This window comes from Miniopterus schreibersii (assembly GCF_964146895.1).
Source record: "Miniopterus schreibersii genome assembly, chromosome: 16".
NCBI lineage: Eukaryota > Metazoa > Chordata > Mammalia > Chiroptera > Miniopteridae > Miniopterus > Miniopterus schreibersii.
Window position 1 is genome coordinate 45,875,732 of NC_138116.1, and position 143,373 is coordinate 46,019,104.

Genomic DNA, 143,373 nt, shown 5'->3' on the forward strand with positions numbered 1-143,373 from the left:
CAATGACCCTGCCCTTGTGGAGTTAACATTCAAGTTGGGGGATTGATAAATATGGGGGGCAATAGGTGCCTTGGAAAAATAAGGCAAGGGGAGGGGCCCATACAGCCAGGGTGGGAGGGGCTGCACTTTTATTTTAATTAATTAATTTATTGATTGATTAATTTCAGAGAGAGGGAGGGAAAGGGAGAGAGAAAGAGAGAAATATCGATGATGGGAGAGAGTCATTGATTGGCTGCCTCCTGCATGCCTCCTACTGGGGATAGACCTTGCCTCACATTCTAAGGCGGGTCCCTGAGCTGCCTGTTTCAGGGTGGAGGAAGGGTGGCTTGCTCTTCCCTTTCCTCCTGTCACTTGTCCACTTAACCTTCCTGAGGACCCTCGATGGAAGGAAAGGCCTGCTGTGGGAGAGGCATCTCAGCGCCCATTAGCACTGTGAACAGCCCCTGGGGAACCAGGGGTCACCAGAATGCAGCTGTGAGGCCATTAACAGTCCATTAGCCCCACCTCCTGTCTCCAAACCCCTGCTTTTCATCAGGACCTGCCCTGTACTTCCTGGTAGAGCCTCTGCCCCTCACTGCCTGCCCCGCAACTCCCCCAAGCCTCAGAGACCCGCATCCACGGCCAAGGCCAGTCAGCCCGGCCGGGCAGAGCTGTGGAGGACAGAGGTGGGCAGCGGGCAGGTGGGAGTTGGGAGCTGGGCCTGAGCAGGCGGCGAGGGCGTGCATGCAGGCGTGTCCCGCGGACGTTAACTCAGCACAAGGTCTCTTCTGTTCCTTTGCAAAACCAAAGTTGTGTGCCATTCTCTGCTCTCTCCCCCAGCACATGTGAAGTGCATTTCAATCAGTAGGAGCTGTGCCAGGTCAGTCAGTCAATCAGCAAATGTCCATTGAGCATCAGACCTTGGGCAGTAGGGCACAGACTGAGACTCTCTTAATCACAGAATCATTCATTCACCAACAAGTATTACTGAGTGCCCACTGTATGCCACGGCCTGGGACGCAACAGTGAAAGAGGCAAGCATTCCAGCTGGGGAGATGAAAAATGGATGCGTGAAGAGATAAAATGGGACGATTTCTGAAAGGAAAGTACTACGCAGGAGACAAAAGATGGGATGGCCATGGGGGGGGGGGGGGAGTGGGAGAGGAAGTAAGGGGCCCTCGGAGTTTGGATTCTTCTTGTTATGCAAAAAGGCAGGAGAAACATGACCTGGCTCAAATTTCACAGGATCCCTCTGGCTGTGCTTGGGGTGAAAAAGGAGCAGCGTCTGGGAAGGGGTTACTACAAGCTTCCTGGGGAGCCAGATGAGGGCTCTAACTGGGCTAGGAGCGTGGAGAGGAGGGGTGGATTCGGATTTGCTTGGAGTCTGAGTCACCAGGAATTAGAATTCTCATGAATCTTAGCATTAGACTCTCTTAATTAGAACTAGAATGGGGAGCTTCCTAGAACCCTGGCACTGAAAACTGGCAGTCAGCACAGGGGGACCAGATTCATCTCCTGTGACCTCAGCAACCCAGCCCAACCTCAGCTTCGTCCCCCACCCCCAGGGCTCCCTCACTGCTAGGGTGGCCAAGTGACGTCCCCTGGCCCTGCGGAGAGATTCATCAGGAGGACCTGATGAGACTTAGGCCATTATTCTCCCCATTTCATAGGTGAAGAAACTGAGGCTCAGAGAGAGACTGGATCCTGCCTCCCTTCAGGACCCAGCCTTGGGGTGGACAGGGCCAGAGAAGAGAAGGAAGGTTTGGCACAAGCAGCAGCACCTGGCACAGTATTTTTTAGCCAGCTGCCTGCCCTGCCTGCTCTGCCTGCCAGGGGAGGGGAATCAGAGATGACCTTCGTGAGGGGATGAACTAAAGTGATGTCTTAATTGGGATCTCGAGGGGAAAAACTGTGACAAGTGCTCAGTTATTTCATAAGGGGCTCCCCGCCCAAGGAGGGAGCCATGGACATTGGAAAGCTGAAATACATGTGTGTGGTGCTGGTGTTGGGGCAGGGAGGGATGGAGGCTCTTTTCCCTAGTTTCAAGGAGCCAGCCTGGTGTCTGTGCCAGGAAGGTCCTCTGCTTCACAATTCACACCCGTGATGAGTCATTGATGGAAGAGTGTCAAGCATTTTGTGGGACTCTGGTGAGGACCCAGAAGCTGCCAGACCCTCTCTCCTGGCCCCTGCTTGGTGGAAAGGGGCACAGGTGGGCTGGGCTGGGTCAGGGTCACCACCAGTTCAACACTCTTCGTGGTTCTCATCACCCTCCTGTAATGTCCCCCCTCCACTGGGCCTAGGTAGTCTTGGGCAACTTGCCCTGCTGACCTGCCTCAGGCCCTCCCTATGTCCCCAAAATGAGCCACTCTCATTTTAAACCAGCCCTGGAAGCTTCCTGCCTCCAGGCCTTGGACCATGAGTTCCTGCTGCTTAAAACACCATCTTTGTTTTGTTCACAGCTGAAGAACTTTACATGATCTTTCAGGACTTGGTTTTCCTAAGTAAACGATGTTGTGTGCCTACCTGCCACAGGCAGCTACCAGTATGTCGTCCTTGGTTACCTTGGTTAAATCAGCCCTTACTGGGGCTTCAGTTAGCTCACCTATTCAATAGGGACCACAATGAAATTTCAGAATTGAAATGCTAGAACTGGGAGGGACTGGGGACTCCATTGCACAGAGAAGCCACAGGCTTGGAGAAGGTTCCTGCAGAGGGTCTGATAGAGGCAAGACACCCCCAGGGACTCTGCCCCACAGAGCCTGTCCCTTGGCAAGTGATCTGGGCCAGTGAGCAATGCAGACATTACTGTTACCATTCTACGTTAAAAATTTTAAATTTCAAACGAAACTAATTTTTAAAAACACAATTTTGCTTTCACAGATATATCTGGGAATGGAGCAGGTGCTGGGAAACGAGAACCTGATGCAGAACCACTGTGGGGTTCTCTGGAGCTGGCCAGGGGCCTCCATGTCCCCGTCTGTGGAATGGAGATGACCATTGTCCCTGTGATTCTGGGGCCACACTGAGGCTCGCAGAGAGGACTGTGTTCCCATCACCGAGGTTCAGTGCCCTGACAGTGCCTGTAATGACCTGGGGGCAGATGATGGGAGCAGCCCTCCTTGGAGCCCTTCCCAACATCCCACCCTGGCCCAGGATCCGGTGTCTGGATGCAGCGGTGCAGGAGCAGGGATGGAGCAGGAACTGGAGCTTGAGGAGAAAGGAAGGCTGTCCTGAGCCCATGCAGGCTGAGGGCTGTGGCATGAGGCTGCCAGAACCCCCACGCAGCCTGCAGCCACGGGACAGTGGCCCATTTAACCTGTGGGCAGTGGGGACCTCAGAGGTCAGGGAAGAGGGAAAGGGAGAGGAGGAAGAGGCTCTGCCCTTATTCATTCATACACTCACTCACTCATTTATTCATTCATTGTTCCTTTATTCTCTTGTTCACATTACTCCCTTCCTTCATCCCTTTTTTATTTCAGCTCCCACTGGGTGCCAGACTGCATGTCGAATGTTGGGGACAATGGGACAAACACAGGCTCTGCCCTTAGTCTCCTCCAGTCAGGTTGGGGAGGCAGACACCTTCCAGGAACTGGATGAGCATCCACAGTTACAGCCACCGGCCACCCTAAAGGTCCTGGGAGAAGAGCCAACAGACCTTGCCAGGCAGGCTCACTTACCTGCTCCAGAGGCCTCTCCTGCCCCCTTTTTGAAATCTAAGTCAGCTCAGAACTGCTGAAAACTGTCCCCTGGGTCCTCGGCCCTTGGAGACCAAGGCAAGTTTCCTGAGGCCTCAAGGCTCCACAGGCCCCCTGACCAAAACCCCATCTCCTTGGCCTCACTCCCTGTGCTCAGCCTCATGGGCTTCTCCTGGAACTCACCAGACAAGTCCTATTTTGGGGCCTCTGAACATGCCACTCACGCTGCCTGGACTGCTCTTCCTCCAGATATCCTCATGGCTCCTCTTCCACCTCCTCAGGTCTTCCCCAGTGAAAGCTTGTGTGGGTCAACCTAAAATTGCAACTGCCCCCTCCCCAATCCTGCTTAACTTTTCACCATAACACATGACATTCTGATTTCTCACTCAGCTTGTTTATTCCCTGTCTCCTGCACAAGGGCAGAGATTCTGTCTGTTCTTGCTGCTCTGTCCCTAGCAGCTTGCACAGTGCCTGGAACACAGTGGGTGGCTGATAAATATTACTTGAATGAATGATTGATTGGATGAATGGTTGGTTGGATGCCTACAGGGCACCCTGCTTGTTGCCAGTCTCTGTTGGCTAAAGAGGAGTATGGGGCTGAGAATGGGCAGCTGTCCTCCTTCCTCTTCTGTCCTACTCTTCTACCACACAAGCCCCAAAACTCCGCAGGGTCCTGTGTAGAGAGATGGTAAAGACCTAGCTAAGTTTGAAGTTTGTGGGAGGCAGAGAGAGGGTTTCTACTGGGATGGTTGGGGTCAGATGCTAAAAAAAATCTCTGGACATGAGAAATGAGTGAGAAAGCTGATGCTATAAATGATGAAGAAAAGAAACAAATGGATAGATAGATGAATGAGTGGGCAGATGGATGGAAGAATGATGGATGGATGGACAGATGGATGGGTGGAAGAAGTATGGGTGAATGAGTGTGTGGATGGATGAATGGATGAGTTGGTAGATGGATAGACAGATGGATGGTTAGATGGACAATGGATTGATGAATAGGTGGATGGTTGGGTAAATGAATGGATAGATGGATCAACTGATGGTCAACTGGGTGTATAGATGGATAGGATGATGATATTGATAATAATTATAATTCTAATAAAAACACTTATTATATATTGAATGCATCCTGTGTGTCCTGCCTGCACTTCACACACTCAACCTCATTTAATTTTCATTATATTAAAATGAGAGAGGGATTTATGTTCCCATTTTACAGATAGAAAACCGAGTCTCATGCCCAGAAATAGACCCATGCCATTATGGTCAGTTAATTTTTCACAAAGGAGGCAAGAGCATACAATGGAGTAAAACAGTCTCTTCAATAAGTGGTGCTGGGAAAATTGGACAGCTACATGCAAAAAAATGAAACTAGACAACCAACTTTCACCATACACGAAAATAAACTCAAAATGGATAAAAGACTTAAATGTAAGACATGAAACCATAAAAATCCTAGAAGAAAACATAGGCAGTAAAGTTACAGACGTCCCCAGTAGTGGACTCTTCACTGATACATCTGCTAGGGCAAGAGAAACAAAAGAAAAAATAAACACATGGGACTACATCAAACTAAAAAGCTTCTGCACAGCAAAAGAAAACAGCCTCAAAATACAAAGGAACCCCAGGGTCTGGGAAAACATATTTGCCAAGGATGCATCTGATAAGGGGCTAATTTCCAAAGTGTATAAAGAGCTCATACTACTCAGCAAGAAGAAGAAAAACAACCCAATTAAGAAATGGTCCCAGCCAGGTGTGGCTCAGCGGTTGAGCCTCGACCTAGGATCCAGGCAATCGGGGTTTGATTCCGGGTCAGGGCACACGCCCAGGTTGCGGGCTCGATCCCTAGTCAGGGGTGTGCAGGAGGCAGCTGATCAATGACTCTCTCAGCATTGATGTTTCTCTCTCTCCCTCTCCTTTCCTCTCTCTGAAATCAATAAAGATATATTTAAAAAAAGAAAAAGAAAAAGAAATGAGCAAAAGACCTGAATAGACACTTCTCCAAAGAGGACATATGGATGGCCAAGAGACACATGAGAAAATGCTCAACACTGTTAATCATCAGAGATGCAAATTAAAACCACAATGAGGTATCACCTTACACTTGTCAGAGTGGCTCCATCAACAAATCAACAAACAACTCCTGCTGGCGAGGGTGCGGGGAAAGGGGAGCCCTAGTGCACTGCTGGTGGGAATGCAGACGGGTGCAGCCACTATGGAAAACAGTACTGAGGTTCCTCAAAAAATTAAAAATGGAGCTGCCTTTTGAGCCAATGATCCCACTTCTGGGAATATATCTTAAGAATCCTGAGACACCAATCGGAAAGAATATATGCACCCCTATGTTCATAGCAGCACAGTTTACAATAGCTAAGATCTGGAAACAGCCCAGGTGCCCATCAGTAGATGAGTGGATAAAAAAAGTGGGGGACATTTACACCATGGAATACTACACAGCTGTAAAGAAGAAGGATCTCGTACCCTTTGGGACAGTATGGATGGACCTGGAGAATATTACGCTGAGTGAAATAAGCCAGTCATAGAAAGACAAACATCACATGATCTCGCTTATATGTGGAATCTAAAGAACTTAATAAACTGATGAACAGAATAGATTCAATGACATGGAAGCATAGATCATACTGACGAATGTCAGAGGGATGGAGGAGGGCGGATGGGTGGAGGGGGAGAGAGTAACCAAAGAACTTATATGCATATATGCACAACCCAAGGACATGGACAATGGTGGGGAGAGGGACTGGGGAGGGGGGTGGGACAGAGTGGAATGGGTCATTGGGGAGAAAAAGGGACATTTGTAATATTTTAAACAAAAATAAATAAATGAAAGAGAAAGAAAGAAAGAAGAAGAAAGAAAGAAAGAGAGAAAGAGAGAAAGAAGAAAGAAAGAAAGAAAGAAAGAAAGAAAGAAAGAAAGAAAGAAAGAAAGAAAGAAAGAAGAAAAGAAAGAAAGAAGAAAAGAAAGAAAGAAGAAAAAAGAAGAAAGAAAGAAAGAAAGAAAGAAAGAAAGAAAGAAAGAAAGAAAGAAAGAAAGAAAGAAAGAAAGGAAAGAAAGGAAAGAAAGGAAGAAAGAAAGAAAGAAAGAAAGAAAGAAAGAAAGAAAGAAAGAAAGAAAGAAAGAAAGAAAGAAAGAAAGAAAGAAAACTGAGTCTCAGAGATGCAGAATGACATACTAAGGCCTACAGCTGAGCAGAGGCTGAGACCAGATTTGTACCCAAATTGGCCTAACTTTTGGCACTGCCTTGATCTTCAAGATGGGGTCCTCAACCACATGAGTGGTCACCCTTTGGGGACAGGCAACCTGTCTGGGCATCTCCGAAGCTCCCATCAGCTTGCCTTTGGGGGAGGAGGTCTCTGTGATGATCCCTGGCTCCAATCTGACATTTATGGCTACATTTGGCCCCAGAGAAGTGAAACAGTGAGAGCAGCTCACCCATGATCCTCCACACTACACTGGCACCAGGCAGATCTACCTGTGGGGAAGGGGGTGTGAGAGCAGCTGACATGATTCACTGCAGCCCTGTGATTCCCAGGGCATGTGCTCCAGCTGGCCCCTCAGACCCCAGCCTCACTGCCCTAAGTCTCGGTGCCCAAAGGGAACAATGGGCATCCTAATAACCAGCTGTGTCACTGGGGTGTTAGAAATGTGCAGTGAGATGATGAATGTAAAGTGCTTGATGCCTGGAGCCTATTCATCTTCCACTGATGATGATTCCAATCAGCTCTGACATGTCCTTGCAGGATACCCTGGGCAAGTCTCTTCTCTCTGAACCTCAGTGTTCTCCTCTTCAAATTGAGAAGGGGCACTTACCTTGCAGCTTTTTTTTTTTTTTTTTTTTAATATATCTTTATTGGTTTCAGAGAGAGGAAAGGAGAGGGAGAGAGAGAGAGAAACATCAATGATGAGTCATTGACCAGCTGTCTCCTGCACGCCCCTGACAGGGGATCGGGCCTGCAACCCGGGCATGTGCCCTGACCAGGAATCGAACCCCAATTGCCTGGATCCTAGGTTGATGCTCAACCACTGAGCCATGCCCAGCCGGGCATCTTGCAGCTTTGTTAAGATTCTATTCTTTAAACAAACCCTATTTTTCCAGGCACGCCCTAGGTGTTAGTGGTACAGTGATGAATACAACGGGCAAACATTCCTGCTTTGGGAGGGGCAGGTAACTGAGCAATCTGCACTCCATATTATGTGGGGGCGTGTGACAGGAAAAATAAAGCTGGGGAAGGGACAATGGAGTGGGAAGGGGTGCAACTTTAAACAAAGTATCCAGAAAGGCATATCCCTGAGAAGAGACATTTGACAGAGACCTGAGGTTGGTGAAAAAGTGAGCCATGCAGAGATCTGGGGTAAGAGCAGTGTTGCAGGGGGAGGGCAAGTGCAAAGGCCCTGGAGTGGGCAGGACCTGAGGTGCTGGAGAAATAGCAAGAGGTATCAGAAGGAGGGGATAAGTGGTTCCATCGGAGAGGAGCAGGAGGGCTTGAGGCTGTGGCTGAGGTAGGATGAGCAGATTTTAAGCAGAGGGTTTTCACAAGCCCATAGGCTGTGACGTAAGGGGAAGGAGCTTTCTTTCCAGTACAGCAACCTCTCTACTGGGCCCTTCAGGGGCTCAGCCTTGCCTTCTCCCACCCTCTGCTCTATCCCACCCCTGGTTGCCCTTGTGGAGGCTGCAGGGGCCAGGTTACTGCCCTAGGCAAGGGCTGGCATAAGAACCCAAGAGCTCCTGGGGCCCAGGCTGGAAGACAGCTTGGAACCTGAGACCCCAAACCTGCGCTCCCCGCTCCAAATACAAGAAGGAGACTGCAGATGGGAAACAAGGCATGTGCCAGGGAGTGGAACCAAGGCCACATCACTGCCAATGTCCCCTCTGGAAACTATTTTTTTCATTGGGAAAGTTTGTTGTCCAAGTTTTCCTCGTGAAACCCTTAAGGATGTGCACTGCACAGCCAGGCGTAAACTGAAATTGTTTCAAAAACAAAATGATAAAAGTCCTTTCTCAAACTCCCACTGCCCTCCCCAAATGATGCTGGGGATAGGGGTGTGTCCAAACTCCAGAGCCCAAGACCTGAGGCTGGAAAGGGTCCTCCCTGGGGTAGGGGCATAATGCAGAGGCAGTGCTGGCCTTCCTGCCGCGAGCTATGTGCTGACAGCCCTGAATTCCCCATCACGCTCCCACACTGCACCCATTCTGTGCCTAAGCCCTGGCTTGGCCTGAAGGCCTTGGAGGGATCCTGGGACAATGGTGCCCTGGCTCTGCACTGGCCTTGTGGTTGTGCCTGAACAGGCCTGATCTCTGTACGGGACCCCCTCCACCCACACACACGCAGAGCACAAGCTGCCCAGATCCCCCACTCAGAAGTCCCAGGCCTGCTGCTCAGGGCCAGATGGGTCCTTCTTGCACACCCTTGTGACACATGCTCACTACCTCACAGGGCAGCTATGTTTGGCTTTGAGCTGCTCAGATCTTCATAAAGGTTGTTCTTTTTTCTGCAATAATGTAGACAGGCTGAGCTTTGGGTTCTAAGAAACCTCGGTTCTACCAGCCACCCCCCCAAGTTCCCACCACCAGCTCTGTGTGCTTACTGCTCCCTCTCTGCTCCAATTCTGACTGCAGGGCTTGACCTTTAGGCACCAGAGAACTGGGGGAACTTGAGCCCTGAACCCACTCCTCTGAGAAGAGAGCAGTGGTTAGGAGCATGACTCTGGAGTCAGCTACTTCACAGCTGTGTGGCCTTGGACTTAATGTCTCTGTGACTCGGTTTCCCTCATCTGTAAAATGGCATAATGCTCTAACTGGGAGAATGAAGATCTGAGTGGAGAAGCTGCTTGGGGAATTCAGTGTATTGGTCCCAGGACAAACTAAAACACTCTGAGGTCTTTGCCCCCCAAGAGGCAGAAGGTTCCAGGTCCCAGTGTTCAGCCAAGCTGCCAGCTTTGGGGATTCAAGGAGGGGCTACTTTTTCCATGTGAGAACTTACCCCATCCAAGGGCTCTTTATTGAGGACAATCCTGTACCCTCACCTCCCACTGCTCTTTCTGCCCTCCTTGCTCCCCCCCTCATCTTCTGAGTGCCAGTTTCAAGAGCTGGAGATGGTGAGCTTGCAAGGGCTTCTGCAGTGATCAGAGGCATCCGAAGGCTGACCAGGATGCTGGGAAAGGACCTGCAGCTGCTGGTGAGAGGGTTCTTTGTGCAGACTTGGAAATCGAGACTTCAGGGATGATAGCATGAGGCCTCCCAAGGGCATGAGGGGGGCAGAAGCACTCCCCAACTACAATACCCTGCCTGGTCCTTGGCCAGGTCGCACACATCCCCTTCTTGGTCTGACCCTTCTGAATGTGCAAACAGACATACAAAGGCCCAGAGCGAGGAAGGCCCTATGGACACAGGCTCAGAACTGGATTTGTGAGGTCTTGGCAGGGGGGGACTGGAGGTTAGTGGGTCTAGCACCATCGTGGTGCCATCCCTCAAGTCTTTCCTGTGCCTCAAATTCCTCCTCAAAATCCTAATCTTACATGCATCAAGTAGCACACAAGATTTCAAAGGGGCCAGTTATCATAATAGTTAAAAAGTACATTGTGATAGGTGAAGTATGTTCTTCTTTATGGATGCATTGATGGTAAGGTTGAAGAGCAGGTTTAATCTCAACCGTACTTTTAGGCCAGAAATAAATGCAAATGGCATTTGGAGAGGCCTGCAATCCCCCCACCCCCACCCCAGGAGTGGGGTGTGAACACCTCTGTCACTTTTCTAGGTGATAAAGTTCTAGGCACTGCTGATGATACCAGGGGTTCCTGCCTAATTCACAGTCAAAGGAAGCACTAAATTCCAGCTAGAGGTTAGTAAGAATAGTGATACTTAGCTCTATTCAACTATGTGGACCCTGAGTCCCATCCCAACATCTTCCTGCTCCTGCACTCCCTGCCAGGAAGAGCAAAAGAAGTGATACCAATAATGCCATGCTTGGTACTGAGTGACAAATGGTGACCTCTGGTCTTTAGGGAGGCCTTGCACTGTGCCAGACACTGGGCAATTTTCCCCCCTCATGTGATCCCCACCACAGCTCTGCAAGGCAAACACTAGTGTAGTCCTCATTGGGCAGAAGAAGATAAACTGAGGCACAGAAAGATTAAGTAACTTGCCCAAGGTCACAAAGCTTTTAAGTGCTGGTGCCAAGATTTGAACCCAAGTCTTTCTGACCCCAGATCCTATGCTGTTACCCACCCCCCACACTAGAGTGCCTGGCAGACAAGTGGGGTTTAATAGATGTTTGGCTCATTTGAAGGGTCATTGCTGAATCCTCTTTGTTCACAAAGGGATGTTCCCTGGGGCTGGGCTGGGACCCAGGGGTTTACAATTGATTCTATATTTCCCATCCCTTTCCCTATGCAGGTCAATGGATTTTAAATGGAGCTGATACTAATTGCCCCTGTGCTGTGGATGGGCCAGACTGGAGGGAAGTTTACTCCAGCTCTACGACCAAATTCCTTAACATAGACCAGCACTGCAGCTATGGTGAAGATTTAACTGGGCAGAGATGCAAATAGGGAGGGCACTTGTGAGGGGACAGAGCAGGCAAAGGCATGGTGGGGGGGGAGCCATGCAGGCCCCTCCTGCCAGCAGTCCTCCCAATCCATGGCACAGAGCAAGGCTGTCCCTCAGGAGCTTCTGTGAGATTCAGCTCATTATAGAGTGCTTATTAATCACAGGCAGGATGGGGCTGGGCAGCTCCATAGGGAGTTAGGAGCAGGAAGGAACCTGACCTGGAAAGGAGCAAAGGCGGGGTGTGGGGGAGGGTTGGGGGGAGTTCAGGATGGGCAGTGAGGGCTGGGGCTTTCTGGACCAGTTTCCCAGTCTCCCTCTTCTCTTAGCTTTGGGTTGTTTTAAAAATTAATTAATGTTGGGGACACATGGTTTGAAGATACAGAAGACTTATGGAAAACAGCTCTCCTCCCTCCTGCTCCCCATAACCTCCCAGTTCTCCAGGTAGCCATTTTCTGGTATCTCTTTCCAAAACATTCTACTAAACACACATGGGTGCATGCAGATGCTTATCTCGTTTAAAAAAACTCACAACAGATGGCACCCAGTATCCTCTCTCCTGCCGTGTTTTTCACTATGTCTGAGAGAACTTTCCCTATCAGGGTCATTCAACCAATATTTACTGAGCACCTACTAAGTGTTCTCCAGAGACCAGACTGACCAGACCCCTATTCTCACAAAGTCTGTGTCCTCTCCTCACAGCCGCACTGCTGGGTGGTGCTGGGTGGGCTCACCATCCCCAGGAATGCCCTGCAGATGGCTGCTCTTTTGAAGTGAGAAACTTGGGACATACATCTTGCTGCTACTGTGTGAGCATCTTGAGGGATAAACTCCTAGGTGTGGAACTTCGGGGATAAAGACATCTTTATCTTTTTAACTTGTCCAGCTGCCACAGATTGTGATTGAAAGGTCAGGATTTGGGTTTGAAGCAGGGAGATGACCCAGGCTGGAGGTGGTGCTGATTCAGGTGGAGCAGGAGATATGGGCCAGAGGTGAGATGTGCATGAGAGGCAGAGCAGAGCTGCCACCTTAGTTCTCAAGGAGCCCCCAGTTTGAGGAAAGTCAGAATTAGAGAGGGACAATGACGCTAGAGAGCTGTGATGGGGCAGCCCAGGAGGCAGTAGGTGCCTAGAGGAAGGGTGGGACCCAGTCTGGAGGGGAGAGCATCCAGCCAGGCTTCCAGGAGGAGGCCTCTTCACTGAGCAGCCACTGTGGGCCTGTGGCTGTCCTGGGCCCTTCCCACACACTGCTTCAGGAGATCTGCATCACCCATTCAGGCGTGCAGTGAATAGCCCGAGGGCCTCCAGGTGCTGGGCACTGCCGCAGGAGAGCAGCGTGCCTGTTCTACAACTCCGTGAAACCGAGGCTTGGAGCAGAAAGCAAGAGCCCAGGCCCCAGAAATCCATTCACCTTTCTCCCTGCCCCCGTCCCTGAGAATGTCCCTGGCTATGGGAGCTCCTATAAATAGGAGCTTTCTCCATGACTCCTGGCATGGCCCTCGGCACACCAGAAAGTCTTGCCCACCCCATCACCGGGTTGTCAGGCTTCATTCCACTGACTAAACAACCTGACTTTAAAAAATAAAGTAAGAGGAATTGCTTACTGTACAAACTTCAGAAGCCCAGGCCCGCAGGATGTGCCCACGTGTCACAGAAACCCAAATCACTCCGGTTCCTCACAAGCCGGTAGAAGGCTCCCTTGACTGGGTGTGGGGAGGGCCAAGGTCGGAGTGGGACCCGAGTCCAGGGAACTGAGGAAGCAAGTGTGGGTGTGGCCTGCACACAAAGGTGAATGAAGAAAAAGGAGGGCACACTGCTAATAGTTTCATCTCCAGACTTCACAATTTTTCCTTTGCTAATTTATTGGTAGTTTCTCTTCACATAAATAGGATCATGCCCGAGGCCCTATTCTGCCTCTGGATTCTTTTTTGGCAGGTGGGGAGGGGAGACAGTGCATCTTGGTCAATTAACTCTCCATTGTCAGGCCTTAGGGGTCGACCTCTTTCTGTTTCAGAGGCAGGCCCACTTCAGAGAAGAGAAGACTGAGGCCTGGGACTTCAGCCCTGCCCCCTTGTGAGGAAGGAAGGGGTTGGCCATGGGGCAGATGTTGGGGGCAGAGGCCCCATCCCTAGAGTGATAGCCTCACATGGGGACCTCTGAAGGTGGTCACAGGGAGGGGGCAGGCAGTGCCCACCAGGGCAGAAGGGCCGGGTAATTGGCTGGATTATTTCAGCAGGGAGGCCTCCTTGAGGAAAGCTATTTTTAACTGTGAGAGAGGCTGGAGTGACTTCCGTCCTTCCCTTTATTGCCTTTTATTCTTGTCACCCTGGGACCTGCAGGCCTTGCCCGCCTTCTTGGAAGCTCTGTCCCCAGAGGAAGGGAGAAGGGGAAATGGAAGAAGGAGAAAACTCCTTGGGCTGTGCCACAGCGTTTATCCCCACACAGTTGTGCCAGGCAGCTCTCACCCTGCCTGTTAGAGAGCAGGACAAGGTTTGAGGGATATTTTGGAGTCCTTGCTGGCCTTACTACACCCACCAGTTCCACCAGCAGCCTCCTGAGGGCATGGAGAGAAGTATTAGAACCCATCTAAAAAATCTCAAGTTACAAAAGGGATCGCTTAGGTTGCAAAACTCAAAAGTCCAGAGTAGATCTGAGGGCATCAAAGAAGCATGTCTGGATTCTTGCTTCTCTCAACATTTCAGCTCTGCTCTCCTCTGGGTGGGTCTTATTTTAGGGGGGCTCACCCCATGTAGCGGCAAAGGGGTTCCCAGCAGACCCTGAGAAATAGAGCTCATTTTCCAGCTGATTCAGCCAAAGTCTAGGGCCAGTCCTCATTGGTTGGCTTCAATCACATGCTCATCCCCCAACCAATCATAGTAAAGTTCACAGCCATGCCAGGGTCACTTGCCTACCCCTGGGCCCTGGGAATGGTCCCAACGCCCCAAGTACCAAGTGGTAGAGAATATTGGATACAGATGGTGAGTCCCTAAGGAGCATGGTTCCTCAAAGAAGGACCCAATAATGGGAGGACATGGACCACTGATGCCTGTTAAGCTGTGCAGCCAGGACACAAATCTCCCAATACCCAGGAGAAGCCAGGTCATCTGGAGCCTAGTCTTGGCCTTCAGCCCCATTGCTGCCCATCCTCCTGACAGCTGAAGCTCCAGGGGAGGCAGGGAGGTTGGGCAGAGGCAGTGGAGTGAGTGTCAGAGCCTGCTCATGAGGGAAGGAAGTCATTGGCCAGCACCTGGCTGAGCTAATCAATGCCTGCTTCCTGACTGGTGTGTGTGTGTCGGGGGGGGGGGGGGGGGGGGGGGGCTCAGTGTCCTGTTTCCAAGGCTGCCAGCCATTCCTGAAGTTCTGCTCTCCTCAAATCAATGCCACAGGGTCAGCCTTGGGCCTGCAGGTACCTGGGCCAGGGAGGGGCATGTGGCAAGTGAGCAAGACAGTCACTCTCTTGACCTCTCTGCACCCTCACCCCCTCTATAGCACCCTTCGCCAAGGTTGGGCAGCTCACATCCTCCAAGGCAAACTCTTCCGCTGCAATAGCTCAGACCCATCGTGGTGTCATTTCTTCATCTACCAGCTGGAGCCATTACCATAGCATCCTTCATGGTGAGTCATGCAGTGGGCTTTAGCCTGGAGCCTGGCACAGGCCAAATGTACAATTGGTGTCCACTGTTACCATCACTGTTGTTATTCCTGGGGAAAATGGCATTGAGGGAAGGGACTGGGCTGATAGCAGGACTCCCAGGCCTGGGCTCTGCTCTGCCACTTACTACCTGAGGGATCGGGGGCCTCTCCTTTCCCCTTGACCCTACTGGAATGCAATCCTGAACCTCTTGATTTCTGGCCACGGGCTTTGTGTATCCCACCAGAAATGCATATTCTGGACCAGCCAGGCACAGTTCTCACTGACAGCCTATGGGGGTGGAGGTAAGAGGCAGGGTGAGCCCCAGACCCTGTAGACTTGCCTGAAAGAGCAGCAAGGCTTCTGCTGAGAGCCGACCTGGGACCCCTGGGTCTCTTCCTCATGTGTCCTTGTGTTCCCATTCTGCAGATACTCACTGCAGGCCCACTGTGTGCTGGACCTTGGGCTGTGAACAAGCTGGACAGATTTGTCTGCCTTTATAGAGCTGACATGCCTCAGAGGTGACTAACAGTAAATGAGACACCTCAGAGAGTGACCAGCATGGGAAGCAGTAAAACGGTCCATGAGAGACCCTGGGTGGGCTTCTCTGAGAGGAAGAACAGTTTGGGGAGAGAGTCTAGTGACAGAATTAAGCTGGTGGCATCCGAGGGCCTCAATGACTGGCCAGTATATCTGAAACAGGAAAGCCAAGGGGGCTGGGAGAGATGAGGGCCTGGGCCTTGGAGACTTTGGTTCTCACATCTGCCCTGAGAGTTTGCACTGGGCATGTCGTAAGCCCATTTTCCATTTCAAGGGTCTCCTGACTCAGGAGCTAGGGCTGGGCTGAATTCCAGGGCAGGGGTGGGGGGCATGAGAAATGTGATGGGCTCCTGGGAGGAGGCAACCCTGGAGGCACTCTGATGCTGGGAGGATTCTGAGGCTACAGGTGAACCTGCCCGTGGTGCCAGACAAAGAGACACCAGTGAGGGACTGTCTGGTTTTCACATCTCAGTCAATGATTAATTTATGACCAAAACAAATACATCGGCCTTGTCATATTAAGACATAAATATTACAAAAGCCAGCAGGTTGAGCCTGCTGCCCACTCGGACCAGCAAGCCCCAGCCAGCAGGTGCTCCACCCTATACACTCTATTCCCCGTGGCTCTGTAGCCTTGGAAGCAGCCTTCCTTCTCTGGGCCTTGATTTCCTCAAAAGAAGGAGTGGTTCCAAATGGGCTGAGGGGCTCTTTGGCTTCCCTGCCTGTGGCTCTGAGGATGCCCATGTCAGCAAATGTTTCTTGAATGGCTGCTACGTACCAGGCCCAGGGGAAGAAAGAGAATTTCAGATTAAGGGGAAGCCGAGTGCTGGGCAGAATCAAAGGGGGCTGGGAAGGTATGTTTGTTGCCAGAACTCCTACTGCATGTGGGACACCAAGCACCCTTTCTTTTTCTTTCTAATCCTTACCCAAGGATTGAGGGTACTTTTTCCATTGATTTTTAGAGAGGGAAAGGAGGGGGGAGAAGAGAAAGAGAGAGAGAGGGAGAGGGAGAGAGAGAGAGATGTTGATTGGTTGCCTCCAGCACACACCTTGACCCGGGCCAGGGATTGAACCCGCAATCCAGGTACGTGACCTTGACTGGGAATCGAACTGGAGACCCTCTGGTGCGCAGGCCGACACTCTATCCATTCAGCCACGTTGGCCAGGGCCAAATTCCCTTTCATTTCATTGGCTTCTCCCACGTCACAAGAAGGACAGTGTTATTCTCGTTGTTGCGGCCCCATTTTACAGAGTGGGGCCTCAGAAAAGGTCCCACTTGTCCAGGTCCCCTCCAACCTGGCCCTGCTTGGGGACACCCCCCCTCAACACTAGAGGGGGCAGTGATGCTCCCCTTGGCTGTGGGCCTTGCCTTGGGAGGGCTTCGAGTCCCTTTGTTCCTAGACAGGAAGCCATGGTGCAGATGTGTTAGCTGGTTAGAGAGCCCATCCCTGCCCTTCTGTGCCTCAGTCCCTGCATTTGGAACATGGGCATGCTCCCCGTAGGGAGGCTGGCACCCCACGTGGCTCAGCAAAGGGCCATGCATCCAGGGCCCAAAAGAGCTGCTTGTGTGACGTGATTATGATTGAGAATTGAATTCCAAAGCAAGAGGTGGTCAGGGGGGAGGGTTTCGGAGCCTAAAGGGCAGTGGCCTGGGGAGTCAGGCCTGCACCTCTGCAAGGACATTGTTTGCTCAGTGACTTTGAGTAAGACACTTGCTGTCTCTGTGAAAGGTGTTGGCTAATGACTCTGGGGAAGTTTCTGAGGCCCAGGGAGAAAATCTGGCTTGCTTCCACTGGCCCTCTAGTGAGCAGTAGGGTGAGAGCTCTGTGTGCAGGTGGGGTTTACAGTTGAGAATGCCATAGGCTCACCCCCTTGTCCTAGGAGTTGTTAGAATCCTAGATACAGAGGTGCCCTAGATGTTTCTGTCTTTTCCCCAGCCAAGACCCAGTATCCCCACTGAGGGGATGTAGCTGGCTCCTCTGGGGACCCACGATGTGGCCTCACAGGAGGGGTGTCTTGGAACCCATTCCTTCTGTGGTGAAACTGTGGCCTCCCTGTCCTGGGAAGCAAAGGAGGGGAAGGTGGGGAGCTGTCACTTCCCTCCTTGGTCACTTGGAGAGAGGAGGAAGTTTCCTGAGAGCTTCTGGCCCCCTGGAAGGTTGGTCTCCAAGGAAGAGGAGGAAACGGGACAGTGTGTGCCAGCCGGGGCCTCATGGGGACATCTGGCTGGAATCTCCTGGGACGTCCCTCTCTCCACTGCTGCCCTAGACAGCCATTCCTGGCAAGGGGCAGGGCTCTCCTCCTGGGGACAGACCTGACTCTGAGGCCCAGCTCCACCTTCAACAGCTCTAACAGGCAAGTGATCACCCCTCTCTGTGCCTTAGCTCCTTTACCTATCAAGTAGGGCCAGTGACTCCAGAGGGTCATAGTGACAATAAAATAACTCTAGCAAGGTCCTTAGCACAGAGCCTTGTGTGTGCTGAGTGCTCTTTACCCAGCCAGAGCCATACTAGGTGCTCTGGGTGGACTGCACTCATTCAACCCTTACTCAACTCCAGGAGGTAGGAAATCTCACTCTCCTCACTTGATAATGGGAAAGTGTGGCCTGGACAGCTGAGGTGGCCTGCTTCCTTAGCTGGTCAGTGGAGGCAGTGGGATTCAAACCCTGGATAGCCTGAGGTTGGTGAACTCTCTGAGTGGCCTAAGCCAGGTGGCACCTACCAGCTTCCTGGGACCAGGAGCCTGGGCAGGAGCCTGGGGAAGGTAGGGCTTGCAGGCTGCTTTGTCTGAGCCACCAGCAATCTGGGCGTTGGCCAGAAAGCCATCCTCTTGGTTAGAATCCTGCAGCCAGTCTCCCTGCTGTTCAGACACATAATTATATTTCACATTAAAGGGGCAGCTGGAGGCTGAGGGGGCCTGGGAGTCATTTCAGGCTTGTGCTCTGGGCACAGACCTGCCTCCTTGGCCCAATTCTGTGGCTCCAAGGTTGAGCAAGGGGTCAGACTGGTGATAAAATGGGGTCTCCCTGGGCCAAGGCCCAGCCAGTTAGGTCCCTCTGCCAGGATGAAAGTTCTGGGCCCTGCAAGAGGCTGAGAGATCAGAGGCACAGACAATAGGCCCCAGGAGGCTGGGAGGGCAGGACTCCTGGGGACAGGCTGGGAAAAAAGCCTGAGCCTCCAGAGGCAGGGGTAGCAAAAGAGGAGGGTCACATGGGGGTCACATCTGCAAAACGGGAGAGCAAAGGGAGGAGCACAGAGGAGAAAGCAGGATTTGAGAGAAGCCAAACAGAGCACATGGTGGGAGGGGAGAGATGCTATTAAAGAGGGGGAGATAATATGTGTATGAATGTGCATGCCTGGTGTGCAAGGGGAAAGGATTCCATGGGAGTGTACAAGCCGAAATCTGGGTGCACATGTGCACATGTGCAGATACTACCCTGAATGTGCACGTATGAGTGTGTATGTCCTTGTGCACTTGCAAGCATCATGCATGTCAGCATGCATCGTGCATATGTGGATGAACTTGTGTGCCGGCTGTAGGCAAGATTCCCTCGACTGTGTGTGCGCTCTCCGTGCACCTGTTTGTGCTTGTGTGCTGGAGGACTAGCCTCGGTGTGCGTGTGCACGCGCCCGCGCGCCCCGGCGCGCAAGCGGCTGCTGGTGGGGGCATCCCGGGCGGAGAGGCGCCTGGCCCGGCCGGGCGGGGTGGGCGGCGGCGCGGCGCTGGGGCGCGCCCTCGGTCGAGAGTTGGAGGAGTTGCAGGGCTGTGTTCCGGCGGCCGCGGGCGCGGAGCCGGGCGCGCGCCGTGCCTCAGCCTCCGGCGGCCCCCTCGCCCTCCGTCCCTCCCTCGCCGCGCTCCCCCGGCCTTGCCGCAGCCGCCGTCCCCCTGGGACCCGTAGCCAGGGCGAGGGGCTGCGCGGGTAGTCGCAGGTAGGCGCGGGGCGGGGCGGGGCGCCGGGCGTGGGGAGCGCGCCCGGCCTGCTCGGGATCGGATAGCAGCTGGCGGGGGAGGGGTGCGTCGTCCGCGCGCTCAGCCCGGCCGCGGACGGACTCTCGCCGCGCGGGTCGGAGCGGGAGCCCCCGCGCCCGGGCGCCGTCCCGGGCTCGCCCCCGGCCCATGGCTGAACTGGAGGGACCGGCGCCCCGAAACGACGCGCCCCTCAGCTCGGAGCGCCCCCAGGTGCTGCCCTGAGGCGGCGGCGATGCTGCCCGAGCGGCGGCCGGAGCCAGGCACTGCCGCCCGGAGCCCGGAGGACCCGGAGCGCGCCTCGCCCCGGGCGACGAGCGAGGTGAGTGCGGCCGCCCGGCGCGGGGTCCCAGGCCCGGCTTCGCGCCCGCCGCCGTCTCCGGGCTGGGCGAGCCCCGGCGGGGAGGCGGGGGAGAGCCTTCCTCCGCGCCCGCTGCCCGTCCTCCTCTGGACGCGGGCGCAGCGCCGCCTGCGCGCCCGGCCTCCCGCCGCCCCCCCGCGCCGCCGGGAACTCCGCTGCCCGCTCCCCTCCGTCCCGGGGAGGCCCGGGAAACTTTGAGGCGCTCTCGGCCCCCTGGCGGCCTTGCGCGGGGGCTCGGGAGGCGCCTTCGTGTGCGGACCAGCCCTGCGCCGACCTCCCCGAGGCCGGGAGCGGGGCGGGGGCGGGCGGGCGGCCTCGAAGTGCCCGCGCCCCGGGTCTGCGGGCCTTGGGGCCGCTCCTCTTCCTCACACGGTGCGCCCTGATGGAGTGGAAATATTCTGGAAGTGGTGCTCTCCGCTGGCGAACGAGCCGACCACTCCAGCCACAGCTTTTTGCTCTTAGAAATGGGCCTTGACCGCGGAGGGGACGGCTCAGCGGCCGAGGAGCCCCTGGGAGTCGGGGCCAGGCTCCGGCCGCGCGTGTGCTCCGGGCGGGGCGGGGGCTCTTTGGAAGGCACCTCGGGCGGGGAGCTCCCAGGGGGGTTCGGAAAGGAGCCGAAGCTCAAGGGGGTGTCTGCTGCCTGTTCGGATGGAATGTGCACGGGTCATGTGAATACTTTAGAGCCCGTGTTCAGAATGGGAGGTCACAGAAAAGCGTCTTTGGAGGTGGTCTTCGCTCTAGGAGGTTTTTCTGCCTCTCAGCAGCCTGGACTTGCTGGGACCTGGGCCTACCTGCTCCCCATTTTATAGGGGGCATACCCATCCTGAAGTGCTGTGCTGTCCATGACCATTTCTATTTTCTTGTTGCTCCCTGTGTTCAGGCAGGAGTCCTGGAATAAAGTGCTGCTCTCCAGATCCACATCCCGAAACCCCTGTTTCCAGGTTCTGTCTCCCTGAAGTCAGAGGCACGCCCCTGCAGGTGAAATCAGCAGCCACCTCCTTGAAAGTGTGAACCCAGAGGGCATCAGCCCTCTAGCCCACCCGTACCCCACTCCCCAGGTGCCAAAGAAAGTATGGCTCCTGGCTGCTACCCTTCCCTAGCCCCAGCCTCACCCTGTGCGAGGTTGCTCTAGGCCTTGGACTGCTGCCGTGTGGCCACAGAGGGTCAGGTAGGAGATCCCAGCCTTGGGAGGCTTATAGTGAAAGACTCCCCTCCCCTCCCATCCCCCCATTCTGTGTCCTAAGAGATTCCTCAGCAAAGTCTGCCCATGGCTTTATGGTGGCCCTTCCCCTTCAGCCAGTGGGTCAGAGGCTGTCAGCTCCAAGAGGGGTACCTTGGAAGGGCTCCCACCAGGCAGGGCAAGACCCTGTGGGACAGCAGTGTGCATATCTAGGGGCAAGAAGGGCGTCTCCAGCGTGCTGGACAGCAGGGGAAGTCCTTCCCCTGGTGCATCGCCGAGTGCACACTCAGTGCTGTGTGCTGAAACAGGCCCGGCAGGCATGCGCTGGAAGCTCCTGGCCACTTCTTTGTCGCCCTCCCCAGCCTGAAGGCACTGGTCCTTCTCTTGGGGAAGGGGCGGCGCCTGGGTTTGTCAGGGGTCCCTGGGACCTTGCCCCCCCACTCCCTAGCCTCACCCCTGTAGGGCTTCCGGGTGGCTCAGGTGAGTGCCTGATGGAGGGATATTCAGTGAACTGTGCTGCGGTGGGGAAGAGGTGTCCAGGGAGGGGTGGTCTTACTGAAAGCCATATAGGCTGTCGGGTTTGAGCGGAAGCCTCCACCCACTTCACTGCCGAGCTTCCTGCCCCAGAGCCAGGGTGCCCCTTCCCTCAAGTCTGCTCAAAGCAGGACAAGGTAATATTGGTGGTCCTGTGGCAGTGAAACAGTGACAGCAATGACAGTAGCTGCAGCAACAGGGACGGCATCGCCCTGCAGCCCTGGTACCCGTTCTGCCTGTGGGCAGTTTCCTCTGGCCTGGCCAGGCCTCTGGCAGCATCCTGGGTCATAGTTGGCAGTACTAAGCATGGCACCCGGAGGCCTTGGCACATGTCTTGGGTGAAAGCAACTGCATCATCATTCCGGACAACCTCTGTGGCCCTTGCCCTGTCCCAGGACAAAGGCTGCTGGTGCCTCCTCTCAGGCCACCTGATGTCCACCCTCAGTCCCGCTGTTCTCAGGCCCAGACCGGGCTGAGTCAACCCTCTGAGAGGTGCTGCTGGGTCCCTGCCAGGACTTTGCTGTGACACATGGATACACCTGCCCCTCCACTGGGGCCTGTAACTGGAGCCCTACCATGTGCTGGCAAGGAGGAGGGGCTGGGAGGGAGGCAGCTTGTGGGCAGCAGGAGGGCTGGAGGCTGGGTCAGTCCCTGGGAAGGTGTGGTAGGTGAGGGTCAGTCCCGTGGGACTGCGGCACCAGGGGAGTTGGCAGCTACGAGGAGCCAACAGAAACTGAAGAAGAAAGAAAGCGAGCCAGAAACCGGGTAGTGGGCAGGGCAGAGAGGCTGGAGGTTTCGGAGGAGCCTTGGAGTGGGGTGGGGTGGCTGGGCCAAGGCACGCGGGTTTTCCAGAGGAGCTGGGGACACAGGCAGGACTGGTACCTTTGCTGGTCACTGGCTGAGGGCTCAGCCCTCTGTCAGCTGATTTAATTTCCTAATGGTCTGCTAGTGCAGAGGGTACATTAACTCCATTGTGCTGACAGGAGACTTGAGGCACTGGGAGAGACTGGAACTTCTGCCCCTTGGTCCCAGAGCCCTGGCACTTTCCCAGGGACAGAGCTGTATATTCCCTCATTTCATAGATACCCTGCCAGGTGCATCTGTGTGCCAGGCTGGCTGTGGGGCTGCCAGAATGGCATGGCATCCCCTCCTGACACCCCTTTTCTCAGGGCTGGTCCTACATAGGCCCTGGTGTCTGCCTGCCCTCCTAATCCCCAGGTTGCTGTATCCCTGGGGCCTAGTGAAGGCCTGGCATGCAGTAGGTGCTCAGAAAGTTTGGTGGGTCAGTGTCTGGGCCACAGGTACCCCAGTGGGGCCTTGCTGTGCTGGCATGTGAACAACTGTGGCTGGTTGTGAACTTGGGGTAGAGACCTTGGCACTCTGATGCTCAGCTGGGCCCCAGTGCAATGTCTGGCATACAGAAGGTGCTTGATAAACCATGTTGAATACATGGAACCCGGCCCCTGCCCTCGAGGATCTCAGTGTTTGGGAGGAGACTTCAGGGCAGACAGCTGAGGTGAGTGAAGTCTGGGGTGTGACTGTGGCTGAGTTACTTCTCCTCTTGGACCTTAGTTTATTGTCTGCAAAGTGGGAGTGAAGCCCCAGCTGGGGAGGCTGCCAAGAGCACCCAGGGTAGGAGAGTAGAAATGTGAGCCTTTGTGTGTACCTCTGGGCAAGGAGTCTCAACAGACATGGGGTTGTGGAAAGGGGGCTCCGTGAAGGAGGGGGGGATATGAACATTTGATAAGAGCATTTGTGATGCCAGAGCCTTGGGTATCTGTCATTCCACTCTAGCCTTCCCTTGGACATGTGAGGCCCAGAGAGGGTAGGTGTTTTGCTGCAGCAAAAGAGGGCCTCAGCTGCAGGCCTCCTACTCCTGCTGTGTCCCCTGTACCCCACTTCCTACACACTCCCTACATTTGCCCCCACTGATGTTCCAGAGCTCAGGTCTTTCTGCCTGGCTGCTGAAGTGGAAGCTGCAGGGGCAATGTGAGGCTGAGGGGACCTTGGGGACCCTTGGTCTAGCCACCCAGTTGGCCTTCTGTTCTTTAGCACTGGACACAGTTCCATTGCAGGGCCAGATAGGAGTGGAAGTCCATTTCTTGGTGGCCTCAGGGAACAGGTGTGCTCTGGTTGTCCATTGATGTTGCAGAGTGAGTGGGAGTGGCCTCCTGGATTCTACTGGGGACCACCTCTTCCTGATAGCCTGGACTGAGCTCTCCTACCCCCCTGGGCAGTTGAAGCCTACCCTTCTTCCCCTTACTTGTGGCGTGGGCCTCTGTAGAAGATTCAGGCTAGGGAGCAAAAATTACAGCCTTCAGAGTGACGGCTTTTGTCAGGGCCACCCCAAGCCATGGTTACTTGAGCACTGAATGTGTACTTGATACACACTGAATGCCTTAGTATTGGGACAGCCCTGGGCTCAGGACCCTCCCATGGTTCCCTCTTACTCAGAGTAAAGCCACGTTCTTCACCATGGTCCACAGGGCCCGGCACAGTCTGGTCCTCACCAGCCTCATTTCTACCAGTCTTTCCTTCCCCTCAGGCTACCTGCCTCCCTTCTCACTGTGCCTTCAACACACCAGGCTTGCTTTCGCCCCAGGGCCTTAGCACTTGCTGCTCCCTTCTTTGCCTGGAACACTCTTCCCCAGATTTCCACACAGCCCCTGCCTCACCACTTTCAGGTCTTGCCCAAATGCCACCTCCTCCATGAGTCTTCTCTTGGCTCTCCTGGATAACACCATGGCCTCCCTTTCCCTGCATTCTCTCTCCTGCATTTTTCTTTTCTTTTTTTTAAAAAAATTACTGAATTAATTGGGGTAACATTGGTTAATAAAATTATATAGCTCTCAGGTGTACAACTTTATATCATCTTTATATTGTGTTGTATGTTCACCACCCCGAGTCAAGTCTCCTTCCATCACCGCTTATTTCCCCTTTATCCTCCTCTAACTCCCCCTCCTGCATTTGTCCTGTGTAGAACTTCATGCCATCTGCCACATTATGTTTTATTTGCTTATCTTGTTTACTCTTGTCCCCTCTGAAATGCAAGCTCCTCAAGTGCAGGGTTCTCGGTCTGATATGTTCACAGCTGATGCCCAGTGCTACAGCGGTGCCCATTGTATGTAGGTGCTCAGTAAACATGCGTGGTGCCTGACATGTAGTGAGTGCTTAGTAGCCAGAATTATTGTCTCATTCTGCAGATGAGAAAACTGAGCCTCAGAGAAGTGACATCACTGTCCCAGAATTGTGGAGCTTTCGGGGGCAGAGCTGGCATTCAGACCTTTGCTCTGAGCCCTTGGCCTGCCATCTGTTGGCATTTATTTCAGGCCACTACTCCGTGTTGAGCTGTATCTGTGGCCTTACCTACTTCAAACTCTGAGCCTGGTGTGTCTCTGGCACTGGCCTGCTTCCACTTCAGGATGTCCCCATGGCACCGCTGTGAGGGGCAGAAGCTGTTCTCATTGCAGATCTGAGCAAACTGAGGCCTAGGGAGTCCCACTGCTCAGCTCTCATCAGTTCCCCCTCCCATCCACGAATCTCTATGCCTTCCTCCAGTACTGTGTGTGGGGGCTGGCTGTGAGTCTGGGTTGGCCCAGGGCCCAGTGTCTCCATTTCTTGCCAAATTAAGCATTTTCAGGTGTCCATTGGTCATTTGTATTTTGTGTCAGTGTGTCTCACTTCCTCTGCCCAATTTCTTTTCTTTTTTTTTTTTTTTTTTTAATATATCTTTATTGATTTCAGAGAGAGGAGAGGAAAGGAAAGGGAGAGAGAGAGACAGAAACATCAATGATGAGAGAGTCATTGATCGAGCCCACAACCCGGGCATGTGCCCTGACCGGGACTCGAACCCCGATCGCCTGGATCCTAGGTCGACACTCAACCGCTGAGCCACGCCCGGCCAGGCTGCCCAATTTCTTTTTTGAACACAACATCCAGGTTTAAAATTCTTTTTTTTTACTTTTTAAGATTTGCCATGCTCAAGTTGAGCAGCTCCTCACTTTAAAAAGAACCTACATGTGTACCCCTTCTGTTCTCTCTCTTTCTTCCCCTTGCCTGTGACAAATCGGGCTCACTTGAGCGAACAGATTCTAAGGGGCTGGGACCCTGCTGAAGCTGTTGGGCTCCACCAGGTGCTGGCCGGGCCTCTGGTGGATGCGGCCCAGGCAGGGGTCTCTTGAGGCTCACCTCTGAGGCAGAAAAAGGATCGGGACCTAATGAGAACCAGAGTCATGTCCAGCTAACCTGTGGCTGCCACCGGCTTCTGACCTGTCCTCAGGTGCCCTGGAGGTGGGGTGAGACATGACATCCTCATTGTGGGAATGGGCAGCCTGAGGCCCAGAGAGGGACAGCCACAGCCAGAGGTGGCACAACTCCTTAGAAGCAAGGTGGAGGACAGCAGAGCAGACCCTCTGTCCCCCGAAGCCTTCTGGCAGCTATTTGGAGACTTACTTAGGAAGGTAGGCCTGGGAGGAGGGACCGTGTGAAGATGGGCAGATGCTGGGCTGTGTGTGTGTCTTTGCATGTGTGTTGTGCGTGTGTGTGTTGTGTGTGTATGCATGTGTGTAATGGAGAGGTTCAAAGGCCAAGGACAGTAGAGGCCAGGGAGAGGTGGTGTGTCCCCCAACCCTTGTCTACCACCCCCTCCTTTCAGCTGCAGCCTGAGCCCCCTGAGCTGGTGGCTCCAGCCCTGCAATTCTCTAACACTTAGAGCAAAAATTAATTGCTGCTAGCAGCTGGTGTTCTGGGTGGTAGCAGCCAGGTGGTAGCAGCCATGCCCCCCCCCCATCCTGTGCCTCTGGGCTCTTGGTTTCAGGCCAAGTCCAGGCCAGACTTCCATTCAGACCTCTGGGGGGTCCAAGGAGGACTGGGAAGAGCTGAGGGAGGCTGGCCCCTTCCCTTCACTGGACTAGAACTTGACAAGGCCCAGGGTGTGTGGGCCTGGGTCATACAGAGGGCAGAACCGGATGGACTCCTGAGGTTCCCTAGGGTGCTGGGCTCTTGGGGAAAGTGGAGAGCCCAAAAGTTGGGCTTGTGGAAACAGGGTGTGGACAGGGCCTGGGAACCCCCCTTAACATACCATCACAGGGACTGTTAAAGATACCCTCTGGCATCTTTTGTCTTGTTGACCCCTCTCTTCCCCTAGGGAGGTCTCATTTGTAGTTTTGCTTTCAACAATGAGCTCTTTAGCAAGTGTGCTGTGCCTTGTGCCAGGCCTGGGGGCTGATGTCTGGGTAGGTAAGGAAGAGAAAAGAAACCAGTGAACAAATACATAAACTCTGTCATATTCTTGTTAATTATTACAATTTTTAATTATGAGTGTTACATGCTCACAGTAAAGAATTAAGCAATTATAAGGATAGAAAGTGGATTTCTCCTTTTTAAACCCTGTCTTCACCTTACTGCACCCCAAAGCGTTGGGTTTCCGAGGGACCCATCATTAGAGAACCTTCTGAGTGGTCCGAGTGCTTATGGCAGCATGTGAATGTAGTTACATAAACATGCCAACAGCTATAGCTCCCTTTCTCCTCTCTTGCTTCCTTCCTTCCCCCATGGGGTCATTCCATACCTGCTGCTCCTGCTGGTGCCCCGCACTCTGGACCCGGGACTTCACCCTCTCTTTTGATCAGCATTGGGGTCGGCGCTGCATCCCAGAGCTGTCAGGTCGTAGACTGTTAGCCATGGAGTCTCTGAATGCACAGAGCCACTGAAATGCGTGGGTCATGGATTCTTTGAGTTGTAAAGTTGTAGCCTCTTAGAACCAGAGAACCTGGAATTGCAGAATTGGCTCATCTTAGCCCCAGGAGAGGTGCTGAATCGTTGTCACTTTCCTCAGACCCTTCTGGGAGCATTTGGAGAATCCAGATCTCTTGGTTTCATCCCCAGAAACTCTGGTTTGGAAGGGCTGGGAATCTGCACTTTTCAGTGTCCCCAGGAGCTCAGCCCCCAGCCCAGTCCCTTACAAGGAAATCACCACTAGTCAAGTTCTTTGACCCTGGTCCCACCCTCTCTGGGCCTAGGGGATCACTGGACCAATTCAGCTCCCATTCCATGCAGTATAGACAAATAAGAGGCTGCCACTCTGCTTGAACACTGCAGGGAAGGCTCTGGCCTCAATTTCTTGCTCTTTTACAATTCTCAGATGGGGAGAAGACCTCTGTTTGGGGGAACTGGTCACCCCTGGTTCATATCCGAGCTTCTCCATCTCAGGTGTCCACCCCCTTGTCATTCTTATTACCTGGTTTGAGCTGAATCTGAAGGATAGTCCCCGCCTTGCTCCACCAAGGGCCTCTGTTGCAAAGGATCTGAGAAACAGTCTGAGAGAGGTGTTAGTCACCTCTGGTGCTCTTCTTTTCTGAGCCTCAGTTTCCCCATCTATGCAATCTGGGCATTTGTCTTTTCATCCCCTCTCAGCTTTCGCTCTGTGGGTAGGTCAGGGCAGAGCCGGCAGCTTCCTCTCTCCCTGTTCCCCTGCCCTCTGCCTTGTGGGCAGGAGGCTCGGCTGTGTCCATCACCTTGGCCTGCTGGGCCTCAAGCTGTCGGCAGCACCTGCCTGGCTGGGGCAGCCAGATCTCCCCACCTTGGGCCCTGGGAGCCTTCAGGACCTCTGAAGTCTCTGGGCAGCCCAGGCCCTCCTTGGGGGCTGCATAATGGAGTAGACCCTGACTGCCCTCTTCCTTTCCTGCTGGCCTTGCCAGCCACAGCCTCAGAGGCACCCATGGGCCTGGCCCTGATCCTGCAGCAGATGTCCTGGCCCTGAGGCTCCAGGGCCAGGTTACCAGGCTCTGGGCCCCATCCTGACTCAGCTGCTCTCTTGGCTGCTTCAGGGCCAGCTGCAGCTGGGTGGGCCCTAGGGCTTCTTCCCTCACTCTGCCCCAGATCAAGGGCAGGTAGACAGAGAGTGGCTGGGGAGTAGCATCCCTGGGAACTGTGACCTGATGAGCCTGTGGTCTGTTCCCTCATCTGTGAGATGGGAATTCCAGGGAAAATTGGTTGAATGAATCCACACACTTGATATTGTGTCTGGGATGTGGAAGGAGCACCAGGGCATCATTCTGGGGGACAGGTCCAGAAAAGAAAACAGGCAGGGACAGTGGAGAGCAAAATCAGACCCTGTATTAGATTCCTGTGGCTGCCATAACAAATTACCACAAACAGGGTGGCTTAACACCCCCTGGGTTTATCTCCTAGTTCTGGAGGCCAGAAGTTTGAAATCAAGCTGTCGGCAGGGTTGCTACCTACTGAGGGCTCTGAGGGAGAATTGCCACCTGCCCTTCTCCTCACTTCTGTGGCTGTTGGTGATCCTTGGTGTTCCTTGGCTTGTAGGCGCACCCTTCAGTCTCTGACTCTGACTTCATACAGCCTTCTTCTCCCTGTGTCTTCCCTTCTCTTATAAGTACATTTATCTAGGGTAATCTCATCTGCAGATCTTCAACTTAATTATATCTGCAAAGGTCCTTTATCTACATGAGGTCACAGTCACAGATCCCAGGTGAACACATCTTTTCTGGGAGGCCATTATTCAACCCATTACGCATGACCAACCTGAATACATTGCCCTGTATTCTGACATTCTTCTTAAAAAAGAAAATTTTAATGCCCAGCTTGGCATGGCTCAGTGGTTGAGCATCGACCTAGGATCCAGGAGATCGCAGTTCGATTCCCGGTCAGGGCACATGCCCGGGTTGTGGGCTTGATCCCTAGTCAGGGGTGTGTAGGAGGCAGCCGATCAATGACAACTCTCTCATCATTGATGTTTCTATCTCTCTCTCCCTTCCTCTCTCTGAAGTCAATAAAGATATATTAAAAAAAAAAAAAATTTCAGCAACGTGTCTTGGAGACATAGTGTTGGAGCTATGTGCTTGGTATCTTCTGCTTACTAGGTGTGTGTACTTGAGAAAATTACCCAACTGTTCTGTGTCTCAGTTTGCTCATCTGCAGAATGGAGATATTAATGGTCCCTACCCTCATCAGACTGATTGGAGCAATCAGAGGTAACATGCAGCTCTAGGACAGGGAGGGTGTAGTAGATGACACCTTTTGTTAGTATATCAATCAGCAAAATGGTTTTAAAATCTAACTTGTATTCTTGCATGAGGCTGAATTTCCATTCAGTTTGCTTGTCTTATTCTGATGCACTTCTAGGTCTCCATCCAGCCCTCAGCTACTATTGCACATACCCAGATATTTAGGTCCTCTTGCCTGGGCAGTCTGAGCAAAAAGTTCGAGAAATGCACCTACTAGGTTGTATGGCCTGTGCCTTTGTGACTTTGAGAGCTGTCGCTGCTGTGTTCTCCATGGTGCCATTCCAGTTCTCCCATCCCTTGGCAAGTTAAGTGTTTCTGGTTCTCCCCGCTCCCCCGGGCTCCATGGCCACCAACATTGCCTGTCACCCAGGCCCTGACAGCCCTGGCCACGCAGAGTGGCACCTTCACTTAGTCCCTTTACTTGCATTTGTCTTGTTTTAGAGGTAGGTGGAGCACCCTTTCATTTGAAAACACCTTTCTGTAGTTCCTTTTCTGGCAGCTGCCAACTCCTGCAAAGAGATTATTTCCCTGACCACCCTCCTCTGGCTGAGTACTCTGGGAGTCGGGGGGGATCCCCTTGCCCAGTATGGGGCCCTTGCTCATCCTAGTGGATCTTCATGCTGACCCCAGGGACGGGAAGTAGCTCTCCCATTTCATAGATGCCAAAACCGAGGCTCGGAAACGCTGCACAGCAGCCCACTCTGAGCTTGGAGCCCAAGGGCAGGTTCCTCAGATGTCTGGGTTTCTCTGAAAGCTCACTGTTCCTGGAGGGAGAGGGCTGGGTTTCATGCCTACAGCACCCCTGGCTCCAGCCCCCTTCCTGGGCTGCCAGGCAGTGTCCCTCTGGAGGTGGGTGATGCACTGATGAGTTGCTGCCATGCCCTGGCCTGATCCTGTATGGCCTGGGGAGCCTGGGTGTCCTTGGCTCCTCCCTTGGCTCCTGTCTAATGTTGGGGTATTTTGGTGGTGAATTCAGCAGCCTGTGGTGTCACCGGGTGACTTTATTTCTCAGGAAGTAGCATGATGTTTCGCTGAGAATTGGCACTCAAAAATAATAATGAAAAATGACTGTTTGCCCGGTGCCTGTGGTGCCAGCTACTGTGCTCCGTGCATTCCCGAAATTGCATTTAATTCTGAAAACATTCTGGCTGAGTGGGGAGCAGAACTGGAGAGAGGAGGCCACTGAGGGAAGCAGGTGGCCGAACTGCATGTGAACCCAGACCAGAAGTCCTGTGAGTGGGCCTCAGTTTTCTCTCCAAAGGCATGAAGTCCTTTAAGAATGCCATGAGTCTCGCTGGCAGAGAAGTAGAGATGCCCTGCACCAAGGATCTGGAGATGTCTTGTTTGTGAAACATCTCTGGCTTGGAATTGCAGTGTTGAAAATGAGCCAGATTGGTCTGGACTTAAATGGGCATGCCCCCTCTACTTGCTGTGTGACTAGAGGCAAGCACCTTCACCTCTCTGAGCCTCACTTCCCTCCTCTGAGAAATGGGACTATTTCCTTTAAATGTTACTGTGTGTGTCAGGTGTGAGAACTATTTCAGAATTCTAGATGATAGAGGGCTCTGAGTCCCATCGTTTTACATGTGGAGAAACTGAGGTCCAAGATGGGAGGGACTGGCAGAGCTGATGCCCACACTGAGTGACTTGCAGTGCTTCCTCCCTGCCCGAGCACGGGTCTGGTCCAGCCCCTTCATTCTTGTCCCCACAATACGAGTATACAAAGACCTTTGCTTGAGCGCAGCGTGTGTGCTGGGAGGCTCATCAGGGGAAAGATTTCAGCCACGGTTTTGCTAAAACTCTCAGGGTGGGGATCCTGACCCCTTTATCCATTTCTTAGACAGAGATGGGGCTCATGTCTTTCCATTGGTCCTATGTTCTGAAATCCCTTATCCTCTCATGGCTGAACTCTGTGCTTCTATAAATGTGGAGGTAGGTGCATCAGGCTGTCCATGAACCTGCTGATAAATATTGTCTGATGCCGCAGGATGGGATGGCGGCAGCTTTGCTGCCTGGAGAGAGAATGGAGCTGTTGATTACTTATTCACTCATGCACTCACTCATTTAACTTTGGATCCAGAGTAGATGAATCCTTGTGGCCTGAGTAGAAGTCTCTGAAGAGAGCAGGGATATTGGGGGGTGGGGGGTGGAGCAGAGAAGGTTCCCCAGGGAAGAGCCTCTGGCTTCTGGTCCCACAGGAGGCTGCTGTGGTACCAGTGCTTCCCAGGGTGAGTGTCCAGCCAGGAGAGACCTTAGAGAACCCTTCAGAGCCATCCCTGAAGCCCTGAACAGGAGCCAGGGCAGAGAGGTCCCTTGCCACTTGCCTTCCAAGTCCACCCTAGTGCTCCTGGACCACACAGGGAGAAAGAGTTAAAAGACATGGACCCCTGAGTCCATTTGCAGCCCTCTGCTGCTCATGGTGGCCGTTTGGCCTCATGGACCACTCTCACCCCAGGTCCTGCTTCTGAGCTTGGGGCACTGGTTCTCAGTCCCATCCCCTTTCTCCCTGTTCCAGAGCCTATCTCCTCAGTCCTGGGGCTCCACCTTCCACTACAAGGTCCCAGACTCTCAGCCAACAGTGTGGCCTCCTCTTCACTGAGAAAATCAAAGAGGAGAGCTCTCACTTGCTCCCACCACAGCTACCCATGTATTGGCACCTGTGCCCCTTACCATGCCTTCCTCCCTTTCCTGTGGATGGATTGTTATCCCTGCCTTAGGCACTGGGCTCCCCCACCCCTCTTGCCTACTCAAGTGCATTGCTGTGGCAAGGCTCCCTCTCTCTGCTAGACACTTCTCTACACCATGTACCTCTCTTCCCTAAGGGCCCACTGTGGGCTGGCACTTTCTCCAAGTACCAGGACACTCGAGGGAACAAAACAAAACCCTACCAACACTCATTCATGATAAAAACTTTCAGTAAAGCAGGAATACAGGGGACTTTCCCAATTTGATAAAGAATATCTACAAAAACCCTACAGCTAACATCATACTTAATGCTGAGAAACTCAAAGCCTCCCCACAAAGATCAGAAACTAAGCAAGGATGTCTCACTGCACACTCCTTTTCAGCATCACACTGGAAGTTCCAGCTAATATGTAAGACAAGAGAAGGAAATAAAAAGTATACACATTAGGAAGGAAGACAAAACTGTCTTTGTTTACGGATGACATGACTTGTAGAAAATCTGAAAGAACTGACAAAAAGAAAAAAAATTACTCCTGGACCAAATAAGTGATTATAACAAGGTTGCAGGATACAAGGTTAATATAAAAAAGTTGATTGCTTTCCTATATACCAGCAATGAACAGATAGACTTTATAAGATAAAAATAATATCATTTCCATTAGCCCTCTCCAAAATTAAATACTTAGGCATAAGTCTAACAAAATATGTACAAGATCTACATGAAGACAACTACAAAAGTTTGATGAAGGCCTTGGCCAGGGGTGGCCTAGGTGGTTAGAGTGTTTTCCTGTACACCAAAAAGGTTTTGGGTTCAATTCTCCATTTGGGAGCATCTGGGAGGCAACCAATCGATGCTCTTCTCTCACATCGATGTTCTCTCTCTCTCTCCCTCTCCCTCTCCCTCTCCCTCTCCCTCTCCCTCTCCCTCTCCCTCTCCCTCTCCCTCTCCCTCTCCCTCTCCCTCTCCCTCTCCCTCTCCCTCTCTCTCCCCCTCTCCCCCCCCTTCCTCTTCCTCTGTTTCTTTTTTAAAAGATTTTTTAAGATTGATTTTTAGAGAGAGAGGAAGGGAGAGAGAGAGAAAGATTAATGCTAGAGCAAAAAATTGATTGGCTGCCTCCTGCACGCCCCCTACCAGGGATTGAGCATGCAACCTGGGTATATGCCCTGACCAGAAATCAAATCAGAAACCCTTCTATGAGTGGGATGACGCCCAGTCAACTGGGCTAAACCAGCCAGGACTCCCTTCCTTTCTAAAATCAATAAACATATCCTCAGGTGAGGATTTAAAACAAAAAAAACTTCTGATGACTTCTTCATCAGAAGTCTGATGAAGAAAATTAAAGAACTGACTAAATAGAGAGCTATTCCATGTTCGTGGATAGGTAGACAAAATTGTCAAGGTATCAGTTCTTCCCAACTTGACCTATAGACTCAGTCCAATCCACAAAACCCCAGTGAGTCATATTGTAGATATCAACTGATTCAAAACTGATTCTAAAGTTAATAGAGAGGCAGAAGACCCAGAACAGCCACCATAGTATTGAAGGAGATGATAGTACCTGACTTTAAGACTTACTGTAAAACTGCAGGAAACAAGACAGTGTGGCATTGGTGAAAGAACAGATAAATAGATTAATAGAACAGAATAGAGATCACAGAAACAGAACCACACAGTCAGTGGGTCTTTGATAAAGGAACAAAGACAATATAATTAAGAAAAGACAGTCTAGTAAACAAATGGTGCTGGAACATCTGTATACCCACATGCAAAAAAGGAATCTAAATACAGTTCTTACCATTCACAAAAACCACCTCAAGTGGATTGCAGACCTAAATGTAAAATGCAAAACTATAAAACTCCTAGAAGATAATGATGATAATCTAGATGACCTTGAGTATAGTAATGAGTATTTATTTATTTTTAAATCCTCACCTGAGAATATTTTTTCCATTGCTTTTCAGAGAGAGCGAAAGTGGGAGAGAGACAGAGAGAGAGAGAAACATCGATGTGAGAGAGACACTTCAAATGGTTGCCTCCCACACAAGCCCCTACTGGGGCTGAGCCTGCAACCGAGGTACGTGTCCTTGGCTGGAATTGAACCTGGGACCCCTCATTCCACGGCCGACGCTCTAACCACTGAGTAGAACTGGCCAGGGTAGTCGTGCGTTTTTAGATAGAACAGCAAAGGCACAGTCCATGAAAGAAATGATTGTTAAGCTGGAATTCTTTTTTAGAAATAATTTATCTTTATTGTTGAAAGTATTACAGATATCCACCCTTTTTTCCCCCCATTGATTCCCTCCACTCTTCCCCCCCCCCAGGCCTTCCCCACACTATTGTCTGTATCCATGGGTTATGCATATATGTATATAAGTTCTTTGATTAATATCTTCCCACCCACTCCCCCATCTCCACCTTCCCACTGAGATTTGTCAGTCTGTGCCATGCTTCTATGTCTCTTGATCCACTTTGTTCCATATTAGATTCCACATATGAGTGAGATCTTGTAAAACTGAATCAGGAAGAATTGGGAAACCTGAATAGGCTTGTAACAACTGATGAAATTGAAGCAGCAATAAAAAAAACTCCCAGCACACAAAATCCCTGGTCTGGATGGGTTCATAGGGGAGATTTCTAATTCTTTCAGTTGTAGGGTTAGATAATTTACTAAAAATTTTTCTTGCTATTTTAGATAGGCCTGTAGTGTTATGAACTTCCCTCTTAGGACTGCTTTTGCTGTGTCCCATAGATTTTGGGTTGTTGTGTGTTCATTTTCATTTGTTTCCAGGAAGCTTTTGATTTCTTTCTTGATCTTATTGGTAACCCATTCATTGTTTAATAGCATGATATTTAGCCCGCACGTGTTTGAATGTTTTGAGTGTTTTTACTGTAGTTGATTTCTAATTTCATGCCCTTGTGATCTGAGATGCTTGATATGATTTCAGTCTTCTTGAACTTGTAGAGACTTGTCTTGTGACCTAACGTGGTCTATCTTTGAGCATGACCCATGTGCACTTGAGAGGAGTATATATTCTTCAGCTTTGGGGTGAAATGTCCTGTAAATATCAATTAAATCCATGTGATCTAGTGTGCCATTTAGTCACTGTTTCTGTGTTGAATTTTTGTCTGGAAGATCTATCCAGTGAAGTCAGTGGGGTGTTTAAGTCCATGACTATGACTGTATTGCTGTTGATCTCTCCCTTAAAGTCCTTAAGATTATTATTGATAGGTCCTTATTTATTGCCATTTTAATTCTTTATGCCTATGTTTCTCTCTGTCTCTATTTCTACTTCTAGTTATAGCCGCCCTTTAACGTTTCCATTGCTTCCCTCTCAGGCATAAGCTGCTTGGAGGTAAATGTCTGCCTCTGCAGTCTGGGGGAATGACACAGCACTGGAGTCCAGATGGTTGCCCTCTGAGAGCTGTTCCCCCAGCCAGTCCCCCTGAATTCTCCTCACACAGCTCCAGTCCACTCTGCCCTCCCTCTGCTGGAGCCCAAGGTGGCTGCACAGAAACTTTGTGCATTGGCCCTGTAAGTGGGTCCCTGCATTTCCAACTGTCTCTCCCTGCTGGATGGAAACCCAGCTGCTTTTCACAGCCAGATGTTATGTGGGCCCCTGTTTCAGGTCTGATGCTCTGGGCTGGGGAGCCCAGCCTGGGGTTTAGGCCCCAGAGTCCTGAGCGGGAACCCCCACAGCTGAGCTCTCCCTCCGGACCTTCAGCTGCTGCCTGTGGGAGCCCAGCCAGCCCTCTCGCGCCTCCGCTCTTCCTACCAAGCTCTGTGCAGCCTCCACTTTTCCCCCTTGGTTATGGGGGTGCCCTCCAGCTCGTCTTCAGTTGTAGTTGATTATTCAGGATGGTTTTTCTATATTTTAGTTGTAATTCCAGTTTTGTCCCTGGAGACAGTCAGTGTAGCTTCCACTCACTTCACCGCCATCTTTAATTTCTTCACATAAACTTTTTTTAAAAAGTTACAGTCCATTTCTGTCAAATATATAGGGTCAATGATACGTGAAATAGTTAGGGAATGTTCCTGTTAAACATATGTATTTCTACAGGCCAAATCATTTAATGACCAGTTCCTTAGAATAATATAAAAGTTATCCTACAAAGCCTTGCAAAGTAATTGTAAACCTTGAACCAAGTAGAGAAGTGGAGAGGAGCTGGAATTCTTTAAAATGAAAACTTCTGCTCTGTGAAAGATATTGTCAAGAGAATGAGAAGCTGCAGACTGGGAGACAATATTTGCAAAGACACATCTGATAAAGGGCTGTTATCCAAAATACACAAAGAACTCTTAAAACTCCACAGTAGGAAACAAACAACCTAATTATAAAAAAGGGCCAAAGACCTGAACAGATATCTCAGCAAAGAAGATGGCAAGTAAGCATATGAAAAGATGCTCCACATCATATGTCATCAGGGAAATAAATGCAAATTAAAATGAGATACCACTGTACACGTAGTATTTGAATAGTCAAAATCACCAAATGCACTTAAGTATGTGAAGCAACCAGAACTCTCATACTTTGCTGATCAGAATGCAAATTGGTACAGCCACTTTGGAAGACAGTTTGGTGGTTTCTTACAGAACTAAACATACTCTTACCATCCAGCAATCATACTCCTTGGTATTTACCCAAGGAAGTTGAAAACTTATGTTCACGCAAAAACCTGCACACAGATGTTTATAGCAGTTTTGTTCATAGTAGTCAGAACAACTAAGCTGTATGGTCCACCCAGACAGTGGAATATTATTCGGTGCTAGAAAGAAATGAGCTTTTAAGCCATGAAAAGACATGGAGGAACCTTCAATGTAGATTACTCAGTGAAAGAAGCCCATCTGAAATGGCTGGATCCTGTATGATTCCAACTATCTGCCATTCTGGAAAAGGCGAAACTATGGAGACAGTAAAAAGATCAGTGGTTGTGAGGAGTAGAGAAGGGGAGATGAATAGGCGGAGCACAGAGGCTTTCATGGCACTGAAGCTACTCTGTGTGATACTATCATATGGTTACAAGTCATTATACATTTACCCAAACCCATAGAAAGCACACCACCAAGAGTGAACCCCAAGGTAAACTCTGTGGACTTTGGGTGATGATGATGGGCCAATGTGGGCTCATAGTGTAACAAATGAACCGCTCTGGTGAGTGAGGTTGGTAATGGGGGAGGCTGTGCTTGTGCAGGGGGAGGGTACATGGGAAATGGTTACCAGACCCTCGAGGGGTTTGCCACTTGGGGTGCTCTAGTCAAAAACGGAGACATGGTTGCCATTAGGTATTTTTATTTACTTGCAGCAAGTAAAGGAGGCGGGGTTCACATCCAAAGCTCCCTGTGAGGGAAGGGAGGCTTAGCCTTTGCTTATACACACTATTTGGTCAACACCACGTTGATTTCTCCTTTGCAGTTGGCAGTGCTTATGGGTTGGGTGCTGTCAAGCTCCTCCTGTTCACGGCTGGTCTGCAAAGCACGGTGCTGCACTTGAACATCCAGCCAGAGCAGCACGTAGTGAGAACGGCCCACCTTGAGGCCTTTGCCCTATCTGACACCCCCCCCCCCCCAGGTTTTTCAGCCCTCACTCGAGGGCATAGGGTCCAGGGTCTACTTCTGTAACTGCTCCCTGCTGAACTTGGATGGCGTGGGTCTGAGTTAGAGGAGTGGAATTCCCCGGCCGCCTGGTTCATGAAAGTCACGGGGCCCCTTGGGTTCTGGGACCCCTGAGACAGGAGCGTGAAGAGAGCGCCGCTCCCGCAGGAGGCACGCCCGCAAGAGGGGAGGCAGAGCAGGGCAAAGCCAAGGAGACCGAGACCCGCCACTCACAAGCTCTCCCTCTGGGGGGATCTAACGAGCAAGGCGGCCGGAGCGACAGCCACCCTGGGGACAAAGGTGCCGACAAGCGCGAGACGGGGAAGGTGCTGTCACGTTTGAACCTCTCCGCGTATGATCTGGACACGGAGCATGGTTTTCACTCAGGAACCGCACGTCGGGCTGCTGGTCTGTCCAGGGCTTAGGAGGACAGGTAGGTCTGGGCAGGGAGTGACCGTGCAGACGGGAGCCCAGTGAGCGGGACACAGCAGCCAGGGCGGGGTACCAGCTGTGACAGCTCTACACAGCATCCAGCCGGGTCCCCCGTTCCTCAAGCACATGATGCCTGCCATGTGGCCCAGTGAAGAGCGCACCTCCTATGGCACCTTGGCCTGGGAGGGAGGACAGCAGGCGAGACAGGCCCCACTCGGCCCTTTGCATCTGCTCTCTCGGGACAGCGCGCCCCAGAAAAGCCCCTGTGATGGCAGGAGGCACCCGGGCATACCAGCTCTCTGTGTGTGTGTGTGTGTGTGTGTGTGTGTGTACACACACACACTCACATAGGAGGAGGGTGAGGCCAGACGCGTGAGGCCAGGCTGCTCAGCCCACACAGCACAGGCCCTCTGTGAGCAGACGTCCTGTTAGACACCATTCCCCAGTTAGCCAGCCACACAGCTGCAGCTCAGAGACTACAGCCCTTCTGAAAATCAGGATACGGGGGGGAAGCACCACTCACTCCCAAGCTCTGGCACTGGGACCAGCCCTGTGATGAGCAGATCGCCTGAGGTCTACATAACCCACAGGTTCTGTCTTTCACAGACTGGCTCCTCCACCCCCTTCCCCAGATTGGAAACATTAGGAGCTGAAGGCTGAAAGCGAAGACAGGAAACAAACAGCTACAGGCACAGGTTGTAATGAAACAGGAGGGGAAAGTAAGGAGAGTCAGCGATGCCATGAGGGCTGCTCACGGAGGCCCCCGGCCTCACCTCTTCACTCTGGCCCCAGATGCCCACACTTGCAGAGCTCCTGGCTCCTCTCTGCCCTGTGGCTTCCGGACTCCTAGAGAAGATGGGCTGAAGAGGCCTCCCCAAGGCTGGCCCCTCGTCCCAGACGGGTGGGCTCTGGGAGCCAGAGGGTGGCCCAGGATGCCTGGTTTAACAGTGGCCCACGTGCCACAGCTCAGGCCCAATCTGCCAGAAGGAGGGTTCTAGGTGGTGTGGCCTCCCTGCACCTGTCTCCCTCCAGCTCCCGCCTCAGCAGCGCAGCGTCTGCTGCTAAACTTCCATGGCTGCCTCTGCTGTGACAAAGCCCTGGCCAGCTGCACCTCCTGCTCCACAGCAGGCCGAGTGCCCGGCAGCCCATTCCGCTGCCAGTCAGCAGACTCCCAAAACCATAGGGGCCTGTGCAGAGTCGGAGCAGAGGCCACTCTCCAAGGAGGGGACACAGCTTAGAAGCACCTCGTCCTGCCTGTGGATCCAGAGGGCAAGCTGGCTCACCTCATCCTGCCCCGCCCAGCCACCCCCAGCTTTGGAGGAGAGAAGCGGAGCTAATGGAGTCTTCTGGACTTGACTGGGCTCTGACACAAGGGCCTGCCTGCCTGTGCACTTGCCCGGAGTCAGTGACCTCAAAACCATCCTGCAGACGTATGCTCTTTGATATAAATGGACAGGGAACTGGTAAATTACTTTTTGGGTCTTCCAAGGACAGCTAGAAATAGGAGTTCCAATATTAATGAATTTTTGGCCTTGCTCAAGCCTACTCTTTAGTCACTGCAGGTACCAGATTCCCTGACTGTATACGTTTACATGTGCATGCACACAGGACACTTACAGGACACCAGGAGGATGTATGGGACTGTCCCTGAGTTGGAGCAAGAGGCTGCCCCCTCCTTGCTTCTTGTCAGTCTCGTAAGATTTCAAACGAGCGACAGCAGACAGACAATAGCATTGTAGCAAAGCAAGCGAATTTATTAAAAATACACTTGGCATGTGGCACAAGTGGACCACACGCAGCTTGTCTGAGCGCCTGCCTGGTGGGGCTCAAGGGGTTTTGTACCCTTCCCCCTATAGGTTTCAAGGTTCCCTGCCAGATGTCTTGGGTAGCAGACTGGGTTTCAAAGTCTCCTTCTGCATTCTGTGGCTTTTCTTGGGAGTTTGTGCCTACACCTGGTCATCTCGTTTGGCAAGTCCTTAGAGGGCCGACTTCTTTGTTCAGTGCGTGAGAGAAAACTCCCCCTTCCTTCCTCCCCCAGCCTCAGCAGTTCCAGGGCGATTTACTGTATGTCTTCTCTGCTTAGGGAGGAGAGGTGTTAACCCTTTGCTCTCAAGTGTCCTTGGTTGGGGAAGATAAGGTCTTGCGATTCACAAGCTGGCTGCAAACTGCCCAAACTGTTTGGCCTTGCTTAATTTTCTTGCCTCCGTTTCTCTGTTCCACTTGCCTTCCTTACTGGCCTGTCTCGTGACCACTCTAGAATGTTTGACAGGTTTTCCCATCAGACTAGAAGCCGTTCATTTTCCTGTGTTGTTTCCACCTTCCTCCCACACCGTGTCACTAGGAAGCCCACCCTTGGGCTCCTGTTACTCAGAACACACACGAGGCTGACTCCACCTGCTTCACCTTGCAAGTCCAGTACAGCTGACTCCAACTGCGTTTTCAACTCAGAGCAGACTTTTCTCTCTTTTTCTGGCACCAATCCATTCAGGGAACCGTAGTTTTACTTAGTTTCCAATACTCCTGGGATATTTGGCCTCCGGTAAAATTCCTGAAGTCTCGCCTGCTAATGGGACACCTGTTTATGGCAGTGCGGCCCTTTGAAGAGACTGCCGTGTGTTTCCCTCATCCTGCAGAGCAGGGAAGCAGTGGGGGCCTTGTTCAGACGGCTCACAGACAAAACCAGCAGTTCTGCCGTGAGGCCCCAGGCATATCTCTGTACCCCACTAGCCACTGACTGGCCCCGGGTCCCACAGCCAGACCGTGCGCTCAGTCCTGCCGTCCCAGCTCACCCGCTGGGAACCTGCGCTCGTCCCAGCTCACCCGCTGGGAACCTGCGCTCACCGAGCGTCCTCAGCGCAGGTGCTGCGGCCTGTCTGCTGGGAACCTCGTGGTGGTTCAGGGAACGGCTGGGGTGCCATTCCCATTTCCCATCGGTCCCACCCTGGCTGTGGGTGCTGCAGAAAGGGCCCTCCTCGGGGGGAAGCAGGGCAGGGGTTACAGGGAGAGGCTTCTGTGTGGTTAGTAAGCGCTGAAACCCGAGGAGGCAAAGAAGCCGCACTGAGAAAACAGCGCCTCCAAACCCGCAGGGGACTCCCAGCCTGGGGCAGGGCCGCCTGGGCAGGACAGGCAGCTTCCTACCATCGCCCGTTTGTTATAGTCCTTAACTTATATAAGCACCTAAGGTCTTTAAGGAAACAGAACTCTTTTTACCCAGTTCTGAAGAATGCACCCCAGGGGCTGCATTCAGGGATCGAATTTGAGTTTCTCGTAGCTGGCACCATTTACATATAAGACCGACAAGGCAAACACAAACGTCCACCCAAAGAACAAATCCAACTCCTGCAGGACAGACACCAGGCCAGAGATGGCCACTGAGGAGAGGGCATTCCTCACCCCTCCAGAGTGAAACCTAGGTAGGGCCCTGAGTCCTGCCTTCTAGAGATAGCAACCAGAGGATGTCTTTTGTGTCAGGCTTCACTGACTTAACAGAATGTCTCCGAGGCTCCTGTGCATTGTGGGACAGGGCTGTGTCCTGTACGCTGAGTGAGATTCCGTTGTGTGGACTGAGGCACCCTGCTTTGCTTACCCTTCAGCAGTTGGTGGACCTTTGGCTGCTGTGAATAATGCTGCTGCTGTGCCCAGCTCTCTTGGTGTCCATCTCAGAGTGGAATTGCTGGTCCAGTAGCTCTGTTTAAACTTCTGAGGACATGCTGTCTTTGAAAGGCATCTTCCAGCACTGCAGCACCTCCCTTCACCCTGCTGCATCTCCTGCCTCACAACCCGCAGGCGTGTCCCCACTCACTTTCCCCAATTTCTCCTCTCGGCCTTCACCTCGCTGATGCCAGTGAAACCGTTCAGCTTCATGGTCTCCTGCAGTCTTCATCTTGCTTTCCCTCGATCCCCCTGGGAATACCTTTGTGGATTGGCACTCATCCTGCTTCCTGGCCCTGTGGCCTGTCTCCTCCCTGAGGTCTGGTCACTGGGGTGCCCCCTCCTTCCCTTACACCCCTCAGCCCATCCCTCACCCAGCTCCCAGTTTTCATCCCTAGTCCTTTTCATCCCTAGACCTTTCTCCTACCTCCAGGCTCAGCCACCCACCTGCCCTCATGGGTTTCCCCTGGGTGTCTGCAGGTGCCTCAGATTCTCCATGGCCAGAACTGAGCTCCCACCTTCTCCAGAGCTTCTGTCCTCTCCCTACCTCTGCCCCTTTCCCCAAGAGGAGAGGTTGTTGGTAAGGCGCTGAGGATGGCCACTCAGAAATGTTCAGAACAACCCAGCAGGTGAGGGGGGCTGAGCTGGGGGCTCTCCCTCCAGCAGGACTGCTTCCTGGCTCTACCTCTTCACCATCTGGGCTTTTCATCAGAACAGTGAGTGTGAGAACCCAGTCCTAGTGCTGTCTGTACGGTGAACCCAGGCTATTTTTATTGAGGGCCAGGTTCATGGCCTGTGGAGGGGGCTTCCTGAAGGGGTTTCCCCTCCCTCCTCACTTCCTGAGCAGCAGTGACTTCTGTAGGAAGCAGTCTAGGCATGCCACAGAGCTCTTCTAAGCCTTAGTTTTCCAGGTATAAAATGGGAACAATCTATCCACTAGAGTTCCTGTGAGGCCATGTGTGCAGGGGTTCCTATAGGCCTGGCACACAGTAGGCGCTCTTCATGTGCTTACAGGGTCACGGACATGTGTGTGCTTACAGGATCAAGGATATCGGTGCCCAGTTCAGTGGGTGGGGCTCTCCAAGAAAGGGTAGGTCTGTCTGCTTCAGTGGGGGTGGAAAGCCAGGCAAGGGACAAATCCCACTCTACGGGTCCTCTCCCTCTATGCACCCTCCCCCCCAAGGCTGCAACTGTTTGAGGCAGGAGGCACTGTCCCAGCTGATCCCCCATTTCCTAATAAGCCTGTCAGCACTGAAGAACTGGCAGGATCCCGCCACCAAGACTGTGCCCAGCGCCTGAATTTGGAGGAGATCCAAGCCACCTGGCTCCCCTTGGCCTGGGGGTGCTAGTGCTATTGAGAGTGGGAGTTTCATGGACTCCTGTCTATTTTTGCCTTCTCACAATTGGTAGAACCCAGGCAAGTGGGTTCAGAGGGTGGGGCCTAGGACCAGCCATGTAGACAGGTGAGGCTGTATGAATGGCAGACAGTGTAGACAGGTTGTGGCCCACAGTGATGGGTACAGCTTTGGGACAGTGCAGATGGATGTGGGCTGTGGAGACAGATGGCAGGCCTGAAGGCAGGTGTAGGCAGTGGAGACCAGAGTGCCTTGGCTGTGCCTGTGCTGTGACCAGTGGGATGGGTGTGACGTGACGGCATAGGTGGGGGAGGGCGTGCAGGCACCGAGGGTGGTGCACAGGAGTGGGCCCCCACTTTACAGATGAGGCCACGGAGGCCTGGATGCACAGTGCAGTCCCACAGGTGTGAAGCTAGCCCCATGGCCTGCTGCTCTTCTGTCTTGCTCCCACACGGAGCACTAGGAGCCTCTCATATGAACTGGTCGCTGGCAGGATGGGGCTCCTCCAAGCTTAAGCTTAGTGGGTGCCACTGAGGGGCAAGGGAACCAGCCCCATTGCAGGGTACTGCTGGTCACTAGTGCTGGCCTTGCCTGCCTGCTCCATGGGCTGTAACAGAGAGGAGAGTGAACCCTGGCTTCAGCCCACTCGAAGTCTCCAGTGTTCTTAGGCCACCTCTCTGTGTCTCAGCTTCCTTGTCTATAAAATTATAATACCTATTTCATAGGATTCTTGTGAGGCTTAAATGAGAGAATCCAGGTAGAGTATGTGGGGACAAGGTTGGGTGTACGGTACCTGCTCAGTAAACAAGATCTCGTTATAATTTGTTTTCTGAATGCAGGCGTGGAGACCTTGCTCTGTGCCTGGCCGTGTGCTGGATGACTCCAGACTAGAATCAGCATGAGAAGCTCCTCTTGAGGCTGGGGGTGGGGGGAATGCCTAGTATGGTCAGAGTTGTGACAAAGAGAAACCCAGGGGCTGCAGGGGGTTGGCGGAGACCCCAAACCCAGCCTGGGAGACTGAAGGGCATGTTAGAGGTTAGCCAGGAGCTGGGCATCCTGGGTGTGGGGTCAAGGTAGGGGAACAGATGGGCAAGGGCATGGGGGTTCCCACTGCTGGGAGTGCAGAATGTCCGGAGGTAGGCCGTTTTCTTTCCAGGCCTTGCTGAAGCCGCAAAAAGGGTGCCTAGGAGTGTGTGAGGACACCTGGAGCCGGCAGGTTTGGACACAGACTATAAGCCCACATTGTGGTCAGTGCTGGGACCCATGGGCCACTTCCTGCTGTGCTCCCAGTGTCTGGCACAGAATGCTAATGATGCTAATGTAACAGTGATAGTGACGATGATGTTTCTCCATGCTTGGCACAGTTCTAAGCAACTTATGAACCCATTGATCCTCACAAGAATCACTTCTTAGTACCCTTTTATAAATGGGGAAACTGAGGCCCAGAGTGGTGAAGTGATCTGCCTGAGATCCCGCCACATCTGAGCGGTACAACTGCGATTTGAACATGGTGGTGTCTAGGCAGGCAGTGTGGATTGGCCTGTAGAGAGGGCAAGGGTGTTCTGATTCAGAGTGAGTGGGTGGGACTGTTCCTGGGCGGGGCCACCCTGCCCTGCCCTGTCTTGGGCCCCTGGGCCTCTGCAGCTGGCCAGGGACACCCCAGCTGGGCTACATTTCTGCTATTCCTGGGTCCCTACCAGGCCTGGCACAGTGGCTACTCTGGGTCCCCAGCTGGCAGGCACTGGCTGGGGGGTCTCTCAGGAGTGCCAGCTGCCCTGGCCTTAGAGTTGGGATGGGTGTGAGGTGCTGGTCAGCTCTAGTGCTTGTTGAGACTAGAGATGAGCGCTGTACACTCCTGGACTTACTGTGTCCCTACAACCCTGTGGAGAAGAGACATCCTCAGCCAATAGGCCAGGAAGCTGAGGCTCACAGAGGGTCAGCTGCGTGCCTGAGATATATAACCAGGTGTCACAGAACTAGAATTTGAACTCAGAGCCAGCCACAGCCAAGCCTGTGCTGTCTCTACTCAAGCAACTGTGTTGCCTCAGGCTTTACAAATGACAATAAATGCCAGTCACTGCACCCACTTGCCCACAGGACCTTTCTTGGCCACCAAATCCTTGCAGGCCCAGCCCTGTCCTTGGAGGGGCTTTCAGTGCCCATCCTACAAGTGAGGCCTAAAGGATTTAGGATTCTATCTAGCTCTGTTCCCAGGAGTCTGAGGAGAAGCTAGGAGTTATGGGATGCCTTGGGGGTGGGCAGGGGTGTCCCAGAATTCCCAGCCCAGTGTTGATGAGACTGGGCTTGTCCAAACTGGGTGAGGGGCTCCTTTGTGAGGGTGTTGATGAGAAGTCAGCTGTGATTTGAGGGCCCTTCACGCTTGTCTCTGTGCTGACAGCTGTCCTTGGAGCTACCAGAGCCGGCCAACCTGGGCCTCCACTTGGCATTTGGGAGGTGGGTCTGGACATTGAAGCATTGAAGAAGTCCAGTGAGGGGACCTCATGTGGCTGTGTCTTAAGGTAGCAGTGAGCCATTCTTCTCCTGGGAGCTGCTCCCTGGACACATCAGTGGGTCACCCAGGGCACGATTAGAGCACAGGTAGTCTGTCTGGCTCCCATTCCTGGCTGTGCAACCCTGGGCAAGTCACTTCACTTCTCTGAGCCTCGGTTTCCTTGTTTGTGAAATGGGTCATAAAGGGGCCTACATCAAATGGTTGCTCTGGGACTCAGGGAGGCCAATTGCTGTGTAGGAGAGGCACAGGCTTTAGTCCCCACCTCTGCCTCTTACAGGCTACCAGCTTTGGATAAGTCACTTCACCTCTCTGAACCTCAGTTTTCCTCATCTAGTAAATGGAGATAATAGCAGACTCTTTCCTACAGGGCTTTCTCAGGACACAGTGAGGCAGTCAAGGTAAAGCCCTACTAACATATGCAGCGGGCCTGCCACAGGCTCTCAAGTAAGGGCTGCCCAAAAGAGTACAAGAAACCATGGACTTCTGCCTAGAAAGCTGGAGTCCACTGGGATACACCACAAGTTCAGCTTCTGGCTGCCATGGGCAGTGGTCACAGCACACTCATCCTTGTGCACTCTGATGAAATATAAATAACATGCAGTGTTTTCTAGTAAGATTAGGGGAGAGTGTCCGGGTCAGGCCCTCCCAGCAGAGGCAGCGAGGCTGATGAGCTGGCCGTGGGGACGAGAGGAGATAGGAGCTTATGAGTAAAGCATCACACGATCTGGGCTAACGGGCTAGCCAGGAAGGCAGCATGTGCAGTCAGCTCATTAATTGTCCAGGGAAGGTGACTTCTGGTTTACAAAATGCCTGGTGTCTGGGGCACCTTTTTCTGGGGCTCAGTGAATCTTGGAGCAGGCCCCCCAGATCCTACAGAGACAGGGTGATGGGGTTGAGGGGATGTGAGGGGGCACTTCATCCTGCTTGCTGTCCTCCCAGGTGGGCTCCCTCAGACTCTGAAGGGATCCTATGCTGGGGACACTAAGCCAGTCAGGACTGATAAAAGGACCTCAGATCTGCATCCCAGCTCCCAGCAGGTCCTCAGCTGGGACTGGAACAGGGCAGGTCCTGGTGCAGGTGGGGCAACTTTGAGCAGAGCCTGTGGGCTGAGCCTTGCCCCCCCCCCCCCCCAGCCCTCCAGCTCCTTTTCTTTTCTCATTCTCTTTGGGCTCCATGGTTTGAACCAAAGCTGTCCCAGCTTAGCCAGTTCTGCCGTGTTGCCAAGGTGACCAGACCATCTCCACTGCCAGGGTTGGGTGAGGGACTATGGTGCATGCACATAGCCCAGGCACACTTGCATGTGTGTGCCATACCTGGTACACACATGTATACACAAAGCTTGAACATGCACATACATGTGTGCAAGAGCAGACACAGATCTGGCCCAGAGTGTCCCACACCAGATGTGTTCTTGTGAGGACACAAGCTCATGTCTTTGTGCACACGTGCCGCCATGGTTCCTACAAAGGGGCACACACAGCTGATGCTCACTCCATGTGCGAGCACACACTGCTGCATGAGATGCAGGCATTTGGTCTCCCACTTCATACCTCACACCCTATCTCTCCGTGAGTACCTCCTCTGGCCCCCAGAGCCATCCCCACCCTGCTGTCCTCATTGGACAACTCCAGGCCACTGCAGCCCCTCACCCCCCAGCACCATGGGGCTTCTTTGCCCCCGAGGAAGATAATGAAGGTGCTGGAGTCCTGGTGCCTGATGTGGTGAGGTGCTTGTCAACACACTTCTTACTGGTGCCATCCTTCCCTGTCTCACTTTCCCTGGGGTCACCTCCCAAACTACCTGCTTCCAAATCTTTGACTCAGGTCTGTTTCTGAGGAAATGCAAAGTGGGGCCAGGTGCACACACTCCTGGGCTAGCATGAACTGTACCTCTGGTGGTGTGTTCACGAAAGGATGGTGCACATGTGAGCACTTATTGTATAATGGACCCTGATCTGGTTACCTTGCATCCACTAACTCCATTAATTCCTAACAGTACCAGGGAGGCAATAGAATTGGGCCCATTTAACCAGTGTGGAAATTGAGGCAAGGATTAACAAAGAAATGTGTGCCTTAGGGGCGGAGGCAGGGCGAGCTAGAGCACGTAAAGGCCAGACCAGGCATAGGAGGAATCCATGCCTACCCCACCCTAACGTCTCCCCGCCCCCTCTGCTGGCAGATGCTCGTGTGAGGGTGGAGGTGGGAAGCACCATCATTAACCTCCCAGCTCTGGCCATGTGCCCCAGCCACCAGGTGCATATGGCCTAGCTTGTTGAGGAGGGGACAACCCCTCTGGCACTGGTTTGCCTGTCATTTGGGCCACTGGATTCTCTATATGCTGCTGCTTCCTCCTGGGGCAGGAAGAGATCCAGGCAATCTGTCATAGGGGTGTTGGGTGCTAAATAAAAGCTTTAGGCATGAGAAAGCTTTTCCTGGGACTTCAGCAGCTGCCCCACCTGCTATGGGCAGAGACCTGCTGGAAAGACCCCTTGTTCCAGGACCAGTGCCCGTAAACTTACTTCATTCCTGGGCACAGGAATCAGAGAGGGCACAGGCTCAGAGAGGGCCAGTGGCTCAAGGTCACACAGCACAATGGGGTCCAAACACCAAGCCCTCACCCCACCAGTCTTGGGTCTCTGCAGCCCCTGCCTCCCCACAGCAGCAGTTAGCCATGAGGGAGTGGTAGTGGAAGCCATTCAGCCAGGGAAGGCTGTAGGAGATGGTCCTGAGCCACCCGGAGAGACTGGTTTTTCCTAGAGACACAGGAACAGGCATGTGTGCTCAAGTCCAGGGTCTCTGTTCCCATTTCCCATCCCAGCTCTGCTGTGGACTGGCTGTGTGGCCCTGGGCCAGGTGGTCACCCTCTCTGAGCCCAGTCCCTTGCCTCCATCAAGAGGCACGATTGTGTGAACTGAAGAGGCGGGTGCCCAGTGTTGGGCGTGTCTAATGCATGGCAGTGTACAGCTTTGGTTCCTTAGGGTTGGGAAGGCTTGCGTGGTGGTGAGGTCGCTGTGGGGTCAGGATGTCACTCCAGCCGCCCTCTAGCAATGGAAGCCGCCTCACCCTGAGCCTTGTTCTACTGAAACTATGCCGAGAAGAGCCTGTGCCTCACTCAGGGAAGGTGAGGTGATGCCCGGAAGGGTGATGCTGTCAGTACCCTTCCCTGGGCTCCAGAAAATTCCTCAGGTTCATGTTCCTGCCCTGGGCCCTGAGAAGACTCCCAGGGGACTTGGCGTTTGACCTGGGACATTGTAGATGGGGCACGGGCGAGACCCCTACCTGCCCACCCCACTCTTCCCATCAGACCCCCCCCCTTTCCCTCTTTCCTCAACCAGGGCTCCTTCTGGCCCAGCAGCCTTTGCCTGCCTCTCTCCCAGCCAGCAGGACCACGCCTCCCCCAGGTGGTCCTACAGCACGCCCTGCAGCCCGAATCCGCTTTCTTTATTCACTTCCTTCTGAAATGTCTGTCTCCTCTCTGTTCTGAGGGGGCAGGGGTTTTCCATCCTGTTCACACTGTGCCTTACACAGGGCCTTGATGGACTTGGTGCTCAGTGAAGACACGCTTGTAGAATGAGTGGATGGATGAGGGAGTGAGCGAGGTGGCCTAGGCAACCCCACCATCCCACCGATGAGGCCCGGTCCCCGTCTGTTTGGCTGTGGATGCTTTAAATGTCCAGTTGCTTAGGACACGAGAGAATCCTCATAGGACCACAAAGAAAACCAGATATGTGAAATACTTATCAAAACATTATTTTAGAATGTGTGATACAGTGATGAGTGTGCTGTTGCCTAATAGCGTCTTTGACAGTAAGACCTAGAGGAGGCCCCATTCCAGCTGTGTCAAGTGTCGGGCTGAGGGCTGTGCAGCCACCATTCATCGCAGAGGGAACAGTACATTTTGCTGAGAGGGAGGTTCAGTGTTTCCCCATCAAGTTCACAGAGACCTGGATTCCATCCTCAGGCCCCAAGTAAGATGTCCCAGAATGTGTTGAGTGGTGTCCAGGACCACACAGCCTGCCAAACCCATCCACATACCCCTAGGCTCACTCGCTTTGCCTCCACTCTCCGTGGGCAGCCCTCATGGGTGTGTGGGGACCCGCACAGGCCTCTGTGGCTGTGACTTGTACTTCAGCTGCTCCCCCAGGCCCATCCACCTGGCTGTTCTGGAGGAAATGCCCAAGGCAGGTGTTATGTCCCAGCTTCGCCTGGAGCCCCCTTGCTGACATTTCCTGCCCTGTGGGCTCTCAGAACTCCAAGGGGGCTCTGATGGTGACAACCATGCTCACTCCCTGCTGTGAACAGTTAAGGGAGTGAGGTAAGAGACTTCCAGTCCCCCAGGCCACAGCCTTGTCCCTGCAGCAAGTTGAACAAGACCTGGAAGAGGGAAGTGACAGGTGGGGAAATTCAGACCCAGGCAGGGCAAGGCCCCATGACAAGCTGAGATCGAAGTGGTCTGGATGAACTGCAGTCTGCCTCCTATCTTGTGATGCAGGCCTCAAGGGCTCTCTGGGATTTGAGGGGCAGAGTCCTGAGGGGCTCCTGAGCCTGGTTCCTATTGCCCCCCTTAGACGAGTGGTCCCATGCCCAAGGCAGTCAGACCCAGGCCCTGGCCTCGGGGCTCCTGGCCTACTGGGGGAGACTTGGAGGAATCGGTGATTACTACCTAGAATGGTCTGGCCTAAGACCGAGGGAAACACGGGGTGTGGGGGCTCAGGGGTGGGTGTTGAAGGGAATTTGAGTGAGAAGGAGGAAGAAAGGGCACTGGGCAGAGGGTCTGGCAATGTGGTGAAACAGGGAGGCGGGAAGCATTTCTTCTGAGCGCCATTTCTGAAACACAGCAGATGAGGAAGGGGAGGCCTGGGGCTCCATCTGCCCAGCTGCTGGCTGTGTCCCAGCCAGGTCATCGCTGAGCTGCCCCTGCTCCCTCTTACCTACTCTCCTCTCTCCCTGGCACACTCGGCCCCAGCCCCACTGCCCTTCTTTCTTCAGTTTCTTGAACACATAGAACAACATTCCAGCGTCAGGGCCTTTGTCCCTGCTGCTTACTTCCCACATTATCTCAGAGAGGTCTTTCTTGACCTCTAGGATAGTGCCCACCTTGCCTCCAGAATTATTTGGGTTCTTTTCTCCGCAACATGTTTTCTGTCTGTCTTGTCCCATTAAATGTCGGCCCCAGGCACTGTGTCCTCATGTAGTCGAGGCTCCATAGATAGCTGCTGAGTGAGTGATTGCTAAATGTGATTCTGGTGAGCAAGTGGAGGCCTTGGCAGTTCTCCCAGGCCTGAGCTGTAATGGGAGCCCTAGGGTGGAGTGATAGGCCCACTCTATTTTCCTGGACTCCTGATCTCAGAACTTAGCCTCCTGCCTAAGCCAGGTGAACCCTCAGAGGCCTCAGAGACCTGTCAGGCCCTCCCAGAGAATTTTCTGGTCCCCAAATAAAGCCAAATTTACAAAATGAGGAGGAAAAGGGAACTTGAGAAAACAGCTGTCCCTGTGTTCCCCCAACAGAGCTTTTGGGTCATTAGGGAACAGAGGCTGGGTGGGGCTCATGCCCTGATCCTGCCTGGCCTTTGCCTAGACAGGCCTCATTGGGCCCAGCCCAATATAAAGAAGTACAGTCCCAAAGCAGGGACCTTTTCCCTGATAGGGACAAGGCAGGCCTGGAGGGCTCCTTAGGGAGGAGGTGGCTAGAGCATGGAGGCACCAGAGGCAGTACACCTCAGAGCTAGGCTCAGCTGTGTGGCTTATAGACTGGAGACTTTGGACACGACCGTGCACATCTCTGTGTCTAATTTCCTCCACTGTCAAAGATGCTTACGCCATCCCACCTGGGATAATCTCTGATGCAATGCCAGGTACTCACTGAAGCCAGGCACTGGTTTCAGGGGCCCAAGAAATGTGTTGTGGGACTTGGTAAGGAGCACCAGGGGACTCGGGGATCTTGGAAGGCTTCATAGAGAAGGCATCATTTCAGCTTGAACGACGCCCAGAGTTCTGGAAGGCAGAGCAAGGCATTTCATGGTGAGGGACCAGCCTACACCGAGGCCCCAAGGTGTGGGCGTTCCCAAGACGTGACTTACTGAGGACCGCGTGGCCCTCACCCTCTGCTCGTTCCGAGTGTGCCCTTTTCTTGTGTTGGTTTATAAGAACTCTTTGTATATTAAGTACATCAATCTTTTTAAATAACATCAAACAAGACATTTATGCCTTTTATTTTGCTTAGGGTGGGTTTTGCACCCACATCATAGATATTTTTGTGTTGGAAAATTTTCTAGCCTATTCAGTTGTCTTTTTTTGATTCAGAATGTTTCTTGTTACTTAATCTTGGGTCTTTGCTCTCCCATGCACATGCTGGGAGCTTAGGAAATGTCTGAGACGCAAATTAGGTTGAAGCTTGAAAAATTACTACCGTAAGGAAATGAAAGTCTGGTGCCTTTGCGCACTGGGTTTCTTCCCCTGGAGTTCCTTCTGTCCATCTGCTCACTCCTTCCTGGAGCGAGGTTCGGCTGAGGCCCTCCAGGGGCCTGTGACCTCTCTCCTGCATGAGGCAGGCTCAGAGATGTGATGATGGAGGTGAGCAGGAGGCCAGGAGATCTCCAGCTGATCAACTTCCACGTATTAACTTGATGAAACTCCATCATCACCCCATGAGATACATCCCGTTATTGATCCCATTTTACAGGTGAGAAAACTGGAGCTCAGAGAGGTTATGTGACTTGCCCAAGGTAACATAGGAAGAGAAAAGATTTGAATCCAAGCCATATTACCCCAGAACTCATACTTTCAAATCTCCTTTGGGATCAAGTCCAAGCTTATTAATATGCATTCAGAGCCTCTCAGAGCCTCAGTTTCTCTCATCTGTCAGTGTAATGCCTTGGCCCTGGAGCCTGTGCATGTAGGCACTCAATACACCTCCTCCTTCCCTGTTATCAGGGCGACACGGTGTGTCCCCCCCCCGTCCCTGTCCCCATCCCTAATCTCTTAAAATCCTGAAATGTTGGTCTTGGAAGGGCCAGCCCCTCATTGGCAATAGGAACAGGAAGGCTCAGAGGTGAGGAGGCCTTGGCCAACACCCAGTGTGTGAACAGAGCCATGCTGCTTGGTATGTGGAGCTCCCTGCATTGTGGTCAGCCTCAGGCTGGGCTCTCTTCACACCTGCTGCTCCCTCCAGGAAACCCCTCTGCCCCTCAGCTGAGTTAGATACCTCCCCTTGGATGGGGCATTACCTGTAATAGCCACTCTAGTAGAGAATACCTAGGGGCCTCTGTCCTCTGCTGCTCCCAGAGGCCTGTGGCCAAGGACACCCTGTCTCCCTTCTGCCCCTACCCCCTGTGGAAGGATGTTCTCAAGATAAAAATACTCCCAGAAACATTCCCTGGTGCCTGGCCTGACCTGCCATCTACCCTTGGGGCCAGAACCTCCTACCCTGGCTTCCTCTCAGGACTCGGAGGATAGCTGTCCGCCGGTCCTGTTCACTTGGGCCCCACCCCTCTGGTCGCTGGGGTCAGTTTGTCCAGCCTCTGTCTCTAGACCGTGAAAGGTGCAAGGCCTGACGAGGGGTCATGGGCCAGCGTGTGCCGAGCCCGCCTGCCGGCCAGCGCTGCCCGGGCACAGAGGAGCGGGGCAGCTGCGCCGCTGCCCAGGCCGACCGAGTTCATGGCTCTCTTGCTCAGCTGCCTGTTGTGGTGCGTTCAGAGAGCATCGCTCGGGGCCGAATGGGAGGGTCAGGGGTGTGCCAGCTTTAATCCCGTTGGGAATCCTTATTTCTGCTCTGAGCTGCCTGTGCCAGTTGTGAGAACTGGAAAACGCCTCTCAGAGAACACTGGGAGGCCTGGCACTTACTCTGGGTCTGCTGTGTACCACACATGGGGAGAGGGCCTCAGTTTACCCCCTTGATAGTCTCCTGAGGAGGCTGAGGCCCAGGGAAAGGCCCGCAGCGAGCTGGAGGGAGACAGGTCTTGAATTTGGGACTGAGGACTCTCTGGCCCCTTGTGCCCCACCCCTCTAAGGAAGGTTGATGCCATGATAATACTGATGACAGCTGCCTACTCCTGGAGCCCCGCTGTGCCAGGCCTTGTGCCCAGAGCATACCTCCCTCATCACATTGAGTTGCATGGGTACATCCCCTGGGAGGCCAGTCATTAGCCCATTTTGTGGAGGGGGAAGCTGGGCCTCAGGAAAGGGAAGTGCCTTGCCCTGTTCCCTAGGGGGTGTCAGCTCCAGCCTTGGCTGACAAGTTGGCACTGGCGGGAATGCACAGGGGGGGTCTGGTGTCAGTCCAGGCCCTGCCCTCGCTGGCTGGGAGACTGAGAGCCAGTCTGGCCTGTCTGGGCTCTGGCTGCTTCTCTGTTGTGTGCAAACCCTACCCCTCACCCAGACTACTCCATGCAGGACTATGACCATGACCCAAGAAAGTGTCTGGTGAACTTCAGAGGGCAGAGCTCACATCATGGGCTGCTGCAGGGTAGCAGGGGAAGCACTGGACAGGGTGTCTAGAGACCTGTGTTCTTGTCTCCAAGCTGCCAGTCATTCATTTGCTGTGTGATCTTGGGCAAGTCACTTCTCTGCACTTCAGTTTCGTGGGTGAGAACAAATCTGATTGACTGGGTTTGTGTGTCTGGAGAAAGTCCCTTTGAGGAAACAGGGAGTTGGGAATGGGGTTGACAGAGCCTGGGGCAGGCTAAGTAACCAATGGGAAGTGGGGAGGGGCAGGCTGTCCACATCTCTCACCTTCATCCCTCTCCCTAACCTTTTTTGGCTCCTATTACCCTGTGACAGATACCTCCTCTGCTTAGAGTTCCGGCTCTAGGTGACCTGGGGCAAGTGACTTTACTTCTCTCAGCCTCAATTTCTCTGTCCAGTGGGAAGAATCATCTCTCCCTCAGGGTGGGCCGTGAAGTTTGGAATAACTGAAGCCAGGAGCTGAGCACACAGGGCCAGGCACAATGTGGGCCCACTCAAAGGGACAGAATTCAAGACCTGGGTACAAGTCCTTGCCATGGGGATTCCCATCTGTGGGGGCAAGGGTTAGTGATGGAGCTTCCCCGAGCCTCAATTTCCCCATCTGTTTTGACAGTGAAAGACCTAAGAGAAACACTGCAGGGCCCAGGGCCGCTGCTCAGGGAATGATGAGGGATGGGGAAGCAGTGGGTGAATACTGAGAGTTTTGAGGTGAGTGCCTGGAGAGTACAGAGGGACCATACAAGCCATCTCCATACAGAGGAAGCAAAGGCCCAGAGAGGGGAAGCGACTCACCCAAGGCCACACAGCTTGTGAGGGGCATAGCTGGACCTTGAACCCATCTCTCTTTACCCATTGCTGTTGCCTGCTGCAGGAGGCTTATAATGTGGGTGTGACTCATCAACAGTTGCCTTAATCCTAGCCAGAAAAACCAATGTGATGGTGGATCACAACCAGACTTGACTATGAGAGTGGGGCTCCTGGGCTGTTGGTGGCAGGCGGGGGAAGGTGAGAAGGGCATCTCAGGTTACCTTGCCTCTGGAAATTCACAGGACCCCTTCCCAACACACTCCTCCGAGATCCTCACAACACGCAGGAGATGAAAGCAGGAGGTTCATTTGACAGATGGGAAAACCGAGGCTTGGGGATTGCAGGGACCACATAGAATGTGTGTATGCCCAAGGTAAGTCTCTGACAAGTTGCTGAAGTGCACCCATCTGTATAGTCACACATCCATCACCCACTTATCTATTTATCTATCCCATCCAACTACCTCATTCATCCTTCTACTCATTCACCTAAAAATATATCCACCTACTCACCCATTCCTATACCCACCCACCCATTCATAATCTGCCTACCCATCCATCCATTATTGATTTACCCATTTATCCACCCACCCACCCACTCATTTATCCATTCACACACCCACATACCCATCCATAATTCATCTATCCATCCATTCATCCATCTACCCATCCATTCACTTATCCATCCACACACTCACCTACCCATCCATTTATAATTCATCCATCCATCCATTTATCTATCCATTTACATACCCACCTACCCATTTATAATCCACCCACCCATCCATGCATAACCCATCCATCCATAATTCACCTACCCATCATCCATTATCCATCCCTCCATAATATACCCATCCATCCATTGATCCATCCATCTATCCATTTATCCCACTATTCACCCACCCACCCTTTCATTAATCCATTTACACACCCACCTATCCATCATCCATTCATTCATCATCCATCCATCATCATCCATCCATCCATCCATCCATCCATCCATCCATCCATCCATAGGTGGGCCCCATGATGGACATTGGGAAGACCCTTCAGGTGGTGGCTAGGAGCACAGGCAAGGGACCTGAGTTCCTCTATGACCTTAGGAGAATTACCACATTTTCTACCTCTCTGGCATGGGAATAGCAATAGTTCCAACCTTGTGGGGTTGTGAGGATTACATGAGTTGATGTCTGTAAACCACCTACCACAGTGTCTGGATACAGTAGGCACTCACTAATTGTCAGCTGTTATTACCTCTGGGGACCCATTTTGTTTCGCCCTTCTCTGGTTCTGAAACTTTGTAACGGACAGGCCGACATGCTGTGAAGGTGTGGGACATCAGAGGTATGGAGGTCCCCTCCTCTTCCCATGGGGCCCTGGGGAAAGCAAGCAGAAATGTGGATTCATGTGGAAATTTCTCACTTCTGAGCCGAGTGGCACCATTGACAGTAATTTGGCTTTGCTTTGTTAACTTTAGGGTCTTCTAGTGACTGATTCATCTCTAGCTGATGCTGGGGAAATGGCCGCTGCTGCTAATGCAGCCTTGAAGATAGCCACGTGCCCACTCAACACTGTTACTTAGAAGATAGGATTCAAGAGGTAAGATTAAGGTCACTGATACGCACCTGTCTATCTAGTCATCCCAACCAAACACTCATCTATGCACCCATCCACTCACTCATCTATCTATTCATCCACCTACTCACCCATCACCTCACCTACTCAGCCTCTCATTTACCCATTATCCATCCCCTAGTTGCACATATTCTCCCATCTACCTGTCATCTACCCGTTTACCCAACCCATCCAGCCGTCTTTCCATCCGTGTATTCACCCATCTCCCAATTATTCATCCACCTCCCCAACCACTCATCGACTCACCCAACCACCCATGCATCTTTTCATCTGTTGATTCATCCATCTATTCCTCCACTCACTGATCTATCCACCTAACCCATCCAATAATTTTCCATCCACCTAACTCATCCATCTCTCTGGTTTCCACTCATCCATCCATCCACCCACTCATCTGTCAGTCCCGTTGATCCATCCTTATGCTCAGCCACCTATTTGTATGTATATCTGTCGCCTCATTCATTGATCCATCCATCTCCTCATCCATTTCTTTCTTTTTTTTTTTTTTTAAATATGTCTTTATTGATTTCAGAGAGAGGAAAGGAGACGGAGAGAGAGAGACAGAAACATCAATGGTGAGAGAGTCATTGATCGAGCCCACAACCTGGGCATGTGCCCTGACCGGGAATCAAACCCCGATCGCCTGGATCCTAGGTCGACGCTCAACTGCTGAGCCACGCCTGGCTGGGCTCATCCATTTCTAATTCAGCTGTTTATTCCCTCATTCCTTCGTCTGGTCAGTGAGCACTTCTTGGATGCCCTCTCTGTGCCAGGCCTGCATCAGCCTCTCTGGGCCTCTGAGGTTGGCCAGAGATGGGGCCTTCTGATCCTAACAGGAGAATCCAGGGCCAAAGAATCCAAAAGGCTTTATGGAAATAGTACCCTCTAGCTGATCCCTGATGTATGGGAAGATTTTAAGCATTCCCTTTAGTCTGGCTTGGCGGGGGTGGTGGTGGGGGGTGGTGTTTGACCACATGGGGCAGAGGGTTACCACAGTGAAACCCATTAGGAGCCTGTTGCTGTGTCCAGACAGGAGTGGCCTGGACAGGAGGGTGGCTGTGGGCAAGGAGATGGTGGATGGTTTTGAGAATTCAGGAGGTAAAATACATAGGACTGGGTGAGGGAGTAGATATGGGGACTGAAGGAGAGGGAGCAGGCCAGGCTTCTGACTGGGGTGATTGGAGAAGTGGCTGCCATCTGACCCCATGGAGAGTGGGAGGAGGAGGGGAAAAGTGAGGATGAGGAGAGGAGAAGGGTGGGGTGAAGAGGGGGAAGAGAAGGGGAAGGAGAGGAGGAGGTATGGAAGAAGAAAGGAACCATAGTGGCCACATGGTGCTGTGGGACATCCCAGAGGAGAGGCTCTAGTTCAGGAGCCTTTGCTACACAGAGTCCCCCTAAAGCCTGTGAGGGAGAACCCAGGAGACAAGGTTCTGTGCAGATAGTTTAGTGGTTGGCGATCCCAAGAAGTACTAGAGGTGAGTGAGGAAGTGAGACCAGGAAGGGAAGGAGCCACCATAGGGTGTATTTTTGACAAAGTCATTGCTGGGGGCAACTGAGGAACTGGGGAGGCAGCATAGAGCAGGTACTCCAGAGTGTGCCAGTGGAGGCAGGGAGCTTCCCTGTCAATCACTGATTGAAGGCTGCTCTAGGCATTCATTCCCTAGCCTGCCCCAGAGCTACTGGGCAAAAAGACTGGTGCTGGTTGCTGGATATTGGGCAGTGGGCCCTGGAATGGTGAGGGTCTGGGGAATGGGCGGAACATTGACCACCCCTATCCCTAGCATATATCAACATATGGTTGCTCTTTCTCTCCTTGGGCTGAGCAAGACCTTGACACAGAAAGCCTGTATTGTGTTAACCCCACACGTTTGCAGGACATGCACTGTAGGCAGAGGCTTGTCTGTGCATTGGCAGAGGGGGTGGGAATTTGGCCTGCAAAGGTGATTCTGCGCAAGAGCTCGTCATCTCCCAGATTGTGAGAAAGGAAATGGTCCCCCTTCCAACCTTCTACCTCCCCTCCATCCCAACTCTTGGCTGTCCCCAAGCCAGCCTCCCCACTGGCCAGCCCCCCGGGGTATGCCAGCATGTCCTCCTCTTGCTCGTTGCTCCACAGTGCTCCTACCAGGATACCCCTTCCCCTTCCTCTGCACTCTCAGCTCTTGGTGCCTATCACTGCTGAGCTACCCTGCCTTGCTGTGGTACACCCTCAGGCCTGCCTGTCTCTTACTTCTTGTGTGACTGAGCAAGGTAGCCTCTCTCAGCCTCAGTCTCCCTGTCTGCAAGTGAAAGATTGGATTTGTGAAGCTCTTGGGCTAAGTCTGCTACATAGTGAATGGATTAAGAAAGATTCTGAAGCTATTCCAGGACACAGTGAGGAAAAGTTCCATCATGGATTAGTGATGTGTGCCACGGGCACAGGCTAAAGAGGTGTGTGTAAGCCACATTCTGGCTTTCCCAAACTAAGTGATCTCTAAGGATTCCTCCAATTGTTGGACTTAAAGTTGTGAGTGCGGAGATTTGGGCTGTCTGTATGTTTTATCACCACGTGGGATTGAGGACCGGTAGGGTTGGTTTCTCTCCCACCCTCAGACTGGGAGCTCACCACTTGAAGGCTGTGTGACCCTGGGCAAGTGTCCTAATCTTTCTGAGCTTCAGTATCCTCATCTGGAAAATGGGGTATGGTCATAATGTTGTAGGGATTAGAGCTCTTAGAACAGTGCCTGGTAGATAATAAGTATTGATTACTATGCTTATACCCCTGAAGGGGCCAGCTGAGAGGCCCCTGAGGGTGGGGAATCTTGAGCCTGCCCCTTTGGGCCTCCTCCATTGGCCCTTATAGTCTCTGCTTTCTTGGCGTCTGAGAATGTGGACCCAGGCCTTGCCCTGGACTTCTCCTGGATGTCATCGAAACCTGAGGTATCCAGAACCTCGGGGGACTGGGCATGAAGTGTCCTGCTCTGTCCAGAGGCCCTTCCAAGTGACTTTTGGTCCCCTCCCATGGGTCCTGTGGCAGCTGCCTCTCTAAGATCCCACTCCAGGCCTGACCAGTGTTCTGAGCATGCTGGGTGTTGGGCAGCTGTCCACAGCTGCTGGGGCCGGCAGGGTTAGCTCCATCATCTCTCAGGTGCTCTCCACTGCCCGTTCTCTGCCTGCTAGGCTTGCTTTGCTGCTGTCTCTGGTGTCGAAGTCATCCTACCTTTTTCTGATTCAGGTATTGAACCCCAATGTCTCCCATTTTCTCTCAGCAATGCCCAGGACCCTCATTGGCCAACCTGGGCATCTGCTGACAATGGTTCTGTTGTCTTTACCATCTCCTCCCAGCCCATAAGTTGCTTTGTGACCTGGGATGAGTCTCAGCCTCAGTTTTCCCATCTATAAAATGGGGAGCTTGCATCCTTGCTTGCTAAGCCCTTTCAGCAAAACAAATATAATTCCATTTTTTTATCTGATTTAACCATGTGCACCCATTCAGCAAGCGCCAAACAGGCCTGCACATCCTGGTGGAGGATATCGACCCGCATTTCTTAAATCAAGTCCTTTAAAGACCACAGAGCTGCACAATCTTCTTGCCAAGCCTGTGTTTGTGTGTGAGGAGTGTCCTTGGGATGTTTGGCAAGTTTGTGGTGCTCGGGTTTCTACTCATAGGTCCTCTTCTAGGGCTTTTTTTATGGTACTGTGTTTACCAAGAGCCTGTGAGGTCCTCACACCCTGAGCGTCTTATACACACGTGCGTGCACACTCACACACACACACAGCACAATGAGGGCAAGAGAGGCTGAGGACTGGACTAGACTCAAGGCTTCCACTCTGTCTCTGTTCTTCAGTTTCTGGGTGACTTTGGACAAGTGACTTGGCTCCAAGTCTCAGTTTCCAGCTCTGAGAAAAGGGGGAGCAAATATGAGCATGACCTTGTTTCCTTTCTCTATGTGGTTTTAGGACAAATGTCAACGGATGAGGGGGTTCCCAGGCCTGTGTGACATAGTCTGAATGGGTCCTAGGTTCCCATCCTTGAAGAGATGACAAGAGTCACTGAAGCAGCCCCACCTGCCTGGGAGCTGGCCAGGTGTGAGACTGCTCAGCTGCCAAGAGCAGTGTGCCCAGATGGGCTCCCTGGCCTTGATTCTTGCAGTTCTGTCCCATGCAGGCCTTGAGCTGCTTGGAGCCCCAGCTGGAGTAGCCGTGGCCCGTTGGACATCCTTCAAGGTCTCCAGGCCGCACAAACCCACCCCCAGCAATCTGGCAGCCTCCTGCTGGCATCTGTGTACCCTGACCCTGGTGCCTTCCCCTGGAGTGTCCAGGAATCTGAGGCTGAGCTGTCTTCCTGACACAGGGAGCCCTGGCTCCCTGCCTCATGGTCCAGACAGAGGCAGCATCCGCCATTATGGCCTCCGGCCTCAGCTCCTCAAACCCATGGTGCGGTGGGGGGGGGAGCACCTGTAGGGGGAGGACTGCAGCATGAGGAGAGGCCCCACAGAGCCTGGGCCCATGACGGGACACCTTGCATCAGACAAAAATGGTTCTGATCTCAGCTCTCCTGCTTATCGGTTGTGTGGCTTTGGGGAAGTCACGTTACCTCTCTGGATCATCATTCAGAGAGTAAAGTACAGGTGGTAGCCGCCCCCTTGAGCTGTTTTCTGAGTGACCTGAGAGCATTTGCTGATGTGTCTGGCCTGCTCTGCCTGTGGTTGGAGGAGCTGGTTCACTCGGGCAGTAAGCACTGTGTGAGCGTCATGTATGTGCCAGCTCTGGGGATCCAGCAGCACCTAGCGCCCTAGACAGATCCTTGTGGGGGACGGGGGGCAGGGGCGGGTTTGCTGCCTTGCAGCCTGAGGGCTCCACTCTCACCCGTCTCCTAGATGTTTGGAGCAGAGGTCAGAGGTTGTGCCCTCTCTGAGGCTCTGGCTGCGCCTGGTCACACAGACCAGGGCTGAACCCCAGCGTTGCCACCTCCTAGTTATGTCACTTCAGCTTCTGAGCCTCTAGGGGTGTCCAGCCACCTGCTTCCCTGCTCCTGGCCCGGTTTTCTTGGGACCTTCTCCTCTAGGGCCTCATTGTCTTCTGGGCACTTCAGGGCTCCCAGCCTTGTCTAGCTCTGACCTCATAGTGCAACCAGGTGGGGAGTGTGGGTGAGGTCCTTCTTGTGGGAAGGAGTGTGCCCAGCTTCTCATCTCCCTGTGCAGTCCTGCTGAGACAGGATGAAGTCCTGAGTACCCGCAGCCCCAGTGCTAATGGCCAGATGGCCTCAGTGCCCACAGGGCCAGGTGGTGCCATGGCTCCCAGCCTGCAGATGCCTCAGCCTGGCACCAACAGGCCTGCCTGGAGCCAGCAGGGCATTGGGGGAGGGGTGGCCACTGGCATGTGTGTCTAGGGGCTGGACAAGTACTGCCGGCTGGGGAGCAGTGTCTGTCTGGTGTGGCTGTGGTGCTATGGGGCTGGCCCTGAGACTGTCAGTGTGTGAGTGTCATGGCAGTGTTCCTCTGGGTGGGGGGAGGATGGTGACTCTTCTTAGTGCTTCCCATATGCTCTTGTTTAGAGGTGAGGAAGGTGGGGGTGGGATGAGGTCAACCAGTTAGTGATCCCTCTGGGCACTGACTTAGGGGTCCCTCCTAGCTACTGATCGTGACAAGGAAGCAGAGGGTGTGGCATGTGGGTTTTGAGAGTGGGTTCCTGGGGTGGGGTATATGAGTGTCAGGAGGATGGGTGGGGCCTAGCTTGGGGTGTCCTTGGAAACAAGACCTTTTCTAGGACCTGAAGGGTGAGTTAACAGTGAATGAAATAGCAGACTCCACGTGCTCAGGTAGCCGATAGTCTCATGAGAGGGATGGCAGCCAAGGGCAACCATGTGCATATCATTGCTGTTATTATTACTGCCATTATTAGGCCAGAGGTCAGGACTGTGGGGTTACACTGGGGACCTGAGTGGGGTGTACACTCCTCTGAGAGCACAGAGAAAGCCTCTGGAGATGTTCCTGTGGCATTAGAGCCAAAGCCTAGAAGAGAGAGATGGTGGGAAATGCCTGGGAGGAGAGGGTCCAGGTGGGTTTAAGGAGCAGCAAGGAGGCAGCAGGAGAAGCGAGGTGGAGGCTGGGAAGTGAGATCTGAGGGGTCGCAGGCTCTGCTTATGCAAGCCTTGCAGGTGCCAGTGGGACTCTGGCTTTGAGCAGATGATGGACAGGCTCCCTCTGGCTGCTGCCCGACTGGGGTTGGGCGGGAGCGTGGAGGTTGGTGAGGTGGCTGCCATGCTGGTCCAAGTGCATGTTGATGGGGACTCAGGCCGTGAGGGGTAAAGAACAGGGTGGATCCTAAATATGTTTTGAAAGCAGAGCCCTTGGTGTGCGAGTAGAAGCTGAGCATGAATCCAAGGTTTTGGCTGGAGGCACTAGGAGGTTGGAGTGGCCGCTTTCCAGACTGAGAGGGAGGGTGAGGATCTCGCCTAAGGTAGGAGGGAAGATCAGGGTCTTTGTTGTGGGTAAATTAGGGTCGAAACGTCAGCCAGCTATGTCTGGGGGCCCTGGGTAGGGGAATTCATGGGCCAGTGTGGGACATCTACTGTCCTGTCTATTGCAGGAGCCAACCCACCTGGAGCCGGCCTGGGTGCAAGGAGCCAGGACTGCCCCGTCCCCGGGATGACTGCAGCCACCCGGGCCAACCCCTATAGCGTTGTGTCATCTGAGGAGGACGGGCTGCACCTGGTCACCATGTCGGGCACCAATGGCTTTGGCAATGGCAAGGTTCACACGCGGCGCAGGTGCCGAAACCGCTTTGTCAAAAAGAATGGCCAGTGCAACATTGAGTTCGCCAACATGGATGAGAAGTCGCAGCGCTACTTGGCTGACATGTTCACCACCTGTGTGGACATCCGCTGGCGCTACATGCTGCTCATCTTCTCGCTGGCCTTTCTCGCCTCCTGGCTACTGTTTGGTGTCATTTTCTGGGTCATTGCCGTGGCCCACGGAGACCTGGAGCCGGCTGAGGACCGCAGCCGCACGCCCTGTGTCTTGCAGGTCCATGGCTTCATGGCAGCCTTCCTCTTCTCCATTGAAACGCAAACCACCATTGGCTACGGGCTGCGCTGCGTGACAGAGGAGTGCCCAGTGGCTGTCTTCATGGTGGTGGCACAGTCCATCGTGGGCTGCATCATAGATTCCTTCATGATCGGTGCCATCATGGCCAAGATGGCCAGGCCCAAGAAGCGGGCGCAGACACTGTTGTTCAGCCACAACGCTGTGGTGGCGCTGCGCGACGGCAGGCTTTGCCTCATGTGGCGTGTGGGCAACCTGCGAAAGAGCCACATTGTGGAGGCCCATGTGAGGGCTCAGCTCATCAAGCCAAGGGTCACGGAAGAGGGCGAGTACATCCCGCTGGACCAGATCGACATTGACGTGGGCTTTGACAAGGGCCTCGATCGCATCTTCTTGGTGTCGCCCATCACCATCCTGCATGAGATCGACGAGGCCAGCCCGCTGTTCGGCATCAGCCGGCAGGACCTGGAGACAGACGACTTTGAGATCGTGGTCATCCTGGAGGGGATGGTGGAGGCCACAGCCATGACCACACAAGCCCGTAGCTCCTACCTGGCCAACGAGATCTTGTGGGGCCACCGCTTCGAGCCTGTCCTCTTTGAGGAGAAGAACCAGTACAAGATTGACTACTCACACTTCCACAAGACCTACGAGGTGCCCTCCACCCCCCGCTGCAGTGCCAAGGACCTGGTGGAGAGCAAGTTCCTGCTGCCCAGCACCAACTCCTTTTGCTATGAGAATGAGCTGGCCTTCATGAGTCCTGACGAGGGGGACGAAACGGATGACGACCAAGACAGCAGCCGCCCTCCGGCTGGACACGACTTCCCCAGACCCCAGACTTGCGGCGGCGCCCTGGCGCAGCGGCCCTACCGGCGGGAGTCGGAGATCTGAGCTGCCGCTGGTCGAGTGCAGCATCCACCCAGCCAGGGAGAGGCCCGCGTCCCTTGAGGGTCCTGGGTTTGAGCAGAACAGGCCAGGTGCCCTGCCTGCAGACTCAGTAGCGTTTTAGGTGTTTTATGTTTCTTCACAATGGCCTTGGAATTGGAAGGTTGACAAGAGAGTGGGTGGCTGGAGCAGGCAGTCCCTGGCCTCAGAGGCTCAAGCAGGCTCAGGGCCAAGGAGGTGACCTCCTGCGGGCTGGGCCATAGGCACAGGAGCGTCTGCCTGAGAATGGAGCTGTCGTCAGCCCGGACGTGGCTCTGTAGCCCCAGCCTCTGGGTGAAGGGTGGTAGGACGCAGGGCACCCCATTGGTTTTTAACTTAGGGAGAAATAATGGGTTTCCACTCTCTCAGTCCTAGCTTGAGTAAGACTATTTACAAAAAAATTAACATGTGATTAAAAGTTTTTAAGTTTGTGGGGTACAAAAAAAAAGGACAAATAGAATCCCATTGGCTTGCCAGGACCGAGCAGCGGGGCGGGGCTCCGGGGGCTCCCCCAGGCTGGCGTCCCCCCTGCATGGAGGCCGGCCCTGCGGGCGGCAGCCTGCAGCAAGCTCAGCACTCACCATGGTTCTTTATGTGCAGGGGTGGGCTAGGTTCTGTTTGGGATAGAAAAGCCAAGACCACGTTAGTGACCGTAACAAAAGCTCCCCATCACAGAGGCCGAAGATAGGGGCAAGGAAAACACTTGTGAGCTTTTTGAGTTGGACTTGGCACCTTAGAGGTGCTTCTCAGGATGTGAGACCTGCCTGCCATGGAGGGTCCCCTCTCCCAATGCACTGGATTCTCCTGGTCTCCTTTTCTGGTCAGTGGGCTCCACCCCTTCCACAGAAAGGGGCAGTTGCAAAAATGTAGGAGTGGATGGCTCCTTGGGAAAGGAAGCCTGGTCCTAGACTAGGAGGAGCTGGATCAGCCCCATCCAGTAAAGGAGCCCCAGCATGAGTTGTGCCTTAGAGACACTGAGGGGTCTGGCTCCAATTTTTGTTTTTATAGGACTCCCCTGTCCCCACTGCCCTTACTCCACCGCCGAGTCCCTGCCAGCCCTCTGTCTGTAGAGGCCGGGCCGGCTGGTCTGGCGGGTGCTCTTCCTGAACCTGGGCAGAACGATGGAAGCCAGGTGAGTGGCAGCCAGGCTGTTCCCTGTCTGAATGGCAGGGGAACAGTCAGGAAAGATTAGGAAGAGGTTTGCAGCTATTGGGTCTGCTGGCCCAGAAGCAGGCCCCTGGACCAGCAGCTGCCCAGTGCAAGCTTGTTTTTGGCAGAGAAGACAACTGGTGGGGCCTGGGCCCTGGGTGGAGCTGGGTTCCTTCCCAGGACAGCTTAGCGTTCTGCCCCCCCAAAAGACCAGGCCCATAAGGAAGTCAGTGTTAGAAAGCCAACATCTCATGAGCTTGCCTGCCAGGTTGCTCCGACCTGTGCCCCAAGACCGCTCACAACCTGAAGGTACCAGGGACTCTGGCCCAAGTGGGGAAACTGAGGCAGGGTGCAAAGCCATGCAAATAGGAGGTGGGACTCTTTCCAGAGCCTGGGTGGGTGGGGTCTCCTCTCTTTTCCCTCCTCTTCCGACTGCCAGGACAGCTGGAGACCTGACCTGTGGAGGGCCTGGGCATGGGCTGTCAGCTCCCACCCAGAGACACCCCACCAGCCCCTACCCTGAGGTAGGCCTGACTCTCGACACCCTGTCCTAACCCTCAGACCTCACCCTAACTTCTGGCCAAGAAAGTTCAGCCTGAAACACTGGAGGCAGCTTTTTCCTTTCAGGATCTTCTGGAGGGGCCTCAGCTCCTTCCATCCCCTGGCCTTTCTGCTCTGAGCCCGAGTGGCTTTCTCAGCCGTAGCCCTGGGTACGAGGATGGAGTTGATGTTGGAGCACCTGCCTACCAACCCTGTCCTAGATTGTCAGGCTGAGCTGGGGTAGGGGGAGGTGGCTCTGGGTAGCTGGGCAGCACTGGCTGGTGCTCCAATCTGCTCAGCAGCCAGAGATCCTTCCAGGGATGAGTGGGCCAGCCTTCCGCTCACTCCACCCAGAGCAGAGCCCAGGGACCCTGGAACTTCAAGGCCCTGGTGATTTTGGGTGGCCTGGTGCACCTTCTCTCAGGTCTGGCCCCTCCCTAGCCCATGGCAGACGGTTCAGTCCCCAGATCCTGCAGGAGAGCAGTCCCAAGCTGCCTTTCATCTCTTGCCAAAGGCAGACACTGTGTTTTTACTCTTCTGCCCTTTCCCCTCTCCCTTGTATTTATTTATTTATTGCTTGTGCTACAGACCAAAATAGTCTCCCTCTTTAATGCACTTGAAACTGGAGGGTGGATGGGAGGAGGAGCTGTTGTGTGTGTAGAGCAAGGATCCTGTGGCTCTTGGGGAATGTGAGGGTGTGTGTGCCCTTGTGTGTATGGTATGTGGAGACCACGTTAACCCACTGAATGTTCTGCACACAGGCGAGTGGGAGATGCTCATGCACATGTGCATGCATATGGCATGTGGTGAGTATGTGTGTGCATGTGTATGTAAGTGACGTGTGGTCTGTGCTGAGCAGGGGTATATTCCAAACTGCTCCCACCCTCACCTCCCTGGGCAGTGGGATTTCCAAGAGTTTTCTCAATAGCCTGAACCAGGAGGTCCAGAGGTTGGAGTGGGCACTCTGCCCTGAGACACCGAGCTGCTTGTGTGGGAAAGGGCCATGCTGCAGAAGAGTGTGTGTGACTGAGAGTGTGAGCACCAAATGTGTGGATTCATATGGAATTGTCTCATCTGTGTTCAAGTGAAACATAGTTATTGCTTTGCCTGTAAGTGCATGAACGTGTGGATTCGTCGTACATGGGACTGTTGTGCAGATGGGTGCACGTGACAATCTGTGAATCTGTGATGATAACATACATGATATGTATGTGTGTAGGTATATACACACACATGCGTAGTTATGTGTATACTTCCTGTAGGGGGGTGTGTGTGTGTGTTTTATATGTGAGCATTGGTGTAAATGTTCACCAGGCTGTAAGGCTGGGCACGCACCACTCCGGATGCACACCGGCCATGGATGTCAGCACAGCTGGACTCAGTAGTCCTGCTGATTCTGCCCTGATCGTGTCCATATGGGCTGTGTGGAGTGTGTGTGTGCCAGGGTGAGGCTTCTGTGTGCCTGGGCATGAGGTGATATGTACACATGTGTGAGTCCTTGGCATCCAGCAGTGAGCAGTTGTGTGTAGGAGGCCACGTGTATATTTGTCTGAACATGTGTGCGGGACATTTGTGTGGCAGTTGAGCCACGCTCTGTGGACGGCACTGCTGCCTGCCGCTGGGGCAGTGTGCGTGTGTGTGCAGGCCCTGGGAGCTGTGCGTGTCGGGGTGTCCGTGTGCGTGCCTTGCATGCAGCCCTCTGTGCTCCGCTGGTGCTGTGCCGCCCAGTCCCTGCCTGCAAGAGGGTCCCGGTAGGGGTTGGGTGCTGGTGGGAGGGAGTCCCCCGCATAGGAGTGTCTGCCCTTTGTAAGATCACAGAATGTCAAATATATTTTAAGTGGAGAATTTTCGTGTTACTTTCAATACATAGCGGTATCTGAAGACAGACCATGAGACTAAACCACATTAAATGCATTTTGATCTCCTTGAGTGCCACCAAGCGGAGATGTGTGTTTGAAAGGCCCTGCCTGGCTCCAACACATGCTGGCAGTTCTTGTGCTCCCTCAGCCCCCCGTGTTCTGCAGCAGTTGGGCTCCCCAAGGGCCTTCAAGGGTGGGAGTAGGGTGGAACGTGGCAACAGTTTGGGGGCAGAGGACAGAACACAGCCTCCTCACAGAGCCTGGTGTGCTTTTCCAGCTGGTACACACACCCTCATTCCCCCAAAGAAACACCCTCTCCCACGTGGGCCCTGGAGTGTTCCAGACCATCCACTCACTGGATGTCACACCTCCCCAGCTGTGTGACCTTGCCCACTGCTTTGTCCTGTCTGGGCCTGTGCCTCCCACCTTTCCTTCCATCTGCAAAGATGTGATGAGCGCCTCCACCTGCCGGAGACCAGAGGCTCAGTCTGGAACCCACAGTACTGGGGGAGGTCCTTATTCTTACCGATGTGACCAGAGAGACATCCGGGGCCTGATGGCAGGATGTAGGGCAAACAAATGCTGTGGCAGGGAGAACAGCACATGCGGGGAGGAAGACATACAAGGCCTGTTTGGTGGGAAAGAGAATTTCATCTATACCAAGGGCTCAGTCTCTAGGATTTCAACAGCCTTCTGACAGAGGCCCACAGGGAGAGAATTCTTTGATCAGACTATTTCCACGGCTGGAGAACTGCATCAGCAAAGGACCTGGGGGATGTTCCCTGGGGTTGTACCTGGGGTCCTTACTCCAAGACCCTGATGGTTCCATTGAGGCACTACATGGAGGCTGCTCTGGCAGACACAGAGTTTGGCTGGAAAAAAAGCAAATGAATGACCTGGCACCTACTTCCATCCTTCCTGACTCTTGTCAACTGCAGCCCCTCCCTGGGCCTCAGTTTCCCCATATGCAGTCTGACATGAGGAATGATGCTCTTTGAGAGCTCTGAGTGCTGGGCCAGACTGTGTAGGCCCAAGTGTTGGAGAACCCTTCCTTTCCTTTCCTGGACCAATGCCGGGTCAGAACTGAGGCTGGAACTCTACCTACTTCCTCGTGAGCTTGGTGCAGAGGCTGAGCTAAAGCTCTGGACTACAGCTTTGGGCCAGGGCCCCCAGACAAGGCTCTGGAGCAGTGCAGGGGCACAGGTTGTGTACTGTACAACCCAAGGGGTGCCGTTCACAACCTATACAATCGTGCACAGCAGTGGTAACCTCTGAGGCTTCTTGCCTTTTTTCCTGACTGCCTCAGGGCTCCAGAGAGGAGCTGCCCATGGGCTCAGTGGGAAGGGATCCACTGCACACCTGCAACATGCAGTATGAGATCGCGGGGATGGGAGGCAGGTGGGGGCCACTTTTACAGACACCAGCCACTTTTTGTGAACCCACTGGCTGGCAAAGAAAATGAAAGGGTGGTGCACCCTTGCAGTAATGTACACACAATCATGCATATAAACAGGTACACAGATCTAAAATGCACACACATAAAACAAATATTATGCGGCCACGAAAAAGAATAGTTCCCTGATGCATGCAGCAATGTGGATGAATCTTGCAGACTCAGTGTTGAATGAAAGGATCCAGACACAAGAGGGTGCATGGTGTTCAAGTCTGTCATATGAATTTCTAAAGCAGTCTGTGGTGATCAGGACAGGGGTTGCCTGTGGGGTGCAGGTGAACCAGTGACTGGATGTCAAGGGACAGGACTTCCCTGTTAGAGCAGGTGGCTGGATTTAGGCTCAGAGGACAGGCAGGGTCTAGATCGGGAGGGAGGGCCTGACAAGGGGAGGTCCTGTGTCTACGTGTTCTGCCCAGGTGAGAGTGGCTTTCACTGCTGATGTTTGGAGGTGAGTGACTTGCCCGAGGCCACCATGTCCTGCCCTTTTAGCTGGCTACCACTGGGATTCATCACTCTGCAGGCAGACTCTTCTAGGGGCAGGCAAAGCAGGGCAGGGAAGCTGGGCTGGCTGGGAAGAAGGAAGGTGAACTGGTGACAGGAGGGGGGACTTGGGGGGGCTGGAGTCTGGTAGGCCCTCACTGAGGTGGGTGGCAGGCAATGGGCGAGACAGACATCAAGTCCCTGGCTGTGCAGAGACACTGATGGAGCTGCTGCTGCAGGTTCTAGCCCTCCTGAGAATCCTTTCGCACACAGTTACCCTCACCCCTACCTTAGCCCCTCAGGATCAGGCCCCACATGCCCTGCCCCCTTGGAAGAATAGCTGGGCTTAGCCTCTGGGGCCAGATGAGCAGGTATTAAACTGCACTAGTGAACTCTTAACCAGCCTTGTGTGTGTGAAGTCAGTGAGTCCAGTTCCTCCAAGGGCGGAGCCCCTGGGTCCCAGCTCAGAGACAAGTGACCTGAGTGACCATGAGGCCCCAGTCCGCACAGTTCTGACCACGAAGGTTGGCCATGCTGGGCTCATTTCTTGAACATTCTGCTGAATCTCAGAGGCAGGGTGTTCCTCTGTCCACCCAACCAGGTGGCTGTGACCCCCTACTCAGCACCCACTGAGGCAGGGACAGCGATGTGTGGCTTCTATTAATTCAGTGGACGGGCACTTCCTCCACACCTGGCTCAGAAGTGATAAATGCTGCGACACTGCCAGCCACGTGGGAGACAGAACGAGGGCAGTCGGCGGGGCCCTTCAGGAGGCGGCCTTCCTGCCGACCCTGGGACTGCCCAGAGGGGGCGAACAGGCCCTGAAGACCACCTCTTCAGGTGCGAGGGCGTCACCGCTCCCCGATTCTGTGTTCTGGGTCAGGGAGCTGACTTCTTTGTGCCTGTTTTCTCCTCTGACGGTAGGGCTGGTGACCACAAAGCACTGTGTGAGGAACAGTGAGTAGAAACGGGGCACAGACAAAAGGTGTGTAAGCACGAGCTCTTTCCTCGTCATCTGGGGATAAGACCCTAGGTTGGGGCAACCTTGGGCTGGTGCTCTGTGGGCTGGAAGAGCAGAAGGCAGGCCGGGGTGGCTGGACAGCTTAGAGCCAAGGACAGAGCCTGGATGGGAGAGGGATAGGCTGAGGCTGGGGTCTATTGACTCCAGGTGTGAGGAGCAAAAAGACGTGTGAAAGTAGTTGACTTCTTGAGAAGGTCACTCTGGCATCTGTGTAGGAGGTGGCACAGTGAGGCCAGTGTGCTAGCTGGGCAGCCAGAGGACTTGGCCAGTTAGGAGTTTGACTGCGCTGCTAGGCTGAGGGGGCACCATGATTGAGTCTTGGTTTTGGGGTGAGCCACTGGGTGGATGGGGAGGACCAGCCAGCCCAGCCTCCCCGCCCTGCTTTGCCTGCCCTTAGAAGGTCTTGCCTGCAGAGCGATGACTCCCAGTGGTGGCTAGCTAAAAGGGCAGGACATTGTGGCATCAGGCAAGATGCCAACAAGTGACACTCCGCTTTGGAAGTCAGTTTGGCAGTTTCTTATTACATTAAAAATACACTTACCATAAGACTAGGCCATTCCACACCTACATGCTGCTCAAGAGAAATGAAAGCTCAATTTTCACACAAAAACCTGGAAGCGAATATTTACAGCAGCTTTATGTGTAATTGCTCCAAACAGGAAGAGACCCAGATGTCCCTCACCTGTAAGTGGGTGACCCGACTGTGACCTGTCTCCACGGTGGGATGCTTCTGAGCCACGAGGAGGGCTGGATGTTGATTCACGGACCATGACAGTGCAGCACTAAGATGTGTCATCGAGAGGAACCGACTGGGAAGGGTCTCACTGATGCAGCCAGAGCTGTGAGGCAGAGAGCAGTCCCAGGGCCCGGCAGAGGAGGGTGGCTGCAGTGTCCTGGTCATGATGGTGTCGGAGACGCGCACTGTGTCAGGACGCCCTGGACTCTGCCGCAAAAGATGAGCAATGGTCAATTACACCTTATTTTTTAAAAGAGAAAAAAGCAGTTGCCATCAAAACTCATATGTAAGGAAGCCCATGCGTCTGGGTTTTGGAGGAGAGACTGGGCCTGAATGTGGAGATGGGAGTCGCTAGGGGGATGTGGTAGGACGTGGGAGGGAGGCAGATACTAAGACCGAGTGCGGCTTCTGCTGAACAGACACGCCCTGGGGGAGACACCGTGGCACCTCAAATTCAGGAGAGAGGGTGCTTCCAGCACTTCCTCCCCCATCCCAAGGTGACATTTCAGGGGAAAAACAGGTCCCAGTGACCTCATCCAGGGCCAGGACCCCCAGGGCATCGGCTTCGGGGGAGAGGCTGGGGAGCAAGGGCTCCAGCCCCACCGCAGAGTCCCTGGGACACTCTGAAAGTGACTTAAAGACAAGGGTGGCCTTTAATTTATTGCCCAAGACCCTTTTGCAAATGGAAGGAGTCATGATTAATAGTAATTACATAGGGAACATAGGGGTAAAATGGGACTGTCTGGAGACCAGCGGGATCCCATTCAGAGGCTGCCCAGGCTGGAGTGAGGCCTCCGCAGCCTCTCTCCTCTGCCAGGTGCACTGACCACCCCATCCTGCCCCCCAGGGAACCTGAACATGAGCGTGAAGGGAGAGAAGGTTCATATCGCCTCAACGTGGAGCCCTGCTCCACTCTCTGTGGTCTGTCTGCGCAATGGAGTTGTTGGCATCAGAGAGCTCAGAAGCCACCATTGGCCTGGAGGTTCACAAGGAAGACTTGTGAAGACTTGAAGTCTGCCATCCCACACAGGGCAGTCACCCAGGCGGGGTGCTCGCCCAGGCGCCTCGACATGCAGCATCTCACATCCTCAGTCCTCTACACAGTCCCTCATGGATCACTGAACACAGTGCCACATGCATGTCAGTGAACATACTTCACCATTCGCACTAGTGACACAGCTGTCACAAGTACACGCACATATATGCACACAGTGTAAACATGGTGTCAGGCAAACACATCAGTAAATACAGTTACTCACAAACAACATTAAATAAAGGGATACATAAAAACAGACACATATGTACATAAGACAGGCAGAAGAGGTCCTTGATAGAGACAAAAAGCCTGACAGGTTTTATGTATATGTATACACAGGTATACAGAGAGAAAAAATAGAAAAACACACAAAGTGACAGATCTAAAGACATACAGATGTAATCAGAAAGACCTCCACATTAAGAGATAGAAAGACGGACAATAATACTTAGGCAGAAACGTGCATAGAGACACATGTAAGTAAACAGACAACTATATAGACAGACACACAGGTAGTAAAATAGGTAAGTAGACAGAGATAGAGACACATGCACAGCCAGGACTTTGGTGTGAAGGAGATGGGACCCTAGATATGCCCACTGACACTAGGCTCAACACAGCCGCCTGGGCCAAAGGAGAAAAGAGTGTCCCGAACCTCACCTGGTCGCCCAGAAAACAGAATGAGGAGGAAGAGTCACCAAACATCCATTGGTTACCTACATACCTGTCACCACTTTAAAAACTCAACAGTTAATACGTATGAGAACTGTTGATGGTCAAATAAAGTTACAAAACTGCCTTTGAAAAAAATACAAGTATGTAGACAGATAAATGGTCATACAGAGAGGTAGATGTCCATCTGTCTGTCTCTCATCTATCTATCATCATCTATCTATCTAGACAAAGGGAGAGAGCCAGACTTACAGATACATAGGTAGAAAGGCAGACTGACAAAGACAAACATATAGAAAAAGAGACATGGACAGATGGAAAGCTAAACCAAGAGTCATACAGCTAGACAGACAAAAGTACATAGATCTATGAGAAGAGAGACAGACCGAGAGAGAGGAGAGAGAGATTGATAAAGAGACAGATACATAGATAGAAACAGAGGGGTGAAAAATAGGTAAGCGGATGGATGATTGAATAGATGGACAGATTAACAGGCAGTCAGACAGACAAGTAGATAGACTGATTAATGGATGGGTAAGAAGATAGGCTGAGAGAGACACAATATATAGACAGGCAAATACACAGAGATCGATTGAAAGACAGATTGACAGGCATACAGACATAAGCATATATAGAAAGGCAGATAAATGGAGACATACAGAAAGACACATCTACAGAAAGACAAGCACGCAGACATACAGACAGAGACAGAGTGATAGACAATGGACAGTCATATGCAGAGGCAAACAGATAACACAGACAGACAGACACAGAGGAAGAGACAGATACACTAATAAAAAGTACAAAGGCACAGACACACTGTTAGACATGCAAATAGAAATACAAGTATATATATAAAGAGATTAGTTATATAGCTAAACAGAAGGATAGATAGACAAAAAGATACAAACAGGTAAACACAGAGACACACACACAGTTGGACAGACTGTTAGAAAGACAAGTAGATATATAGGTAGAAAGAGAGACAGACAAATGGATATTATACATGCAGACAGGCAGGAAGGAAGATGGAAAAGTAACTAACTGACAGATTGTCAGACAGAGAGACAGCCAGGAAAACAGAAATATAGGCAGAGAAATGACCAGAAAGGCAGACAGACATAGACCAAAAAAATCAGAGATTGGCAGAATGACATACTGCAAATAGATAGATATACAGACAGAAAGGCAGATACAGAGACAAACATGATAGAGAAACTGAGCAACAGGCAGACAGACAGACATAAGGATAGAAAGGCTGACAGATAAGTAGCAAGATAGATGGATGGACATCTCCTCAGAAAGACCTAGAGACGGAGGACAAATAGGCAGACAGATGTTTTCTTTACCTATGAACCAAAAAAAGCATATCCTGACTTTTTCTCCAGCACTTGTCTGTATTTTGGATCTATGTTTCTGTCTTTACTGGTATCACCTTGTTTCCTCTTTATAGTCAGAGTTGATACCGTGGTGGACCCCTTTAATTCAATACCATGCCCCACACCTACCTCCAGCTGCTCCAACAACTACTGGTGAAGTTTCAGTGGAACCATCTCATGGAAGGGATCCTGGAAAGGTGGGGGGGCTGATGTGTCCCCGATGCCCTGGGCAGGAGGTTCAGCCCTCAAGGGCAAGAACGCTTAGACCCCTTTACCTGAGCTGGAGAAGGGGCCCTCCAGGAGGGTGTGGGTACATATAAAATAAATAAAGAGGATGTTTTGAAGTCCTGTTTGCAATTACTATCTGTAGCGGGGTGTGTATATATTGGGGAGTAAAGCGGGGGGATGACAGAAAAAGTAAACATCAAGCCTGATAGAAGGAAGAAAAATGTGTGTGCATTAGGAATTAAGGGCTCATATTGACTGCATTTTCATTAAAATGCACAGTGAATTTTTTTAAAAAAAACCCTTAAACCAACAATCACTTCTGACTTAAGGAACAAATTGATATCTGAGTGTTAAAGTTTACCCCTGAGTTAGATAAAGTGGACTTGTCAGTAATTACTCCCCTCCCAGCTCCCTTGCCATTTCCTAGAAGATGCTGACTGCCCCTTGGCTGAAACAACTCAAAGGGTGCCAGCCCCCTAAGTTTATGCTAATGGGCTTTGGAGAGAGGGACCAGTAAAAGGGGTAGTCATACTCTTATAGATAAGAAGTAGGGATGTGCATTTAAACAAACAGACAAACAAACAAACAAAATCAGAGCTTTTGTGACATGTCTGCCTGGCTCTCATCAGCTCATATTCACTGTGCCCTGTGAGTGCCTGTTATCACCACTCGCAGCTTTGGTTGTGCCTGGAAAATGAAGACAGATACATCATGTGCAGGTGAGCTGTGCATCCAGAGGAACCGTGACGGGCACCCCTGCTTACAGCTGCCCCCACCTCGGGGAAATGCTCTGGGTAGAAGAATGCCACGCCAAGAGAACAAGGGGCTGGAGAGAAGGGAAGTCGGAGTCAGTGCCACTTTGATCAGGTGGAAACAGGAGGTCTGGGCCAGGCCTGAGTCCTGGGAGAGTTTGGGATACCTGGTCCAGACGCCTTCCATTTACCCTGTGTGGCGTGTGTGTGTGTCTGTGTGTTTGCCTGAAACAGGCAAAAGCCCTCTGGCTCTAGCAATGAAAAATCCCAGCACCTACAGGGACAAGATCATATAAAAATTGTTTGGAATAGTAAGACTTTCAGCTTTGACTTATGTTTGGATGTTGCAGTTTGACTTTGCAAATAATTACTCTTACGGCTTGCAGCTGAGGCTGTCTTCAGCAAACGGCATGGAGAAGCCACTCTCGCAAAAGGAGTCATTACTGAACAGTACTATTAACTGAGAATCTTACATTATGAGTGAAATACTGCAAAGTTTTGTGATGTTCAAGTGACCTAAAGGACAAATCAAAGCAGATCTAAAATCTTATATGGAATCAGAATACTTTCTGCTTTTTGAATATTTGACTAAGTATATACCTCAAGTGTTTAATATTTTTATTTATTTTATTTTTGCTTGGTTTGTGTTTAAGAAAAACATCCATAAAATGTTTATCCTGAAGCCTTTTTCTTGAATTATATCTAAACAGGGGATTCCAACTGGAGCCAGTAGAGGGCAGAGAAACATTAGTCACTAAACCTCTGCTTGGTCTGTGGACAATGAAGAAATAAACTCCGTGCCCTGGCACACTTAATAATTTTATTATGAAGATGTTTCATGAAAAAAGAGCTTAATGTGGAAGTCTGCACTAGTGCAATTACTGCCTCTATCTTTTATCAAAAGCAAATACATTTCTTGTGATTTTTCTGTAATAATCAAGATTATCTACTCCCATTCGAAGATTTCCATCTTCCATTTTTCTTTCTTTTTCTTCTTTAGCACTTAGTAGTGCAAAATTTTGTATAGTTACAATGGAATCTCAACAAATGATGACTGAACATCAACATGCAAAAAAAAACCCTTACACAGACTATATACCCTTCACAAAAATTAACTCAAAATGATCACAGATGTAAATGTAAAAGTCTAAACTATAAAACTAGAAGAAAACATAGGAGAAACACCTAGATGACCTTGGGTAAGGTGATGACTTTTTAGATACAACACCAAAGGCAGGATCCATGAAAGAAGTCATTAATAGGTTGGACTTCATTAAAATTTAAAACTTCTGCTCTGTGAAGGACAATGTCAAGAGAATGAGAAGACAAGTCAAGACTGAGAGAAAATATCTGGAAGACATCTGACAAAGGACTGCTAGCCAAAATTTACAAAGAACTCTTTTCCTTTAAAAAAACTTTTTAAACTTTATTTTTATTGTTGACGCTATTACAGATGTCCCCGTGTTCCCCCACCTCTGCACACCTCCACCCAGCCCCCACCCCCTTGCCTCTGGCCATCACCGCACTGTCGTCTGTCCATGGGCTATGCGTAGATGTTCTTTGGCTAATCTCTTCACCTTCTTTCAAACAGTCGTCCCTCTCCCTTCCCCTCTGACGACTGTCAGCCTGTTCTATATATTCATGCCTCTGTTTCTGTTTTGTTCTTTTATTTTGCTTAGTAGATTCCACATATAAGAGAGGTCATAAGGTATTTGTCTTTCTCTGACTGGCTTATTTCACCTAGCATAATAATATCCAGGTTCATCCATGCTGCTACAAAAGGTAAGATTTCCTTCTTTTTCATAGTATCCATGGTGTGAATGTCCCACAGCTTTTTATCCACTCATCTACTGATGGCACGGGGGCTGTTTCCAGATCTTAGCTATTATAAATTGAGCTGCTATGAACATAGGGGTGCATATATTCTTTCTAATTAGTGTTTCAGGATTCTTGGGATACATTCCTAGAAGTGGGATCACTGGGTCAAATGGCAGCTCCATTTTTAATTTTTTGAGGAACCTCCACACTGTTTCCACAGTGGCTGCACCAGTCTGCATTCCCACCAGCAGTGCACTAGGTTCCCCTTTCTCCACACCCTCCCAGCACATGTTGTTTGTTGATTTGTTGATGGAGCCATTCTGACAGGTGTGAGGTGATACCTCATTGTGGTTTTAATCTGCATCCCTCTGATGATTAGCGACGTTGAGCATTTTCTCATGTGTCTCTTGGCCATCCGTATGTCCTCTTTGGAGAAGTGTCTATTCAGGTCCTTTGCCCATTTTTCAATTGGTTTGTCTTCCTGGTGTTGAGTTGTATAAGTTCTTTATATATTTTGGAAATTAAACCCTTATCAGATGTATCACTGGTGAATATGTTCTCCCACACAGTGGGCTCCCTTTTCACTTTGTTGGTGATTTCTTTTGCTGGGCAGCAGCTTTTTAGTTTGATGCAATCCCATTTGTTTATTTTTTTCTTTTGTTTGCCCTAGAAGACATAATTGCAAAAACATCACTTCTAGAGATATCTGAGATTTTACTGCCTATGTTTTCTTATAGGATTTTTATGGTTTTGTGACTTACATTTAAGTCTTTTATCCATTTTGATTTTATTCTTGTGTATGGTGTAAGTTGGTGGTTAGTTTCATTTTTTTTTTTTTTTTGCATGTACCCCTTTAATTTCCCAGCACCATTTGTTGAAGAGACTGTCTTTTCTCCATTGTGTGCTCTTGCCTCCTTTGCCAAATATTAATTGGTCACATAGCTGTGGATTGATTTCTGGGCTCTCTGGTCTGTTCCATTGCTCTATATGCCTCCTCTTATGCCAGTACCAGGCTGTTTTGATTACAATGGCCTTGTAGTATAGTTTGATATCAGGTAGTGTGATACCTCCAACTTTGTTCTTCTTTCTCAAGATTGCTGAGGCTACTCGGGGTCCTTTTTGGTTTCATATACATTTTTGGAATATTTGTTCTAGTGCTGCAAAATATGCAATTGGTATTTTAATAGGAGTTGCATTGTATCTATAGATTGCTTTGGGTAGTATGAACATTTAAAAAAAATCCTTTCTTGAAGATATGTTTTTATTGGTTTTAGAGAGAGAGCAAAGGAGAGAGGGAGGAGTGAGACTGGGAAGACAGGGAGAAAGAGAGAGAAACATCATTTGCATCCACTACATGCTCTGACTGGGGATCAAACCTGAAACCTTTTGGTATATGGGATGAGTCTCCAACCAGTAGAGCTACTCAGCCAGGGCTGGGTAGTATGAACATTTTAATGATGTTAATTCTTCTTATCCATGAACATGGTATATGCTTCCACTTATTTGTATCTTCCTCAATTTCTTTTTTCAATGTCTTATAGTTTTCTGAGTACAGGTCTTTTACCTCCCTGGTTAAGTTTATCACTAGGTAGCTTATTTTTGTTGTTGCAATAGTAAATGGGATTGTTTTCTTAGTTTCTCATTCTGGTAGTTCATTATTGGTGTATAAAAATGCCACCAATTTCTGAATATTAATTTTGTTTCCTGTTACTTTGCCAAATTTATTTGTTCAAACTAGTAGCTTTTTGGTGGATTCTTTAGGGTTTTCTATGTTCAATATCATGTAACCTGTGAATAACGAAAATTTTACTTCCTCTTTTCCAATTTGGCTACTTTTTATTTTTTTTCTTCTTGTCTGATCTCTGTGGCTAGGACTTCCAGTACTATGTTGAATAAGAGGGTGAGAGCATACACTCCTGTCTTGTTCCTGATGTTAAGGGAAATACTTTTAGTTTTTGCCCACTATGATGTTGGGTGTGAGTTTGTCATATATGGCCTTTATTCCCACTGTGCTTTGCTGCATCTACTGGCATAATCATGTGGTTTTTATCCTTCACTTTGTTTATGTGATGCATTGATTTGAAGGTATTGTACCAACCTTGCGTCCTGCAATAATCCCATTTGCTCGTGGTGTATGATCTTTTCAATGGATTGCTGAATCTGGTTTGCTAATATTTTGTTGAGAATTTTAGCGTCTATGTTCACCAGGGACATTGGCCTGTAATTTTCTTTCTTTGTAGTGTCCTTATCTGGTTTTAGAGTTAGGCTAATGCTGGCCTTATAAAATGAGCTTGGAAGTTCTCCCTCCTCTTGAATTTTTCGAAATAGTTTGAGAGGGCTAGGTGGTGGTTTTTCTTTGAATGTTTGGTAAAATTCACCCATGAAGCCATCTGGCCTGGGAGTTTTTAAAAGTACTGCTTTAATTTCATTAGTTGTAATCTGTCTATTCAGATTCTCTGATTCTTCCTGATTAAATTTTGTAATATTGTATGTTTCAATGAATTTATCCATTTATTCCAGATTGTCCAGTTTGTTGGCATAGAGTTTTTTGTAATAGTTTCTTATAATTCTTTGCATTTCTTTGGTGTCAGTTGTTACTGCTCCTCGTTCATTTCTGATTTTTAAAATTTGGGTCCTCTATCTTTTTTTTCTTGATGAGTCTGGTTAAAGATTGTCAATCTTGTTCATCTTTTCAAAGAACCAGCTCCTTGTTCCACTAATCTTTGGTATTTATTTTTACTCTATTTTGTTTATTTCTGCTCTTATCTTTAGTATTTTCTTCCTTCTACTTACTTAGGCTTTGTTTGTTTGTTTTCCCCTAGTTCCTTTAAGTATAAAGTTAAATTGTTTACTTGAGATTTTTCTTGTTTCCTGAGGTAGGCCTGTAATGCTATAAATTTCCCTCTTAGGACTGCTTTTGCTATGCCCCATATATTTTGGGTTATTGTGTTCTCATTTTCATTTGTTTCAAGATAATTTTTTATTTCATCCTTGATCTCATTATTAACCTATTCATTATTTAGTAATATGTTATTAAGACTCCATGACTTTTTGTGTTTTTATTTTTATTTTTTTCCTATGGCTGATTTCTAGTTTCATACCATTATGTTCAGAGAAGATGCTTGATGTGATTTTAATCTTCTTAAATTTATTGAGTCTTGCCCTGGCCAGGTGGCTCATTTGGTTGAAGCATTGTTACATGTACCACAAGGGCTGCAGGTCTGATTCCTGGCCAGGACACATACAGGGTTTAAGGGTTTCATCCCTGGTCAGGAAGCATATGGGAAGCAACTGATCAATGTTTCTTTCTCCCATCAATGTTTCTCTCTCTGTGTCTCTTTTCCTCTCTCTCTAAAAAAAAAAAAAAAAAAAAAAAAATCAATAAAAACATATCCTCAGGGGAGAATTAATTTTAAAAAATTATTGAAACTTGTTTTGTGTCCTAACATGTAGTCTATTTTAGAAAATTTTTCATGTGTGTTTGAAAAGAATGTATATTCTGCTGCTTTGGGGTGAAATGCACCAAAGATACCAATTAAATCTGTTTGATCTATTGTGTCATTTAAGACCAATGTTTCTTTGTTGATTTTCTGTCTGGAAGATCTATCCATTGATGTCAGTGGAGTGTTAAAATTCCCCTGCTGCCCAGCCAGGCGTGGCTCAGCAGTTGAGCGTCGACCTAGGATCCAGGCAATTGGGGTTCGATTCCTGGTAAGAGCACATGCCCCTGTTGCGGGCTAGACAGCTGATCAATGACTCTCTCATCATTGATGTTTCTGTCTCTCTCTCTCAACCTCTCCTTTCCTCTCTCTGAAATCAATAAAGATATATTAAAAAAAAAAAATCCCCCTACATGACTGTATTACTCTCTATCTCTCCCTTTTTGCCCATCAACATTTGCTTTAAATATTTTGGTGCTCCTATGTTGGGTGCATAAATGTTTACCAGAGTTATATCCTCTTGTTGGATTGCTCCTTTATCACTATGTAGTGTCTTTCTTACTAAAGCCTTTGTTTTAAAGTCTATTTTGTACAGTATAAGTATTGCTACCCCAGCTTTTTTCATTTCCATTTGCATGAAATATATTTTCCATCTGTTTATTTTTAGTTTGATATACAAAGAACTCTTAAAACTCAACAATAAGAAAACAATTTGATTTAAAAATGGGCCAGCGTCCTTAACAGACACCTCACCAAAGAAGATATACAGATGGCAATTTAGCATGTGAAAAGATGTTCCACATCATATGTCATCAGGGACGTGCAAATGAAAACAACAATGAGATTCCACCTATCAAAAGGACCAAAATCCAGAACACTGACAACACCAAATATGACGAGGATGTGGAGGAACAGGAACCCTCATTCATCGCTGATGGAAATGCAAAATGGTACAGCCACTCTGGAAGACAGTTTTGCAGTTTCTCACAAAATTAAACTTTCTCTTATTGTATGATCCAGCAATCATGCTCCTTGACATTTGCCCAAAGGAGCTAAAATCTTGTGTCTCCACTAAAACCTGCCCATGGATTTTTTTTCTAATCCTCACTCACCCAAGGATATGTCCATTGACTTGAGAGAGAGGGAGGAGGGAGGGAGAGGGAGAGAAACATTCACTGATTGTCCCTGGTACACACCCCAGCTGGGGACTGAACCTAGGTATGTGTCCTGACTGGAAATCGAACCCATGACCCTTTGGTTAATGGGATGATGTTCCAACCAAATGAGCCACACTGGCCAGGGCATGTACATGGATGTTTATAGCAACTTTATTCATAATTGCCAAAACTTGGAGGCAACAACCAAGATGTCTTTCAGTAGGTGAATGTATAAATAAACTGTGGTGCTTCCAACCCACAAGAGCCCTGGTCCGGACGGCTCCACAGGGGAGTTTTACCAAGCATTCAAAGAAGAATTAACACCTACCCTCCTCAAACTATTCCAAAAAATCCAAGAGGAAGGGACACTTCCAAGCTCTTTTTAAAAGGCCAGCATTAGCCTAATTCCAAAACCAGATAAAGACACTACAAAGAAAGAGAATTACAGGCTAATATCCCTGATGAACATGGATGCTAAAACCCCCAACAAAATATTAGCAAATCAGATCCAGCAATACATTAAAAAGATCATACACCATGACCAAGTGGGATTTATTCCAGGGATGCAAGGCTGGTACAATATTTGCAAATCAATAAACATGATACATCATGCAAACAAATTGGAAGACAAAAATCACATGATCAGTGGATGCAGAAAAAGCATTCGACAAAATCCAGCACCCATTTATGATAAACACTCTCAGCAAAGTGGGAATAGAGGGATCATACCTCAACATAATAAAGGCCATATACGACAGACCTACAGCCAACATCACACTCAATGGGCAAAAACTAAAACCATTTCCCCTAAGAACAGGAACAAGACAGGGGTGTCCACTTTCACCACTCTTATTCAACATAGTACTGGAAGTCCCAGCCGCAGTGATTAGACAAGAAGAAAACATAAAAAGCATCCAAATTGGAAAGGAGAAAGTAAAACTGCTGAACCAATGTGTTTACTTAGCTTGAGTGACTCAGTGGACACAGCGCCTTGCGCCCACCCGCTGTCCTGGCAAATCCTTCCCTATGTGTCTCTGAAGTTCAACCAGAGTTGCCCTCCCTCAGCCGGCAGGGCCAGCGTACACCTGCGTCACCTTACCTCTGGGTGTGTCTCCTCCGCAGCCTCCGTCTTTTGCAGAGGCCTTCTCGGCCATTTCTGTCCTTCCTCCATTGCATTACAGGGGTGACGTTATGCCGACGGGACCTAATGAGTGGGAACAGCACTACTGTAGACTTGATATACTTTTAGCGTCAGAAGTTGAGGAGTAAATCTGACCAAAATTCAGATTCTTCTCACTCCATGAAATATTGTGGGTCCAGTGATATTGAGTAGCTTTCAAAACAATAATTTGTGGCATCAGGTTTCACCTGCCACCCAGATGGAGGCCCAGTGCCCAGTGGGCCTCTGGAATTTAGAGGCAGCACATTCCTCAGTGGAGCGTGTGACCGCAGCAAACTTATGGAGTGACCTGAACATCTGCTCCTTTTAAGCTGGACTCTGACAAAGAGAGGGCACTGGGACAGGTCCAGGCTGATGTAGAAGCTGCTCTGTGCCCTGGGCCATATACTGCAGCAGAGGTGATGGTCCTAGAAGTTTCACTGGCAGGTAGAGATTCTGGTTTTAGGAAGACCTGGAAGGGAATCAAAGTGCAGATGCTCAGGATTTTCAACCAAAGTCTTCATATCATTCACAAATAAATATTGCTCTTTTGAGTAACAACTCTTGGCCTTCATTTGAGTCAAATTTGGCAAAGAAAGTCCTTTCATAAAAATGGAGCCATGTGGTTGGACCATCGCTCAACATGCAAAATCATCTCCACCCAGAAAATAGGCATTTACGTGCCCTCTTCTGTCAGATTAGTGCCCTGAATGAAAAAGCACAGTGGGGGCCAGAACAAAGGCCAGCAAGCCCGTCCACGCTGCTCCTTCCTCCTGAGTACTGGGAAACAACAGAAACTGGGCCCAGAAGCTGGCAAACCTGATTATCATGGTTCACTGGGTGTAGAGAGCTGGGCAAGAAGGAACCATAGAGGCCAAGCTCTTTGAGGGTCCTGGTTCCCCAGACAACTGTGGGGAGGCAAGAGTTCCAGTCTCTGGCTGAGGTCCATCTGGGTGTCAAGGGTGGCTTCCATTCCATCTAAAGCCCAAAGCAGTCCTAGCTAGGAGGGGGAAGTGTTCAGGAGTGGATGCTTTCATCACCCCTCAAAATGGACTGAGATTTGTCCCAACCAGTTTCTTTGGCTTCAAACAAGAAATGGTTAACCATGGCCACCAAGTTACCACGTCATCTGAGCTGTCCTTTATGACCTGGGTGTGACGTCACCTATGGAGTCATAAAGAGGCCACCACAGGAAGACTACAACATCAATTTAAAGTGGTACATACATGATCAAACCTGGGAGGACCCCGGAGGACAAAGCAGTTATATAAGTAATGGATGAATTGTTCTTACTCCCTAGTGCTATGCCACGGATCCCTCTTCAGTGTAGACCTAGGAATCTTGGGGAGCTCCCTATGACCTGCTGACAGAGGAAGGAATGTCACGGCCTGGCTTACCAATGATTTTGCAGGATACCGATGAGCAACTAGAAAGTGGACAGCTGTGGCACGACAGACCGTCTCTGGGCATCTTTGCAGGATAGTGGGTAAGGAAAACTGTCACAATGTGCTGAGTTTGGGGTAGCTCACCTCCCCAGTCACTTTGCTTGAATGACATATGATGAGATGTGCAAGTATGGGCTGATTTCTGGCTCTAGCCAGTATTTTACAACAATAACCAGAAACATGCGAACTGTGTACTATCTCAGGGGATCCTGATGTGTCAGTGTTGATTCCTGGACAATGACCTCCCACCCTGCCCCACCGTGTCACATGAGACTTAAGGGAAATAAAACTGTGCCTTTTTCTCCCATTTAGTGCTCTCTCTCTCTCCCCCTCATGTCAGGTGAATGTTTTGGGCTGGCCCAGGTGGGCCACAGACCCTGAGAAGGCGGAGGTAAGGCTTTGGCCTCTCGGTGACATCTTCCTTTCTGGCAATCTTAGACCCGCTTCTCAGGCCTTGATTCGTCACTGTGCTGACGTGCTCTCAGCTACCTTCTCGAGAAACTCTGTGAATGTGGACGGTGCCTCTCAAAAGGACACAGACATCCACTTTCCTCCCGGTCCACTGTGCTGCTCCTGCCGGCCGCCCGCAGCGGGCCACGGGCTGAGCGCGGAGAGAGACAACGGAGCTGGGCCAGGAGGAGGTCCGTCCTGGGGCGAGCGGCAGGCCGCCCTCGCCGGCCGGGAAACCTCTAGCTGAGCTTGTTCTCCAGATCGATGGGCGCCACTTGGCGGCCCCTTAAGAAAAAAAAGAAAAGAAAGAAAAGGCGGGGGTGGGTGGTGTGGCGGGTAGGAATAAATGGGGACGGAAAGAGACCTTATACTTTGGGCTCGATGCCGTACGCATTCAGTGGATGTTTCGGGATGTGTTCAGATGATGCTCTGGGATGTGTTCAGGTGATGTTTCGGGATGTGTTCAGATACTAGGCACACCGGCCACGGCTCCGTTGCTTCTCGTACGTGCCCGGCCTGGGGATCGGACCCACCGCCTCGGCAGATGGGGAGGATGCTCCAGTTAACTCAGCCGCCCGGCCAGGGCCTGATCGACATTGACCTCATTTCAAACACACGCACAACACCCCCCACCCCCATACACACACACTTTGTTGTTGTTGTTCTTAAGGCCAGTCGCGCTGAAACCCACAGCCTACTGGCTTTGCACCAAACCTCCCCGCCCGCACGCGGTCTCAGCGCAGAGGTGACAGGCACCTCACAGACCCAGAGGGTTACTGGACGCCTCTCCCCCGACACTGGGAGAGGGCGGTTCCCAACCTCGGTGTTGGACCCCTCCTATCCAGGATTTCATCCGAGAGACCTTGACCGTGTTGTAATGAAATGAATTTATTAAAACATGAAAGCAAATGAATTTTGAAAAAATTAAAGCGTACGCATTTCTCAATGAAACGAGGCGCTAGCAAATCTAAACATCTGGCCCACGAAGCATGGAGGGCTCTGGGTGAGCCGGACTGGACAGGGGACGGGAGGGGTGGTGTTGGCCTTATGTGCCCCCTTGTGTATAAGTTTTAAAAACCCCCTGCCAGAGATCCTGGTCCAGGTGGGCGGTCTGTCATGGTCTTCCCACCACGGATGAGAAGGACCCGGTCGCGTGATCGCGACAAGCCCAAGACCTCTGACTTCACAGTTTAAACAACGGGCGCCCTTCTCTTCCCCTCCTCCCTGCTGTTTTAACAGCCTGGGGGGGATGGACTCCCCACCCCAGGTGGAATGAAGGTTCCCCCTCTCCCCCTTTCCTTCCCCCTCCTCGCCTGTGTTCTTTCATGAGAAGGGGTTTTAACCCTCTGTTCTCAAGATGAGGCCCTGCTACAAGCGGCTGGCAAAGCTTCGTGGCTTTGCTTTGCTTTCCTGCCTCAGTTTCCCTATTCCTCCTGCCCGGACACTTTCCTAGCTTCTCCCTGTCCTGTATCGCAGAGACGGAGTTCTCTTAAACTTTTATGGGGTCGAAAGAATGGATCCAGAGACATAGAAGCATGAAAGAGACGGAGGGATCTCAGAGGGAAGGCGGCGGTGGTGGTGGGGGCTGGGTGTGGAGTCGAATCCGAGAACCGATAGGCGCAGGTGCCTAACCTACCCACGCAGGTGGCGGCGCGGGAAGGCCTGGGCGTGGGGCGGACGCGGAGCCGAGGGGGACCAGCGATCCTTTAAATGATCCAGATCAGTTAAAAGGGAAACAAAAGCAAGAAACTTTTACCGGGTCGAGTTTCCGGTCCGTGGCCTGTGTGGCTCCCGGGCCTTGCGAGTAGGCCTCGGAAAGACCTCCTCCTTGCGTCGGAAAGGATAGATTTGGGGTGGGGTGTGGAGGGGAGGAGAACCCCGAAGAAAAAGAGAAAGAAAAAGGCGGGGGGGGGGGGTAGATGGGGACAGAAAGAGGCTTTGTGCTTTGGGCGGTGACCGCTCGATGCTAGATGACGCCGGAGGCGGGTCTGCAGGCGGATGGCGTCTCCTCGAGCTGCACGCTTGAGAAGCCTGCGTGGGTTTTGCGGGCGCGGGCGCGCGCGTTCTCGGAGTTCCACGCAGAGAGTCTTGTTTCTTTAATTTTATTTCCTTCTACTTTATTTTTATCATAAGAGAACATTTATTTCGTGGATCGCAGAGGTAGAAGAAGTCATTCCCGGAAGGCACGGGTTTAGGAAACAAGTTATAAAGGCCAAGAAAGGGCCCTTGGGGCTTGGGAGTGAGGAAGCTAATGCTAAGGTGCCTGGGGGGAGCGGGGGGGGGGGGGGGGGGGGGCGGCGGCGGTTTGAAGGGGAGGGGGGGGCCAGAGGCTGCTTCCAGGAGGGAGAGAGCTGGGTCCTCCGTCCTAATGGTTTTCTCTTAGGACAAGGCTCAGGGAAAGATCTCCTTATCATAGTCAGCAGCTTTCCAGGTGTGTCCTTTCAGGGTTATGGTCTCCTCGGACCGGTTGGTTGGCCTGAGGGCGGGGAGAGGCCACCGTTCAATGCGGCCTGGAGCTGAAACGGGGCTGAGCTGAAACGGGGCTGAGGCCTAGACGTCCTCTCCAGGGAGGAACAGGTCATGGGGTCCAAACCACAGATGGCAATCTGCTGGGGGAGGAAAGGCCACCCTGGGGCGGGTCCCCCCTCCCATCCTCTGTGCTAGGCCCCTGGAGCTTTCTGCTCTCCTGACCCTGGCACCTGGCCCCATGTCCCCGCTCCACTCCCGCTGCCTACCACATCCCCCCTCACAGACCCTGGCTCTGGATGCTTTCAGAGAAAAGGGGCGCAGCTACTTTACTTTAAAGTCTGCATAGTTTTATTAACCTGTGTCTCCCCGATAAATTTATTAACCTATGTCTCCCTGATAAATTCAATTTCCAAGAAAGAAAGGAAAGAAGGAGGGAGGGAAGGAAGGAGGGAAGGAGGGAGGGAGGGAAGGAGGGGGAAAGGAAGGAGGGAGGGAAGGAAGGAGGGAAGGAGGGGGAAGGAAGGAGGGAAGGAGGGGGAAGGAAGGAGGGAAGGAAGGAGGGAAGGAGGGGGAAGGAAGGAGGGAAGGAGGGGAAGGAAGGAGGGAAGGAGGGGGAAGGAAGGAGGGAAGGAGGGGGAAGGAAGGAGGGAAGGAGGGGGAAGGAAGGAGGGAAGGAGGGGGGAAGGAAGGAGGGAAGGAGGGGGAAGGAAGGAGGGAAGGAGGGGAAGGAAGGAGGGAAGGAGGGGGAAGGAAGGAGGGAAGGAGGGGGAAGGAAGGAGGGAAGGAGGGGGAAGGAAGGAGGGAAGGAGGGGGGAAGGAAGGAGGGAAGGAGGGGGAAGGAAGGAGGGAAGGAGGGGAAGGAAGGAGGGAAGGAGGGGGAAGGAAGGAGGGAAGGAGGGGGAAGGAAGGAGGGAAGGAGGGGGAAGGAAGGAGGGAAGGAGGGGGGAAGGAAGGAGGGAAGGAGGGGGAAGGAAGGAGGGAAGGAGGGGAAGGAAGGAGGGAAGGAGGGGGAAGGAAGGAGGGAAGGAGGGGGAAGGAAGGAGGGAAGGAGGGGGAAGGAAGGAGGGAAGGAGGGGGGAAGGAAGGAGGGAAGGAGGGGGAAGGAAGGAGGGAAGGAGGGGGAAGGAAGGAGGGAAGGAGGGGGAAGGAAGGAGGGAAGGAGGGGAAGGAAGGAGGGAAGGAGGGGAAGGAAGGAGGGAAGGAGGGGGAAGGAAGGAGGGAAGGAGGGGGAAGGAAGGAGGGAAGGAGGGGGAAGGAAGGAGGGAAGGAGGGGAAGGAAGGAGGGAAGGAGGGGGAAGGAAGGAGGGAAGGAGGGGGAAGGAAGGAGGGAAGGAGGGGGAAGGAAGGAGGGAAGGAGGGGGGAAGGAAGGAGGGAAGGAGGGGGAAGGAAGGAGGGAAGGAGGGGGAAGGAAGGAGGGAAGGAGGGGGAAGGAAGGAGGGAAGGAGGGGGAAGGAAGGAGGGAAGGAGGGGGAAGGAAGGAGGGAAGGAGGGGGGAAGGAAGGAGGGAAGGAGGGGGAAGGAAGGAGGGAAGGAGGGGGAAGGAAGGAGGGAAGGAGGGGGAAGGAAGGAGGGAAGGAGGGGGAAGGAAGGAGGGAAGGAGGGGGAAGGAAGGAGGGAAGGAGGGGGAAGGAAGGAGGGAAGGAGGGGGAAGGAAGGAGGGAAGGAGGGGGAAGGAAGGAGGGAAGGAGGGGGGAAGGAAGGAGGGAAGGAGGGGGGAAGGAAGGAGGGAAGGAGGGGGAAGGAAGGAGGGAAGGAGGGGGAAGGAAGGAGGGAAGGAGGGGGAAGGAAGGAGGGAAGGAGGGGAAGGAAGGAGGGAAGGAGGGGAAGGAAGGAGGGAAGGAGGGGAAGGAAGGAGGGAAGGAGGGGGAAGGAAGGAGGGAAGGAGGGGGGAAGGAGGGAAGGAGGGGGGAAGGAAGGAGGGAGGCAGGGAGGGGCCCACAGAAAGATCAAAGGGAGATTCCTCCGTGGCTGCCCCGTGCACACCGGCGGCTGAGGGGGCGGAGTCCCGGCGCAACTATGTTTCCAGGTCCTCCCCGGAGCCAGGGCAGCCCCGCCCCGGCCGTCTGGGCCCCGCCCGGCGCCCCCGCGACCCCGCGGGCTTCTTTCCCGCAGGAGTCTCCGCGTCCCCCGTTCCCGCCGCCCCGCCATTCCCGAGGCCCCTCCCCCGCGGCCGCGCGCCCGCCGGGAGCTCGGAGGCGGAGGCCCCGCGGCAGGGCCGGCGGCGGGGGGCCCTCCAGGCCGCGGCCCCGACGTCTCGCTGACCCGCTCCCGCCGCTGTCGGGCGCCACCTGGCGGCCGCCTTTGTCGCGCGCGCGGAGCGGGCCCGCCCTCGGCTGCTCCCTCCCCCGGCGCCAGGCCTGCTGCAGAACCCGCGCCTCCGCCCAGAGAGAAGGAGCCGAGGGCAGAGGGGCCAGACCCCAAAGCAAAACAAAAATGGCAGAGAAAGGCGAAGTCTGGGGCTGGCCCCCGGAGGAGAAGCCTGGGCCCTCCGCCCGCGTGGCTCTGCCCCGGGCGTCCCGGGGACGGGCTCGGCGTGAACCTCGGCACCTTTCCCGGTCCCTTCAGGGTCAGCCTCAGACCTGGGCAGGGCCCGGGACGGGTCCCGGCTGGACGCAGGGTCCTGGTAAGCGCGGCGCTGGAAGAGCGAGAGCCGGGCTTAGGCTCGGGCCGGACCGACCGAGCGAGCGTCCGCCGGGACTGCGGCACCAAGGCCCCGCCTCCGACGAAGGACGCAGAGTCGGGGTGACGCGCACGGGCGGTTACAGAGGCTCAGGCTCAGGGTCAGGGTCAGGGTCAGGCTCAGGGTTAGGCTCAGGCTCAGGGTCAGGCTCAGGGTTAGGGTCAGGGTTAGGGTTAGGGTCAGGGTCAGGGTCAGCGTTAGGGTTAGGCTCAGGGTTAGCGTTAGGGTCAGGGTCAGGCTCAGGGTTAGGGTCAGGGTTAGGGTCAGGGTTAGGCTCAGGGTTAGGGTTAGGGTCAGGCTCAGGGTTAGGCTCAGGGTTAGGCTCAGGGTTAGGCTCAGGGTTAGGGTCAGGCTCAGGGTTAGGGTCAGGGTTAGGCTCAGGCTCAGGGTTAGCCTCAGGCTCAGGGTTAGGCTCAGGCTCAGGGTTAGGGTCAGGCTCAGGGTTAGGCTCAGGGTTAGGCTCAGGCTCAGGCTCACGTGCAGGGTCCTGTTAGCTGAAGACTCAGGCGTGCACACTGGGTCACTAGAAGCAGGGTTAGACACAGGGTTGGAATCAGGTTGGACTGAAACTACACTCGGTAACGGTAGATGCGGGGCCAGTCTAAGGGTCCTACCCACTCCCACAGGGCCATCTTCGGTGCAGGGCTGTAGTCAGGCTCCGGGTCACTGGCAGGCTCGTGCCGGGTACAGACTCAGGGATAGACACACGGGGTTACATGCAGGGTCGCACTCTGTGGAACTTAAGGTTACGCACAGGTTCATAGTAAGTGAGGATTAGACAGGGTTTAAATGAAGGTTAGACTCTGACTCGGTTACACGCAGGGTCATAGATGTGGGGTTAGACCTAGGGTTAGACTGAGAGTCGGGTATACGCAGGGTCATGGTAGCTGCAGGCTTACACTAAGGGTTAGACACAGACTCAGGGTTACACGCAGGGTCATGTTATATGCCGGGTGAGACTCAGACTCATGGTTACACAGAGGGCCATGGCAGAAGCAGGGATAGATTGAGGGTAACACTCAGGACTACTTGCAGGGTCATGTTAGATTCAGAGATAGACTAAGCTCAGGATAACACACAGACTCAGACTGTGGGTTACACAGAGGGTCATGTTAGATTCAGGGTTAGACTTAGGTTTAGAATCTCAGTTACACTCACACGCAGGGTCATGTTAGATCCAGGGTTAGACTTAGTGTGAGATTCAGACTCGGTTACACACAAGGTCACGTTAACTGATGACTCAGTGTTCCATGCAGGATCATGTTAGATGCATACTCAAGGTTGCATCCAGGGTCATATTATATGGGTGACACCCAAATTCATGTTAGATGTAGGGTTAGACTAAGGGTTGGACTCAAGGTTCAAAGCAGACTCAGGGTTACACGCAGGTTCACATTAGATGACTCAGAGTAAAACTCAGGTTCAGTGTCACACACAGTTTCATGTTAGACTCTGATTCAGGGTTACACGTAATGTCATATTAGATGCAGTGTTAGACTTAGCATTAGGGTCAGGGTTAGACTCAGACTTAGGGATACACAGGGTCCTGTTAAATGCAGGGTAAGACTTAGGTTTGGACTGAGGTTTACACACAGGGTCATGTTAGACTCTGACTCAGGGTTACACGCAGGGTCGATTTAGATGTAGGGTAAGACTTCTGGTAAGACTAGAGTTATATTCAATGTCATGATAAACTCATTTTTAACGATACACACAATGTCATGTTAGGTGAAGACTCATGGTTAGACTAAGACTCAGAGTTACACTCAGGGTCATGTTAGATAGGACTCAGGGTTATACTCAGACTCAGGTGTACACTCAGGATAATATTAGATGCAGGTTAAACTTAGGGTAAGACTCAGGGTTACACGCATAGTCATGTTAGGTGAGGACTCAGTGTGAGACTCAGACTCAGGTTTACAGAAAGGGTCATCTTAGGTGCAGCCTCCATGTTACATGCTGGGTCGGGTTAGACATACACTATGGTTAGACTCAGGGTTAGATTCAAACTCAGGGTTACAGTCAGGGTAATGTTAGGCTCTGACACAGGGTTATACGCAGGGTTATATAAGATGCAGGTTGAAAATTAGGTTTAGAATCAGAGTTAGATTCAGATTCAGGGTAACATGGAGCATCATGTTAGATGCAAGGGTAAACTAAGTGGTGGACTCAGGGTTAGATGCAGACTCAGAGTTACATGTAGGATTGGGTTAGATGCACACATATGGTTAGACTCAAGGGTATATTCAGACTCAGGGTTCCAGGCAGGGTCATGGTAGATGAAGACTCATGGTAAAAGCAGCATTGTGTTAGACACACACTCAGTGTTACACACTAGGTGATGTTATGTGAAGACTCGGTTACACGAAGGGTTGTGTTAGACATAGACTCAGGGTTACATGCAGGGTCATGTTAGACTCTCACTCAAGGTTACACACAGTGTCATATTAGATGACATGTTAGATTTAGCATTGGACTCAGGGTTAGAATCAGACTCAGGGTTACACAGGGGGTCATGTTAGGTGAAGATTCAGGTTTAGAGAAAGGGTCATCTCATATGCAGACTCGGTGTTACATGTAGGGTCGGGTTAGACAGACACATGGTTAGACTCAAGGTTAGATTCAGAGTCAGGGTTATGCACAGGGTCATGTTAGATGATGACTGAGGGGTACACACAGGGTTAGACTTAGGGTAAGACTCATGGTTACATGCAGGGTCATGTTAGATGAAGATTTAGACTTAGGGAGAGTTTCAGGGTTACACAGTGGTCCATGTTAGGTGCAGTGTTAGATTTTCTGTGTGACTCAGGCTCACACATAGGGTCATTAAATGAAGACTAAGGTTTACACGCAGGGTCATATTAGATGCATGGTTAGACTTTGATTTAGAATCAGGGTTGCACTCAAACCCGGGGTTACATAGAGTGTCATGTTAGATCCAGGGTTAGACTTAAGTTTAGACTCAGGCTCAGGGTTAAACGCAGGGTCTTGTTAGATGAGAACTCAGGGTTGTACTCAGACTCAGGTTTACGTGAAGGTTCATATTAGATGCAGAGTGAGACTTAGGTTTAGAGTCAGGGTTACATGCAGGGTCATGTTACATGAAGAGTTATACTTAGGTTTAGACTTAAGTTTATAGGCAGTCATGGTAGACGAAGACTCAGGTTTACCCCTAGGGTCATTTTTTAAAAAAATGTATCTTTATTGATTTCAAAGAGAGGAAAGGAGAGGGAGAGAGAGAGAGAGAAACATCAATGATGAGAGAGTCATTGATCGGCTGCCTCCTGCACGCTCCAGACTGGGGATCGAGCCCACAACCTGGGAATGTGCCCTGACCAGAATTCGAACCCCGATTGCCTGGATCCTAGGTCAACACTCAACTGCTGAGCCACGCCCGGCTGGGCCCTAGGGTCATTTTAGATGAACACTCAAGATTTGACTCAGACTCAGGGTTACACTAAGGTCATGTTAGATGAACACTTAGGGTGAGACTCGGAGACTCAGGATTACAGAAAGGGTCATCTTATTTGCAGGCTTCATGTTACATGCTGGGTCAGGTTAGATGCACACTTATGGTTAGACTCAGGGTTACACTCAGAGTCATGTTAGACTGAAGCAGGGTTACAAGCCGAGTCATGTTACATGCAGGGTTAGACTTAGTGTTGGACTCAGGTTTAGAAGCTCACTCAGGGTCACACACAGGCTTGGGTTCGATGCATAGTGAGCGTTACCTGCTGGCTCATGTTAGATGAAGACTCAGGACGAGACTCAGACTCAGGTTTACGGAAAGGATCATCTTAGATGCAGTCTCAGGGTTATTTGCACGTTCAGATTAGACTCAGATTCAGGGTTACACACAGGGTCATATTAGAAGCAGGGTTAGACTTAGTGTTAGAATCAGAGTAGACTCAAACTCAAGGTTACATGCAGTGTAATGGTACAGGCAGGGTTAGGCTAAGGGTTAGACTAATACTCAGTTTTACAGGCAGGGTCATGTTAGATGAAGACTCAGGTTTAGACATAGACTCAGATTACAAGCAAGGTTGTGTTAGATGGAACTCGTGCTTATAAGCAGGGTCATATTAGGTGAGGGCTAGTCTTGTGTCAGGAACCAGCCTGACAGACGAACAAACCTGAGGTCGAGCGGTGGGAATGAAAGAGACAAACACAGTTATGGGATCGGGAGGGCTGCCCTCCGATGAGGTGCAGCCTCAAATGGCTTCGACGCCTTTATTATAGAGTGAGTAACAAACAATAATGAGGTGAGGGTGATACAGAGTAGTTCCCTCAAGGCCGCATGAACGCTCTTTCAGGTAAACACCCTGCCTCCTGCATGAGCTCAGACCTTGGTAATTATCCTTATCTCGGCTACGTGGACCATGTCCAGACACGTAGCGGGCTCTGCATATCAAGGGTCATTGTGGGGGGGGGTCGAGTCCCTGACTCCAGACCCTCAGGTGGCGTGGACCGTGCCCAGACACATCACCAGCTCCCAACAGTCTTGGTGTTATAATCAGGGTTAGACTCACACTCAGGGTTATAGGCAGGATCATATTAGATGCAGTGTTAGACTTAGGGTCAGACTCAGACTCAGGATTACACGCAGGGTCATGTCAGATGAAGACAGGGTTAGATTCAGAATCATGCTTATACCCCAGGTCATGTTAGCTGAAGACTCAGGGTTACACACAGTGTCATATTAGATGCAGGTTTAGACTTGGGTTTAGAATGAGGGTTTGACTCAGACTCAGTGCAGGGTCATGTGAGATGCAGGGTTAGGCTCAGGGTTAGACTCACACTCAGAGTTACACACAGGTTTGCATTAGTCCCAGACACAGGGCTACACACAGGGACATGTTAGATGAAGACTCAGGGTTAGACTAATGATTAGACTCAGACTCAGGGTTACATGCATGCCGGGTTAGTGGCAGACTTGTGGTTAGGCTCAGGGTTAGACTCAGACTCAGTGTCGCAGGCAGCGTCATGTTCGATGGAACTCAGGGTTAAACACAGTGTCGTGTTGGATGCAGTGTTAGACTTGGGGTTAGACTCAGATTCAGGGTTATGCTCAGGGTCATGTTAGACTCAGACTCAGGATTATATACAGGGTCATGTTACATGCAGGTTTAGACTCAGGCTTAGACACAGACCCAGGGTTACACTCAGGCTCATTTTATTTATTTATTTAATTATTATTATTTTTTTTTAATTTTATTTTTGTTTAAAATATTACAGATGTCCCTTTTTCTCCCCAACGACCCGTTCCACCCCCTCTCTTCCCCCTCCCCAGTCCCTCTCTCCACCATTGTTCGTGTCCTTGGGTTGTGCATATTTGCATATAAATTCTTTGGTTACTCTCTCCCCCTCCACCCACCCACCCTCCTCCATCCCTCTGACATTCGTCAGTCTCATCCATGCTTCCATGTCATTGAATCTATTCTGTTCATCAGTTTATTAAGTTCTTTAGATTCCACGTATAAGCGAGATCATGTGATGTTTGTCTTTTGCTGCCTGGCTTATTTCACTCAGCATAATACTCTCCAGGTCCATCCATACCGTCCCAAAGGGTATAAGATTCTTCTTTACAGCTGCGTAGTATTCCATGGTGTAAATGTCCCACAGCTTTTTTATCCACTCATCTACTGATGGGCACTTGGGCTGTTTCCAGATCTTACCTATTGTAAATTGCGCTGCTATGAACATAGGGGTGCATATATTTTTTCTGATGAATGTTTCAGGATTCTTAGGATACATTCCTAGGAGTGAAATCACTGGGTCAAATGGCAGCTCCATTTCTAATTTTTTGAGGAACCTCCATACTGTTTTCCACAGTGGCTGCACCAGTCTGCATTCCCACCAGCAGTGCACTAGGTTCCCTTTTCCCCACACCCTCGCCAGCACATGTCGTTTGTTGATTTGTTGATGGAGCCATTCTGACAGGTGTGAAGTGACACCTCATTGTGGTTTTAATTTGCATCTCTCTGATTAGTGACGTCGAGCATTTTCTCATGTGTCTCTTGGCCATCGTATGTCCTCTTTGGAGGAGTGTCTATTTAAGCCCTTTGCCCATTTCTTAATTGGGTTGTTTGTCTTCCTCTTGCTGAGTGCTATGAGTTCTTTGTAAATTAGCCCCTTATCAGTTACATCCTGGGCAAATATGTTTTCCCAGACCGTGGGGTTCCTTTGTATTTTGAGGCTGTTTTCTTTTGCTGTGCAGAAGCTTTTTAGTTTGATGTAGTCCCATATGTTTATTTTTTCCTTTGTTTCTCTTGGCCTAGGAGATGTATCAGTGAAAAGTCCACTACATGGGATGTCTGTGATTTTACTGCCTATGTTTTTTTCCAGGATTTTTATGGTTTCATGACTTACATTTAAGTCTTTTATCCATTTTGAGTTTATTTTTGTGTATGGTGAAAGTTGGTGATCTAGTTTCATTCTTTTGCATGTATCTGTCCAGTTTTCCCAGCACCACTTATTGAAGAGACTGTCCTTACTCCATTGGATACTCTTGCCTCCTTTGTCAAATATTAACCGACCATAGTGGCGTGGGTCTATTTCTGGGGTGTCTGTTCTGTTCCATTGATCTATATGCCTGTTGTTGTACCAATACCAGGGCATTTTGATTACAGTGGCTTTGTAATACAGTTTGAGGTCTGGTAATGTGATCCCTCCCACTCTGTTCTTTTTTCTCAAGGTGGCTGCAGCTATTCGGGGTCTTTTTTGGTTCCATATAAATTTTTGAAATGTTTGTTCTAGGTCTGTGAAATATGCTGTTGGTATTTTCATAGGAATTGCATTAAATTTATAAATTGCTTTGGGTAGTATGGACATTTTAATGATATTAAATCTTCCAATCCATGAGCATGGTATATTCTTCCACTTGTTTAAATCTTCCTCTATTTCTTTTTTCAGTGTCACGTAGTTTTCTGAGTACAGGTCTTTTACATCCTTGGTTACGTTTATTCCTAGGTATCTTATTTTTTTAGTTGCAATGGTAAATGGTATTGCTTTTTCAGTTTCTCTCTCTGAAAGTTCATTGTTGGTGTGTAAGAATACCATTGATTTCCAGATGTTGATTTTGTATCCAGCTACCTTGCCAAATTCATTTATCAAATATTTAGGGTTTTCTATGTACAGTATCATGTCATCTGCAAATAATGACAGTTTTACTTCCTCCTTTCCAATTTGGATACCTTTTATGATTTCTTCCTGTCTGATGGCTGTGGCGAGGACTTCCAGCACTATGTTGAATAAGAGGGTGAAAGTGGACATCCCTGTCTTGCTCCTGTTTTTAAGGAAATGGTTTTAGTTTCTGCCCATTGAGTATGATGTTGGCTGTAGGTCTGTCATATATGGCCTTTATTAGGTTGAGGTATGATCCCTCCATTCCCACTTTGCTGAGAGTTTTTATCAGAAATGGGTGCTGGATTTGGTCCAATGCTTTTTCTGCGTCTATTGATATGATCATATGATTTTTGTCCTTCATTTTATTTATGTGATGTATCACGTTTATTGATTTGCGGATGTTGTACCAGCCTTGCATCCCCAGAATAAATCCCACTTGGTCATGATATATGATCTTTTTAATTTATTGCTGGATCTGGCTTGCTAGCATTTTAGTGAGGATTTTAGCATTTATGTTCATCAGGGATATTGGCCTGTAATTTTCTTTCTTTGTAGTATCTTTATCTGGTTTTGGGATTAGGATGATGCTGGCCTCATAAAAAGAGTTTGGGAGTTTTCCCTCCTCTTGAATTTTCTGGAATAGTTTGAATAGAATAGGTGTTAATTCTTCTTTGAATGTTTGGTAAAACTCGCCTGTAAATCCATCTGGTCCAGGACTTGTGTTTGCTGGGAGTTTTTTGATTACTGCTTCAATTTCATTAGTTGTTATTGGCCTATTCAGGTTTTCTGCCTCTTCTTGATTCAGCTTTGGAAGGTTGTATGCTTCTAGGAATTTGTCCATTTCCCCCATGTTGTCCAATTTGTTGGCATATAGTTGCTCGTAATATTTTCTTACAATCCTTTGTATTTCTGTTGGGTCAGTTGTTATATCGCCTCTTTCATTTCTGATTTTATTTATTTGGGTCCTCTCTCTTTGTTTGTTAATGAGTCTGGCTAAAGGTGCATCAATCTTATTTACCTTTTCAAAAAACCAGCTCTTGGTTTCATTGATTTTTTGGTATTGTGTTTTAGTCTCTATGTGATTAATCTCTGTTCTGATCTTTATTATTTCCTTCCTTCTACTTCCTCGGGGCTTTTCTTGCTGTTCTTGTTCTAGTTCTTTTAGTAGTTGTGTTAGATGGTTCATTAGATCTTTTCCTTGTTTATTGAGATAGGCCTGTAATGCTATGAATTTTCCTCTCAGGACTGCTTTCGCTGTGTCCCATAGGTTTTGGGTTGTTGTCTGTTCATTTTTGTTACTTTCCATGAAGTTTTTTATTTCTTCCTTGATCTCATTGGTAACCCATTCATTGTTTAATAACATGCTATTTAGCCTCCATGTGTTTGAATATTTTTGAGTTTTTTTATAGTGGTTGATTTCTAGTTTCATGGCATTGTGATCTGAGAAGATGCTTGATATGATTTCAATCTTCTTATATTTGTAGAGACTTTCCTTGTGCCCTAACATGTGATCTATTTTTGAGAATGTTCCATGTGCACTTGAGAAGAATGTGTATTCTGCTGCTTTGGGGTGAAATGTTCTGTAAATGTCAATTAAATCTGTTCCTTTCAGGTATGTGTTTCCCTGTTGATTTTTTGTCTTGATGATCTGTCCAATGCTGACAGTGAGGTGTTAAAGTCCCCCACTATAATTGTGTTGCTGTCAATCTCCCCTTTAAAGTCCCCCAAGAAATTTTTTATATGTTTAGGTGCTCCTGCATTGGGTGCATAAATGTTTATAAGGGTTATTTACTCCTGTTGGATTGATCCCTTTAGTGATATGTAGTGACCATCTTTGTCTCTTGTTATGGTCTTTATTTTGAAGTCTGTTTTGTCAGGAATAAGAATTGCTACTCCAGCTTTCCTTTCCTTTCCATTTGCATGGAATATTTTACTCCATCCCTTCACTTTTAGCCTGTGTGAGTCTTTTGCTCTCAGGTGGGTCTCTTGTAGACAGCATATATTTGGGTCCTGGTTTCTTATCCATTCAGCTACACTTTGTCTTTTGATTGGACCATTTATTCCATTTACATTTAAGGTTACTATTGATATCAACTTATTTAATGTCATTTCCCCCCTTTATGCTGATGTACCTTTCTCTCACTATTCCTTCTTTTTCTTAGAGCAGTCCTTTTAGCATTTCTTGCAATGCTGGTTTAGTGGTACTGAACTCCTTAGGCTTTTTTTTTTTTTTTTATCTGGGAAGCTTTTTATTTCACCTTCAATTTTAAATGAAGCCTTACTGGATAAAGCAATCTTGGTTGCATGTTCTTGCTTTTCATTACTTGGAGAACTTCATGCCACTCCCTTCTGGCCTGAAGAGTCTCTGTTGAGAAATCAGCTGTCAGCCTTATGGGGGTTCCCTTGTAGGTCACTGCTTGTCTCTCTCTGGCAGCCCTTAATATTTTCTCTTTGTCCTTGCCATTTGCCATTTTAATTATGATGTGTCTTGGAGTGGGTCTCTTTGGGTCCCTCTTGTTTGGAACCCTCTGTGCTTCCTGAACTTGTGTGGCTTTCTCCCTCGCCAGCCTAGGAAAGTTTTCTATCATTATTTCCTCCACCAAGTTCTCTATCCCTTGCTCTCTTTCCTCCCCCTCTGGCACTCCTATAATGCGAATGTTGTTTCGCTTCATGTTGTCCCAAAGCTCCCTTAGACTGTCCTCATGCTTTTTAGTGTTTTTTCTTTTTGCTGCTCTGATTGTGATTTTTTTCTACCTTATCTTCTAAGTCACTTATTCTATCCTCTGCTTCATTGAGCCTACTTTTAATTCCTTCCAGTGCATTCTGGATATCAGATACAGCATTCTTTATCTCTGTCTGAGTTTTGTTTATGGTATGTATCCCTTTTTTCATGTTTTCACTAAGGTCCTCGATCTTATCATCTAGAGTCTTCTTAAGTTCCTTGAACATCTTCATCATCCATACTCTGAACTCCATTTCTGATAACTTGCTTAACTCCATCTCATCAAAGTCTTTTTCTGGCGATGTTTCCTTTTCTTTAATTTGAGGGTTGTTTCTTTGTCTCCCCATTTTGGTAGGTCTTAGTGTTTGTATCTATATATTAGATATGTTTGCAGACCCCCAGTCTTGTGGGATGGGATTTTGTCTTGTGGGTCCAGTGGAGCCCAGAGGTGTGTTTTCCTTATACCTCTGAGTTATTTTCTCTAGTAGTGTCCCTCTTGTGGGTGCCCCTTTTGTGGTTTCTTTATGTTCTCCTGTTGTGGTTGGGTCTGGATTGTTGTTGATCAGTCCTTGGGAGGACCCTTCTCTCAAGTTGGCTAACTGTGTCTCAGGACAATACACAACTAAAATTCCAGGAAACAAGAGGTATTTTACAAAATGTCTTGACAGTAACAATGAAAACAACCCACATGAAAATAGAACTGGGAGAGTAAAGAGAGAACACACACACACGAATGCTTAAAACAAAAGAAAGAGAGAAAGAAAAGTAACGCTTAGAGAGACAGAGATGTATATTGTTAATACTGGTGAAAATTTAGAAACTAATAATAAACTAAAATGTAAAAAACAGAGAAGCTACTGGGAGATAACAGAAGCAGAGAAAAGATTCTGCAAGAAGGGCCAGCAAAAAATTAAGGGAGAGAGTAGGAATAGGATAATAGTTGAAAATGAGAAAACAAAAATACAATAAAGAGAATAAGAGAAACTAACAATCGGACAGGAAGACAGAAGGGAGCATAATGAAAGAATGAAAGAAAAGTAGAAAAAGAAAAAAGAAAAAGAAGAAAAACATTATGCCAATGGATCAAGAGGAGAGAGAGAGATAGAGCCCAGGCAGGGAGGGAGTCCAGTAAGAGATTTGGGGGAAACTATAGAGGAAAGCAGTAAACTTGGTTATAATGATAAAGTCCCAGTCGTTGAGCAAGGATATCAAGAAAGTCTTGATATTAGAAGCAAGGATACAACAAAACAAAGCAAATATCCAAAACAAAACTAAAAACAAACAAAGCAAGACAAAATTCTTTTATAAAAAGGAGAAAGAAAAAAAAAATTTAGTTAAAAAAAATGTTTAAAAAAAATTATTATAAAATTTATAAAAGGAGAAAAAACAAATTTTCTCCCCTTTCTCTTCTTCCTAAGGAAAAAGAGGAAAAATAAACAAGCCCACAAACAAAAAACAAACAAAAAAACCCCAAAGCCAAAAAAACCCCACAAAACCAAACAAAAAATCAGCAGAAAAAAAGACAGTCCATCGGGTGAGTCTCTTCTGGGCAGCTTGTGTTGTTCGAGGGTCACTGTTTTGTGAGCTGATTTCAGTTCTCCTGGGAGGTGCTTGTGTATCACCCAATGTGAGGAGCTGTCTAGTTTTGGCTCTGCTGTCCTTAGGTAGATGGTTGACCTGAGGCTGTCCGTGGACCACCTCTTGTCAACTATTTTGCCTGGTCTTACTCCAGAGTCTTCTGTAGAGTCTTTAGGGTGCAGGGTGGCTAGTGTAGCCCAGGGTATCACTCCCCTTATAGGTTTTGCTGTCAGGCACTCACTCTGAAGGGAGTTAGTCTCTGCTCCACTGCCAGCTCCTCAGTCCCTACCCTGTCCTCTGATTCTAGCTCCCCAGGCTCTGACCTGCTGTAGCTTCAGATTGATCTCAGCCTGTTGCCTTTTCTGTCAGGGTCGTTTCAGCAGCCTGGGCTCAGTGGGTTCGATTAAGAACACATTCTGGTGAGCCCTTTACCTGCCCAGCCCCCAGCAGGGGTTTTCAGCATTTCTTCCAGCTCCCAAACAACTGTCCCCAAGAGTCTTATTCTTGTAAAGTCCTCCTGTGAGCTGCTCTCCCTTCCCCCTCAGGACTGTGCCCTGTGGGGTGTCTGGGGCCTCAGTGAGAGGGACCCACCCGTTTCCTGTTGGGGGCGGGGCTCCCGGCTATAGGAGAGGCCGGGGGGCTCGGCCCCTCCCTGCTCAGCTCTGGTTGGCTGGTTGCACGAGTCCCGCCCCTCAGACCCTCTACTGTGCAGACCCCAATCCCAGCCTCCGCTGGTCTGTCTGCGCAGTGCCCACTGGGAAGGTGAAAACCGGTTCTGTAATCAAACTTGCAAATGCACAAAGCTACACATAGGCAGAAAGTCCACCCTGCACGGTCCTGCCACCCTCGCTCCAAGGCCCCCAGCGGGAGGGGACCCAAAGTCAGCTCCACGCAACTCCCCACACCGCTGGTCTCAGCAAAGCTGGAGCAGCTTCACCCGCCACCATGGCGCCCCTCAGGGCTGGTCACAGATCCCAGGCTCTCCGCACCAGGAGTTTAGATTCAGCGCTTTCTGGGGCTCAACACGAGGCCCCACAGGGAGGCAGAGGGTCCCGGTGTGCGGCTGCTCAGGACAGTCCTCTGGTCCCTTACCATTTGGGTGCCACCGACCTTGGGACAGCCTTCCCTATGGTCCGCACCCTGAGCGCCAGACACCAGTCGCAGCCGTCACTAGAGGCTTTGTTTCTTAGGAAGGTGCCGTCCCCTCCGGGACTCACCGCCCCCCTGGGTCCCTCTTCCCTGTGTGCGGGGCGCTCCTTCCCCTCTCTGCTCCGGGTGTGGGATCCCCACTTTTGGATGCCGTCCGCAGTCCCGAGGGGAGGGAGCTTTGCAGCCTCCAAGCCTCTGGGCTTGGAGCCCAGCACAGGCTTCGGGGGACACCCCCTTTCTATGACCCCCTCTCTTACCGGACTCTGTGGTGTTTCTTCAGTGCTCCCCACTCGCACTTCGTCCACTCAGGTGTCTCAGACTCATTTTAGATGCCAAGTTAAACTTAGGGTTAGAGTCAGGGTTAGACTCAGGTTTACACTCACCAGGTGTTAGACGCAGACTCAGAATTACATGCAGTGTCATGTTAGATGCAGGCTCAGGGTTATACTCTGGGTCCTGTTAGATTCAGACTCTGAGTTCCATGTAGGGTCATATTACACGCAGGGTCAGACTTCAGGTTAGAATCAAGGTTAGACTTAGACTCAGGGTTACACACAGCATCATGTTATATGCAGACTCAGGGGTACACCCACCATCATGTTAGACACAGACTTAGCATTAGATGCAGACTCAGGATTACACACAGGGTCATCTCTGAGGCAGACTCAGGGTTAGACATAGGGTTAGAAGCAGATTCAGGGTTATGTGCAGTGAGACTCAGGTTTACACTGAAGGTCCTGTTAGATGTGGACTTATTGTCAGGCTTACTAGCAGGATCATGTTAGACGTGGACTCAGGGTTACACACAGGGTCATGTTAGATGCAGACTCGGTGTTACATGCAGGGTGAGGTTAGACGCACACTTATGGTTATACACACGGTTGAACTCAGACTCAGGGTTGCACGCAAGGCCATATTACATGCAGGGTTAGACTTACTTTTAGACTCAGGGTTATACCCAGGATCATGTTAGACCCTGACTCAGGGTTACTCATAGGCTTGTGTTAGATGCAGGGTAAGATTTTGGGTATGACTCAGGGTTACACACAATGTTATGTTAGACTCAGACTTAGGGTTACACACATAGTCATGTTAAATACAGGTTCAGTTTTACAGTTATGGTCATGTGAGATGTAAACTCAGGGCTAGACTTAGAGATCAACTCAGACTCAGGGTTACACACAGGGTCATGTTACACTTGACTCAGGATTAAACTTTGGGTTAGACTCAGACTCAGGATTACATGCCGAGTCATGTTAGGCTCAGATTCAGGGTTACATGAAGAGTCATGTTAGACGCAGATTCAGGTTTATAAGCTGTGCAATGTTAGATGCAAACTCAGTGTTACGTGAAGGATTGGGTTAGACACACCCTTATGGTTATACACAGGGTTGAACTCAGACTCAGGGTTACAAGGAGGGCCATGTTAGATAAAGACTCAAGGTTACTCGCAAGGTTATGTTAGCTGCAACGTTAGATTTATGTTTAGACTCATGGTTACACGCACGGTAGTTAGATAGATTAGAGTTTGGTTTAGACTCAGGGTTACACCCAGGATCATGTTACACGAGACTCTGGTTTAGACTTAGGGTTAGACTCAGACTCTTGGTTACATGCAGGGTCATGTGAGACAGAGACTGAGGGTTACACTCATGTTAAATGCAGACTCAAGCTTAGACATAGAGTTTGTCCAAGACTCAAGGTTATACATACACTGATGTTCGATGCAGCCTGAGGGTTAGACTTAGGGTTAGGCTCAGGCTCATGGTTATATACAGGATCGTGTTAGAATCAGACTCAGGGTTACATGCACTGTTGGCTTAGAAGCAGACTCAGGCTTACACACATGGTCATATTAGATGCAGACTTAGATTCAAGGTCAAACTCAGACTCAAGTTTACACGCAGGGTCATGTTAGAAAAAGACTCAGGGTTAAACTTTGGGTCAGACTCAGACTCAGACTCAGTGTTATACGCAGAATCATGTTAGATGCAGATTAAGGTTTATAAACACGGTCATGTGAGATGTAGACTCATGGTTAGACTTAAGGTTAGACTCAGGATAACTCACAGGGTCATGTTTCGCAAAGTCTCAGGGTTAGATTTAGGGTTAGAGTTGGACTCAGGGTTAAACACAGCATCATGTTAGACTCAGACTCAGGGTTACAGAAAGGGAAATGTTAGGTGCAAACTCAGTGTGCTACATGCTATGTTGGATTAGACACACACTTATGGTTCTATTCAAGGTTGAATTCATACTCAGGGTTACATGCAAGGTCATTTTTAATGAACACTCAGGATTACATTAAAGATCATGTTAGATGCATGGTTAGACTTAGGCTTACACTCACAGTTACACACAGGGTTATGTTTGATACAAGGTTAGACTCAGGGATACACCAAAACTCATGTTAGACTCAGTCTAGTGTTACACACAAGGTCATGTTAGATGAAGACTCAGAGTTAAACTCAGGCTCAGGGTTACATGCAGGGTCATATTAGATGCAGTGTTAGACTGGGTTAGACTCAGACTCAGCTTATACACAGGGTGTGTTAGATGAAGACTCAGGGTTAGATCCAGACTCAGGGTTACACCAGTGTCATGTTAGCCAAAGACTCATGGTTACATGTAGGGTCATATTAGATGCAGTTGTAGACTTAGGGTTATAATCAGGATTAGACTCAACTCAGCGTTACATGCAGGGTTGGATTAGATGGAGACTCAGGGTCACACACAGGGTCATATTAGATGCAAGGTTTATCTTACTGTTAAACTCAGACTCAAGCTTACATGCAGGGTCATGTTAGATAAAGACTCATGGTTACATGAAGGGTCATATTCGAAGCAGGGTTAGACTTAGGGTTCTAATCAGGGTTAAACTCAACTCAGTGTTACATGCAGTGTCGGGTTAGATGCAGACTCAGGGTTCCACGCAGGGTCATGTTAGATGCAAACCCAGGGTTATACCAGGGGTCATGTTAGAAGCAGACTTAGGGTTGGACTCACATTCAGGGTTACAGGCAGTGTCATGTTAGATGCAAACTCAAAGTTAGACTTAGAGTTAGACTCAGATTGAGAATTATACTCAGGGTCATGTTTGACACAGACTTAGGGTTAGACTTAGGGATAGACTCAGACTCAGGGTTACATGCAGGGTCATATTTGACACAGACTAAGTGTTGGGAGCCAGTGACGTGTCTGGACCTGGTCCACGTCACCTGAGGGTCTGAAGTCAAGGACTCGACCCTCCCCACAAGTTCCCATGAGGAGCCGAGATAAAGAAATTACCAAGGTCTGGGCTCACGCAGGACGCAGGGTGTTTACTCTAAAGAGTGTTTATGCAGCTTGAAGGAGCTACTTTGTATCACCCTCACCTCATTAACAATTGTTTGTCACTTACTATATAATAAAGGCACTGAAGCCACTTGATCCCATAACTCAATAGAGGACAGGCCTCCTGATTCCATAACTTTGTCTCTTTCATTCCCACTGCTCGAACTCAGGTTTGTTCGTTTCTCAGGCTGGTTCCTGACAACTAAGGGTTAAACTTTGGGTTAGACTCATGTTCAAGGTTACACACAGAGTCAAGTTAGATACAGATTCAGGTTTACAAGTAGGGTTGTGTTAGATGTAGATTTGGGCTTAGACTTAGGGTTAGACTCAGACTCAGGGCTACACACAGGGTCATGTTACATGCAGGTTTTGGGAAGAGATCTGTTTCTAATGAGCTATTATGTTGGTAAGTTAATGTATGTAAATCATTTAGACTAATACTTTGAATATAGGACATATTCAAAACTTTCGTTCATTGTTGTCGTTATTTTCATTACAGTTTAAGAGTCTGAACCTTTTATAAGACACTGGATTTGTCATCTTTGAAGATACTACTGTAGTGCATTTGACATTGAATATCACTGTGCCTGTAACATAATATTTAACACGTATAGACGGTTTAGTGTAGAATTTTAATGGTATATATTTTATGTATTGTTTACAAAAATGAGAAACTTATAGTGATTTACAGGCTATATTATGGGAAAGTAATATAAATCAACATTATGGACATACAACTTGCTTTACAATATATGTGGATATTAGAGAATATTTACTTCAACGGAATTGATTTTACATCTCTCCTCTTTCTCATTCTGTGTGAGCATAAGAACTGGCATCATTTCTGCCTGGTGAAATGTGCTTTGATTTCAGGGATATTTGACATTTAAGGATGTGGCCATAGAATTTTCTCGGGGGGGGGGCGGGGGAGAGGTAATACCTGAACCCAGCTCAGAGATCCTTTTATAGGCATGTGATGTTGGAGAACTGCAAGAACCTGCTCTTCCTAGGTAAGGATAACTTTCCTCCAGAAGTCGAGGTCTGGCCCTGGGTGTCTTTTTCCATGTGTGATCTGTAATCCCACAGTTCCCCTGCTACTGCTTGTTCAGGGTCCTCTCAGAGCTCTGGGATTGTGAGGGGAAATGGCTAAGTGTCTGTAGTTTTGTGTTTTGCTTGATCATTTGGCTGCTAGACCGCAGCTGCCACACTTCTATGTACCATCTCTGCCCCGTCTCTGGGCTCCTCTGCAGTATGTGCTGACCAGTCCCCTGATACTGAGTTCACTGAAGCCGCAGTGGCTGTTTGTGGCACTTGTCTCTTTCCTTCTTTGCTCCTCCCCTGTTCTTCCAGATATACCCACCTTCAGATGTTCCACGCAAGGGTTTTGAAGGAGCACTTATAATGTCTAAAGACTGAGCACCTGAATTAATCTGAAATATAATTATATCACTTATAAATTATAGAACACATATACTTATGTGAGCAGGGATTTAAGTTTCTTTTTTCTAGGCCTTTACGCTGGTACACTACCCTTGACTCTGGACAAAGCAATTAAGGAGGTGACACATCTGGACAATGTATCCTTGAGCAGACACGGTCAGGCCGGCCCAAGCAGGAGTCAAGATATCATCTTATTGAGACATCGCCAGATGACCAAGAACAATAGCTGACTCCTGCGGACCTCGGGGGCTGCACAGTAGCCGCATTCTGTTCCCAGCCTCAGTTTATGCCATTTCCCTGTATAACCCTATCCCTCAGGCTATAACCCTATCCCTCAGGCCACTCCTTAAGACAGGCTTTGGATGCTCGTATGCTCCCTGTCTTCTTGGTTGGCCGGCCTTCTCAATAAACGCCTTATATGATTCAACCCTGCCTCCACTGAATTGGATACTGCGACAGGCAGCCCGAACCCCACTGGGGTTTCCTGGTAACATATTTTGGCAACCCAGATGGGACCCTCCTCTGAGCCCTAAGGTAAGCCCCTTCGGGGAGTGCCAAAGGGCTCTGGGTGGTTGCCTGGACTTGGGAGACTTTGTGCAAGCGCCCGTGGAAACTCCCAGCAGCTGCCAAGTTATTTAACTCGGGGACTTTCCTTAAGCGCTTACAAACTCTCCCAGTCGCCTTTGCTGTTGGTTGAATCTGCTTTCTGTTTGTGCACTTGTTCTGATCTAATCTGTAAATCCCGGGCATTATAAGCCAGGAGTGGCATATTTAAGGTACCTCTGTTTCTGTTTCTGCTGTCTGTGGGTGCTGTGTAACTCACAAAGCATGGGAAATGCGCTTGCAACCCCCCCCCCCGACAGCCCGCTGGACAGCGTTCTGGCTGATTGGTTGACCGATGCTTCCGTAACATCTGTTGTCTGTTGTCCCCTATCTGGGGTGAGCTTGGCCAGCTCCTGGTTGCAAGCAGCCTCTCACAGTCCTTGCCTGGTCTCCGCACCCAAGCCTGATCAGCTTAGGGCTGAGGCATAGCCCTGTGTGGCGCAGGGCATTCGGCCTGGTGTTCTGTCTGGCTGTGCACGGTAAACCGCCACTGGCTGTCTGCCTGTTGTGTGCATTTGTAAATATTGCATATTAGGGTAGTTTTGCCTTGTATAACTTTGCCTGTAATCTTGCTTGAAATGTATTTAAAGATGGGAGCATATCCCACTGTGCTGGGCTCCCCAGAGGCTTCTGGTGAGCTGAACCAGGGGGAGCAGGGGATCGCAGGAACTTGCTGCCCTGCTCTCCTCTTAAGGCATCAGTGGCCTGAACTGCTTAACTAGTGAGAGTTTTGCCTGTCTGTCAGCAATGTGACTTTGGTTGTAGATGTTCTTTGCTTGCTTTTGTCTTTTTGGGGCCTTGGTCTGCCCTTCACCATTTGTGGACACTGGGAATCCTGTCTGCTGTTTGGGCTTTGCGCCGCTTAGATGGAAGGTCTTTTGCTGCGCTGGGTTAGTGTGAGATAGAGACTCTAAGGCTCCTGTCCCAGCCCCACCAGGCTGTCTCTGCTCCTGCAGATAGAGGCTGTCAGAGAACAGTGGGGGAAAGTTTCCTGGAGGCCACAGCTGACTCTCTACCTCCTCCTTAGATAAAAGCCCCCAGAAGATGGCCTTTAAACCCCCTCCTCAAGGCCCAGAGGAAAACTGAATCTGTGTCCCAGGACCAGGCCAGCTTTCCCTGCTTCTCATGTTTGGGTACCCCAGGAGGCTGCCAGAAACCCAGTATGACAGCCTGAGGAGAGCAGGGGGGAGAAGGGAAACAGCAGACCCCAGGCAGTAACATCTGAGGGAGCTGTGGGGGGCATGGACACAGGGTGGGGGTGGGCAGGGGCAGCTCAGAGCAGGGAGGGCTAACAAAGCTCTATGCTTTGAGCTGAATGGCCCAGTGCTAAGCCTTAAACATTTCCTCCTGGCACCTCCTCAGGCCCCTTTGCTGGAGGTACCCACTGCCCCATCTGTGGATGTTGGGGTGCCCCAGGCTCACCTCCTTGGGCGCTCTCTCCCCCCACACTTGGTGCCGTCCCCACACAGAGCTCCTCCCCCAGCTCCAGCTGCTGCTACAGCAGACTCAGGACCAGGATGTCCTGTGGGCAAGTCTCACGTGTCACGTCCAAAGCAGAGCCCTCCATCCACTCCTGAGACCTGTCTTCCCGTCTCAGTAACTGGCCCCTGATCTTCCCGACACCCGGGCCCCAGGCTCGCCAGCCTCCGCCTCGGGAGCGCGCCCCACGGGCCGCGGGAGTCCCGGCCGCACGGGCGTCCAGCCGCTCGGTCCCCGCCCCCCGCGCCGGCCGCGGCACCGCCCACGAGGGGCGCGGGCCGGGCGGCAGCGGGGCCCCCGCCAGGGCCCCCGGGGCGGCGATCCAGGGGCTCAGGTCCCCGCGGCGGGGGAGCGGGGGAGGGGACCTGGGGGGCCCGCCCGGAGCCCGCGCCGCCGGACACCCCGGGCTGGCCTGGCAGCGGCGGGTCCCGCGCGCGGGCGGACCTTGGTCTGGCCCCGGCGGCGAGCGCGGGCCCGCGGGGCGCCCGTGGGCGTTTTCCACGCGGCGAATTCCTCGGGCCGCCCACGGGCGCAGCCCCACTCTCGGAACCCCCGGGTCGGGGAAGCCGCCGGGCCAGCCCGCCCGGAGCGCCGGCCGCCCCACTGCCCCGTGCGGGCCGCACGACCGTGTGCCCGACCGCGCGCGACCCCGGGCTCCCGGCGCTCTTCCCGCAGGTTCAGGGAAGCGCAGCGCTGGGCCTTCCCGCAGACGGCGCTCACCGGGCGGCGCGGGCTCGGCCTGAACCCCGCGCCGGGACAGCGGGCGCGCTGGGGGAGGGACGCGCGGGCACGCGCCGTGCACGTCCGCAAAGCTGTCAGAGTCCGCGTCCAGAGATGCGCAATAGCACAAACAAGTGGGATTCCTGAGACCGAGTTCAACAGGAATGTGCAAGGTTTGCGTGGTGGACCCGTAAGACCCCGCTCGGGGAAAGGAACCTGACCCGGCAGAAAGCACCGCGTGCTGGAGAGAAAACACATACGATGGCACCGATTTGCCCAAGTCGTCCCTAAGTTTAATAGCATCCAGGCTGTAACAGGGACGCGGTCTCGCGGGGAAGGCCAGCTCCATGGGGCCAGGCCTTTGCCCACGACCCGCAGGCGCCCCGCCGTCCGGGCGCTGTGCTTGCTCCCAAGCCCCTCGGGGCTCCCACGCTTGGCCTCACCCGGGGCTCCCAGCCTTGCTCACCTCCCGGCCCCAGGCCACATGCTTCCCCTCACCCCAGGTCGCACGCTTCCTTTACCTCAAGCCCTGCGCCTCCCCGCTGTGGTCCCATTCTCACCTCCAGCCTGGCGTCCCCTCTGGCCTCAGGACCCGCCCAGCTCCTCATCTATTAGTTCAGGCTTTAGTGGACAATTTCCATGAAAACAGCCAGGAACCCGGTGTAGTCGTGGAGTTTGTAAAATTAAAAACCACTCTGTAGCCCTGGCTGGTGTGGCCCAGGGGTTAGAGCTCCTCAGTCAGGGCGTGTGTGGGAGGCAACCGATCAAAGTTTCTCTCTCTGCTTCCCTTCCTCCATCCCTTCTACTCTCTCTAAAAATCAATGGAAAAATATCCTTGGGTGAAGATTAACAAAAATCCCCACAGAAACAATAAATAAATAAGTAATAAAAATAAAAACCACTCTGCAGCCCTGGCCGGTGTGGCTCAGCTGGTTGAGCATCATGCCAGGCACTGAGAGGGCTTCACATGTTTGTGTCTCTACTAACTGGAAACAAATATTCCAGCGATTACCGGGTACATTTGAGAGTCCTCTAGGAAACTTTATCCATGTCTCTGTAGGATACATTTCATTCTTCAGAGGAAACCTCACTTCTTTCTTTAAAATGGTTTATGTCAAATCTTTTCCTCTCCAATTGTTCTCACAAGAATATACAACATTACTGTTCCAAATTAAACGATACTTATTTTATATATTTATTTGATGCATGGTTCTAGCCTTGCATTGACAATGGGGAAAGGCACGTAATAAGAATAGGGTCACAGTTTAATAATTATTCACCTTACTAACTATAGATAAGAGGTTTTCTTACAGACCCTGAGAAACTGGAGGATGTGTTGCAGGAAGAAAACCAGGGCTTTCAAAAGACATAGATTTTGAGAACAGACCCAGAATGGGACACACTTTGATTTGGTTGCTGTTGAACCTCAAGACAGGCCAAAAGAGTTCAGTGGGCCATCCCTGCTTTCCCTGGGCCTCTCCCACTTGGCGTCCCAGGCATCAGAAACTGAGTGCTGGGCTGGATTTTAGGAAATGTAGATCTGGTCCCAGCCTATTCTCACTTGGGAAGATCATTTAAGCTCTTCTTCACAGTTTCCTTACCTGTAAAATTGGGTTAATTATGCCTACCCTTCCCTCTTTCTAAGGCCGAGTTATAAATCAAATGGGCTAATGCACATGAGCTGTAAGCATAAAGAGCTCTTGTCATAAATATCAGATAACAGCCTATCTCTCCTTCTACTTTACTTTTCATACTTTAATTTTCTTTGCATCATGTAAGAACTTACTTGCAATCTCTTGTTTATACATTTTAAGACACCTCATATAGTTTTTGAAATATGATGTGGAGCCCTAGCTGGTTTGGCTCCATGGTTATAGCGTCGGCCCATGGAGTGAAGGGTCCTGGGTTTGATTCCGGCTAAGGGCATGTACCTCAGTTGCAGGCTCAATCCCCGGCCCCAGTCAGGGCATGTGCAGGAGGCAACCAATCGATGTATCGCTCTCAGATCAATGTTTCTCTCCCCGCCCCCCATTCCTTCTGAAAAGCAATGGAAAAAATATCCTCCAGTGAGGATTAAAAAAAGAAAGAAAGAAATATGGTGTGGAATAAATATTAACATACACAAAAAAAGGCTAGAATTTGCTAGCGCCAGCCCCTCTCCCACAATATTCTTGACCTAATTACATACCCAAATAGTATAACAGCCTTATTTAAAACATGATATTCAGAAAGGCCTAACATGTGACCTTTCCTTAGGTACTACAAACATCAGAAAAGACAGATGACAAGTAAATGACTAATGAAGACGACACATAAGTAAAATGATTTCTCCATATGCTAGAGAATCAGACAACTCTTGATTCCTGATGTAATTTCCCATTAAAAGGAACTAGTCTCTTTGGAAATAGAATTGATAAAGGTTTGGGGGAGAGAAGGTACAAGGTGCGTTAATGTATGAGAAAGCAAGGAAGTGCATACAGACAGATGACATTGAGGGGCTCTTACTATTCAGCTTTGAGGAATTTAAATATCAAAACAACCTGGTTACAATGGATTTTAACATTGGACAACAACAAAAATTTCTAGGAATCCACAAAAAAAGAAGAGAGGGAGAAGGAAAAGTTTTTTTCAGAAGAATGCTGGGTGAAAAAATATGTAATTCATGATAATATTACAAAATCACTTTTTTGTAATCACATATAATAATTTTTCCAGGCAAGAATCATCAATGGGTGCTATAGTCATTGGGTACAAGTTAATTGGGGAACAGAAAAGTAACAAAATCAAAGTACTTTTTAATAATGTATAAATCTGGTGGGAGCTATCTAATCAAGCTACCAACTCTGCATCCCTCTTTACATGACACAGTGTGAAGTATGTATTAACTATTCTATTCTGACAAGGTGTAAACTGAAAAAAATAAAAAAAAGTTCCAAAAATAATAAAATGTGAATCCCTAAAAACAGTAAAATGTGGAAACTAAAAATTATTATTTTAAAATTTCTTTCAATGAAAATTAGCTCATTAAATTTAAAATAAGTACAAATCATAGTTTTATCACATACATAGACTAAAATGTTAAGATACTGACAGCAAAAAGGACAATGAAAGGTAAAACAAATACAGTATTTTAAGTTTTTAATAGTGTATATGAAGTGTCAACTAAGAAACATTCAAACCTATAGACAATTTTTGTGAGTTTATTTGAGCCAAACTGTCAACAATTGCCAGAAAGCAAAATCTCAACAGATTGAGATAATGCTCCAGAAAACAGCAGTTTTACACCTTATTTTATACATTACAATCAAAAGAGGAGATGGCCCAGCCGGGTGTGGATCAGCGGTTGAGCATTGACCTAGGATCCAGGAGATCAACATTCAATTCCTGGTCTGGGCACATGCCTGGGTGGCAGGCCCAATCCCCAGTTGGGGGCTCACTGTGCCAATCAGTGACAACTCTCTCATCATTGAGGTTTCTATCTCTCTCTCCTCCACTCCTTTCCTATCTCTGAAATCAATAAAGATATATTAAAAAAAAAAAAAAAAAAGAGGAGATGTAGGTGTGTTGTAGGCAGCAGGAATGGCACCAGGTATTAGGTTGGTGGGGTCAGACCAAACCTGGGTTCAGCAACCTCGATCCTTGGGTTCAGGCGAGGAAAGAATTAAGAGCCAAGACCCAAACTGCAAGAGAACATTTATTTGGTAAAATTACAGAGGTGGAAGAAGTAATTCCTAGAAGAAACTGGCTTAAAAAACAAGTTACAAAGGCAAAGAAAGGGTCCCAGTAGAAGATCTCATTTTAATATCCTGCAGCTTTCAAATCATTGACATTCCAAAGATATGTTATTGGTAGATGCAAAGAGACAATAGACAGTCTCAATGAAGGTAAATAAAGACTGACCTTTGTCAGGGAAGATGCTGACCTAGGACATGACTAACCACCATAAACTATTTTTAGTTAAAGAGTTTTCATTTCAGACCATCCTTTTGAAGTATAGCATTCCCATCTTCTATCCTTACAATTGCTACTTTGAAGATAATCGGGAGCAACAAAATTTGGTAAACAATGACCTCTTCCCCTCCAGCTGGCTCTTTGTAAACTTTGTAAAAGATTTCCGCCTGTAAAAATTCCAGGGAATAGCTAAGAGAAGAAAGTTAATGAACGCTCATCTTAGCTTCTGTCTGCTGCTTCACTAGTCCCCCACCTGCCCCCTTAGCCAAACAGAATGTGGTTTTTGCCTTTATATTTTCCCTGTGAAGACTGTTCGGGCTGCGATTCTGTTTGGGGCATGAGCCCACTCGTAGCTGCTGGCCAAATAAATTCCAAATGCTCAATTTGGTCTTGATGTGAATTAATCTTGTGAAAACTGGGTAGAACACTTTGTGGTCATTTTAGGTCTCTGAGTCTGTAAGGCTGCCATGAAGGCCTCCCCTGAGCTAGTCAGGTTTAGTATGTGGCCCCCTTTTGTCCACAATATTGAGCTCATTTTTGCAAACTTACTATTTCTTGTCAACATAAGAAACATCCAAATCCATAGACAATTTTCATGAGTTTATTTGAGCGAAACTGCCCACAGATGCTTTGAATCAAGGTCTGACATGCTTCAGAGAATCCCAGTGCTGCAGTTTCTTATGCATTGGAATTAAGGAGGGTGACAAGGTGGAGGGAGAGAGCAGGCCTGGACTGGATGACAAAGCAGTTCAGGCTGTGCTGTCACACTCTGGAAGCAGGGAACTGCCAGGCGGCATTTCAAAGGTAGGTTAGTGTAGATGCACAGAAACAATGGACAGAGTTTGCTTAAGGGAAAGAGAAGTCTTTTACTGAAGAAGTCATGTGCCTGGCTGTGAGTATCCACCAAGATTCGTTCAATTAGGAGTTTATGATCAGATTAAAGACAGGTTATTTTCCATAGAGCCCTTGTTTTGTCCATCTTCCTTGGCCAGGTGTCAATTGACATCTTTAACCATTTTTATTGGCATTGTTTGTTTTATAGTCCTTTGTGAATTTTGAGCAGAAATCTTGTATCAGATATGTGTTTTGCAAAGATTTTTCCCCAAGGTATGGCTGGTCTTTTAATTCTTTGAACAAGCTCTATTACAGAATATTTTTTAAGTTAATAAAGTCTACATGATTAATTTATTTCTTCATTAAATTTCATGTCCACAACTATACCTGCTTCCTGGATGTGTTCATTTAAATGGACGACTAAATACTAAAGTAAAGTATGAGAGGTGGGTCTGGTCCTGAGGCCAGAGGCAGGGCCCGGACAAAGCTGTGAGGCAGGGCTGAACTTGAGGTCAACAGCAGCCTGATACTTGAGTTGAGAAGTTTGTTCTGGCGGAGCCGCTCAGTGTGTTGTAGGCAGCAGGAACAGCACCAGGTGTTAGGCTCATGGGGTCAGACCAAACCTGGGTTCAGCAAACTTGGTACTTGGGTTCTGGCTAGGAAAGAACTCAGCGCCAAGACCCGAACTATAAGAGAACATTTGGTAAAATTACAGAGGTAGAAGAAGTAATTCCTAGAAGAAATGGGCTTAGGGAACAAGTTATAGAGGCAAAGGAAGGGCCCTTGGGGTTTGGGAGTGAGAAAGCTAATGCTAATGTGCCTGGGTGGGGGGTGGAGAGAAGGGAAAGGGAAGGGAAAGGGAAAGGCAAAGACATCGGTGTGGGCTGCTCCCGGGAGGGAGAGCCATCTGAGTCCTCATCTAATGGTTTTAAGGGAGGAGACTTTAGGGGAAGTCCCAGGGGAAGATCTCATTATAATATTCAGCAGCTATCCAGGTGTGTCCTTTCAGGATTGTCACTGGAAGGCTGGTTGGCCCCAGGGCAGGCGCCATCATTCAATGCAGCTAGTCCTAAAGTCAGCTTTGGCTGGTTTTGCTGCTTTTCTGGGCCTGGACCTGAAACAGGGCTGAGGCCTAGATGTTATCTCTAGGGAGGAAAGGTCTGGGGTTCAAACCACAATCTGCTAGTAGAGGAATGGCCACCATGGGGGGGGCCCCAACCTACAATTGTCCTTTGCTAGGCACCCAGGGCTTTCCACCCTGATGATGTTCTGTACCTGGCTCATCGCCCTTGCTCTGCTCGAGTCTGCCTAACTGCCTATCACAGGTGTGCACATCAGGCAAGCAATGAGGCTGACATCAATTGAAGTGCATCCATGCAATTGGTGGGGCCTGGCTGGGAGACCTGGAGCCAGGCCAAAAGTTAGGTGAGTGACCGAGCCTAGAGAAAATTAGATGAGCAGTGGGGTGGGGGGCTTGAAGTGAGAGGGAGCAGGGAGCAGGGAGCAGGTACAGCCAGACTGTGAAGACCAGAAAAGGGTGCTCCAACTGTTTCTGGGGTACAATCTCAGGTGCCAGTTTATTGTCCTTTGCTTTAGACCAGACACATCCTTTATTGTCACATCCTTTAGACCAGACACCAGATCTAGTAGTGCACAACTTTTTTTTTTTTTTAAATATATCTTTATTGATTTCAGAGAGAGGAAGGGAGAGGGACATAGAGGGATAGAAACATCAATGATGAGAGAGTCATTGATCGGCTGCCTCCTGCACACCCCCTACTGGGGATCAAGACTGCAACCTGAGCATGTGCCCTGACCTGGAATCGAACCTTAATCTCCTGGATCCTAGGCCAATGGTCAATTGCTGAGCCACACCTGCCAGACTCATTCTGATATTTTAATATAGACCACATTGAATTTATAGATAAATTTGGGAAATTAACATCATTATATGTTTTTCTATCTAAGAACATGATGTTACTTTCCAGTTATTCAAGTTTCCATTATGTGGGTAGCATTTTAAATTTTTGTTCATACAGATAGTGTATATTCTTTTTTAAAAAATATATATCTTTATTGATTTCAGAGAGAGGAAGGGAGAGGGAGAGAGAGAGAGAGAGATAGAAACACCAATGATGAGAGTCATCATTGACTGGCTGCCTCCTGCACACCCCTGACTGGGGATCGAGCCTGCAATCCGGGCATGTGCCCTGACTGGGAATCAAACCTAGATTTCCTGGATCCCAGGTCGATGCTCAACCACTGAGTCATGTGTGGCTGGGCCACATTGTGTATATTCTTGTTAGTTTTTTTTTAAATTATTATTTTTATCAGCGATATTCCTTGTTTATTAGAATCTGAAGCTGTCCATATGACATCAAATATAAACATATATTATATTTACATTTCCTTCTTAGCTTTTCAATTTAGGTGAGTGTATTTATAGATAATGCCACTAATGTCACCACCACTGTAATCCTCAGTGCAGCTTGTTTTCTTGTTAAGATTATTCCCAGGAATTTTATTGGTTTTGTGGTTATCTTATAAAGGATATTTAATTTTACATGTTATTTATCCCCTACTTTACTAAATTCTATTATTTGTAATAATTTTTAAGTTGATTCTCATGAGTTATCAAGGAAAATAACCTATCATGCAATAATAATAATTACGTTAATTATATAAAACATAAAATAGTTAAAGCTTGTAAGAAAATAAAGAAACCCAGCCGGGCATGGCTCAGCGGTTGAGCATCGACCTGGGATCCAGGTGATCGGGGTTTGATTCCCGGTCAGGGCACTCTCTCATCATTGATGTTTCTATCTCTCTCTCTCCCTCTCCTTTCCTCTCTCTGAAGTAAATAAATGAGGTAATTTGAAGAGTTAGAAAAAAAATCTGGTTTTTTAGTGATAAATTCATTTATGTTAAAGTAGAATAGTAACAGGATTCTTAGCGTTTAAATGAGTTTAGGGCATGGACCCATGGTGTTCTAGAAACCAGAAGTATTTTGTAAGTAACATTGTGCCACATGTAGGTTATCTGAGGAACCCATGATATTGCAAATGTCGACATTTTGAAAGAGAAAATTTTAGACGGTGAATTCTGGAATCTAAAAGAGTAAGATGCAGTAGAAACACTCAAAAACATTCAAACACATGGAGGCTAAATAATGTTATTAAACAATGAATGGGTTATCATTAAGATCAAGAAAAATAAAAAACTTCCTGGAAACAAATGAAAATGAACACACAACAACCCCAACTCTAACGGACACAGTGAAAGCTGTCCTGAGAGGGAAGTTCATAGCACTACAGGCCTCTCTCAAAAAGCTCCCCTGTGAAGCTGGACCAGGGCTTTTGTTTGCCGGGAGTTTTTAAATTACTGCTTCAATTTCATCAGGTGTTATTAGCCTATTCAGGTTTCCTGATTCTTCCTGATTCAGTTTTACATGATCTTACTCATATGTGGAATCTAATAAACAAAATAGATTGAGGAACAAAATAGATCCAGAGACATAGAAGCATGGCATAGACCAAGGAATCTCAGTGGGAAGGCGGGGGGTGGGGTGAGGAGAAATTAATCAAAGAACTTATATGCATATATGCATAACCCATGGACACGGACAATAGTGTGGGGAAGGCCTTGGGGCGGGGGGATTGGATGCAGGATAGAGGGGATCAATGGGGGAAAAAGGGGGGAAATCTGTAATACTTTCAATGATAAAGAGAAATTAAAAAATAAAAACAAAAGAGTAAGTTGATTGATTCTAAGTAACATTAGGAGACAGTAATGAAAGAGTGATTTGCGAGCAATGAACAGAAGCTGTGATCATCAGATTCCTACTGTGGTTGATCAGCGTGAGGCAGCCTGCTAAGGTGTCAGGCCTTCCTTGCCTCCAGAGACTTTAGGGGAGTCTTCTCTGCCTAGGAAACTCCTCTGTAATCTTTGCAAGATGGCTGGCTGCGTTTTTGTTCTTTAGGTTTAAGCTTCCGTGCTGCCTGTTCAAAGAGAGGCATTGCTTCAGATCTAAGATGGAAATTGACATGACGTCTCTGTTGAATTTTACCCTTCATCATGCTCCACACAGAGAATGGTTTCTCATTCTCTGTACCATTGACCTTTTGGGCCAGATAATTCTTTGTCGTGGGGCATTGTCCTCTGCATTGAGATTAATCAAAGAACTTATATGCATATATGCTCTGATCATTATGTTATTAATAGCACTGAATTTGGATCTTATTGATATTCATTAGCTCTATTTTCTTTCTTTTTGTAAAAAAATATATCTTTATTGGTTTCAGAGAGAGGAAGGGAGAGGGAGAGAGGTAGAAACATCAATGATGAGAGAGTAATTGATTGGCTGCCTCCTGCACACCCCTGATTGGGGATCCAGCCCGCAACCCGGGCATGTGCCCTGACCGAGAATTGAACCTTGATCTCCTGGATCCTAGGTGGGTGCTCAACCCCTAAGCCACGCCAGCCAGGCATTATCTCTATTTTCTGTATGCAGGTGACACCCTCCCTTACCCCACCCTCATGACAGTCTCAACTGTCTCCACACATTTCAGAATGTCCCCTCGGGAACAAAATCTCCTTTGGTTCAGAACCACTGACTTTAAAGCTTTGATCATTTTTGGAACCTGAATGATCTGCCCTTGGCAGCCAGTATTTTTACTACCACTCAATTCAAATTATTTTCTAACTGCAATTGTGATTTATTTTGTGGGGTTGTTTAGAAGTATATTTTATAATTTCAAAATTAAAGGACTTTCTACTTTCCTTTTGTTATTGATTTTGAGGTTAACTGCAAAGAGCTCAAGAAACATACTTCATGCACATGAGGCTTGCAAAAGATGAAACAATGCATCCCAAAGCTTATTCCACCAGTGAAAATACACGTTTCTACAAAGACTTTGAAGGAGCAAGCACCAATGTAGTGGCTGAGTGTTCTTTCACAGAGAAATACATGCATTTCATCTTTCTGGAGTGACTTTTCAGCCTGGAATTCCTATGTATTTTGTACTGTGGAGAATGTAGCTACCTGCTTGGGGGTTGTGTCATAGAAGCACCTTTCCTGCAGGAGCTTATTGCAACATTCATTGTTTGGCTAAGTTCTCTAGGGGTGGTTTTGGAAGGTCTTTCAACTTTGGCCAAATCCCGCTTTATATGAATTTTTTTCACAGTGTTGTTTCCAAGTGTCCACAAAGAGCTGCTGCTTGAAATCCTACACATGCACTTCTCCCATACTGGTGTGCTCCTTTCACTACCTGGATTTTGGTTTCCTTTTATTTCTTTGAAATGACAAGACTTCTTTCCAGGGTCGCCCCATCTTTAGGGAAATTGACAAGGGAAGTCCAGTTTTGAAAGTTCCTCTTCTCTGCGATGTGTTATGAGTAAACTTCTCCTAGAAAAATGCCTCTTTCTCCATGCTACACACACTTTGTAGCAGTTTCAGTTTTAAGCATGTTGGTGCTCTCAAAACGCTGTTTAACATATATAGAGTGTGTCACTCTCCAGCACTGAATACACAACTTAGAGGTCCTTTAGCGAATAGACACGCAAACACATCTTTTTCCTCAAAGTCCTACTTCAGGGCACTTGGAAGTGTCAGGGTTTCATCGAGAACATGAAGTCCATCATGCTTTTGCACTCTGCAACCGATAGAAATGACCTTCTCTATATGCCCGTCTGAATTTCACTGCAAAATGCAGTTCTTCTCTGCTTTCTTGAATCTTCTCAATGCATTAGGTGAAAGAGCGTGTTTGAATAAGAGTTATGCGGTGTGCGTTTTCCTGGATTTCAAGTCATTTGGGAACCAGAATCCGCGTTTTTCCACATTATCTAAGGAAACAACAAAGATGGCTGCCCATGAGGCAGGGGTTATCGCCAGTGTTGGGCTAGATAGCGAAAGGCAGCCACTATTGCCAGAGTTCCTTAGTATCGCGAGAGGCAGGCGCTATGGCAAGAGTTCTTCAGTATGGAGAGAGGAAGCCCCTTTCGCGAGAATTTGGAAGTACCGTGAGAGGGAACCGCGGCCGAGTTTCGGGCAGTACTGCGACAGGCATCTGCTTCGCGAGAGTGGTGCGGCATCGCGGCAGCCGGCCACTGTCGCCGCGGCTGGTCAGTACTGTGCGAGGCAGCCGCTTTCGCCAGAGATGACCAGCATTGCTAGAGGGAGCCGCTACTGGGCGTGTTGGGCGGTATCGAGAGGCAGCCGCGAAAACTAGCGTTCAGCAGCATCAGGACAGACGGCCAACACCGTGAGCGTCGGGCAGTGTTGGGAGGAAGCTCCAGCTGCGAAAGCTTGGAAGTATCATGAGAGGCAGCCGCCATCGCGAGAGCTGGGCAGGACTGCGAGAGGCCGCCACGACTGCGAGGACTGGGAAGGATGGCCATAGGCCGCGTCTGTGGCAGGAGTTGGAAAGTGTTGCTAGAGGCAGCCGCCATCGAGAGAGTGGGGAAATACTGGGAGAGCCACTGTTGCGGGAGTTGGGAGGTATCGCGAGAGACACTGACTATGGCAAGTGCAGGGAAGGACTGCGGGAGGCAGCCGCCGTCAGCACAGTCGGGCAGTATCAGTAGCGGCAGCCCCTAAAGACAGAGTTGGCAGTATTGATACAGGCAGCCACGATCCCGAGAGGTGGCTAGCATCGCGAAGGGCAGCCACGATCCCGAGGGTTCGTTAGTGCCGAAAGAGGCAGCAACAAACGGGAAAGCTGGGCACTATCGCGAGAGGCAGCCTCTGTGGGAGTGGAGCAGCGTCGCGAGAGGCAGCCACTATCATGAGAGTTGAGAAGGATCGGCTGAGGCCACCAGAACTGGGAGATTTGGGAGCCAGTATCCTGAGCGTTGGGAAGGATCGTGAGAGGCAGCCTGTATCACAGGGGTTGGGCGGTACCGTGAGAGTCAGTCGCTAGCGCCAGTGTTGGACTCATGCAGTGGTGGATGTAGCTAGGGAAGCAATGATACTTCTTAAAGCTGAGATTCCTAAGATTAAGGCCGCAACAAAGCGCTTTGGTCTCGATAGTTCATTCAATCTATTTAAAATTTGTAAGCCTGGATCATCAACCATTCCTCTGTTAATGTGACAGGTATAAGAACAGAAGAGGGTTGAGGTACTATTACAAATGTAGTATAATTCTTCGGAAGGGCTGAGTGGATACAATTTGTTAACAAGCACCCATTACATTTTATATGATAAGATGACGCTTTTAAAGATATTTGCATTATATCCGAGTTTCCAAATAAAATAGCATGTGGGGTGTTGACACATGCACGTACTCAGAGAGTCTCTGACTTATTTTTATAAGGTCTTTTGATTATAACCATATTAGTGGCTGCTAATAATCTAAGTAAATCGGGATTATCTTCCTGTAGATCCGATCTTGTCCTAAGATAGAGCAGCGGTGGCATCCTTCTCTTGCTGTGCAGGCCGGATGAGCCGATCCAGGATCCATATGGGGGAGTGTGTATGCTGTGGGAACACACAAGCATATCCTCGCTCCCATGTTAAGAGAACATCGGGCCCTTTCATTATCCTGTTAGGAAGTCTTTCCATTTTAAACATCATATTAGGATTTTGTCTTTGTTCCCAATCTCTCATCATAGGAGTAAGGCCTTGATCATTAATATCCAGGTGATTAATTACAAACAGAGCATGCTGGAAAATATGATGAGGGGATAAATATTTCGTTATCCCTTGCTGTACTTTGGAGATCTGATTTTATAATGTCTGATGAGCCCTTTCTACAATTGCTTGTCCTTCTGCATTATAAGGAATTCCTGTATTATGCTTAATCAGAAATTTATTGCAAAAGCCTTCAATGTATATACCGGAGCATTATCAGTCCTTAAATTCTTTGGTGTCCCTGTATATGCAAATGTTTGAATCATATGTTGTGCCACCTCCTTCAACGCTTCTCCTGCTCTGGCAGAAGCAAATATGACATGTGAGAATGTGTCTATAGTAACATGAAGAAATGACAATTTTCCAAATTTGGGTAGATGAGTCCCATGCATTTGCCATAATACATTAGGCTTCATCCCCCAAGGACAGACTCCCATCTGAAGAGAGGGGAGAAAAGTTACACAAGCCGGACACTGCTGAACTATTTGACCAGCTTGTTCCCTTGTAATGTGGAATTGCTGCCTGAGGGTTTAAGCATTTTGGTGATGATGAGCATGAGAGGACGAAGCCTCCTCTTGCTTAATACAGATTTAGTTAATTTATCAGCTAATTCATTCCCTTTTGTTAAAGGGCCTTCTGAATTAGAGTGCCCACGAATGTGTCTAATAAAAAATGAATAAACTCTTTGATGGATTAAATTTTGTAACTCCTGAAACTGCTTACTTACTGTGGAATTGGAGGAAAACAATGCTGTCTACACAGCTGGAAATAATTGAGCAATATATGCTGAATGTGTATATAGATTTAATGGAGCCTGCACCTGCTGAAAGGCAGTAATTACGGCAGCTAATTCAGCTCTCTGGGCTGAGGTTTCCCCTGTCTGTTGACTAATAGATTTGTCTTCCATGATTGTCACTGCCATCCCATTTGAGGATCCATCTGTAAATATTAACACTGAGGGGTGAGGCAAAGGCTTTGCAGAGTATGGAGTAGGAAAAATGACAGAGGTGTTTTTCATGAAATGTAATAATGGGTGTGGAGGCACGTGAAATAATTTATCCCCCGTAAATCCACCAAATGCTATCGCCCATTGGTCCTCTAACACAAATAAATGACCACATTACTCTCTAGAATAGGGAATAATAATTTCCTGCACATCCAACCCAAAGAGCTCCTTACTACGGATACTTTCGTTAGTAATTAGTAGTGCAACTAGCTGAAGATATGATGTGATTACTTTCCTAGGGGTTGACGGTGGATGCAACCAGTCTAAGGGTGGCCCCTGCACAAGCAGGCAGTAGGAGTGTTTTGGGTTTTTAGAATAATTAACTGCCAGGGCTTAGTGTAGTCTACCTGGGATAACCTATTCTCAGTTAATGCCTTGTCTACTTGTTGTAGGGCCTTTTTTCCTTCCCTTGTCAGTACTCTAACTGAGGTTGGAGATGGATCCCCCTTTAGTATATCAAAAAGGGGTTTTAAGTCCTGAGTTGTTAGTTTTAAGAACGGCCTTAGCCAATTGATGTCCCCTAATAATTTTTGGAAATCACTTAAAGTCTTTAACTGATCATGTCTAATAGCCACTTGTTGAGTATGTACTATAGGAGAATTAATGATTAGTCCTAGATAATTAAATGGAGGGCTTGTCTGAATTTTATCCAGCGCTACAACCAATGCATACTTACTTAATTCCAAGGCATACTTACTTAATTCTAGGACCATATTCTGTAACAGTTCCTGCAAAATTGCCTTGTCTTTGTGTGCTGTTAAGATATCATCTATATAGTGAATAATATATGCAGCCGGAAATTGTATTCTGACCCTTTGTAATGCTATATCAACAACCTTTTGACATAGTATAGGACTATTTTTCGTTCCTTGAGGTAATCATTTCCACAGATGTGTCTTTGATAAGGCCTTTGTCAATTGACAGACGGCAGACTGAAGGTGAATCTCTTGCAATCATTAGGTGATAGAGGTATGGTAAAGAAACAGTCCTGCAAGTCAATAACTATGATTTGATGACCTTTGGGTATAGCAACAGGAGAAGGGAGCCCAGGTTGTAAAGCTCCCATAGTACCCATGGTTTTATTTATTGCCCTTAAGTCTTGTAACAATTTTCATTTTCCAGATTTTTCTTAATAACAAAAATAGGTGTATTCCAGGGACTATTAGAGGGTCCTATATGCCCTAGTTTTAGTTGCTCTTTTACTAACTCTGATGCAGCATCTAATTTTTCCTTTGTTAAAGGCCACTGTTCCACGAATACCCTTTCATCTGTTTTCCATTGTATAGGGTCTGCATAACAGGGAAGTGTGGCCATAGTCATAAAAGATTCAGTTCCTGTTTTTCTGCGACTTCTAGAGTCATACCCATTTGAGATAATATATCTCTTCCCCATAGGGAAAAAGGTAGGGAAGGGGTTATATAAGGCTGGAACATCCCTGATACATTACTATCTTCCAAGTGTAGAATACTGAAACTATTCGCCATATTAGATGCCAATCCTAATCCTATTAAGGTAGAAGAGCTCTGTGTCATGGGCCAGGTATTAGGCCGGACCTTACCAGCTACGCAGGAGGTATCTGCCCCTGTGTCAATTAAGCCCTCTATTTCTTTTCCTTCTATCAATAGTTTTTCATGGGTCTATGCCTTCCTACTTTTTGTACCCAAGCTACTAAATCACTAGAACCAAATCCTGGATCTCCTCTCTCTTCTTTAATGCAACATTTGGAAGGGCCAAATAAGGGAGCAATAATGATCGTGCTATTCTTTGTCCCGCTTGTATTTGTGTAGTCTTTTTTGGAGGTTGAATCATAATTTTTAATTCCCCTGTATAGTCTGAATCTATTACTCATGGGAGGACCTGTAGCCCTGCCTCAGAACTTGAACTTCTTCCTATAATTAGTCCCATATATCCCTTAGGTAAGGGGCCAAATATTCCTGTCGAGATAAGAGTCACTTCTGTTTCAAGCATAATTATAGCAAAATTAGAGGCAGGTAGATCTAACCGTGCACTCCCAGGGGAGGCCCTTGCCAGGTCATGGATGGATCGCTTCTTAGTGTCAGAGGTCCCCAGTTTTGAGTCGGGGCCTGGGGCGGCCCCCAGGGTCTAATTTTACAACCAGCTTACCATGTGTTCTGGCTGAGTCATGACTATTAATACTCCTGTAACTTTTAGCCTTTTTAATTTCAGAATATAGTGGAACCGTTTCCTCAGTAACTTGTCTTGCAAAACATACGGCCTCATGAGTAGTATCAAAACTATCCTTCAGCAAATTCCAAAGTGAGAAAGCATCTACGGGGATTCTTAAAGACCCGTGCATAGTATAGTATGCTTTCATTTCCTTCCGCAATTTCTTCCAAGTCTCTAAATTCAAAGTACCTTCCTCTGGGAACCAAGAGGAACATTCTTATACAAAATGAAAAAATTATCTAAGTTGCCTATGAGATACATGAATTCCTCTTTTACTTAACATATGCTTAGTTATATCAATAAAGAGTCCTCTCTCTTTAGACTCCGTATGCCCCCTGAAGACTTGCCCTTTCTCCTTAGCCTCCTCTGCTAAGGGGTCTGTGGCACCCAATGGGCAAGAGCCTATCCTTATGGTAACTCAATGACTTACCTCCGGGTCCCTGTTCGGGTCCCACTTGCCGTGGTCCAGCTGCAGCAAGAGTCAGGGGTCCCGAAGGTGAGCAAGGTGTCGGCGCTGGGAGACAGTAGACTACAGGACCCGGAGGTGGTGTGACACTGTTCCACTTTATTGAGAATCAACATAATCTTTTATACTTTCTTTTCTGGCTACTATTTCATTTTTGTGATTAGCAAAGCAGGGAATACTACTCATAGGTTAAAGAATACAAGTTTCGATTTCATCAGAATGGAACAATTTTGACTTCTATTTTTTAGAATAGAGGAGAAAGGAAAAATCAGTGACCTATAGAGTGGTAGATGCGGCTTTGTTTGCAGCAGGAATATATTGGCTTGGGAGACAGAAATTTTATGTAATATTTACCTGGGGTTACTACTGACTTTTCTTGTGGTTATATTTTAACTATGGACCTATTCATAAGCTATTATATTCTTCTTGCCATTTTCTTCTAAGAACAGAGTTCCTTTTGCCGTAGCTATTGATTAACTGCTAAGAATGCTTTGCTTTTGTTTCTTGGGGAGCGAGCACCGGCGTGGCCGCCGCCTTGCCGAGCGTTTCATGGAGGGCAGGTTCTCACGCTGACCGTGCCTTCCGTTTACAGTAACTGCTCTGATTCCGTTCCCATTGGAAGCACCTGTGTAAGGCAGAGGAGGGGCTGGTGGCCTTTCCACACTGTTAGCCCTTTCAGGGGGATGCCACAATCTGCCATTTATTGTATGTGCTACCCAGGGTGGTCCTTGTGCAGCAGGCGAGGGGCGATGGCCTTTCTCTTGTCCTCGACTAATCCTGCAGTCATAGGCGGGGCACTGGAGGACAGGCGGCTGGGTGAGCTCAGCTTTCCCTGGTTCCTCCGTAAATGCCTTATTGGGGCGCCAGGGGGAGTTTTCCTGGCTTCTTCTAATAACTATTTGTTAAATCGTCTGGAACATGTGGTACTGACTAGACGTGGGGAAATCAGGATTTCTTCAGAAGTGATTTCTAGTTTGCCATTTGCAGGTTAGTCATTCATTTTACGACCCAAAATCCCCCTCAAGGAGGAGAAGAGCTGTTCCCTTTAAGCAAACTACTCCCACCCACATGCCACGTCCTCTCCCCAGAAGACGCCTTCCGTGAAGCTTCCTCTCCACGTCCGGACCTTGTCAGACGACACGGTTGGGAGAGGACGTGGCAGGCAGCATCTGTTGGGAGAGTTGAGCAGAATCGGGAGACAGCCACTATCGGGAGAGTTGGGAGGTATAGCAATAGGCCCCAACTATTGCGATGCTACTGGGCATGAACTTCTATCTAAAGTGTTTAGTGACTTACATTTCTCCACGATCCAGAGAGTTGAGCTGAAAATAAAATCCCTGTGATGGGTAAAAAGTGTGGGGCCGGGGAGAAGAGGTGCTTCTATGGGGGGCTCGGCTGGGGGGCACGAGGGTGTCCTGAGCCATGGGGACAGGACAGCACAGGACGCCCAGAGGAGGGCCCCTCCCTGCTCGGTTGTGTTAACCAAGGCAACCCTGGCCCACCAACCAATGCTGTTTTTCCATCTGTAAAATGGGCGGAAGTGGTAAGTTCCTCCTGGCGCATGTTCCAAGGAACACGGTGGAAATAACTGTGTGAACATAAACCATACACTGAGCCTTTCTCAGGACTATGCTGCAGAACTCTAGGAATGTGCAGAGTTAATACAGTAAATTTAGTTAGAGCTATGAGAAAGGTCACAGTCAGAGAGCAGTTAATCTTCATCCCTGTGAAGCACCAAGAAGCTCTTATTTCCAGGGATGAGACAGCCTCTGGTCAGTGAGACAACACTTTCTGTTTAATTCTGTGTGTGAAGAGAAGCTTAAGAAAAGTATTTAAATGTGTGAGGTGAGAAAAAAAATAAAGCAAGTTATACAAAATATGTTTCATAAGCCAAAATGTACTAAGTACAAATAAGCTTATATTGCTTAGTAGTGTTTAAGTCATCACTGATTCTAGAATAAATATTTCAAGCATACAGAAGCAAACTTTCAAACCCAAGAATAAAATGACGCCACCTGTCTATGACATGATACAAAATTAGAAGTGTGTTTTTTAAAATTCTGTTTATATGAATATATTTTCAACGTGTTGATTTCAACAAACACACCAATTTTAATCTATTCTTCGTATTTTATTTTCATTCACACTTAACAGTGTTGTACATCTGGATTCCAAATGCGCTTCACTTGCTGGAAAGGCTCACTGATACCCTGAGGTCACCGGCCAGGAACTGGCCGCAAGCTGCCGTCTCTGTCACCAGCCAGGAGACGCATTTCCTCCAGCCTGCTTCACCTGGGCAGAGTTGGAAATGCAAAAGCAGGCCTAGGCTACAGCAGAGTAAGCCTCCATCCCCCTCAGAGGCTGGAGCCCCTGCAGAGTTGCCCTGGCAGGTTCTGAAGCAGGTGCATGGCTGGGGTCCCGAGACCCAGTGCACCGCTGCCAACCCACTGGCTGCACCCCGAATCAGGCCAGAGTTACTTCCCCACCTCGGGGTCTGGAAAACCTTCCCACACCCTGAGATCTTCCTTCAGTGCAGCAAGGCGAACTCCTCCAAATCAGGATGAGCTCGGGGCTGGGAACGTGACCTGGGTACTTGGTGAGATTGGGGCCCTGGACGCCTCCAGGTGAGTGTCTGCTGGGCAGTCACCCTCCTGTGAAAACTGGCCAGGGCCCTCAGTTACTGAGCAAACGCTCAGATGGCTTGGCCTAGTCTTACCCCAGGCACCTCCTGGAAGAATCAAAATCTTAAACAGGAGTGGAGATCTCCACCCCACTGCCTGGTCAGGTCCAGGGACACTGCTGGGGTCACAGTGACTCAGGTGGGCCCTGGGTTCTCCAGAGTCAGGACCAACCAAGAAATTCAGAGGAGGGGAACGAGACTCTGTTTCCCACCTGCCTGCACCTGCCTTCAGGTCGTGAGTGTCCAGACCTACTAAGATCTGGAGGATGTTGGGGACTCATACCACCCAACATTTCCCTCTGGTGGTCAGGAAGACCTAGTTCACTCAGACGGACTGTGATGTCTCACTGTTGTTACAATGGGCATTTCCGTGAGGACTAACCACGCTGAACTTCCTCACGTGTTTGTTGTTTTTGTTTAGGGTTTTTTGGGTTTTTTTGGTCGTTTGTCACCTATCAATCTTCTTCTGCAAAGAGCCTGTTCAAAGCTTTTGCCCATTTTTTAAAATTCCAGGTTTAAAAAGAGTGATGCATTTTCCTTCAAATGTAATATGCAGCCTTTGTTCTAGACTCTTGCTAACACTGTCCTTCCTGCGTCTATTTTGTCCATGTCACTTTTTAAACATTCATTAATAAAGATGTGAATTTTATTGTCCTTGCTGACCTTCCCTGGCAGATGCAGGACCTGTATCTTTGGTGTTCCATTTTATTACAAGGTGACAAAATTGACATTTTCTTTTTGAAAGCCATGAAATGGACCATTGTATGGTGAAGTCTCCATCTGTGCTCAAAGGTAGAGGAAAATGTTGCTGTGATTTAGCAGCAAAATTGAATTCTCTGCACCATGTATGGGGATTTCCAGCTCTAATACACCTTTGCTAAGAGCTACGTGAAAAGGACAATGCTCGAGGAAAATGTAGGTGTTTGCAGTAAAAGCGAAAGATTTGTCACTCTCTGTCCCCACGTCCGTCCAGCCTTCTTTCATCTAGAAATCCTACTTTTTGTGTGTAGTTAATACTTTTAAGAGGAAACAGTGGGGCTTTAAGTTATTCTACAGCCTAGGTCTAAAACTTTAGGGCAGCATCCGTATAGATGAGACAGGGGAGGGAGAGAGAATCCAGAGATTCCAGGGAACAGAAGGGCAAAGTGGGGAAACCAAGGAGAGGGAGCCCCATTTATAGAACAAAATTAAATTAGAAAGCAACAGACACGCTCTGTCCCAAGAATCCTGATTTGAACAGAAACTGTTCACTGTGGATGGGACTTGAAGCAAGGAGGGCAGGAGGGATGTTACCATCGATGTCCTTTATTTCCAATCCCAGGAAATGTGGGGAAAGTAGCACATTGATGGGAAACCAAAACAAATAGAAGGGTGGTCTCACCAAGCTTCCTGGGCAGGGACAGGGAGAGACAGAAACATGGTTCGGCTGCCTCCTGCACGCCCCCAACTGGGGATCAAGCCCAGCATCCCCGGCATGTGCCCTGGTTCATGGGTGGTCACAACCACTGAGCCACACCGGCCAGGGCGTCAGAGGTAGTTTAGAAGTCACCATCAACACCCCAGATAGTTACCGCATGCAGTTGGAGCTCAATTTGACAGAAATTTTCAGGTTAAAACCACCCATTCGGGAGAGAGTAACCCAACCTCATTCAACGGAGATTGTTAGCATTGCTATGAGACGTAGGAAAATGTTGGACCATCTTCATAGTCTCTCTCCCACACCCCACGTTTGTAACTGTAAAGGGCTGGCTTTCCTAAACGAGAGGGCGTAGGCATCGCCATGGAGGGCCCTGGCAGGGACACCTTCTCTGTAGTAACCGAGTGCTGGCGAGCCGGCTTCCATCAGGAGTGCATCTAAAAACTCCCACAAGGTTTCGAAATGGGGAGCCAAAGGGGAGCCTATTTCAAATTAATTGTCCCTGTTTTATGTGATAAAAAAATTCAGCCAGGCTCCTCTGAGACAATCCGCTTCCTTGTGTCATTGTTGGAACCGTGCGTTTAACGGACAAGTGACAGCTCCTGCCCTTCTGCGTCCTGTGCTCTCTATCGCATTGTGGGTGGGGTCTGGCTGCTGGAATTCCCCAGCGGCAGAAAGTCTGTAAAGTGACCAGTTCTGTCTCGGACGTCACCTGATAGCACTGACCCTGATTGATTTCTTATAGTTTGAATTTTAGTACACTAGATTATACTTTTTATGTGCTGGGGAGTTGGGTTTCTAAGTTAATCATGTTGTGACATTTTTAGGTAAAGGAGCCCTGTGTGTTGCAATAACTGGTTGGGGGAAATGGACTTGGAGTCAGGGCTACACTGGAGGAAAAGGAAACCTACCCGGAGTTTGGCCACTGTCACTGAGGGAAACACAACGCGAATAATCTCCAGTCTTGCTTCTAACATCTACGCCAGATAGTGAAAATTTTAAAAACAGAATTTTCGTTACCAGATTTTTTAAAGATGTTTACCTAAAATTGACTATACAAGAAATAAAAACAAAGTCGGCTTTTGTATCAATTGTAGTTGGAGAGACTGCTGCTCCCTCAGTAACAATAAGAAAAATCCAAACAAACTACAAATTCATTTTCGTGAACCTGTCCAAAAAGTGAGGTACTTAAGTGACAAAAGGGCCAGTTCATCCAAAATGAGTAAAAATCTCAAATCTGTATATATTTACAAGACAGCTTCAAAATACCCAAAGCAAAAGCTAATAGACTGAAAGGAGAAATAACAGAAGTAAACGATTGCTGTTGAGTATTTTGATATTCTTCCTTCAACAAGTTACAGAACAAGGAGACAAAACAGTCACCAAGACACAGAGGACCCGAACAGCCATTTACCGGTTTAGCTTTTCTAGAACCCCCAGCCCAACACGCACAGAACACGCATGAACAAGAACACAGAGCACAGACCAGGAGAGACCTTATCCTGCGCTGTGAAAAACCTCAGCAGACTGAGAAGAACTGAGATCATGCAAAGCATGTTTTCTGACCGTATTAGAAATAAATTGAAAATTAACGAGAAAGCTATCTGAAAATTTTTGAAATATTTGGAAACTAAGCTAAATCACTCAGTCCAAGAGTAAGTTACAAGGAAAGCAGAAATGTTTGGAATAGACTGAAAATGTATCTACAGTGTAGCAAAATCTGGAAATGTCTAAAATGATGCTTAGATATGGATATTGATACAATATTGGGGTAATGATGTAAATAAGAGGGGACTGTTGCAAAACCGTGGGTCAGCTTTCTGAACCCGGTAATGCACAAGCTGGGCCTTGAGCAATGAGGGGGCGCAGTCAGGCGGGTGTCTGTGCCTGATAAGACCCGCGGGGTGGAGTGGACGGAACAGCATCGCGGGAGGTGTGGGATGAGGGAAACGTGGGCCTGACCCTGCACTACAATGAGCTGCATCAGGGTGACGGTTAATGATGCGAGAAAAGATTCCTTCCAAGGGGACCACGGGCAAGAAGAACGGAGCCTGGGATTGGAGGGTCGGTGGCCCCTAAATAAATGCCCAGCAAGGAAAACAAGATGAGTGGTCGGGAAACACAAGAAAAATAGGAATAGAATTACATCATAACAGAGAAAAGAGCACCAGCTTCTCTCTGGGCTTTGCTGGCATCTCCCCAATCCATCTTCAGAGAGGGGAGGCTCCACCAGCCAGCATTTTCCCATTCCTTTATTCCAGTCTTCATTTCTTTTCTGAAACTAACACCTTTTTCCAATTTTAAATGTTAGTTATTTGAACGCCAATATTTCCTGAAATATTTCTCAGGGTTTTTTTCTCTGTAACAGGACATCGGTTACCTCTATACCAATGGCTGGAAAAGTAAATGGTTTTCATTTAAACCCCCTTCCCCTCGACAACGCCCTCCCCTGGACTAAGGCTCAGCTTAAGAACCTTCAGTTCAAGAGAGATCCGTCTGAAAATAGGAGCCGGCGAAAGGAGGCCTGGACAGCGGAGGCCCCTGTTCAATGGTGGTCGTGATAATGAGAACCTCCCTAAAGATTCCTCCCAGCTAGAAAAAGAAAGGGAACCTGCATTTCAACGTTTTCAGCTCTTCAATTAAAAAAAAAAATCAGTATACCTTCCAGAAGTAAGTTTCAACAGGAGCACACAGAAGACTCCCCCTTTCCAGGTAACCTGGCTCTGGTACCTGCTCCTACAGGGCTCTTCTCCTTCAGACATTGCTATTGTCCTTAAACTAAAAAGTAGCAAATAATATGACTCTACTAAGTATAAATACTCTCCTCTCCTGGTTTATCAGATGTTCCATCTGCTACTTCAGACTGTTGGCTCATACTCACCTGAGATTTAACTAAAACCCCGAGATGTCCACATCAGCTTCAACACAGACTCTTCCAAACGCCTTTTCCTTTGAGTCTGAATTGGAAACGCTGCATTATCTCTTTCATTTCAGCCCACACCTTTCTAGCCTTTTGTGGATTCTATGTTGTGAGGCATACTAGCTATTTCCATAGCTTTCTGGTACCCACAGAAGTAACTGCCACACTGTATTTATTGTCACTCCCTCTGAAGTGACTGAGTGTCTGGGGACGTCAAGTGCTTGGCTCCCTGTGGGGGCTACAGGCAGAAGTGAAGTGGCCTCTCACCTCCCCAGCTCCCCAACCTAAGGTCGCACAGTGGGTCATGCGATCAGAAGTGGTCGCTGTGGGGGACCTGGGGGTGGTGCAGGGGACACAGGCCTTGATGCATCAGGACAGGCTTCCTGGAGGAAGCGGCATTTCTACTGGTTCCCTGTTAATCACTGTGGTGCTGCTCTGATGATGGATTCCGGTGACCAGCGCCAGGGACATGTCCCCAATCAGTTCTTCTCCTTGAGGGCCTCAGACCAGCAGCATCACAGGGCGGGGACCTGTCCGAAAGGAAGCAGCTCAGGCCTCCCCCAAGCCTGCTACACTGTAAACAGGAGGATTTGCAAAGTTGTGTTTTCATATCTCCGCCAGGGGATCATGGTGGCACGAACCTGTGAGCACAGCTGGTGTGGACAATTCCAACCCTTTCATCAGTATCAATGAGAGTCACCCATTCCCAGAAGCTGGGGAGATGGGGGGACACCCAAGGTGACATGGAGGTCACCATGTTGTACCTGCAATGATTGTTTGTCCGAGGGACTCCCTCGACTTCAAATTACCAGCAGAAGTTGCTATTTTATACTTTTTAGCTTGCCAGTTCTTTGCTGTGATACTTTTTCAAAAATATATCTTTATTGATTTTTAGAGAGAGAGAAGAAGGGAGAGGCAGAGAGAGAAACATCAATGTGAGAGAGAAACATCGATCAGCTGCCCCCTGCACGCCCCCTACTGGGGATTGAGCCTGCAACGTGGGCATGTGCCCTGACCAGGAATCAAAGCGCCAACCTTTCCATGCAAGGATGACACCCAATCAACAGAGTCACACTGGCCAGGGCTGCTGTGATGCTTTTTAAAACTATAACACAGAGCTGCATATTGTATTTCCTCAAGAAAGCCACAGTGGTACATTCCATCTCACATGCTCTTCCTATGGTGACACTGACATTCTTCCCGCTGAGTGGCGGGGTCTGTGCCCCTCCTCTTGAAACCGGAGGAACTTCTGTAATTGCCTTGACCATTGCAATACGGTGGAAGCGATCATAAGTCAGCGGGTCATAAAATGTCATGCCTACCTGCCCTGCCCTGTGGTTGTGCAGAGCCTTGGAACCCAGCCACTGGGCCCTAACAGAGTCCACAAGCCATATGGAAATGCACCCTGTACATCCAGGCAACAGCCAGCATTACCTGCCACACCTGGAGTGAAGGAGTCTTCAGGTAAGTCCAGGTCACTCTAACTCTTCAAGCCAGGGCACAGCAGGGGACAGGGACAACTTGTGCATGCTAAGCTTTGTCCCAGTAACGGATCTGTGGAAACAATAAATGGTTACTTGTTTCCAGTCACTGAGTTTGGGGAGGTTTGTTCTGTAGCAGCAGATAACTGAAACGGGCAGAAAAGTGGACAGGAAGCACTTTTAGAGAAAGTAATCACTAAATGAACACACCTGCGTAATCGTCCCCTAGGTCACGAAATGAAACACTGCCAGCATCCTATGGGCCCCTCCAGACACCTCCAAGTGACAACACCCCAAAGGCAATCACTCTCCTGATTGCCAACACTGGGGATCAATTGGGACTATTTTAAACTCTGGATTAATGAAATAATGTAACTGGTACTCTTTTGTGATGAATTTCTCCAGTATTCTTTGTGCAGTTAATCCAGACTGTTGCCCACAGCTGTGGTCCACTCGCTCCCACGGCTGAGTGCTGTTCTACTTTACGGACATACGATTCTTCCTCTGCTCTACTGTTGGTGGATATTTGGGGTTGAAACCATAATACTGCTATTGATATTCTCATGCATGTCTCTTAGTGTATGCAGTCATCATTTTCTTGGAACTTATACCTAGAAGTGGAAATTCTGGGTCATAGAATATACAAATATTCATATTTTATTTAAAATACCAAACTATCTTCCAACATGACTACCAATAAGCCCTCTCATCAACAGTGTATAAACTTATTTTTAAAATTTTTATTATGTTTTACATTCTTATTGAATTTATTGGGGTGACATTGGTTAATAAAGTTATATAGGTTTCAGGTGCCCAGTTGTGCAGCACATCGTCTGCACTCTGCACAGTGTGTCGGCTGCCCCAGGCCAAGCCGCCTTCCATCGCCACTCACCCCCCTTTACCCTCTCCCCTCCTCTGGCCGGTCACCCACAACAGTGTATAAACTCCTTAAATGGAGCCCTTCTGCTGGGCGACCCTAACATGCACTTTCCTGGTGCCCGATGCAGTGGACACCTTTTTTATGCTAGTTAACGCATTTGTACACTTTCTCTTGTCAGTTGCTCGTTCAAGCTTTTGGCAATGTTTTCATTGGGTGGTCTTACCTTTTTGTTATGTTTGTAGGAGTTTCTTGCCTATCCTATAAGACACTTGTCAGTTGCCAGCTGCTGTAGAAGAAGGCTAGAATAATCTGTGGCCGTGATGGAGGGACCACGGGCAGCCTGGCGTTTCAGGAAGGGGAGTCAGGGGTGGCTGCCCGTGGGGTTTTCATACCTGAGATCAAGCAATTTAGGGAGAACCTTTAAATACAATTATCTGACAAAGACTTGGAAAATTTCATGATAAAAGAGTTGGGATTGGCACCACCCCCGCACAAGACTGGGCTGAAGAGTCTTCATAAAATAAACAGGTTTCATGTGAGCCCTTACACATTATTTTCTTTGAATCTAAACTCATCTCAGAAATAGCACAATTAGTATTTTTCCTATTTTATGTGTGGAAATTGAAATTCAGAGGACTAAATGAATTGCATAATGCCATACAGCCTTGTTCAATAGCAAAATAATTTAGATCTAAACAAGGCTAGGTTAGGGTTAGATTTCAACAAGTTTAGATTTAAGCAAGGCTCTGTCCTTGCAAGACGTGCCTCTATATATACCTACTGTGTTCCAGGCTCTGTGGTCAGCACTGAAGCTGCAAAGGCAAGATGTAGATCTTGCCCTGCAGGGACCTGAAGTTTAGGGACAGAGACCACCCAGTGGGAGAAGTGAATAGTGTCATAGTGCCCAGTTGGGAGGCCATATATCCCAGATATTTATGAGGAAGCGACGAATCTTGAAGGACAAACAGAAGTTAGCCAGGCGAAGCTGGTTGGGGGCGTTAAAGACTTCAGGCAGAAGATACGGTCAGGGAGGCCTGAGAGCACGTCACACTTGGGTAACTGCTGCCAGTTCCGCATGTTGCTGTGCTGGGCTGTGCGTGAGGAGCGGGTATGAACACAGAGGTAAACAGTGTGCCCTCAGTTGGAAATTTGAACTTTGTTCTAAAGGTTTCAAGGCGCTGAAAGAGGAATGTAAGTAGGCGGAAGGACTCAGATTAACCAGAGTTTGAGACTTAGCTCTTCTGCTTATTAGCTATGGGACTGTAGTCAAGTGACTAAATATTTTGAGCCCCAGTTGCTTCATAGGCAAAAGTGGAGATAACATTCAATTTGCAGGCATTTAGGGGGACTAAGAAAAATAAAAAACACTAGTGTATCCCGAACGGGTAAGTACTGCATGTGGAGGCCCAATTAGAAGTAAGAAGAGTTCCCTACACATATTCTAAGAGCCATTTGCATTTTAGACTGACAGAAGGTCTTTAAGCCTGGTTTCCCGGAATTACCACATTTATGTTCTTTCTCACAGGCCAGCCCTCCAGATCTCTATATTGAAAGATTTAATATAGCTCTTGGACAGTATATGGGAGCATTGCAGAGCATTGTGCCTCTTTTCATTTATATGGTAAGTTAGAGCTTGGTTTACTGGTCTAAGCATCAAGAGCGAAGCATGTTCTGTTTTTCTTTTGCTATATGTTATGGTGGAAATGGAAATTAATCTATTTTAGGAATGTTTGAAAGTGTTGCCATAGAAGAATTATTTACCCCTTTTCTGTTTTAAAGTTCCATAAATAATATTGCTATATACACAATTAGGCACGAATATCAGCAGTCACCCATTGAGCATTTATTTTATTTCTGCCATATGGAAGATATTGTGCTTGGAAAATAAAGATGTATAAGAAAGATTTCTTGTCCTCAGAAAAAGAATTAAGACGTGTATCTAAAAATGTGAACTATGATAAATGCCAAGTAAGTCATTTCATAAAAAAATGGAACGACAAAATTTACTTGCATTCTGATGATTTCTTCCACTTGGAGAATTATGCCTCGAGTATAATTTGTGGTCTGTTGACTTTGTCGATTAGTCCCTCTTCCCTTTAAATATATCAAGTTGCAGAATCTTAATGTCAGTGTTCCTGTCAAGTGGAGGGGCTCGTTATCCCAATGGAGTGAAGCCATCATCCCAGTTCCTCTTTGCTTATTAGATTAGGGCATGGGGTGTGTAGGTTGATCCTGTATTCTATAGCATAGAGATTGCTGTATGTCTTATACCCATCTTCAAAATGATTTATTTATGCTCCATAAGATATACTTCACTGAAAAAAAACCAAAACAACTAGAAAAAAGCCATACAAAACGGAACACTGGGAGAAATTTCCATTATCACCAGGGGCCATTATTTAAGTAATTTATGGAAGATACTTACAGTTGAAAAATACGCAGTTAAAAATAATGACGTGTTATGTTATTTTAGAGAAAAATCGTTCCCAAGAGACGTTAGGTGGAAAAGTAAGATGCAGAGCAGGGTGTAATATTTCTCCATTAGCAAGTGTGTTTTCTTCTTTATTAGGGAAAAAAGCATATCCACATATGCAAGCAAGCTTTTAGGAAGAATATACAGAAGTTTTCCCAGTGTAGGGTGGGACCTTTTGGAACGGGACAGAGGGTCTGCCGTGGGACAGTTCTTTTTATTGTATAACCTTTTGCATGGTTTTAATTTTTAACCATGTACATGTTATTTTTATAATTTTTTAAAGAGAAAAAAAAAGTTGTGTTAAGAATTAAGAGAATCAGCAACTTGTTAACATTCCTCTTTGCGTTTTCCATTCCTGTACATTGAGTTAACATTTAAACATGAACAAATTCAATTGTTTTGACTTATCAGTAATTCTAATCAGGATGCTTCTGGCTGCCAGAAACAGAAGACCAGATTCAAAGCGATTTAAGTAAATAAGGGAAAGCATTAGCTCTTACAGCAAAATCCAGATATAAGGCAGTCTCCAGTTTGGCCGAATCTGTGGTCTAACGGTGCTGCCAAGGACTCGGGTTTTCGTCTCTGCTGTGTACAACATCTGATTCACCTGTTCTCCGCACAATGCTGAGATGACTGTCAGATACTTTTCATTCAAGCCTCGCTTTCTCTCAGCCTTACGGGGCTGCCGTGGGTCACGCATCTCCCTTTGAACCAGACTCTCTCTCAGGAAATACCACAAGCTGAGTGACTTACACTAAGCGCTGGAGTGGAGTGTATGTTGGGGCCCAGCCAGTGCACGTTCGCCACCTGCTTTCAGCCTAGATCATGGATAAATGGGAACTTTTGTTAGTGATACCTGGTGTTGCCTTTAGATGATCCGGTATTTTTAAAGGGCACATTAAGTGCCTCACACAGTGGGTTCTGTGTGTCTGTCCATCATCCCTCTCTAGGTCATGCCAGGTATCTCCCCCTTGTTCTTTTGGAGGTGTGTGGTTCATGGCATTTTATCTTTATGTATTTAACCCCATGCCGGAAAGACATACAAATAGGATAGGGCTTTCTTTTGTTGCTTGGTGCTGGGTTTTTATGTTTTGATTGATGCTTTTATGAATTGTTTCCTAAAATAATTTATTTTTAGTGTTTCAGTTTTAGACTAATCATTTCCTCTAATTGATTTGCTGAAGAATAATTTATTTCCCTTTTCAGAATAAGTTTTACATCGAAACGAAGCTTAACAGAGACTTAAAAGATGACCTTATAAAGCTGTTTACGGAACGTTGCAGAAAAGCACATTTACAGCCTACTGCGTGAGTAATTCACCTTGCTGGGGTGAGAGAACACCAGCAGTGATGTGCATAGTTTTTGGTCAGCGAGCACTGGCTCATAAACCCCAGTGTTGGCGTCTTCTGAATCATGCTGCAGAAGGTGTTGAAGCCCAGTTCTGTAGAGGGGGCCTGAGGAGTTGAAAGTGTGACTTGGAGGTCACCTCGTGAGCTGGGAGCTGCTCAGCCACGTGCCCGGACAGTGCGTGATACTTGCTGCCTTTCCCTCCTCTGACAATGGGGGACATAGCAAGGAAGGGGTGTGCCCCTAACTTTGTCACTGGTAACTCTAGGAGGAGCCCAGTGTGATATCTTTGAAGCAGTAGCACAGAATCCTCTCTGATGTTTACTCTTTAAGGCAAAAACACTTCCCCTCTGGCTCTGGCATTTATTAACTGTATCTCAGGGCAGTTTCTTACCCTCTGGTCCTGTTTTCTCTTCTGTGAATTGGGATTAGTAAAATGTTTAACGTGGTTATTATGTAGATTAGTAAGTAAGCGGAGCATAGTGCCAAATTCAGTTTTTCCTTTCCCCCCATTCCCAGGCCCCTGCCCCCTTACAGTAGGCGGCATCTTATACCTTTCCTAAAGGAATACACCTCTCCAAGTGAAATGTAGGAGTCCCCTACAACCTAATGTGTCAGCAGTCATTAAAAGCTCATATTTTATGTAGTAAATCATCAAGTCATGTTTTAGAATTTGGCACATTTTGGATTTGCAGTAATTTTTGCTTTTCTAATAGTCATAGTTTCTACCACAATGAACTTTTACTGGAATTTACAAAAGAATTGTTGTAAGCTTGACCACAAACTCTTTCATTTTTGAGTGTAAATAAAGGGAAGGAATATTAAACATTGGGCCAATTTATTTTAGAAAGGCAGGGTTTTCAAGTAATATATTTCATTATGTCCTCAAGAGATTCCAGAATCATCCTAGAGATCTAGAATCTTGGGAGTATGGCCTTTTTAAAAAAAGGCTTTCCAGATGCTTACAGATATCTTTAAATATGATCTTGTGAGGTATCCCAACTATTAATTATAACCACTTAAGTATTATCTCTGATGTCGACATTGTCTTTGTTTTCCTTGTAAAAGAAAATACAGCATTTTGGAGTTTTTCCTATTAAAATTCTTTAGACCAGTGCTGTCATTTGGTAGAAAAGCATATTTACTATGTAAATATGTTTTTATATTTGTCAGTAATCAATTTTATTAGGCGTATGCAAAGAAAATATTCAGAGAGAATGTGGTAGTCCAGATTTAGTGAGAGAAAACATAAACGGATTATTTCTTCCTTTCATTTATTATAGAATCTGATTTTTAATAAACATTACACTTAAAGGTGGATATATCTTTTCTTTTTCAAGTAAACTGAAAAGGCCCTTAAGCTTTTGTAAGCTGGATAAAACTGAATTTATGAGATATTTGTTAAGCAGTTACCAGGCACTGTGACTATTCTGTAACTGCCAGTTTGTACTTCATAGTCTCTTCCCCCTTTCCACCCAGTCTCCCCCAGCTACCCTCCCATCTGGCAACCTTCAGTCGGACTTATTGGAGGTCAAGACAATTGGTCAAAAGTAGGGAGAGGGAATAATAGAGTATGGGTTTCGAGTGCCTGTTGATATTAGAGAGAACCTTGAGTTGGAAGAGACTCTCTTAGAACCTAAAATTTAGAATTTCAGTTTTAAACATTGTATTTTTAAAGTATTTTCTGGAGTGCTCAAATTAGCATTTGTCTCCTTAAAATTTCTCTGCTATTTATAATTGTAACTACCTACTGATGATAAAATCCAAAGGATAAACTTGAACAATGCACTTTTAGCTTTCATGTAAATTCAAGTGTAACTCACAGTGTATGTTTGAAACTGTAAAGTCATTGTTGGCCAAGTGAGATGGCGTTTCCATTTTTAAAAAGACACCGACAGAAGAAAACAGCCTGTCCAATTTGACAAGCCAAGTTATGCCAAGTTTATGGAGTATTTTGGTTAATAAATTGCAGATCTTTGAGAGAGAAATTAAAAATGAACTGTTTTGAGTCAGTAGTATCTATTGTACCCACTAAATGGAATTTGTTTGTTGAAAGAGACATGGACAGATGAAAACAGCCTGTCCAATGTGACAAGCCTAGCATACAGTAAAATTATGCCAAGTTTTATGGAGTATTTTGGTTAGTAAATTGCAGGTCTTTGAGAGAGAAATTAAAAATGAGCTGTTTTGCCCGGCCGGGTGTGGCTCAGTGGTTGAGCATCGACCTAGGATCTAGGAGATCGGGGTTCGATTCCCGGTCAGGGCACATGCCCGGGTTGCGGGCTAGGCAGCCAGTCAATGACTCTCTCATCATTGATGTTTCTCTCTCCCTCTCCTTTCCTCTCTCTGAAATCAATAAAGATATGTTTAAAAAAAAAAACAAACTGTTTTGAGTCAGTAGTATCTGTTGTACCCACTAAATAATGGAATTTATTTGTATTTGTTAATGATGTTATCCAGAGAAATTATTTCTATCCATTTAAAAATGTTCTAATAAAGTTTTTGTTCGGCAGTAGATAACCTAAAAGAAAGCTGGCTCTGTTGTCAGGTTCAGTCAGGGTCCTGCAGTTCCCAGTCATGGGAGTGAGAAGGGTGAGCGAGCAGGGTCTCCCTGCTGTTATCCTGAGTAAGAGAAAAAACACATACAGCTGTAGCATTTGGGAAGGTCACATTGACTCAGAAAGTCAGCCTGACTCTGACTGCAGCTACTGACATTACCAATAACGTGTCTTTCAGAGAAATCCCAAGAGCCTCAAATATAGTGATCTGGGGGAGAGAGAAATGGTTGAGAGAATTAGAGAACATTTTACCCCCAAATGTAAGTCTTTTGAGTCATGAGCATAATGGGAAGCACTTTTGGCTTCCTAAGTACCATGAACACCATTGCTTTTAGAAAGCTGTCCTTGTTTTCAGAGCCGCCGTGGACTGAGTAGTTTCCATTAGTGTGTCCGAAGCCTGTACGTGTTTACTTGCTGGACTGAGCTCTGTTGCACTGGATTTAAAGGCAATTCTTGGTTTGTCCTCTTGGGGTGCTTTTTTCTTGCACTTGTTTACCCTTCTATCTTTGGGAGAAATAGTAATAGAAAGAAAAACCAGTAAATGTTGCATCATTTTTATGTCCCCGTTTTTCTTCTTTTTTCAGCTTTACTTTTAGAAGCCCAGTCAACACCATTTCAGGTCACACCTCCAACTATGGCAAATATCGTGCAAGGCCTGTATACTCTCAGACCAGGTAAATTGTACATCATTCCTTTGGGGTTGGACTGTTTGTTTGTGGTAGTTCCGGCCCTACCCAAGAAACAGTGTTTCTCTGTGTGTTTTCTGAGCCCTAATGGTATTTGGGTTGGTTATGGCAAAAAAAATTGAGTAGATACTCATCATTGTGAAATGTAAGCTCAGGACTCAGGTGGAATTCTCTCTATTCTAGTGAAAACCAACTTGTTTAGGAAACACACAAAAGAGTTTGTAGGAGACACTTC

General features: G+C 49.2%; 1 protein-coding gene across 4 annotated transcripts; it reads left to right on the plus strand.

The window, feature by feature from the left end:
• Positions 1–19,146: 19,146 nt before the first annotated feature.
• On the plus strand, positions 19,147–68,178 carry KCNJ12 (potassium inwardly rectifying channel subfamily J member 12). Of its 4 annotated transcripts, none has more exons than XM_081116153.1 (4): positions 19,147–19,338; positions 55,215–55,345; positions 56,449–56,570; positions 63,174–68,172. In XM_081116153.1, exon 4 carries the CDS (start codon positions 63,233–63,235, stop codon positions 64,517–64,519), a length of 1,287 nt encoding a protein of 428 aa, XP_080972279.1. In that variant the 5' UTR covers positions 19,147–19,338; positions 55,215–55,345; positions 56,449–56,570; positions 63,174–63,232; the 3' UTR covers positions 64,520–68,172. The 4 variants fall into 4 exon arrangements, with proteins under 4 accessions (XP_080972279.1, XP_080972278.1, XP_080972281.1 ...); XM_081116152.1 differs by lacking the exon at positions 19,147–19,338 and adding an exon at positions 19,424–19,697; XM_081116154.1 differs by lacking the exons at positions 19,147–19,338; positions 55,215–55,345 and adding an exon at positions 19,435–19,697 and having other exon boundaries at positions 63,174–68,178.
• Positions 68,179–143,373: the final 75,195 nt, after the last annotated feature.

Bases quoted from the DNA above. Each gene is read 5' to 3' on its own strand.
- KCNJ12 (XM_081116153.1), top strand. From the start codon at position 63,233: ATGACTGCAGCCACCCGGGCCAACCCCTATAGCGTTGTGTCATCTGAG.